The sequence below is a fragment of the Falco punctatus genome, assembly GCF_963210335.1.
Source record: "Falco punctatus genome assembly, chromosome: Z".
In the NCBI taxonomy this organism is placed as follows: Eukaryota; Metazoa; Chordata; class Aves; order Falconiformes; family Falconidae; genus Falco; species Falco punctatus.
In genome coordinates this window covers 48,710,060-48,819,966 of record NC_137586.1, presented here as the reverse complement: position 1 = coordinate 48,819,966, position 109,907 = coordinate 48,710,060, and the positions used below count along the sequence as shown (strand labels likewise).

At 40.0% G+C, this 109,907-nt stretch overlaps 1 protein-coding gene across 5 annotated transcripts; it reads right to left on the bottom strand.

Annotated features, from left to right (window-relative positions):
- Nucleotides 1-16,757: 16,757 nt before the first annotated feature.
- Nucleotides 16,758-72,396, bottom strand: SYK (spleen associated tyrosine kinase). Of its 5 annotated transcripts, none has more exons than XM_080373149.1 (14): nucleotides 71,885-72,396; nucleotides 53,307-53,758; nucleotides 50,322-50,482; nucleotides 40,281-40,419; nucleotides 38,762-38,843; nucleotides 37,713-37,762; nucleotides 32,988-33,056; nucleotides 26,564-26,654; nucleotides 25,701-25,878; nucleotides 24,228-24,437; nucleotides 23,560-23,749; nucleotides 22,048-22,188; nucleotides 21,695-21,807; nucleotides 16,758-20,097 (listed from the first exon to the last, which is right to left on the bottom strand). In XM_080373149.1, exons 2-14 carry the CDS (start codon nucleotides 53,718-53,720, stop codon nucleotides 20,025-20,027), a joined length of 1,911 nt encoding a protein of 636 aa, XP_080229275.1. In that variant the 5' UTR covers nucleotides 53,721-53,758; nucleotides 71,885-72,396; the 3' UTR covers nucleotides 16,758-20,024. The 5 variants fall into 5 exon arrangements, with proteins under 5 accessions (XP_080229275.1, XP_080229274.1, XP_080229276.1 ...); XM_080373148.1 differs by having other exon boundaries at nucleotides 53,307-53,753; nucleotides 71,885-72,394; XM_080373150.1 differs by lacking the exon at nucleotides 71,885-72,396 and adding an exon at nucleotides 64,335-64,487 and having other exon boundaries at nucleotides 53,307-53,753.
- Nucleotides 72,397-109,907: the final 37,511 nt, after the last annotated feature.

The following is a 109,907-nucleotide window of genomic DNA, read 5'->3' as shown; positions in this document are numbered from 1 at the left end:
CTGTTGGGCTTCTTGGCCACCAGCACCCCCAGGTCCTTTCCCACCAGGCACTTTCCAGCCACTATTCCCTGAGCCTGTAGCATTGCGCGGGTTGTTGTGACCCAAGGGCAGGACCCAGAACTGAACCTTGTTGAACCTCATACAATTGCCCTGGGCCCATATGTCCAGCCTGCCCAGATCCCTCTGCAGAGCCTCCTGCCGTCAGTCAGATTGACCGCCACCCAAGGGTGTCATCTGCAAATTTACCAAGGATGCACTCAACCCCCTTGTCCAGATCATTGATACAGATATTAAACAGGACTGGCCCCAATACTGAGCCCTGGGGAACTTGTGCCTGGCCACCAGCTGGGTGTAACTCCATTCACCACCACTCTTCAGGCTCGGCCCTCCAGCCAGCTTTTAACTCAGTGTAAAATACACCCTTTTACACCAAGTCCAAGCCATGGGCAGCCAGTTTCTCAGGAGAATGATGTGGAAAAAGGTGTCAAAGGCTTTACTGAAGTCTAAGTAGACAACATTCACAGCTTTTCCCTCATCCCCCGAGTCAACTTGTCATAGAAGGGGTTCAAATTTGTCAGGCGGGACCTGCCTTTCATAAACCCATGCTGGTTGTTGTATTCTACATGCCATGTGATGGTACTCAAGACTTTGCTCCATAACTTTCCCTGGCACCAAGTCCAGACTGACAATGTCGCTGAAATTGGGACTAAGAAAACTTCTTAACACCAATGTAGCATTAAGAAGCAGACATTCCTTTATTGCAGTGCTGGATGCACAGGGGATTATGCCAGCTAATGTGCATGCCATATGTTACATTCAGGCAAGATTATATAGATCATACATATGTTTATGCATTGCATTTCTCAGAAAAATCATACGTACTCATTCAATAGGTGGTACTATATTAATTAAGCATTGCACATGCTCCTTACAGATATTTTAGAATACTTCTGGGTGTCTCAAACAGTAGTTGGACCCTTTAGTTATAGCTGACTGAGAATTGAACTTTAATTACCTTTCTCTATACAAACTTGTCTTGACCACAGTTCAACTTCTTTTGGTAAGTTTGGTTTCAGGTCTGGCTTTGCAAGATCTTTTGTTTTAGCTCCTTCTTGGAATTATTGATAAACTTTCCCTTAACAATATAGTGTTGCACAACTACTCTTTGATGTTAGCTATCCATTATACTGAAGCAAACAGTACAAGGTGACAACAGGCCTCTATTTCCCCAGATTCTCCTTCTGGCCCTTCATATAGATGGGTGTCACATTTGCTAATTTCCATGCAACAGGGACCTCCCCAGTTAGCCAGGACTGCTCATAAATGATTGAAAGTGGCTGGATGAGCACTTCTGCCAGCTCCCTCAGTGCCCCTGGGAGGATCCCATCCAGCTCCATAGACTCGTGCATGTCTAAGTGCTGTAGCAGGTCACTGACCATTTCAAATCCCTTGGATTATGGGGATTTCATTCTGCTCCTTGTCCCCGTCTTCCAGCTAAGGGCCTGGGTACCTGGAGAACAACTGCTCTTACTATTAAAGACTGAGGCAAAGAAGGCATGAAGTTCCTCAGTTCCTCAGCCTTTTTCTCATCCTTTGTCAGCATGTTTCCCCTTGCATCCAATAAAGGGTGGAGATTCTCCTTGGCCCTCCTTTTGTTGCTAATGTATTTATAGAAACATTTTTTATTGTCCTTTATGGCAGCAGACAGATTAAGTTCTAGTTGGGCTTTGGCTCTTTCAATTTTCTCCTAAAATGTTTCCCTAGGTCTAGAAAGCACGAAAACTAGATTGACTGTCAGTATGAAAACAACCATATAAGATGTGAAGAAAAGTTCATCCACCTACATGCCCTGTCTGTGGCATGTGCTTAGACCAGAACAAGTATGTGCTCCTAGAGCATCCTCCAGTATAAAACTTCCTGGCTACCAGTCAGGCTTAGAGACTTGCCGTGCTGGAGGTTGTTGCCTGTCTATCTTTAGTGGCCCTTTTAAAGACCTCCCCTCCCTGGCTTTTGCCAATTGCTTTTTGAACTTCTTTATATTTCTGTTACAGAAAGCATCTCATGGTGGTGAGTTCCACCATTCATTTCACACTATGAGGACAGAGTGAGTGGCTGTCATTTCTCAGCCGGCTGCAAGACCACTGAAGCACAGAAAGAACAGGAAAACAGGAACCCCACTGGACTGTGTCAGCACCCAGCACTGATGTATCAGAAATGCCAGGTGGAGCGGGATTTGTCTGTGCCATGGAGCAGCAACATCTAGTACTAGATAAATGTTCTTGCTAGCCTCCATCCAGGTTAGAGTAATACAGAGTGCTGGTGCCAGGTCCTGGTCTAGCTAGGTGGGTCCCTGACTGCTAGGATATGATTGCTATTGCAGCAGTACCCAAAGATCCTAACTTGGATCTGATCTGCATTTTCAAGATGCTGTGAACACGCAGGAAAAAGACAGCTCAACTCTTGGGAGCTAGCCACTGAAATACTTGGTGAGCAGGAGTAGATGGATTCAAGTAAGCACACAAGGGTGTAGATAGACATTACCTTTCTTTTGCCATTCCTAGATTTGCTGTGTGTCTGAGCTGGTGCTAGACAGTGTAGATTTAGAGAACACCTGTCAGATCATCACTGGAAAAATAAGATCCAATTGGTTTCTTGGCTCCCTATGATGCTTTCTAAGGAGCACACTCTGCCCTGAGGCAAGGTGCAGGGCTGTGTCTGACACATCCACCAAATTAATCTCTGCTTTTGATATGCCTGGAAGGTGTTAAATCAGTCAAAACTGAAACTGTTGTCTTGTCAGCACTAGCCACTCTGAAAGGCAACAGAAGTGTGTATCTGCATGTTAGCTCTTCCTTTGCAAGCTGCAGTGGGACTTCAAATAGGTTGTCAATTTCCTTAAGTAGTGACAAAAATGTCACCTCTATTTTAATTTTTTCATTGATAGACCAGAGTAGGAACAGGTCTGTAGCTTTAGAAGTCTGGTGTCCCAGACCACCCTTACATCTACTCTTGCACTTTACAACCTGCAGTAAACACAGCAATTCTATTTACTAAACAGGATGCAGGAAAACTAAGCAATCAAGCAGGAAGCCCTAAAACAAAATGTAAATCCTCTTGTGTTGTTTAAGTCTGGTTGTGTTCAGTGCTTTTAGCTGGGGTACGTTGCATATGTGATTTCTTTGGTGGAAGGCAAGGTAGAAGAGAAGATATAGGGCAAAGACAGTGTAATACTAAGACTGCAGGTTGTGAAACTGGCCATTGTATGGCTTAGTATGTCAGCAAATAAGGTCAAGTATGTGCTTTTAAATATCAGTTAAACCATGGTCTTTATGGACAGATAATGAAGAAGATAGCTTTTTGATAGAATAAGGCATAAAAATAATGTTGATAATTAGTTGTTAGTATTTTTTCTTCTTTTGTTTGAAACTCATTTTTAAATGCTTGAAATAGAACTCTAGTTGAAACAGGTCTGTGCAGCTGGTCAGAAAAGGACAGAAAAGTTGAGCTGTCATAGAAAAATAATGGGCCAACATCAGCTATGGTATAAATGAGAATATCTCAAGAAGCTCATTGAATTTTTTCACAAAGGTGTTAAGTGATAAATGATGAGGAAGTCTGCTTGTCCTATTTGTATTTGATGCATGCCAGCATCTGAGATTTCTGTTGGTCTGAATGACAGCACACAACTGATGGATTGCAAACACCTTTCTATAAGGATCAAAGCAGTTTTGGAGCTTGTTACAGTAGATATCTAGAGGCGTGTTTCTTACAAGCATCTAAAATTTAATCTCTGACATATATATATATATATGTATATTTAAAAGCATATAATACGCTTGCTTTTTGTATGGAAGTATATTAGCTCTAGAAAATGCTTTAACTTAATATTTCTTGTATGTCCCCCTGCTACAGAATCCTTTGACATGCTGTGCAAAAAAATCATCAGCAACAACTCTGTACAGTATGTACACACAAACAATCTGTACCTTTTCAGATGAACTTCTAGATCAGAGTTGAGGAACTGCCAAATGACTGCTGCAGGCAGAAGGATGTTGTTGGAATGGTGTGCAAATGGATCAACTTGTTGAAACAAGACAAAACGAGATCATTTATTCCTAGATAATTGCATCAAGACAAGTTTGAGGTAAATGCAATTTTGCCTATGGAGGGAGATAATATAATGTAGTTATATATAATATAATGTAGTTCCTATTCCATATTGAATAGGAAAACAGACTTCAGGAGCAACATTAGTTTCTAACATAGCTTCAGTGGAATCAGTAGATGTTACACTGGCAATGGATGTGATCCACATTATGATATAGAAGTGATATGTATGAATATGACCTTTTCAATATGTTAGTAATAACTTTCATTAATGCAATCATTAAATGCCGTATTTCCTAATGAGTTAGCTAGAGTGTTGTAAAAGCATTTATCTAAGGCTTTTTTCTCAAGTCTTGGGAGAGGTTTAGCAAAGGGGCACACCTGCTTAGTACTCCAGCATTTTCAATGCCATGGGCCAATGTCTGCTCTCATTTATGCCAAGAAACTCCATTGTAATAGGAAAGCAGGACTTCTGGCCAAGGTGAACACATATTTTTCCTAGATGAATTAATTTGAAAGAGGATGGTTATACTGTCAATATTCCTATAACAAACAATAGCTTTAAAATGCAACTGTAGTATCCCTAAAATTAAGTTTTGTGTTCTGATCATAATACATTGACTAGTCTTAACATCTGATTTTCCTCTAAGGTTAACATCTTTAACCCCACCCCCCCACCCCGCCCCCTTTCTTTTTTTCTTTCTTCTTTTTTTTTTTTTTTTTTTTTTTTTTCCTGTGACTGATTCTTGAAATAAACTGACGATTGTGGAAAATAAATGCTGACAAATTTTCATGAAAAGAAGTGAACAAAGTGGAAAACTGCTCAATGCTAAAGCAACAAACTTCTTTGTAGAGGTTACAGTCATGAGGTGCATCTAGAACATCAGAAGATTCCACACTGTATTTACTGTCTAAAGAGAAAAGCAAAGGAGGGACACATGTGAAGAGGGAGGGCTGTGCCAGAGCCTTCATGTGGGAATGGTACTTGAGGAGCAAAACTTCTTCAGCTCTCTGGCTAAAATCAGTTCCAACCAACACTGATCCAAAAGGCATGCAAGGAGAGAAGAAAGCTGTGGCTGAAACTTGCTAAGAGAACTGGCTTAACCTTCAGTTTATTTGTTCATGTATTTTCTTCACTTCACATCCTCCTACACACAGCTTGAGGAAGACATTGAAGTTAAACTATATAATGACATTTGTATAATATAAGGAACTGTATGAAGCTCTGAAGGGCAGTGCTGACACAGGTTATATTTACCATATGTCTGTACCAAGCACTGACCGTGATCTTGCTTAGTGCCTCCATGAGCTGCCACACCTGCAGTATGACTACTAGACTAACTAGCAACAGCATTGAGAGTAAATGAAAAATGTTTTAAGTACTCACAATTTGAAGGAAGGGTAGTGAAAACTAGTTATTGTTTCATTTCTGCCTCAGCCCCCTTTAAACACATAAAGATAGCAGAGAGTATGTGGGGTTTCTGTTGGGGAGATAATAATGGATGTGAAGCATAGAAAAAAATGCAGTCCTATGCTGCTTCGTGCTCACTGTAATCACTCTTCCCCCCTGCAAGGCTGCTCGGCACAGCTCATCTTTCAGGCTGAGTTTACCTCCTTGGGACAGCCAAGGGATGCTGGGGTCAGCAGCCACAGTGGCAACCTGAGTCAACTGTTTGTGTGGCAGGTATTTTCCCACATGTTTCCCGGGCATCAGTGCGGTGGGTTTTCATGCCTGCCCTCTGTCATCCATCCCACCACTGCTGTGGGACACCTTGGCTCCTCTCACACCAGTACAGCCTGCCATGCAGAGAGCCTGGCTCAGACAGGACCAGGCATCTCCCATTGCAATGACTGCAGAGCATCACACACCATAGACAAATTCCCATGAGAAGGACTGTTCCATGGGTGTCCCCCTAAAGCAGATTCAGATTGACCACAGGTGAAAAGAGAAATCATAAACTCTTCCGGCTTTCAGTATCTGAAATGAGAAGCAGGTGATTTCCACAGACAGAGAGGAGATCTGTTTTTCTGTACTTATTCATTTTTGCTAGAGGAATATGCTCAGTAAAGTCAGTGGTTCAGCACAGCGTTAAGGGTACATTATTTCTTTATTTTTTTCTGTGGGCTCACTGTGGGGTTTATGGCTCACCAGAGACACCAGGACAATACAGAAACATAGTTTTCCACATATCAGTTTTCAAGTAAAGGAGGAGACCCTTGAGCTCAGGTGGGCTAGACTGACGCATAAAGAAGATCACTTCAGTGCAGGATTATTAAACTTGCCCTAATTTAATCCTTTGAATAAGTTTGATCTACATGTCCATAAGAGGTTTCCTGATTGTGTATGTGTGTGTATGCCTGACATAAATAAAAGGTGCACTGAAGAACTGAAGGTATTAAAAAGAAATCCTACAAAATACTTTTACACAGAACAGCTGCATGTCTGGAGTCTTTAGTTTTGTGTTAATTTCTGACAAAATCTTCACATTTTTTTCAGTTCAAGAATCTTGTTCTTTCAGCTTTTCTGTAAAACCCTTTCAAGTCCAGGCACCAACACGGTGCTCTCTTTTCTCATCTTCCCCTATACATCTGCATCAGAAAGATTATATTTGTTCAGCAAGACAGCTGAAGTCACTGCCTTTCAAACTTCTGCTATGTATTACATTCTCCTACTTGACCCTCATTTTAAATCAAACTTGGTTCTTCATCTACTCAGAGACCAGGAAAGGGACAATTTGGTTGCAAGAGGACATGCTCTGCAATCAAACTGGGGGGCTTGTGGAATAGGTACAGCTCCACATCTGAGTTTTGATTCATCTTCATCCTCCATCGTTTTGGGTTTTCTGGGTCTAACAGTAATCCCAGCAGCTCGTTTCGACAGATTTAGAGTGTTTCATACAGTAATTGGACCCTCACTGCTTTAATGTCTTCATTCAAACAGTTTCTCTGATCATGACACTGAAAGGGAAATCTTATGCTATACATAGCTTTATGTGAAAAAGGAGGTTTATGTGATTATGGTAATAGTTCGTAAAATCTAGCAGACAAAGAATAATTTAGAATTCATTTATTCATAACAGCAGCACTTAATATTCTTCTTGCCTACAAAAGATTTTCCAACATTAATCTTTTCTCTTGGATTTCTGCTATTCTGCAGAGCTAGTTTGGATTGCTTCAGTATTACAGTTGCCCCAACTTCTTTTTTTGTCTTTTAGTCTATTCAAAATACTGTTTTTCCTTAAATAAATAATTCTGATTCCATGAAGATGGTATCAAAGCTGTCTTCCAACTTTCATGCAGATTTATGTAAGTATTTAAACAGAAGAGTGAATTCTGGTCTCTGTTTTGCAGCTAAGCATCTTACTGATACATAATAAATCACTGCCCTACAACTGAAGATTTAAGCAACTTAGCATATCCTTTCATAATCTGAGAATTTCTTGTTAATGGTGCATTTGCTTCAGGAACAGGGGAATAGTATGTGTGTATGTCTGCTTATATATGTTGTTTATATTATTTCAGTAGGATACTGCTATTTCCCCCCCCCCCTTCTTTTTTCCCCTCTCTCTTTTTTCCCCTAATGATCCTTTTATATTTCTTCAGCATCTGTATTATTGAAGATGCTACAAAACTCCCTAAATGTAATTTTAAACTGAGCTCATAAAAGGCTGGAAACAGCTTCAGATATTTAACTAGTTACTTGGGAACAAATTGTGTACTCCCTTGGTCTGACTTTGTCAAAAGCCTTGCAGTTGAAAGAAGAAAAAATCTGGCATATAGTCATGAGAGAATTGAAGAGTGGAGACCATAGGCACAGTGATTCAGATTAATCTCTGTACTAACGTCACTGACGCAATACATCTGGAACATATTAAAACAATTTTGCTGTGTGATCTGTCAGTCGCGTGCTATCATTCTAGAGAGCAGCTTTTTAAAGCCCTGTCCTCAAGGTTAAATGCATTTAGTGATGGCAAACTGACAGATCACAGGAGATGCTTTTCCTTAGAGGTGTCTGTGGGGGTGCTAGGCCCAATGGCTTTTCAAGATTTTATCAGGGAGCTGAAAGTACAGAAACATTGCTGTTAATAAAATCTGTGTATGACAACAGGAACAGAGATGTGCTAGAGAAAGAACAATGTAAGGAAGGCAGGAAATTTCAAAAGAACAGCAATCTGGCCATTTGCCTTTTACTTAATAAGGCATGTTGGTTAACAAGAATCCCTGACCGTACATGCTTCTGAGTATTTGTGCACACAAGGAGGGAAATAACATAGTGTTTTTTGTTTGTTAAACATTGATAACCTCTGGTGAGCTTATTGCATGCTCACTCTACCTGTGAGTGCACAGCTAGAGAGGGGGCTTTGCCCTTTGGGGCAGATGGAGGTTAGATAAGACCACCCATTCAGGCCATCCAGATCCACAGGTGCATGACCCACCTTTCCTGGCAATCTCTGCAGTTCTGGAGCCCTGGTTGGTTTGAGCTCTTTTTATTTACAGCTTTGTTGATTTTATGACTGGGGAGCATTGCCCTGAGAGCTTTAAGGGGAGTGACCTTTTGGTTTATTTATTGTCATATGCAGACTGTGAGGAGCAGAAACAAATAAGCTGTTGGCATCACAGAACCATTCTGAAGTGCTTTTTTGAAGTTAGAGGCAAAAAATCCCCAAGAGGTGAACTCCTGACCTTGAAATTTATGGGCACGTGGCTACTCTCTCTAAGAGAGACTAGCCTTCTTTCTGGGTCTTTCAAGCTTCAACTAATCACCGAAAGCTAGGTAAATATTTTTCCATTTAAAAAAAAAGTCATAGGCTTTAACTAAAAGGGGAAAAAAAGTTCAGTTCCAAAAATACATCCTGCCACAGAAAAGAGACACCTTAACAGAATATAAGAAAAATCCCCACCAACATGCACATCTGCCCTGCACGTCATCATTCCTGTGATGACACCTAGTGTCTCATTTCTTCCCTGCTTTCCTTGCACAGGCAGGGAGACTGGCATTCCTGCTGGGAGAGCCCCAAAACAGGCTGCTTGCAACAAGAGATGAGGAAATAACTCAAAGGGGGGATCGGCACTTGTCTAAAAGGCAGAAACAGCACTGCTACCAATCGTTTGTCTGAGGTTTACATTGGCATTGTCAGTCTCTGCCCCTGCCTCACCAGCAGCAAGTGGTGCTGCAGCACCGGTGTGCTGCATGGCTGTGATGCTGCAGTCACCCTGGTCGGGTTGGCCTGGCCGTGTTCCCCAGCGGTGACAGGAGGTGGCACCGGGCACTTTTTTGCCATTTCACTCTCATCTGGACCACCCCAGCCTGCAGAAGCCTCTCAAGGCTGACAGCTGTCCAGTGACCTTTGCATAAGACCTGCCAAGGGGCAAATGACCTTCTCTGGGGGGCAGTGGAATTGGTGAAGAATTATGGTTAGCCCAGCGGGAAGGCTGAAGGCTGTACAGAAGTGCAAAGGCAGTGATCATGCAGCAGTATCTGCAAGGTTTTCCTCCTGGAATGGGAAGAGCTTGGCCAAGCTCACCCCACTTGCTGTGGGCTTACTGTAACCAACAGTAAGACTGGAAAGTACATTGCCTGTTAATTCATGGTGAGAATAAAATAATTCTGAAATAAGGCTTGGTTCCATGTTGCTAAGCACAGCTCAAGGAAAATAAATAAATCAACCAATGAAGCCACATTAATTTAATTTTACGTGGTCCACAAAGATGAAATGCTTTTTTTTGACAGTGTGCTATCACATCGTCGCTTACAAACATGGCAAAACTGCTAGGGTGCAAGCTGGGCCTTATTGCTGGCCAAGAACATCCCAGATCCAATTTCCAGTTACTTTAAGTTGTTTAGCCTGAGTGGAAAATGGTGTTTCTCAAAGTTTTTTCACAGGTGATGTGCTTTGTGTCTCTCCCCCTTCCCACCCCACCCCACCTTTTGGAGTTATTGGTTTCCTAGTGACCTCCAAAGATGTGTGGGCACATCCTTCAGCCAAGGCATGAGCACACTGTTGGCAGATCAGCTTGTCAAGGAAGGAGGAGCAAAGATTGGCTGCATTTACTGCTTATAGGGATAAATGTCCCTTTCCTTTGGAGTACATGCCCCAGCATGGATGGCATTTCCAGTGTGTGATGCTTATGTTAGGTGAAGAGGGCGAGGCATTTGTTTATCTGTCCCACAGTGAGCTGAAGGTCTAATACCCTCCCCCTGGCTCCGCCCCCTGCCCCCAAGGGGTTTGGACCACCACATCTCTGGTGGCACAGAGTTGTGTCCCACCTTTCTCCTTCCCAGCCCCACCTCTCCCTGTGCTAGCCTTCTGAGGATTGTGACATGCATGGGTGCTGAGGTGACAAATGTCCAGCAAGGCACAAGGGGTGGCTTCAAGTACCCACAGCCTCCAGGACAGTGGGAAACTCGCCAGCACCATCACAATCACCACCAGCTCACACAGGTTAGCTGGGTCCACACCTCCCAAGAAAGGAGGGAAGGTCCTGGGAGACCCCCAGCAAGGCCACCTGGAGCCCCCTGCTACTCCCTTCACATAGCACACAGCCTCCCTGGGACAAGCCTGCCTGATTTTTCGCTCTAGAAGTGCAGACCCATGCAGGATTTATGTTAAATGGCAGCTTGCAAACAGCCTGGAGACCAGAGTCCCTAGGTGAAGCGCAAGGCTGTAGGAAAGGCTGGTTATTTCAAAAGAGTTCAAGGGTGTCTCACAAGCAGCAGGAGTCAGCTGCTGAAGTAACGATCACGAGCAATAGCTTTTGTGTTCTCAGAGATCCCCGATATCTGGCTGTAGTGATCTAAGTTGATCAGTACTGGAAAATTTACTGGTGTGGGGAGGACAACCTAATTCAGGGGATGAAGTGTGATGGAGAAAGATGGGGACAACTGCATGGTGACTACTTGCAAGAAGGTCTGTGAGATTAAGGCACTTATCTAGGGCCTGGAAGACAAATCAGGACTCATCATCAAATAACAGGCAAAGCATTAATAAGCTTACAAATGCAAGCATTTGTTATTGAGACAGTCTAACTGAAGCTTGCATTTCAGAAAGGTTCAGAAGCTTTGGATGCCTCATTCTTTCACATGCAGCAGTCATTTATTCACCCTAGAGCGCCACCTCCACCCCTCCTTTGCCTTGCCTCAGGTCCCAACCCACCACTGCCCTGATCCTCCCTGGATCCCGGATGTTCTGTGTTTACCTGTGTGGTCATCATGGTTGTCCCATGGTGAAGAGATACCTGTGGGTGATGCCTCTTGCTCTGCTGGAGACGAAGTGCATGCAACATAAGTGTGTGTCCAGCGGCTGCAGATGGTCCTCACCTCCTTCCCTGCTAACTTCTTTTCTCCACAGCAGCAAGATGTCAGAGGTAGAAACCACTTTCTGTAAATCAATAATATATGGTGACATCTGCTAGTGGCAGCAACATGACAGGGAAAAACTTCAAGCTGTGCAAAGGTTGTAGGGTGATGGATGGGAAAGCCATGACCAGCACTGACATTGACATCATATTCAACAAAGCTGAGTGTGGCAGGGAGGCATGGTGGCAGCACAGCTGGGCAGGAGTAGACAATGTCAGGAGTCAGGCAGGGTCTTGTGCAAGGGGCAGCCCTGGGTCTTTCTCATCCCACTGTCAACCAGCAATGAGGTAACTTTCCTCTCGGTCTACTGACACCACAGGACCAAAGGTGCTTATGCCATCACCTTTGCTGAGTTCCAGCAGGCCATAAGGGAGCTTTGCAGCAAGCACTTCAAGGGAAAACCACCAGAGGAAGCTCTGCAGGTTGTTTATGGCCTCATCAAGGGGAAGGATCCCAGCAGAGTGGGTGCTACAGTGAGTATGAGTTTCCTCACCAATCCTGCATCTAGAGCTGCCCTGGAACCATTTGTCCTTGCTGTAGGGACACATGCTGTCCTCAAACATAAGGAAAAGCTTATCTGTGAGCTGTTTCCTAACTCTTGCCTGCTGACCTCTTTTCTTGCACAAAGCCACCAAGGCTGGTGGGGTAAAGAGGCTGACAGACACTAGCAACTACACTGACAGCCACAAAGAGTGTTTTGATGAGAGTGGCAAAAAGAACGGTCTTGTTGGCCACCAGGATCTGACGGACAATGGTGGCTATGCAGTTGGAGCCTACACAGGAGCTGGCTTTATGACCAGATGCAGTAGGACTGAGACTGCGTAAGGAAACAAGGACTGTTCCTCTATAACATGGGAGGAGAAGCAAATAAACATCCCAAGCAACCAACCTTCTGTGTGCATCCCAAGTCCTACAGGGTGAAAATGCATGGAATGGACACTCAACGATGCTGAGGAGTGACTCAGGTTCCCCAGCCAACTACATTTTGACTGCTGTGTGGTGGCGTTAAACCCATAGATAAGCTAGCCTTCTGGAAGAAATTCTATGGGCCAGCTAGCACTGCTATCACACTGCTTTGCATTTCCAGTCACGTGAACAGCAGGTTAGTCTGAAGAGTCACTCATTGTTTTGTCTCCCCTCCCAACACGCTACACTTTTTACTGTGATTTTTGACTTGGGGAGAAGCATGTGCGTTTTTTTGTACATCTACGCTAAGTTACATTTGAGGTGATGGTTTCTGGTGGCAGACAGCCTACCAGTGGTGCCTGACCACACCTGGAAGAGCACTCTTACAGGGTATAGGATGCAACACATACTTCACTGTGGAAAGGGGAGGGGTACCAATCACACCAGTTCATGCTTTTTTCTTTTTCCTTCCCCTAGCTTAAACTGTTTCACCCATTCCTAGCACTTGGCATGGTCACTCGTTACTGTTCCCCCAGGCTTCAGGATGCGGGCTGCTGTGGAAGAGTTTGTGAGTCTGTGGCTCTATTGTCCTGTTGCTTTTGAGATCCTCTTGCAAAAAACATGGCTGAGAAGCTGCAGAACTGTATGACAGTGCCCCAGATCCAGTCACAGCTGTTTAACTGTTTTCTGTGCTTTGGTGTGTAAGTCATAGTCCCTTGGTCTTCCCAGGATGAAGGGCTGGCTGATTTCTTCCCCACAACACAGTACTATGTGGGAAGCATAGCTGGTGCATGTTACAGTGTAATCAAAGAGATGGGTTTGAGGTTCTTCCAGTATTTTCCACACCCCCTCACTCCCAAAGACTTATTACCACATGATGGATAGTAGTCAGCAGGGTCCTGCTGATGCTTGGTGGCCAAGCAGAAAGGCTTACCAGCTTCATTGGCCTAGCAGTGTGCTACCACCAAATAATGCAGTTTTCAAGCAAAATATGCAGGCACCAGCAGCCTCCACCACTGTATCATTGTCCAGGTTTGCTGTGGCATCTCATGTGTCCATTTCTTCTCGCTGCCCTTCAAACACCTTTGGACATTTTCAGTTTGGGGGCCAGGAAGAAAAGGACTGCCCTCAACAACCAAGCAAACCTTGAGTATATTTCTGTGTTCAGGCCTCATCTTCCTTGTAATTAAATGACTCAAGAAATTGCCCACATACAGTTCTGCAAACCAACACAGGAATGTGTTATTAGTTGGTTGTGTTTGGTTTTGTTTTTTGTTTAAATATGTAGCTGGCATGGAAAATGCTGTGGGAACTTTGGGAACAAACTGAGAGCTTTGTACTTGTGGTTGTGTAGTGTGAGCTCTGGTTTGCATTAACTCGGGTACAATGTGACACTGGAGGGTGAATTTCTGAGACATGATTCAATCTGTACTTTATCCTCTAATCTAACTTTTGTAGTACTCCAGCACCAACAAGAATCACTACTTGTCCTGCCTATTCCTTATAAGTAGAAACCACAAAAAGATGAGGAATGCCACGCTCACTCCCTATGGCAGCTACAGAGAGGACAGATAAAAAGGAAGTGATGGTGGACTGAAGACTTTAAAAATAGTACCCGATTACTGCATGCCCCTGGGGAAGCAGTAATACTGTCAGATGTGATTTTAAAATAGACAAAGACATGCATATATCAATGACAGAGTCAACAACACGTTTGCAAAGGAAAAATAAAAAGAAAAGAAAAGAAAAAAAAGAAAAAAAAAGAGGTTTTGCTCTTGTGGGTTGGGAGCCTACAAAAACTGAAGTGGCTCCTCAGTGCAAGGTGTGTGTGTGTGTCCTGTTACACCAGTGCCATCTGATACTAGATATCTGTACCATTTGCTATTTGCTTTCTTAAGGAGACCATATCATCTAGAAAATCAGCCATGCTGGGAGAAAGAGGTTAGTTAGGAGCCTTCCTCTTGGCAGTGGCTGAAGTTTATTGTGCATCATTTCTTTGTGCTGTCCTGTGACCATCAGAGGGAGCATGAGGGCTTTGGGAGAGGGCCGAGTGCGGTTGCTCCTCTTGTAACTGAAGAATGTGTTTGCATAGTAGTCAGAAGAAGGAGGCACGTGGAAGCTGCTAGAAGAGAAATGTAGTTGCACACATACAGATGGCCCAGTTTGGAGCATTTACTGGTAAAAGTGGAAGTCTTGGTGAAACAAAATTATGTTGATAATGTAGGTGTTTATACCCAGATATGGCTAATAGGTGTTATTACTGAGGAAAACAGGGAAGATTGGCTCCAAATTACACATTTGATGGAAAAAGAGTCATCCAACCAAGCCAAACGGTCCATTTACAACTGCTTCAAAGTAAAGTGAAAAAACACCCCCAAGTCCTGTTCTTTGGCAAGCTTGGTGAGCTTGTTTCTCTGGTGTATCTCTTGATATACCCCTGTCCCCTGCAGCTGTTCTCTTCCATGCAGTTTCCTTGCTGTCTTCTAGAAATATGACTCAAGACCAGTATCAGCAGTTCTTTTCCAGCTGGTCATTGCTTCAGGGTACTGGAGGTGGGATCTGATACACTAGTCAGCTATAGAAAAATTTTGGTAACATTGATGAAATCTGTACGTAAATTGAAACAAGATCTGAAGGTACAGCTACAGTGGCTATGTATTAAGAACTGAGGCAGTAGGACAGGGTGTCATTGAACACAGATAGGAAAGAATCACAAGAAACTATGCACACGTGCATGCGTTTGTGTAATGTTTTTAAAGCAAAGTCTTCAAACTGTGCAAGAGACAGCTATAAAAGTCTTCTGCTACCTGTTCTGCTGCATAGGCATGCAGTTACAGCCTTGGCCCTCTTGCTGTTCCCAAAACCAGCACAATTTCACTTTAACAAAGCAGGAAGAAGAAAGAACAGATGTTAAAGTCAATCCAACCACTGCCTGGTGGAAATGTGGCAGGACAGGCAAGTGAGTAGCTATGCAAAGCTGTGCTTGTGCTGCAGTGTGGGCTGATGGCTCACGCTACTTTCTGTGGTATTGAACCCTTCTTTGCGAAGTTCCTTTTTTTTTTTTTTTTTTGTTGCATGACAAACAGCATGGGCAGCCCGGCACTCAGCCGTACTGACTCACTGTGGCATGTGGCGTGCCAGGTGGGCAGCTGTGGCTGCTTCTGTGTGGCAGTGGGTTTCTTCCAGAAGCACTTTGTTACGGGGGTTTAGCAAGGAGAGGGCCTAAAATGCTCTTACCCTGCCAGTTTAAGGCACTTGTGATGTTAGGCAGACATGAGGAGCTGATAATTTGTGCATGTTTATATTGAACTGGTCATCCCAGTGCTATTTACATTGAGTTATGAATTTTAATGGACAGCAGTGCAATGCTTTCCCCAACTGCCTCTTGTTTCTGCTGCTTCTCTGGTTATTGAGAAATGTACACATCTCCACTGCCCCAGGGAAGCAGTGATTCTACTTGGTGCAGAGTTAATTATATGCCAAGGAACCCAGTGGGTATTCACCTCAAATAACACATATATGACAGAAAAGAAAAAATACCTACTTGGAGATTGATACACCATGCTAGCCTGGCTTCAGAGAACTCTGGGTAGTTGGAGGACTGTTGTTTTCAGCTGGATTTCTGCTGCATCACTCTGGCTATTGTTTCACAGGAATCTGTGGTGTAATACAAGCCTGAAGGAAGATGTGTATGCCATTGGCTTGTCTGTTTTCTCCATACTATTCATCAACCTAATAGGAGACAATTTCTTTCCCTACACACTTAGTCTTTCTGATAGTTGCTGCATGCTCCGCCCTCATTCCTCCCCTCCTTTCCAGCTGCAATACCTGGCTGCCCCAGTAAAAGGGTCTGCGTCTCAGCCCCCAGCTGTCCGCAGTTACAGCAGGGGTTATTTGGCTGTTGCTCATCAGCCCTACAACCACTGCCTGCCTCCACCGGACCCGCAAGCTGCCCCAGCAGGGCCAGCCGGGGCCCAGATGTGGTTTTACATCACACCGTTGCATGTAGCACTGGGACATGCTGATGGGGAATGGTGATGCTGGCTCTTGAACTGGCTTTTTTCCATCTGAGTCTGGAATCGCTTTAAGTCTGATACTGTTTTTGTTTTCCTTCACCGCTGTTTCTCTTCACTGTCAAGAATCAGATGGTGATGGGGTTTTTTGGTTTTGTTCCCCCCCCCCCCCCCCTTTCTTTTTCTGCACGACTTACAAGCTTTCTGTCCTCACTAAACTTAGGGCTAGTAATTACAATGTCTGGCTTAATGTTCCCCTGTACTATTCAGTCCAGATGCCACACTCACTCCCTTCTATGCATGCGTGGGACATACTTTGTACCTTTCTGCCTGCAGTTCCCCACTACTGGTATCATTTAAAAGACAAGGGGATACAGTCTCAGAATTCTTTATTAATCATCCACAGCTAACCATTCACGATAGAAATCACTGACAATTTGTTTTCACATGGACCTTTGCTTCACAGCAAGCAGCAAATGGCTGAACAAGTTCCCCTGTACTGCAGAGGCACAGCAGCTGCTGGGCAGGAGGCAGAGTGCCAGAAACACTCCGACAAGGGCACCAGTCCAGCCACGTTTGGGCATTGCCACCTCCTGGCAGGGTCGGGCTGCACAGCCCCACAGCCCACTCTCCCAAGGGCTCTTCATCAAACCTGCCATTTTGATTGTGACAATTTCAGGTGTGACAGCTACGGCTACTTTCCATGGTCTGATTAAAAGTCTCCTTTCTGCATAGTATTTGAAGCAGGTGGAGATTGCGCCGGTGTTTTCCAGAAGTTTGGGTGGGTCTTCTCCGTAAAGGTGCATGGCCTCCCATGCTCTGGAAATACTCCACGGTTTTGTGGGTTTGAACCCTAACCAAAGTTGTAGTCATGCTGTGTTTTCCTCCACTGGAAAACCCTTCATACATGCTATCATCTGCTTCTTCTCCAGGTTACTCACACCAGCCCTCCATCCTCCATGCTGCAGTTCGCTACCTCCAAACTCTGCTGTGACAATTACTTGTGGGGCTACACTGCTGAATGGCACACCTGACATGAGTCGATCTAAAAATAAAAAGACACCCAAACCCAGACTGCCAAAAGACAAAAGCCCCTTCGTACCAGTTGATGGTGCAGTCCCGCAAGTGGGAAGGTAGAATAGTTAGGCCAGAGTTTCTACGCACTTGAAAAGGCTTATGTGTAATAACAACATGCATATTTTTAGGAGATTTTCCTGCTAGCCCTGAATAGCTTCAAAAGCAGCCCAGGCTTCAGTGGGCTTATCTGTTGTGTCAGGTACCTTTCAGTGTCAATAGGGGAATCTTAATTTTTCACAACAATCACAATAACTTAGTAAATATACATGCTCTGCCCAGCATCAGCATTTTTCAGAAAGCACTTAAATATTAAAGGATTCTTGTTAAAACAATGTATTTTGTAAAACAGTGTCTTTAATTTCAATTGAAAACCTAATCAATTTCTTTCACAATACTTTATCTTCTCATTGTAAACCTTTATTACATAACAGTAAAGCTAAAAATAATCAAGTAACACCAGAAAATGACATTCACTCAGAAGAGAGGGGAAAAAAAAAATTCCTCCAGCCTTTTTGCATCAGATAAAACTTTTAAAGATATATATATTTTAAAGATAGATAGATAGATAGATAGACAGACAGACAGATAGATTGATTTCTCAGGGAAACTGAGCATTGCCACTCACTCACTGACTAGCAGAGATTTGTGCAATTTGTTTATAAGTAATATCCCCATGAACATACTAATTGCACATGTAGAGCTAACAATTTCTCTGTAACAGGACTGAAGTGACAAAACACCTACATATAACTATGGCTAACTCCTTCACAAGCTGTTCTTGTAGAAAAATGTTTCTTAAAAACAACAACAAAAAAATCATCTTGGTCACATTTGTGGTGGTGGTCTATTGCACTCAGTATCTTTCAGTAGCATGAAGTGTCTTGTACTGGACACCCAAGATTAAATTACCAAAAGTCACCAGATGTTTTTTGGAAAATAGACCAGAAATCTAGTAAAAAAAAAAAAAAAGCAGTAACTCCTACATTTGTTTATACTGATCTCTTTCATGAAAATTATTTCACACTTTCTTACTGTAATTGCCCAACCAGTTTCCTTGCTAGAGAAAAAAATATCACTGCACCTCTAAGAATACCCTGTTCACATAATTAAACACATATGTTCTAACCAGTCATATGCAATAAATATATCTAACTCTAAATCTTATTCTTCATATTCTTCTAAAATCTCTATATCTAGTAGATACAATGCATGTAGACTCCTAAGGTAATGTAAATGCCAGTAAAGTAGCTAGCTGCTAGTGAGTGATAAATGATAGAAATTTTTGATATCTGTAATACTTAAAATGAGATTGGACAAACAAAGCGTAAAGGGGAAAACAGAATCAGAAGTTGATTACATTATTTGTTATTACTATTGCTATACTTGCACATTAATGGAGATGTATGGTGCACTACAAAAGAGTGATAAGACAAAAACCTTCTCCTGAGATGCTCACAGAAGTTAGTAACAGGACAAATACTAACATTTAGGAGTGGACAAAAGTAAACTTGATGTCCACACACCTGTTTTAAAACATTTGAGCTAGGAGTGAAATTTAGCTTTAGATATGATATGATGTGGTGAATTGTTACAATGCTTTGCAATAAAGGTTTGAAAAAAGAAAGGAATTATTGCTGTTTAAAACACAACACAACTTTGTTATAACCAAGAGATATATGGAGCAGATGAAGCTATGTGGAGAAGGCTGAAACAGCACAGAGAAAGTAAGCTGCTGCTCTGTCATCTTTCACTGTACAGCTATCTTTTCAGGAATACAGTGATCGAGATTACGTTAAAACCACAATCATTGTCTTAGGTGCCAATATGTTTTGTTCCAAGGGAAGAGGAAGCCCCTGAGTTCCCAGGTTTCACCAAAAAAAAGATAAATCCTTGAGGGACAGCTGGGCTTCCACATGAGATAAGGAACAGAACTTAGTCACATTTAAAAGAGGTGATGATGTTAGAAATTCATATCTCCCAGTTCCCCTCTGCCTGCATTACTACTGAGAAGAACACAATTGGTTTTAAAGGGGCGTGGGGGTAAAATCAAATACGCTATCAGTCAAAGCAACAGACACACTTTCACAGTAAATTTCTTGCACAGTGAGAAACATTTATGGTATTCCTCGTTGGGGAGCTGGAAAGCTGGAAACAACTCTTAATGCATTTGAGGGCTAAAAATATTAATAACAAGAATCTAAATTCCTATCCACATTCAAGTACAGGAGAGGAAGAGGTCTGAAAGACATTAAATAGTTTTTACATGATAACAAAATATAATGTCAATAAAAATGTAAATAAAATTAAATGGAACGTAGCAAAAGTATAAGCATCTGCTCTGACATCCTTGCTCCTTGCTTTGGGGCATCTGCACTTTCAACACTATTTCAGGGCTGGATGTTGTACAGAAGGCAAGAAAAGGCAAGCCTGCAGACAGAGGGTTTAGCTCTGAGCTTTGCAGGGTGAAAGTGGCAGTACAAAAATCTAAGTCATTTGGTTCAGAAACTGAACTGCTTATCAGAGCATGTTGGCTGGAGGCAAGGAAGCTGCTGTTCTTCATGCTGTTAGTGGGAAATGTCATAATAGTAGTTACGTAATCTCAGCTCGACTGCAACAAATCCTGGTCGGTCCTCAACACTGTGGAAAGACAAAAAGCTTCACTATGTAGGAAGGAGAAAGCTGTAAAAGTGCATGGGCCTTTTGTAATGCTTGGGATGTTATCTCAGTGATAACTCATCTAAAGGTGCCCACAATATTTTAAGGCTACCAAAATGATGCTACAAAATGAACAAGTGGCAAATGTCACTGCAGAGCATCCAGTTAGTGGATTTACTATCATGCCTGGTACTCTGTGGTCAGTGAAGATACTACAAGAAAGAAATGGTAAATCAACTCAATTTCATTTTCTACTTTATTTACTTCAGTAATAATCTAGAGAAAAGAGTATTTACAGTGTATTACCTGCCTTATAATGGGTACTACAGTCATACAGAGTGGCTTAGCATCACTGAAAGAAGCCTAGACATACATTATATGGCTGTACTGTCTGTCTTTCCTCTATCTGCAACTCTTTGTTGATTTAGGAGAACACAATTAAACTGACAAGTCCTTACAATAATGCATTACATATTGAGAACCACCACCTGACTTGAGCTATCTTTTTAAATTTATTTCTTTTTCTTTCCAATATTAAATATATTTCAGTACAAACATTAAAAGCACCATGCTTTATGATATGGTTATTAATCACAACAAAAAATGATCCCTTTCACTCTAGAACTGTTGCAACATTCTTTGAGTCAAACTAAAATGCAGAAATTATTTTATGGCTCCATATTCTTTCTTGAGTACTAGATGCAATAAAACTAACGAATGAGCAAGGAACCTAAAAGTGAAATACTGCGGTTCCTTACATGGAATGCAGAGACCTTTACTGGACACAAATATTCTCCATATGTTGAACTGGAAGAATAAGTGACATTACAGTAGACTTTGGATGCTTTATGGAGACCTTCCCACAGCTAAAAATAGGTTTTAACAAAATAATTTAAAAAGATAAATAGTAAAATATTTTAAATATTTTTTACAATATACTAATTAAAATAATATGTAGGCTTTCTTTTTTATATCCCTCTACATTTCATAATTCTTTCTAAATTGTTATCAATCAGAAAAAGTGTTTCTGACATATTAGGTATGATCTGAAAAAATGTTTCGCCTCTCACTAATAGGAAGTCAATGTGGTATTCAATATGATTATATTCAGAAACAAAAAAAGAGAAAAATAGGTCAAAACAATTAATTATTGAGGAAGGAATGAATAATTTGGCAATACGACTTTGACATTTCAGTAAAAATAAGTCTTGGAAATGAAAATTAAACAAAATACAATCCAAAATGAAACAAAAATCTTTGCTCAATTTCAAACTTTCAAATATATCAAATATATGACCATTTTGTGGATTTACTTGTTTATGATGATACCCTATTTTTTGTATATAACTGTTTCAGCAAAACCAGCTGTGTCAGATCAGCTTCTTGTCGTACACTCAGTAACACAAATAATTTTCACTTCAAGGTGCAACTGACATCTTAGTTTAGAGGTTGTAAGTTAAATACCAGTTGAAAGGATGTACTTTGAAATACCCTCCCCTCCCCCACCTCCTCCTGGCTGTTAACTGAAGTAGATTACAATATATTTCTATTAAAGGAGAGAGTTTTACATTGCACTCACTTGTATGTCCAACACAATTTCATTAGATCATAGACTTCTGTTGGACAGACTTCAGGACGTTCCATTCGTTCTCCTCTTTCAATCATCTGTGCAACGTCACCACCCTTCATTCCCTGGAACAGGGTGACCAGAACAGTCACTTGACTTGCAAAAGACTACAGTACACATGCTAGTATGAAACAGAGGCCTGGAAATGATTTTTTTGGGGCTATCCTTTGATTCATTTGTTGCAACAGATGGGGTGCTAAGGCCTGCTTTGGCCTGCAATAACCGTTTTTAGGTAGGAAAAGGCACTGATTCAAATTTGCTCTTAATTTTTTACGGAAAAAAAATTGCCAGATAGAACTACTCACCTTATATGGCTTTTGCCCATAAGAGAAAGCTTCCCACATTAAAACCCCAAAGCTCCAGACATCACTTTTGCTAGAAAATTTGTAGAAATTCATGCATTCTGGAGCATACCACTTGACTGGCCATTTTCCATGACTCTGTGCCTAAAATAAGTCATAACAGAGAGGAAAAAAAGCAGGCTAGAGACAGTGATAATAGTAAACATTATTAGAATTCATATAAGCCAGGTTAACTTATACCTGAACACATTTGTACTAAGTACCATAACATTTCTGATGCAGTTCACATTTGAGAGAATGGGTAGCAGCTTCTTCAAAACTGTTACAAAATTGTTCCTGATCTTCCATGTTCAAAATAATGTACTGAAATTAAATCTACGGCAAAGCAAAGCTTAGCTAAATGACCTGGAGTCATGTTTTTAGTGGCATTTAATTTAAAGTTGCTCTTTAAAAGTAAGATTTTTCATCTAGGCTCTCTGCAGAGGGTAGGAGATATGCACTCAGTTACACCCAGTCTCATTACTTGAAGTTGATGCTCCGTTTCAAAGCACAGAGACTGCCTTGTGGCAAACTGCAGTTTGATTAAATTATGCTGTAACACTGTGTTATGACAATACAAATGTCAAGCTATTCCAGCACAGTGCTAGAGCTAGTGAAAGAACCCCACTGCATTATGTGGAGTTGTAAAGGGAATGGGCCTTTGATACCTATTCTCAAACCTCTGATAAGCAGCTCTGGCTAGGCTAGTGGCAGTGATTTAAGATGTTACAGCCCTTTTCTGACAGCAGTTACTATTCCCATACGAAGGTCATCAGAAGAGAGTATATGCTTGCTCCTCCTCAGCACCGTTTCATGGTTGGGCCATTAGTTTTAAACAGCTGATGAAAGGGAATAGGCAGAAGGAAGAAATAATTTGAACTGCAAAAGCAATGTATCAGAAAAAAAGATGCAGACACTTAGAGCCTTTGTCTCCCATGATGTTTTACCTTATTAAATATGGCAGTTATTTCAGTCCCTTTAGCTGTACAGAGATCCAACAAATTTAAACCCAAGTTAAACAAATTCTACTTAGATCAAATTACTATTTACCAATGGTAGTCTTCCAAAAACCTCCCCAGATTCATTTCTGTTAGACAATAATACAGTGTACTAGCCTAAATTTTCCTTGGACATGGTGAAAACTGTAAGTGTACAAAAGTTCATCTCTGCAACAAAGAGATTTTCCTCCTTTTATATAAGGAGGTATCTGATTTCCACCATATATTTCAACTTTCTGATGACAAGTTTACCAAAACTAAACTAAAGAAATAAGCAAATAAAAGAAGGGACTGGCTTTTTTCGTCCCTACACATCTCTTAGTGTTAAACACACTTTGAAAGTCAGTGACCTTTTATCAGGATATAAAATAATACACATTATTTCTGATTTTTGACTTTTAAAAAGAACTGCACTTCAACTGAAGATAACCTCATTAAGCTATGCTACTACCAGCTTTCAGGTCTGTGCAAACCTTACCTTATAATAATTTTCATCAGCACTAAGAGCTTTAGAAAGTCCAAAGTCACTAATTTTGGCATAATGTTGGGTGACTAGTAGTACATTCCTTGCAGCCAGATCCCTATGAACAAAGTTATTCTCCTCCAGGTATTTCATTCCCATGGAAACCTGATGAACCAGCTCTGTTATATTCTTCTCCGTGACATGTCTGAAAATCATAATTGATTTTTTGAGAGGTCAGGAGTTCATTTTCATAACTTTTCATGGAGTTCAAATATAAATCTTTACTATGAACTTCCCCATATCACACCAGGAACTTGATCTACTTATGTTAGCTAAGCTTTAATTAGAACAGGCAGCATAAGAATGTCCCGAGGAAGATGATGTGTGATCTTATTAATAAATGAGCAATTGAAGGACATGGGAAAATGTTTTCATTTATTCAAAATGCACTATTTTACCAGAAATATTTGACAGTTAGGAGATGTGTACAAGATAATCATATCCTAGTGAAGAGTAACTGGAATCATTAATTATTACATTAACAACATACCAATTTAAAATTGCCCCTAAAAGGGGGTGGGTAGGGGTGGGGAGGTGGGGGTGGGGGTGCGTCAGGGGGAAACAGACCTGTATCTTTTTCCCCTTTGGATAAATCCTATGAAATGGAATCAAAGCTTACGTACCTATTTTTTTGCAAAAATTTGTTCAATGGCCCAAGTTCAGCCATTTCCATTACTAACATCCAGGCCTCAGCTTCGCATATGCCTATCATTCGGACAATATACGGATTATCCAGTTGCTGCATAACATTTGCTTCTCTCAGTAATTCATCCTTTACGGCTGGATCATTACTCTCATTCTTAAGAATTTTTACAGCCACTGGCTTGGCACCCCTACAAAAAAGAATCCATTTCTGGGATTAGTGGCTGAAAAATCTGCCTGCAAATGCACACAATCTTCATCTGATGTGTCTGTGCGCATAGTACTAACTCTGACGAAAGACAGAATTGACATTCAGAGGGGATAAGACCCAACTATAACAGGAACATCTCTCTATCAAATAGTCAGAAGACACCTAAGCATAAGAGAGGGAATGAAAAGAACCTGTGAAAATTATAGATTATCATAAAAATATCTTCACAAACCTGAAAACAAATGTACCAGACAAAAATCTTCTTGTCCATTCTGGCAAGAATGCCATAAAGCTTTTCTGGCAAGAACAGCTATAAAGGCCTTTCTAAGCACTGAGGTGTTTTGGGGGTGAGACTAGAACATGCAGCATTGCAAGGCCTCAAGGCAGTGCTCTGAAACCTGGAGAAACTAAGTCTACGTCTGCGATCCTCAGCTCATACAACTAAATGAAAGAGTAACTGATGAGATCAACAGAGCTCAAGTGTGAAACAAGATTTGCAAATGCACAAGCTGGGGCTGGAGCCCTTCAAATCCCCTCAGACTGTAGAAGGTAAAGAAAAATCCTTCCTGGCCCTGAAAACCTTGGTTAAAGAAATGCCTCCACCTTCAAGTGGTGCAAGTGTATATATAATCAGCCCATGCATAATATACTGATAACATTTTACTATGAAAATGCATAACAGTCAAGTGCTCCCACTTCTGCCAGTGTAAAAAGGGTCTGTTCCTACTGCAATTACATGATAAAAGAGGTGACATATTCTGTCTTCTTTAAAATCAACATTCCAGCTTCATGAAACAGGTATTTATTACACTTATTTGAGGTGAAAATCTCTTTGCTGTCCATGGCACACTACACTGTTTCTCGAAGAGAGGTTGTGCAGATGGGAAATACTGGGTAGCATGACTGCCCATACAAACTAGGGAGGAAGGCAGCAAACTGCACACTCTGCTATCCCTGACAGGAGAGAAAATAGTCGTAAGGGGCACTTCACTTTACAGACAAAAATAATGTCTAGGAGGTGAGTATGCTGCAGGCAAAGAGGTGTCTGCAGAGGAAAAGAAAATGAGTGTATAGAAAATAGGTGAACAAGTGTATGTACAAAGACAGCATCTGGTGATCTCCACCAAATTACTTAGGTACAGTCTGTCACCTCAAATGACATGCAAAGATTACTGCTGCTCTGAAAAATAAAGGCTACAGATTTTACATACTAGACTCCATGAAAATAGAAGTAAATGCTTACTTTTTCATTTTATAGAACCCTTTCTTTACAGTACCAAAGTTGCCAGAGCCAAGTTCTCCTTCCTCCAAGGTTAACAGTTTCCTGTCAAGAGTGACATTTTTTGGTTTCATTTCATCTGGATCAGCATATGGACTTTCATAGACCTCAGTATCCATGGGTAAGGCCTCTCTCTGATCACCTGCAGTTCAATCAATGAAAAAGTTAGACATTATGTGAGACACTTTTGCTGCCACAGCTACTATATTCACTCTTTCTACGTTTAGGATCATCAGTGTGTTTGACTTATGAGGGCATTATAAAGAAAACATAGGCAGTCCAGATACAAGCACTTTAGAACACCCCAAAAGAGAGTGACTTCCAACTGGTGACAAGCCTTAACTACTGACAATCTACGTAATGTGAAGCCAGGAGTCTCCTCTACAGCAGGAGTGTTAGAGGCTGACCTTTCTCCTTAGTACTTCCAATTAGTTGCCTCAGACAATTCACTCAGAATGGTGCCTTATATGTAGTTCATTCTTAGGTACCTATCTTTAATTACATTTTACAGAAAGCATGAGCACCAGCTTGGCACTGTGGATGCAACAGGGCACAATTATTTTTGTGAAGTGCAAGGATGCAGCTTTTAGAGTCAAGGAAGTAATAATATTTCACTTCAACATGGAAAAAATGATTTCTGCTAAATGATATGTGTTACAGATGGTGACATCTGGCAGTTTCAGCTACCAGGCTTCAGCTATGATAGTGGCTATAACCAATACACAACACGATGTGAAATATATGCAAGAAAAATGAAGTATGGGTTGAGGAGAGTTCTCTGGCATAAAGAAGGAAATTTGATTAATGACATAAATTACTCTGCCTACCTTTTCCTGCTCCTGTAAGACCTCTCTTCCTTTGCAGCACGTAAGGATTAAAAGGTGCTTCATCAGGCAGGTGACCAATAGCTGTCTGAAGCTGTAGCACACAAATAGAGTTTTTATGTTTAGCAATGAATAGGTAAGTTAAAAGCCTTTTTCTCCCCCAAGGATTACGGCATAATGATTGCAAGACACACATAGATGAGAATCAGAAAGTAAGAAAATAATCCAACAAAATTTATTTCATTCTGGAGGTTATTGCTTGAGTAAATATGCAGGCCAAATGAAACATACATTGCTAAAGCATAAAAAGTTATTGCAAATATTGCAGAGCATTTGATCTGAGAGAATTAACTGGAATGGGTCATGCACAAATCTTATTCTGCAGACATTAAAATTACGTGCTTTTTTCAAATCTGCCTTGTAACACAAGTAGTCATAAGGATTTCTCTTTAATCTGTCCTTCCTCCCTCTCCAAGTTCTGTCTTTCCATATCTAGGCCAAAGAGAATTTTCTAGCACAAATGAGAACAAATAATACTTCCCTGTTTCTCTTGTGGATGTTATAGAGTGACTCCACTTGGAAGAAACTGGGGTAAGATATAATTATTTTAATAGGCTTGTGTAACATCATGGACAAACATCATGGACCAGACAGTCTGCTCTAAGGGGGTTGAAAATGACCTAATTCTTACTGTAGCTGAACATCTGGTTCAAATATAATCCCTCTGCCTTTACTGTTTGTCAGAGGAATACTATGGACCACCCAAAGCATGTCAGCAGAAATACGGTGTGTTCTGGAGCTCCTTGGCTGAAGGACAAGTCTGGCACAATAAACTATTGACGAGGTAACCTGCTTACAATCTATAGAAATTTTACTATGTTCATGAGTGACTTCAGCCTCCTAAGACTGCATTTAAACCCAGAAACTCAAATACCAACACAAGTTTGATGAGTTCGAATAGGAAACAAACATACATTGTACTTCCAAAACACTGGATTGGGCCATTTTGCAAATATTTGAGTATACTCCTTTTTAATAACTGAAGCTTGCAGTGGCACAAGTTCCTGCCTGAAACCATTGTGGTTTTCATGTAAAGAGAAATAAAAGCTTGAGAAATGTCCAGGAGTGAATTATTGGGTGCATCAGAGGTTTTATAACTTGGAAACTGCAGTTTGTAGGGAAAATGCCTGAGCCGGGTGGTACAGACCTTTAAATCATAATGAAGTGATTCACCCAGCTAGACGAAGCAGAAAAGATTTCACTACAGCAAATCCTGAGAAGGATGCCAACACTCAGCAAGATTCTGGCCTGGTGGGATGATAAGCATGGTGGCATCAGGGATAGTAAGGGTAATGTTTCTGACTTGAATCATTCAGTCTTGTGAAACAGTGTTGAAAGGCCATTTGCTGTCAGGGCAAGCCCCAAGAGCCCTGAGATGGCTCTGAGATAGGTCAGGGACCAAAATGACCTGCCAGACTCAAGATCAAGGAGGCAATTGAATGGTATAAAACAAGATCCTCAGCTCTGGTTTTGTTTTTCTAGCCTGGTATTCCTTGGCAGGTCTGCAAGTTAACAACTATTTCCAAGACCTGTATAATTTTATTTCACACACAGGCCATTCACTAACCCACCCCCCCCACCCCCCACCCCTAATATTGGAATGCAATCCTAAACCTCTCAAGTAATGGGCTGGCAGTTTCAGTGTGAACAGTTAGGACAGTCTTTCCCTGCACTGTCAGGATGTACATAGGAAATGATTATGTTCAGTCAAAAATATTAACCATCTTTTGCAAAGCAAAACCGCATCAGAGTGAATTATACTGAATTTAGTTTGTGCATGTCATACATTCTATGTTGTTTCAGAACACATCAAGAATACTTAGGGGTTTTTATCTTATTGCTAGTTACTATGACCCATTCAGTATTACTACTAAGAAGTGATTACAGTTCCACTGGATAGCTTCCTAGATGTATTCTTGCTTCCTATGTTAACTATATATATACTTTAAAAGGGAGATAATTTTACATTTCAAAAGGTAATTGGAATCAATTAACTGAGTGGATACAGAGCAGTATGGACTGATATTAATACCTGTTGCTAAACAGATACAAGTACAAATAAAGCAGGTGCTGATTGCCACATTGCACAGATTTTATGGAAGCCTCTGGTTAACACTTCTTGGGCAAGGTGTCCAAAAGCACAGTGGGAAAAAAACAATAAAAATATGGTGACCTCTTAAGAAAGGGAGTGAGATGCTGATTCTTCAGTGGCAGTTCCCAGGATACTGGAACTGGAAGGAAAGTTCTGAAATATTTAGGAATGATAGAATCACAGTTTCAAAGGATACGTTTTGTGTACTTTACCCTTAAAATAATCTTCCTGATAGAAATGCAAAGTGTTCAGAAAATGACATCTAGAAGAGACTGCATCTCTCTAGGACTCCTTTGCTTTTTGAAAGCTTTGACAGGACTATCAATTGTCCTCTGTTCACTGTGGGGAGTACCTCAACTATGCACCAAAAAGTGTGATGGGAATATCTGAACCCAAGCCTTGATATGTTCCACAGCACACCCCTCACTTAAAACACTGGAACCTTCTCTGTAGTCACAATTACGTGAAGTCACACAGGCGTAGCTGTAGCTCTGAGCTAACCAATGAAGCATGGCAGCTCCATCATCTTTCCTTCCATGGTCAAGTGATGGATAGAGCTTGTGTAGTTGCTGTTACATAACAAGGAATATAAATTCAGTCCAAAGACATGTACAACTTCAGCAGATCTTCTTCATTTTTAGGTAAGTAAAAAGATTGTGTGCCACTTTTCCTCATCAAAAGCCAAGCTTATGAGGAATGAGACACAAGCACTTTGTGAACAGCCTTTGAAAATTATAAACTCAACATTTCAAACAGACTTGAACCTAGTGCTTGAGGAAGGGCTGCTCTTTTGATAGCAATATAACACTGCAGGCTGAATCATAATGATGGATATTGCAAATTTCACTGCAACACCTTGTATAGGTCTGAGAAGTAAGCTTCATCTGGCTGCTGCACAGGGCAGAAACACTTAAGAAGTACTCAGCAAGTACTGGATAGCCCCACAAATTTTAAAAAACTTGGAGGGCATAAGGTCTCATGTGATTGGTAATAGTTGCAGACTGGAAAGGTAGTTAAATATTCCTGACCCTAGGTCTCAGCATATGAACCAGCATACTTTGGACTACCCAAACAGAATTCATGTATACCAAATGCATACACCTCAAGAATCCATTCACCACTGCACAACAGCCAGTAAAAATATAACTCTAGCCATGACATAGCTGACTTCTCAAAAAGGATGTACAGAGACATTTCTGCTCTTTGCAATTCAAGAACAGGAACTGCATTAAAAAAAGATGAGTGCATCACTCCTGTGCTTGTGAATAAAACTCTGCAGCTGTGAACTGGAAATGGCACAGTGACACCAAATCTAACAAAGCGGTTCTCGGAGAGTTGCTCATGTTTAAGAAGAGTGATAATGTCTTGCATATTATTAGTGCTGGCTTAGTTAACTAATGTAAGTGTGGAATGATATTCCCTATCGTTGCAATTCAATTAAACAGCTTAACAATGTCTTTTTGATTAATATTTCTGGTTGAACCTTTTCAGCTCATACTACTAACTTGGGAATACTGTGCAGCACTCAGAAAACCTCAGATATTTTTCTTTAGTTCTGCCAGTTATGTATTTGCTGCATGTAGGAACCCACATACCTCTGAATAGGATTTTCTAGCAGGAAGGTTGGAATTTTTCTGTTGAAGTCAAGTGAGGCTGACTAGAAATGGTGCAGGAGCTATTTATCGTTGCACATGCACTGGTCTGGGTAAGAGTACAGTAAAATTTCCTTTTTACTTAACTGTCATCTAAATCCAGAGTCCTTACACTGCCCTACACTTTAAAAACAGCAAGTTTAATTCTGCAAATCTTTTTCTGACAAAGGGAGCTTTGCCTTAAAACAACCAAGGTATAGGGCAGGAGACTACTCCCTGTATTCTTACAAGCACCACAAAATGACCATGGGATTGCTCATTCAGTAAAAAGGAATACAAGAAAAGAGTCCACTAGAGAAGCCTGTTAAAATTGGCACATACTATGCGACACCTTGTGGTTTGTACACTTGTAAACTATGGGCCAGGCTGTCATTTTACGCTCTCATACTAGAAAGCTGTTTTAAGCCTGTCTTATTTTCACATAAAAGTATTTTTTTTCTTCTGCTAGGGTTTAATTTTAGTTGATTAAACTTCTCAGGTACCCTCAGTCAAGCTAATCTACATGTGGCATTCTTCCCATTATTAGGGACTGGCTATACTAGAGTTGCACTTTTATAGTAATATAGCCACAACCACAATGAGAGGAAAGCAGCAGGCAGAGTTTGCATTGACCGAAAGATACCTTTCTAGCAAAAGGGATACCACCCTCTATGCATGGATAAGGCCTTCAGGTTTGATAGCATCTAGTTGATAATGTGAACAAGACCGACTTACTATTTACTTTAGAATATGAATGGACAGCTCTAATTACTCTGATTCTTATAGTAAAGATGGTAATTTTATAGTAAAGAATATTTCTGAAGGCAAGTAGTACAGCAAGTGCTATTTCTTCTCAGGTTATAATTCTGATTTGCAAAAATGAAAAAGTATAGGTAGGACTAATAAAGTCGTTTTACTTTGCTAAACCAAACTGAACAGCAAAATACTGCATGACAAAGACCTTAGCCAAATCCTGAGCTTTGGCGGAAACATCTAAATTTCCAGTAGGTGGCATGAGTTCATTTCAATTGTCACTAAACCACCAATTCTACATTACTGAGTAGAAGAGCTTGAACATTTTTGATGAGCCCTAAAATTATATACAAATGACCAGTTTGTGAAACTCAAAAAACCCCATAACTTCCAAGACAAAACAAATACAGCAGTGTAAATCTTCCGTTTAATGTCTGAAAATTTTTGACATAAGGGAAGTGCCTAATTAATCACGTAAACTCTGCATGTTGGGGTTAAGGGATGGTAAATCTTGCAAACATTCAGAGCAGGACTTTTTGTTTAGAGTCCAAAATTTGGCAGTATGATGAAATACATGGGTTTGGATATTCAAGGTTAAGTACACAGAAATTATAATCAAATCAGAATTCTTAAATTATTTTCTTAAACAATTGGTCTTTCTCTGCAAATATACTTCAGTCTGTACTCTGTGCATCTTCTCCAGAAGTCAGGAAATAGGTATTTGACTGCAGAAAGAAACCAGAGAGAAGCACAGATTTTACCAGGTCAACAGACAGCAGAGTGACCAAAGCCATGTCTAGAGGATTCAGACACCACACTCACTTTTTTGAACAGACCCAAAATACTTCTTTAGTCTAATGTGTGGTAGTATGGCAATCTTTTTCAGGTGGCTTTAGAACATGTCCTGAGCCTATATGTGCATTTGTACAAGATGACAGCACATTAAAAATGAGACATGGGTCCTGTAAGTGTATACAGATGACAACAGCTATTGGTACTTCAGCATAAAAGTGAAGCTATAAAAAAGGAGTAATTGTTATTTAGCAGGATTATAAAATACAGTATATGTCAAACATAGTTTTTAACTCTGAAGAACAGCATACCTCTAGTGCCTTTTATGGCGTCTCATTTTTGTTGAGGAGCAACTGGAAATAAGTAAATAAACAAGAAAAGAGACTCATGGGCGGCACAGGGACACGCATGTTATTCTCAGCATGAAAACAAAGCTCATTAACCACATGCTTTACAACTACATCAACTACTGGACAGCCATGCAACAGCATTTTCATTAGCACAGGGCTGGGTTCCCCTTGACTCCTGGACATCACCTTTCCCATTCTGCTTGGTCTTGTGACATCTCACATTTGTCCAAATGTAATTAATGTCAATGCATAACAAGATTTGTGCACACAGGTCCTGTAAGAATATATTTTGAGATTGTTATTAACAAATTGTTCCCTAAATGTGCTTAATAGTAGCATTATTGTGTAAACAAGCCAATTTTCTCATTAGGAATGATAGTTCAGAGTAGAAATACCATTTTGTTCTGATGTAAGTAACTGGCTTTTGAAAAACATTTTATCACATTTTATTTGCAGACATGTTGAGATCTGCACTAATATTTTGGGATGTGAGAAATAAATTAAAAATAGTTCCTCTGTTTTTAAAATTTCTTCAAAACCATTATTTAATTATAAAAACTAGGCCATAATTATGCAGATTGTTAGGAAAGAAGCAGAAAATTTACAAAATCTCACAATCTGATTGTTAGTAGCTAAGACACACATTTAGTAATTGCAAGCCAAAAGGGTGGTTGAGGGGAAAGAGTGAAATTAGTCAAGTGTAAGTCCTTTTAACTCAGTCAAAAACCTGGAAAGACTATATGAGGCACCTTTTTGCTGCCAGCCTTTGGAAAGGTGTACGATTTGAGTCTTGAGATAATTCCACCTCCTGCCCAAGTCTAGAAACCACAACGTCAAAGAGGAACAGTAAATGTGTCAGGAAAATAGCTAAAGGCATCTTACAAAACAGATGTATATAAGAACAAAACACTCCTAACCTTTCTCTTGTGTGTGCCTGCAAGTACAGATATGATGCATCAAAAAATGTACTACAGGAAATCTTAGTACTAACTTTTCTTTCAACTATATTACTCTCAAACCATCTTGAATCTGTAGATACTATTTTTTAAAATTTAAGCACATCACCCTTTCCCCAGATCTTTTACACAGTATGTTTTCCCTACCTCTGTTCCTGAACTTTAGCCACTCCCCGCATATTTAGTCATGTAAATCAGTTGATAACTTTAGTGTCTGGAAGTATGAGCAATGTATCAAACAAGACTTGAGACATACCGTAGCCTTAGGACAACATGGTTATTGAAGGAAAAAGCACAGAAACAGATACTAATTCCAAATGAAAATTAACAGGCTTTACATCTTACATGTGCACTTATGTTCTGTATAAAGATACTTCTAAAAGAAATGCAAATATGCTTTACAATAATACATAAATGTAATTAAATGTGACCTAACTAACATTTCTAGGGGTCACTGAGAGATCATGCCTACCTAATTAAAATTGTGATGCAGTAGTTATTGACCAAACATTTAGGCTTATGCTGAGGTTGAGATCATAATGAACCACATACACAGCCACTTTAAACAGCCCTTGAACTCTTACGTTAGATGTGCTGAAGTTTTAAATAACCCAGTTGGATTCCTCCGCCCGCCTCCGAAAAGACAGCTTTTCTAACGGATCAGATTGGAATTTTTCCTAGTTGCTTTTTTTTTTTTTTTAATAAGTTTGATTTCACATTAAAAGAAAGGTATCTTTTGTTTCAAAAGTCGAAGGATAGCCATGCAGTCCCTACTCCTGCTTGAAAAGTAACTTTCTTGATGCTTGACAATCCTCATAGCGATGATACATAAAAAGTCAGTTACTGCATATTGAGAAAGCTTATTGAATCCACTATTTTCTTTTACCTCAGAAAACTCTTTCTATATTGTGAATAAATGAAACCCAAAGCACTTCTTAGCTACAGATTTGCAGCAGATAAATTCTCAAAGAAGTATGAGTGCTCTTTTGAACATGGTAAGCGTGGTTCCCTATACTCTTGTCAGAAAAGTTTAGGAAGTAGCTCCCTGTCTCCATCCATCCTGTGTTCTATATCTCTGCATATACTACCTTGATGGCAATCCTGCTTAACTCAAATGTTTGTATTAGAAATACAAATGCATGCTAAGAGAAATTACTCAGGGACAGCAACAGTACTAGTCTGAAGTTATGCTGTAGTCATAAGGTGTAGGTCTGTTCTTACTATCTGATAAACTGTGGCTAAAAATATACTGGAAGAGGTTCAATGGAGATTTGGTAACTGGCCAGCAGTTGGCAGCTTCACTGTAGTGTCAACAGCTGATTTTAGGCTCATAACAAAATCTCCTCTGCAGGTTTAAAAACGTATTGGGATGGTGTGCATGGAGAAAAAAGTAATTTACAAAGTCAAAGGGGATCAAAATCACCTTAAATCTAGTTATGGAGCTTCTGGTGCAAGGCAAGAAAAGTATCGGTCCATACACGTGCTGAGAGAAGTAAGGAGAAAGCCTCCATATTCCGCACAGAGAAATTACTTCCAATACAGACTCAGCAGAAAGTCTTTCCTTTTGCGGAGGAAGCGTATTAGTATCATTAAAAAGCAGATGTCCAGATTACAGAAAAGGGGACAAGAAACAGTAACATCTTATTACTTTACGTTTGTTCTTGGAGCATTAGCAAGCTACACAGATCCCTTCCCTAATGTTGTAGGTTTTACTCCAAGCCCTTACACACCAACAGTCTGCAGTGAAATTAGCTGGACAGCCTGCCTTGTACATCATCCAGCAGATCTTTCTACAGTGGTCATACTCTCTCTTAGCTTCAAAGCAACTTCATATTTGGGCATGCTTTCCACTAAGGTTTTGGAATCTCATCAGTGTATTTCAGGCATTACTATATATGAAAATAAAAATATATTGAAAAAGTGGTCTGGTTGGGAACACCAGTATTAGATTGTCCCTCAGAACAGGCCATTGTCCTCCTTTCCTCAGCTGTTAATCATGTTGTGTCCCTCTACTGTCCTTCTTTTTCTTCTTTATTCTAATCAATCTTTTCTCACATGTCATGATCATTCCTATTGCCTGGCTCTGGATTATCTCCTGTTGGACAACATTCTTTGGTGCAGCACCAAAACCTGGTGAAAGTAATCAAGCTGAGACCCTACCAGTGCTGAACAAGCTGGAAACACTCTTGATGTTTCCCTTTCTTCTACCAGCATGATGGTTGCTGGTCCTTGTTCCCATTCTGACCCACTATAGGCAACCTCTGAAAAACTGTCACTGCTCCTTCATCCATCCTGTGCTCTACAGCTGACTATTAGAAGTGCAATATTTTTCATCAGTTTCTTTCACCCTGTTTCTCCAGGAAATTTCTCCAATTAATCTCAATAATGTTGAGTCCCAATTCAAACATTAACAATCCCAATTCACGTATTTTGGCAATCCATTTTGTAAAATAAGAAAAGATGCAGTACTTCAGAAATGTCAGAAACTCTTAATTCTTAATTAAGATGGTGGAAATAATGTGAAGATAGATTGCACATTCTCTACATAAGTCTTCATGATTGTATTTGCTCTTTTCAGTATGCATTTTTGCTTTTGCAATCCAAATTCATTGTATTTCAGGCTCTGTGTATAAAAAAAGCTACAAGTGGTCTTCAGTGAGTTACTACTTTTGCATAATGATATTAATGTATGAGAACCTGTCAATATTAACTGAAGTCTTTGAGCTCCATAAATAGTAATATTCATTTTAAATTTTCCACTTTCTATTTTTATATTATAGAAAAGTAACTTAGCAGGCTTGTTTTATCTAAAGAAAACACAAAATTCATATTTCTGTTATAAGAAGTTCAGAATGTCAAACATATTGTAACTTTAAGAAATATTTTAAGAGAATATTTGCAAAATGTGCACTCAACACATCTCACTCATATCTTTGGTGCTCTTCCTTCTGTCCATCATGCACAAGTCTTAAATGTAATTACTACCAATCAGTCCTGAAAACATTAATGGTTGTACGTAAAACATGCAAGTGACCAAGCATATTTAAGTCAGCTACTTGCTAGAAAAGCACATGTTCAAGGGTGGAATTAATCTCACCTAAAAGCAAGGCATATACTCTTGGCTAATCGCCTGGGCTCCTTCTGAGTGGAAAGACATAGGCACATATTAGTGGAAAGTAGTTCTACCACTTCTAGGCTGAAGTGACATGTGGACAGATATGTCTCTTGTTTCAAAATTCCTCAAAAGCGAGCCTTTGTTATTTGCTGAATGAACAGTTCTTCATTTGAGTTCATTAACCTCAGGACAGATTAATCACATCCTGTTAACGTGACCGAGTCTTTTACCTGTAAAGCATCATGAACAACTGGGGTAGCATTACTGCAATGCACTCATGAAAAGTGAAGAGGTTGGCCCATTTACTTTCACTGCACGGTCTCAAACACGAGTTAGCTTAGTCAGGTATACTTTTTATTTTGTTGTTACTACTTCTTTGATAAGTTAAATAGCTAAAATACGATTTCTTGAATTTACTGTCATATACATTTAAACTGCAAAATTTTCTATGGATAATTCCCACACTGAAGGTGCTTGATCCATCTCTATAATTGTGTGTACACCAGATGATATACATGTGGTCTCATGTGCTTAAACTTCATGGTCATCTTTGTAAATTGCACAGATCCAAACCTTCAGGCAACATTAAAAAAAAAAAAAAAAGGCACCAATTCCGGTTGCATAATTTCCAATGAGAATGTTTGTTCACAGGGACTCAACAGTACTGAACTAAATGTAATTGCCTACATTAACAAAACTATTTTTTTTCTATAATGCATCAAGATAATGACCTACCTGATTAGGTTCTCCGAGGAGTGGTAAAACAACTAAATTAAACTTCCTATTTCAGATGAGATCAAGTACAGTTGAATGAAATGGTGTTATGTATCACACCTCAGGTGGCTTCTCTAATCAATGGACTCTGAGAACTTAGGCAATTATAATCACAGTTGGCCTTGCTCACTCTTCTTCAAGTTGATAAAACAGCTTCGCCTAATTTCACTGCACAAGGAATCAAACCCTTGTGCAAAGTCTGATCTTTACTGCACCAAATATGAAAGCAAATTGAACCTCCATTTCTGCTTCAGTCAACAGATTCTCGACATGGACAATGTAAACAAAGCAGTAACTCTCCTACTGTTGATATAGTCACTTTGATAAACATTGATAAAACATGACCATCAACAAGGCATTGTGTATATGAAAAAAACCCATTTTTCCTATACATTATACATATAAAAGAAGTTAACATAATTAAATGATGAATAGCTCATGCAAAACACTGATGAAAGCAATAATTGTGCTAGAATATGTTATGATTATTCTTTTCAGCTTACTGCTTATATCCCTAGAAAAACAAAATTACTGCTGCAATAATATCCAAGCATTAGGATTCCTAGAGCAGTATGTGACTATAAGCCTTCTCAAATGAATACTGCTGCTATATCACCACCTACTCTTACCTTAGAAGGAGTTCCAGGAAGAGGAGGGCAAGTGTTAAAAACAATATTATCTGTAAAAGAATCAAATGTAGAAGGATACTGAGTAAGGTGAGAAACGTACTGTAAGAACAAAAAATTTTACAAAGGGGACCAACTTTGTTTTTTAAATCACATTACAGTGCTTCTCCTGGCCTATCTTTGCCTTTGTCTGAAATGTGCAGCAGACTCCAGTACTTGCTGCCACATAGGCAAAAGTATGTGCAATGCCTCAGTGATTCAAAGGAGCAGAAAAAGTACAGTCATATCCTTTCACCATGGCACTTGTATCCAGTTGGAATGACAGAAGAAGTCCTTAGAGAAAGAACATCACTTCTGGAATAGCATGAGTTAGAAAAGGATCAGGCAGAAGCACCTTTTTTCCTTGGCCATCAGGGCAAGAGAGAGGACAGGGTTTTATTAACACGACATTAAAGAAGAAACAGGCCAGAGAGCATACCAGACCTCAGGACACCCCCACACTCCTTCCCCTCCTTTCTGCCAAGTTGTCAGGGAATGCCTCTCTGACCCTATTTTCAGCATCGGGTGCAGCGAATCCTTTGCTCTGCCTGGCTCTCACCAGCATGGGAAGCAACTCCACATCCACGAGCCGCTCGCCTGTTGCGTGAACCTCTCGCTACACCCAACCTGAATGCCCATAGCAATGCTGCTGATGTGCTGGTCTTAGCTTTGAGCAAAGACCATTGGAGGAGTGCTGGGATGACCGCCTTGTTAGTGCGTGTGGGCCAAGTAGCACACACTGCCACTTTGAGCAGCAAAGCACATTTTGGATCTGACATTAATTTAAAGCAGCAATAACTGGAGCCGGTAGCCTCCTTTAAGCTATAAGCTACAGGTCTGACAGTTCTTGACTCTTTTGAAAAACTGGAAATTTAACATTTACATTTCTTTTAATCAAACTTTAATCTACTATAATCTGCACCCACCTACATAGCAAGTGGAAAAAAATGCACACATCTTCATCATCATTAACATGGCTGTTTATGCATACCAAAATAATAGGAATAACTCACCATTTTCTGAGCCGAGCTGTGGACAGGGAATGGTAAGAACCCTTAACAATCCATCTGGTTTGTATGAATAATGCTCAACTAACTACCAGAATGAGAGGAGAAAAAAAAAAAAAAAAAAAAAGGAGAGAAAAAGATATTAAAAGATAAGGGAGCTATAATTAAATACATTGCCTCTTTAAAATTGCATGCATCTGTACAATAATTGGTATATTTTACAGCAAATGAACTGGGCCTACAGCAGATCTTTACCGCAAATGTCCCTACCCCATCTTTACTTCTGTTTAGCAGGGGTGCATGTTTCTGAAGTAACCTTGTGGATGAATCTGGAACTTGACCCAGGAACTGGATTTTTAAGAGTCAGCATTCTGCACCTGGTTCTGTTACTCACCAGCTTTGTAATTCTGAGCAAATAACTTCTTCTTATACCCCTGAGGTCCTGCCCTCTTTTTTTTAATTACTTTTTTTTTTTTTTCCAGGATGGGTACAACTACAACGCAGGAATTTTCCTAATATGCAAATGCTTTCTTTGGACCTTGAAGTCACAATGGGATGTAAGCAGTTAATAAATGTACAGCACGAACAGTTATAGCCACTTTTGCTCCTGGACTGTCCTCTCCATGCCATTTTATTACAGGCTCATTACTGCTACTCTGGCTTTGGTGCAATTAGGTACAAAGGAGGCTGGGGTGTGAGTGAAAAAGTTACAGGTGTATTCAAAAAAACTTGTAAGATACCATAGTTGCTTTTAAATTTCCAGTGACTCTAGGAAAGAAATACGCAGGACATTTACAGGAAAGGCTAAGAATTAATATATGCAAATAAAGATTCATGGTTTAGATTTATGAGTCACTTTACTTGTTTTAATAGAATTTTAAGCAAGAGGACATAAGAGATTTCTGCAGGGGTTTCAATTCCCCTAGCATTTTCAATTTAAGTACTCATTTCCCCAGTATTCAATTTTCTTATCAACTATAGCATAATCAACTATGCTTTCCTTAATTGCCTAATCCTTACCAGGCTTCAGACATATTTTGGTGGTAACCCTTAGCAAACTATGCTTTTTCAGCATTGAAGGTAGAGAATTTCAAAGCTAGAGGATGCAGTATGTGTACAGCATCCTAAAGCATCCCTTTTGTCCTTCCTGGCATTCTGTTTATTGCTGTTGTAGAGGGCATCAGCAAGACTACACCTAGTATAGCCATTATTGAATATGGTCACTTGCAAATGTAAATTGCCTTAGATTCTAGAGAATGTTCAGCTAACAATAATAATTGCAGCAATTTTGAACTCGACCAAGCTGCAACATCACATTGAAAAATTATTAAACTCTCTACACTTACATAGCTTTCTACATTAAGATATATTTTCTTCATGTATAGAAACAATGTAAAGTTGGTAACGTGACAAATAACCCGCCCAAACATGTTGCTGTTTAGCTAAAGACTATTGTCACTCAACAAAGTAAAACAAGCTGCCTTAGTCAGCTGACAGATAACCAAGTGATTCAAATCTAACAGACCTGCCAGAGGGTGTCAAATCTTTTTCCATCCGGTATGGAGAGCTTTCCTGTTTTATCTCTGTCAATACGGTAATGCAGTACTTTTCCATCATTCAGCAGGCACAGGGCATAGGAACCATTGCTGTCCCTTTCTCGGATACTGCAGGAATAAGAGAGATTTTTGAAGGTTCCACTTTACTAGGAACGAGCATCTGTGTTGAAAATTATTTTTTAAATCACCCTTTCCTTTAAGTTTTGAATTAAAAAGAAAGCAAAATCAGCACTGCAAAATCTGAAGGCATTTTGTTAAGCCTTTCATTTATTTCATAGTGTCATTTGTTTCCAGATAGAATGCTCTAAAATTTAAATTTCTTCTGCCTGCCGCAGCAACCGATGACAACAGAAAATCCACAGTGTGGAGCTCTTTGCTAGGCAGCTACAGAACACTGTGCAATGCACAAATAGCTCTCCAAGCAAGGAAGCATTTGAAGGCTTGTGTACAAGTTGTAAACCTTTTGTCGTCTGCCCTTGCTGTCATCTCTTTATTTCAAAATAAAAGAGATAAGAGAGAAAACCCTTACTTTAATGAAGGCACTTATCTGCTGTTTTTAATTTTAGGTCAGCTGTAGAGGAGATTAAGGCGTAGCTTCTTGTAAGTGCTGGATCTTGGCCTCAGACTTCCATGGGCTTTGTAAACAAGCAGCTACACCTCAATCTCCTCTAAAGCTGACCTAAAATTAAAAACAGCAAGTAAGTGCCTTCATTAAAGTAAGAGTTTTCTCTCTTATCTCTTTTATTTTGAAATAAAGAGATGACAGCAAGGGCAGAAGACAAAACAGTAAAATAATATAACATGAAATACAAATAAAGGGAAAATCTTTGTGCACTGAAACAGCTTGTCGGACTAGGGATTTAAAGAAAATCACACATTTCTGTATTCATCAATTCTTATAATTTCTTTAAAGACATTAAAACTTTGTTGCAGATCTTACATAAAAATTCACATGAAATTTCACACAGTATATATATCTGGTCTCAACTTCACCAGGGAGACATCATGGAACGTAATATAAAAACATTATCTAAAATTCAGAGGTAACCAGGATGTTCTCCTTCTTCCAGGAGGTCTGCAAGCAACATCTAAGATGCCTGTAAAGCGTTGCAGAGCTGTTTTATGCATATTCAAGGCTAGCTCACACAGAGACTGGACCCAGAGTAGATAGGAATTTGCTACTAGCTCCATCATCGTTGGTTTCTGAGTTTAGAAAGTATGTTTTTTCATTTTAGTTTGAATTGCCCATGTTCGCTTGCTGCTGACAGTGAGATGGCAGTAGAGATAGGTTAAAATTTTCTTGAGTAATTTATTTTTGTAAGAAAATTCAGGTTCAGCAACACTGAAATGTTTCTTGTTCCAGTGTGCACAGATATCTGCTCACTCTCCCTTCAATTTTTCAAAAGCCCTGAAAAGAAACACAGCAGAAATACTCTCACTTAAGGTGTTGGAAAGCTTTGCTGGTGCAACATGTGTGCTTGTTGTCATATCTCAGAAGACTGCAGAGCATTGAATTCTCCTCATCAGCTGACTCACTCAAGGCTGAACTAAAACTGTGTCTTTCTGAACTATTCATGCAACTATTTTTTCAAGCAGAGTGATTCTTGTTGCCTAAGATGTGAACAGGATGCTGGATAAAAGAAAAAGCAAGTAGGTTTAGGTTTTTTTCTGAAACCAAAGTAACTTGCCTAGTGTCTCTAAAGAAACTTGAAAATGTGGTTTTTCATGACATGCAGGTATTTCTTCAGTATGCTGATTTCCTCTGCGCTGACTGACCAGCAGAGAGCAACAGGTTCTGCTAAAAGAATGACTCTTACTTGCTCTTAGCAAAAAAGGCTCGGAAAAATATTATCAGAAGAGAGGGCACTGTTTCTAAACCACAATGAATGGCATTTCATTGCATTCAGACTTCTGTTCAGAATACAGCACAAGTAAGATTATAAAAATGCAATGCATTGTTTCCCAGTAACAGTAAAATGTCCTTCATGTTTCACATGAGGAAACAGTGTCTCCGATACAGTTAGCTCTAGTGAAGCTGGTTCTCATTGCAAGAGTTGTTACTATCACAGAGGCACCACAAACATTTCTCAAAAGCACAGGCATCAAATGCGAGTAGTGAGTCCTGACTTCTCTTGGCACAGATCCCAACAGCCCTATCAGCACTCAGTGCAGGATTTAAGTAGAGTTCAGGATTATTAGGTTGTAGTTGCATTTCTGAGCTCTTCCTTCCCCCCAAACCTAACGCTATGTTAACTCTGACAACATCTGCAGTTCATGGTCACGGCAGCTTCTGTCAGACAGCTCTATCGCTGCAACATCCAAAGAATCTCCATTCTAACGCTCTTATGATTTGAGTAGTGTCCAAAAGGAGCCTTGTTCTGTTGGGGTTATGGCCCAGGTGGTTTTTTGTATACTGTAGCCAGTCCAACACAATTTGAATCCCTACAAAAGACAACAGGAGGTACTACTATCTTCCAAAACATTTCTGAAAGCATTCTGTTCTGAATGTTCTGAAAGTTCTGAAAGTAACAAAAGCATTGAAGCTACAGCCAAACGATGGCCTAAGTCTTAATTTTGGCAAGGAAATCCTTTACTGGTCCAAAAAGTGCTCTCACAAAACTTACCATCACAGTCCAAACAAAAATATTTTTGCCTCTGGTGACAAGGATTGTCACAGGCCATACTTCACAGTTTTATTTTGGTTTTGTAAACTGTGATAATGGCTGTCTAGGTTAGGCTAAGCCTCGAGACTTCTGGCTGGGTACACAGTACCCAGTACCTTACAGTTATGATAAAAAACAGAATCAAAAAAGCTGCTCAAACTGAAAAGTTATAAACTGACCTCTTCACATGGAAATCAAGGTTATAACATCTTTTTGATGGTGCTGCCTGTACTACTCATGGTCATCACATCAGATTTGGAGACTCTCTTTATATATAGAACTTCTCTTCTATGAAAAGTACACAATTAGAAAGTTTAGAATAAAATCCAAAATTCCAAATGTATTATCTGTTTTAATGTGCTCTGAAATGACACACAATATTTACCGTTCTTCAATACAAACTGACAACAAAAAAATCTTCACTATAAAAAGCTATTTTTTTAAAAAAAAGCACTTTGGAAAGGAAGAAAGCCAGCAGTGAAATATCACCTGGTCTTGCATTTCATGCCATTGCAGAGAATTACAGATCTACAGAACAAAAACATAAGGATAATAAACACCTGCAAATAAACATTATTTCTCTGTCATCCACTGAGATTAACCAGAAACATGAACAACTTCACTGAGAGCAAATTTGAATTCATAGATTGATAGAGAAGCATCAAGGTATCTAGCTTTTCTATGACATACTTTTTAAAACAGCAATTATAGAAGGAACTGAGATACTCGAATTGCTACGTGATGCAATGCAAAGAAGGTTTAGTTATTGATTTTAATTTTCATGCAATCTATGTGTGAATATTTTTACATTATTGTGAATGTAACCTAAATAACAACCAAAAACTATTGGAGTATCATTGCAGGCTGTTTGAATAGCTATCCATTCTCTCCTTTGGTAAAGACTCTACTTTTGCTTGGAAGCAAAAAGAACAATGTCCCAATTTTTTCTGCTTCCAAGTGAACCAAGTGAAAAGCCAAATGATCCCTTTCTTCCTAAAGGAAAAAAAATCCCTGAGGGTAAAAAAAAAATAAAAAATTGCTATTACAACATGCCTCATTGACTGTGTAGAAAAAAAGAAGTCACAGCATTCTACAGTGGAAAATAATGAAGGAAATAAACTAGCAAAATGCTTGCTTTAGGAATGGTGTGAAATTATTCTCACTCCTGAATCAAGGGCATGCTAAAGTTTGTTCTCGGCCTTGCTTTGCCTTCTCAGCAATAACAGCTTCCTTGATGCCACAGTCCCACTGCTTATCAAGCTCCAGCCATTTCCTGCTTGTCTGCCCTGATGACCCTATCTCCTGTAATGTTATTAACAACACATCTATTTATTATCACTTCAATATCTGTAGCACACTGCACATTTTCCAAGTTTGAGGGCAATAAGGAATTAACTTGATGCCTTCTGTGAAAGGATCACACACAGGAAAAAAGAATTGACTGCAGTCTTCATTTACATAATTTCTTCTCCCATATTTAGTAACACAATCAAAGCTGTTTCAGGAATGCCAGCACAGTACAGAATTTAGGGGCTAGCTCAGCCACATGCTATTGCTATCTACGATGGAACCTAAAACTTCATCTCCTGATAAGACTATTGTGGTGCACTGTGCAGTAATGAAGCACCTTTGCGAGAATGATTGCATCACTGTATTCTATTTTGCTGGCATTGCCCTACCAAAATAGCAAAATACACCATGCGCCACCAAAACCTTTACAAATAGCTCTGCTGTATAACTGCACCCGCAACAGGGGATCTTGTCAGTACAGCTGTCTCTGTCAGGGATTGCATCTGTTCTTCACACCTCTGACTGATGAAGCACACAGTGTAGAGCTGGACTTGAGAAGCCACAAGGCTGCTGCAGTGGTCTGTGAGTGGCACCTAACTATGTACCTAACTGAAAATCAGTAACAGCTGTCCCAAAGAGCTGTAGGCATCATCCGGGTGGCTGTGGGGGGGAATACAGCACCTCCAGAAACATGATTCAGTGTCTGTATTTTAACATTTACCTTGGAATTTTTTTATGGTCATCTAAGCCTAGCAACTGCTTGGCACTTTGAAGAGGAACTTAATAATTAATTAACATCCCTGAATTAAGGTCATGTTTAGTAGGATTGTTTTCACCTTGTCTGATGTCAACAATGTCCAGTTTCATTTATGGATACAAACATAATACTGATAGATTTATTTAAAGAATACAAGGTCAGGTAAATCATCTAGCTCAGTATGCACTCCAGTAGTGGTAAATTCCTACAGAAAACCAGTAAAATGAATGTAAATATAGACAGCTATATACATTGGAAACATACATTTTTGGTTAGATAGAAGACAAGAAAACTTTTATGGACAGCTTCACTTCAAAACTCGTTATTTTGAAATGGTGTTGCTCGTGCTAACTATAGGGACATATAAGAGACAGTTTAAGTCTCCAGAAGTCATGAGATGCCATGATGAGTAGTGCTGTGAGTCATTCTAATAGTCTAAACTAGTTTTGTCCTCTTTAGTATATCTCACTGCATATTGAAGACATTCTTATGATAATGAAGTTATTTTTCACTTTACATTTACACAACTGTTCACATTTTATGTGAACTACATACAGCTATGAACCCATACAAAGGGTTTATAGAGACTAAACTGCTACTTATGCAATGCCCTTACTCACAATTTCCTTAATGTTGAATTTCGAAGTTTAACAGTAGCTCTATTATGTCTCTTCATCTTCAGAATTTCCTGTTCTTAACACATATGCAAGATCACTTGTTTATATAAATGAAGTGGTCATTACCAATGACAAACCAAGATGTGCCAAGAGCTATCACACACTTACCAGGGTTGTTTCTTATGTGAAAATGAAAAAAACCCTTAACATTTCTTTTACTGCTGCTTTGTCACCGTTAGCATATCGTTTATTTATTTTCTGACTGATCTACACATGCATGCACTCACATAGATAATATTAACAATATTATCAATTATATTATTATATATTATGAATGCAAATATTATTATCATGTTAACTGTACTAATAATATTGATAATATTACCTATTATACCTGTATAATATTGATCATAATATTCAGCTTTTATACCCCCTACCAGGCAAAGTCTAATGAAAAATTATGTCTGGTAAGAACCAGCGTCCTACACAGCATGCAAAGTAGCCTTAATGAAGCTCACAGTGGCTTGAAATGTAAATAAAGTTCTCTATTTTCAGATGCTCTTCAGATCATTTTAGGGATACCAGATTTTCCTTCTATTCAACCACCATAGTTTTTTCCCAAAATTTTGTGGCTAGAGTGGCAATCTTTCATGAGCATTCTTCCCAGAAAAGGTGGGCACTGCTTTACATTTCATGTCATTTCATGACATTGTTTCTATACTCTGCTTTGAAAACAACCTTTATAGCACCCATATATACACTTGTTTCACTAACTTATCAGTCATGACAAAAACTTTAAGACGACCTTTGAAAATTCCCTAGCAAAACACCCACAGTTAGATCAGAACTTTTCCAGCAGCATGGATGAGTTGCAGTGTTATATTTCTGATGCTATCCATGACACCTTGAACTGTGACCAGGAAGCTTTATTTCCATAATTATTATATTAAAAAAATTAGATTTGATAATCTTGTAGTGCTGCAAAGCAGCACTAAAGAAATCTAGGCTTTGGGTGTGTTCTCACAGAAGCCACTGTACTGGATTTTGTTTCAATATAGGTAGGCCAGACAGCCGATTTCTGGTGCAATGACATTTTAGAATGTAAAAGAATATATGGAAATACTCTAGCCTTCTAAAATTTATTATTATTTTCATAATAAACAAAATTATTTTTGTCATATACCAGCACTTGCTTGTGGACTTGTTGTATTATCTTGGAATACCTCATCTCATTGAAAATCTAGCTTCCCTCTATGTTCCCAGGCTCCAGTTCCTACCTCAACAAGTGGTTGCCTGAAATGTAAAACAACACACCTCTCTAGCACTCAACAATTTTGCTGCTACTGTTCAGTTAGCTAACAAATGAGTAGTTTATTTCTCAACAGCTGCTGAGCAAGCCCATGTTAGGCAAACCACTGCAGAAAATAGAAAACTTCTCTGAAGCAGACAGTTCTTTTGTTATTTACCATAAGCCTCGATCTGAGAGCTGGAAGAGCTCTGGAATTAACTGATTTCTGATACAAATGAACACCACACTACTTGTCTTGCTGCTCTGGCTGCTGAATTAGGGGGCAGATGAAGATCTCACCTTGTTCTTCCCTGGGGGCATAAGAGTAAACAGCAGCTGAGTGGTTATTGAACTCTAAACCTGCCAGATAGGTAGTCCATGCAAGAACAATTGATGCATCTGAAAGAACCCTACAGACGCAGAAGTAAACAGTGTTGTCCTCAATAAGAGGGACCCAAGCTCAATTATGACTATCAGTCATATTTTCATATTCTTTAAGCTCCGGTGGCATCTGTCATGTTTTTAAACAGAGCCTTAAAGTTAACATTTTCCCCTCTATGGGTTTATCTAACTGATGTGAAAGCAGCCACCAGAGTCCCAGCAGAACTACGTAAGATATGCACCCACTGACATAACCAGTCCCACAGGAGAAGGTCTGTCTGCTCCCTCCGCAGCTCAAGGAGCATGTCACTGCAAACAGCACCAGAAATGCCTCCTAGACCATCTCGAGGGGAAACAGGAAAATGCTGGGGAAGTACTTTTATTTAAAGCTGTAGGAATGCGTGCAGAAGATTAAAAAGAGACCAGGATCTGCAACAGAGGCTGAAAATGTCAGGTGTGCTAAATCACTCCAAAGCCCATCCCTGTTAGATAAGGGGTCCATTTCTTTGAAGAAAAATTATCTTCCTTTTTTTCCCCCCAAAAGAGAAACCTTTGACCACATAGAAACCAAGAAGTGCTAAAAGTAAACTGCAAAAGTTGCGAGTTTTAATACATAACCAACATAATGACTCAGCAGAAAGCAGCATTTTTAGAAACAAAAGTTATTAAAAGAAAGGGTTGTTACTTTGTTTCAGATTACAGCTCCACTTGCCCCTATGTTTAAAAAGTAGGAAAACTATCGAAATCACAGGGCAATGAAAAGGAAGGGTGGTGTGATAATGCTGTGCTGCTGATCTACAACAGTGACTGTGTACATCAAATCGATGAAACTTCTGTGCTATAGGAAGACACATTCAGGAAAAATGATCTACGATAGGGAGAATCTTTGGTTCCACAAACATTTGTAACATTTTTTTTGGTAAAAAATGTAACAAAATTTGTAACAAATGCATAACTTTTTTTGTTACAAATGGAAACAAAAGGAACAGAGTAAATTACCCTCTTAAGTGTGATCCCAAGAAACAGGGAGTATGAGGCTGAAAATGTGAAGATGCATGGCAATTTGGGTGAGGGTGACTGTGAAACACAAAAAAAATCAAGGAGGGAAGGAAAGAGGTTTCAAGATTATGAGATGTCAGTACACTCAAAGCATTTGTAGACCTGACAGAAATTAACTCAACTGTAAATAAACATTTAGAGGAATTACCGGTTCCTGACGATTAAGATTGAAACATGGAAACATTTGATGGTTGCACCCACATTAGCAACTAGTGTGGCACAATACAGTAAATTAGTAAAGTGAAAGAGTTAGTGCTGCAGAAGCATGTCCATTCTGCACTTGCTCCTGGGGCTTTACTTTAGCTTTAAAAACACCAAAGGTAGTTGAGTGCTGAAGGAGCCTAGGTAGGTAGGCGATGAAATTTCTCTTAGGAATTATACAGCTCCAAGTTATCCTTCCATTTGGGGGGGGGGGGGGGGGGGGGGCGGGGAGGGAAGTCGGGCATAGCAAATGGCTTGGTGAAAACACTGCTTTTTTCAACTGAGAAATTTCCAAAAGAATAACTTTTGTTAGAAGATTTCAACTGTCTAATACTCATGAGATGTTGGCTGTTAGTCACTATACCAAATGACACATTTGCACTCAGAAAACAAAAGATCATGAGGTCAAGCAAATGCAGGCAGGGCAGACACGAATGGCAATACCAATGTAAAAGCAATTCCTTCTGTTGCTTAACTACAAAGCAAAGCACCATCACTGCCGCCTGGAACGCTGACAGTTACAGATCCCAACAGTTGTTAACTGTTAGCAGTTTCTTTGTACTGTTACCACTTTAGTAAAACAGCATATCAGTCTATCAGGTGCTGGTGGCCAGGCTTTGGCAGCAGGGCTGCAGAGGCTCTGTGAGGAGGTCAGGACCTGCCCTGGGCTGGTCACAGGTGGTTCCAGCTGGCCCAAATGGACACTCCTGCAGGCCACTGCAGTGCCACTCAGCCGAGTATGTGGCACATCCAGCTCTGTGAAAACATCCTTAAGAAAGGGCAGAACAGAGAGGAAATAAGCCAAACATGAAAGAGAAGCAGTAGTGCAAACACCAAGGGCAGAGGATGAGGTGTGGAATGAGGACCTCCAGCTGCTGGTGCAGAGAGTCCCCTGCAGTCTGTGAGAGAGGCCACGGTGCAGCAGGTGTTCACAATGCAGCCCTCCAAGCAGGTGGATGCTTCCTGAAGGATATTTCCTGTGTTGAGCCCATGTTGCAGCAGGGAACAGCATGGAGGGAGTGACAGAGAGAAGCTGTTATGGGCTCACATAAGGCCCCATTCCCACTCCCAACCTCCCTCACACTGCTTGGTGGGGAGGGAAGTTGAGTGTGAAGGAGTGAAGCTGAGTCTGTGAAAATGGGGGGTGTGGGGGAATGAGCTGCAAGTGAGGGTTTTGATGTTTCAATCTTTGTTTCTTACTGTCCAACTCAATTTTAATTGACAATAAATTAAATTACTTTTCCCCAAGAGGAGTCTGTTTTGCTCATGAGGGTTAGTGGCACAGGATCTCCCCATCTTCATCTTGACCCACGAGCTTTTCCAGCCTGTTTTCTCCCCCTGTCCTGTTGAGGAGGGGGAGTGTGACAGCATCGTGGTGAGCCATCATTAACCTACCACAGTCACTTAGTACTGCTTATCACACAAAATAAAGTTCAATGATTTTTTCTTGGTATTGAGTTTCTCTGATGCCCCCTTCAGAATTAAACCTAGTATTTGACTAAAAACCAATGATGCATGCCTTTGCTATAGTTTCCCACCTCCAGTTAAGTGGAAACCTAATCTTGGAGACACGTGCTTAGTACTGGAATGATTATGTCATGTGTATCATGCTGCACTGTGCTGCCTCACTGTGAATGCATGACAATTTAGGTCATATTTCATTTGAGATTCATTCAAGGGAACTGTGTAGTAACATTGGTGGCAAACAGCAATACTATAGAAAAAAGTAGTATTTTTTCTCACAGAAAACTCACAGAAATTTTCCATTGTTTCTTGACCCAATGAGGATACGGTGTTCTGATTCTTCCCGAGAGATCCTCCCATGGAACCATGGCATCTTCTCATGGGCTGTTGTGGCAATCAGCTTCTCCAGCTGAGGCTTTTGACTAATGATAGCTTGTTCAAGAGCATGCCCCTACAGAATGGTAAAAACACAGCTGGACAATCAAACTGTCTTCCGTAATAAAAACATGACAGGTAGACTCCCAATATCAGCACATATTTGTTGTACGTGAAGAGAAGACCTAGTCACTATAAAGATATTAAAACAGAGACTAACTTATGATAATCCAAACGCCACAAAGTTGGTATTCTTCCTTAACCTTGGAGAAACAGAAGCAAAAATAATCAATAAATTAAACCTTTAATAAATCAGTATTTCAACTGAAAATCGCATCATATTTTTATGCTAATAAGACATAGGTAAATACACTTAGTGTCACTCTTAGATGTCATAACATAAGTCCATATTACATATCTCATGGCAGTTTACTGAAATAAACTGAACATGCTTTGCATTGTTGCAGCATGTCTGTGTTAAAGACTTCAATGCAAATTTCCCCAAAGCAGACAGGACAGTCCCAATTTTAGAGTAAACTATGTTAACATTCTGGTATAACCTACACACTTCTCTACCGCTTCTAAATTTGGTCCAGAATCTGTGAGCAAAACCCCCTAGTTTTGAGTTCATGAACTTCTTTCTAGATTGGGCTCAGGCTCATCAGAAAAACCTGTAAGCCTCAGCACTTGTAGCAAATGTAGTATAAGTTTCAGCCTTTTCCAGTTTCAGCATTGCTCCACATATTTTACAGAGCAGAACACATTGGGTTACTTGCCAGTTCCAAAAAGGATGAAAAAACTAGCATAAATCCATGAGTTCACAATGGTAACTCATGGCTTCCCAAGGTGAAACAGCATATCTGTTGCAGCCTGCTACTAGTGTTTCCATGCTAAGACTGGCTTCTTCACAGTCATTCTAAGGAAAAAATGCAGCCTGTCTCCCTCATTCTTGCCTGACACATGCAGTACCAAAGGAATACAGGTAGTGGTCTGCAAGAAACCAAGTTCTGTTTTGGACATAATCTAAATAAGCATCGTAGAAACAAGGCCAGCTAATAGGGGAGGAGATTAAACAAGTCACCATGTCGTCATGCCTGTCTGAACCACAATACATAAAAATTCAGAATCAGAAGCAATCACAGAATCACAGGATGGTCAGGGTTCGGAGGGGCCTCTGGAGATCATCTACTCTACCCCCCTGTTAAAGAAGTTTCACCTAGAGCAGGCTGCACAGAATTGCATCCAGACAGGTTTTGAATATGTCTAGAGGAGATTCCACAACCTCTCTGGGCAGCCTGGTCCAGTGCTCTGCCACCCTCAAAATAAAATACATTTTTCCTCATATTCAGATATAATTTCCTGTATTTCAGTTGTGCCCATTGCCCCTTGTCCTGTCAGTGGGCACTGCTGACTGATAAGTAGTATCATACTGGGCACTGTCATACCATATCATATCAATATTGGGCACTACTATTGATAAGATCCCTTCTCAGTCTTCTCCAGGCTACACAGGCCGAGCTCTCTCAGCCTTTCCTCATCAGGGAGATGCTCCAGTCCCCACATCATCTTTGTAGCCCTCCAATGGACCCTCTCCAGTAGTTCCCTGTTTCTCTTGAACTGGGGAGCCCAGCACTGGACACAGCACTCCAGATGTGGCCTCACCAGGGCAGAGTAGAGGGGCAGGATCACCTCCCTCAACCTGCTGGCCACACTATTCCTAAAATGCACCCCAGGACCCCACTGTCCTTGCCCACAGGGTCACACTGCTGGCTCATGGTCCACTTGCTGTCCACCAGGACTTCCAGGTCCTTCTCTGCAGAGCTGGCTTTCAGGAGGTCAACACCTGTACTGATGCATGGGGTTGTTCACCCCCAGGTGCAGGACTTTACATTTGCCTTTATTGAACTTCATGAGATTCCTCTCCACCCAGCTCTCTGGCCTGTCCAGGTCCTGCTGAATGGCAGCGCAGCCTGCTGGTGTATCAACCATTCCTCCCAGTTTCGTGTCATCAGCAAACTTGCTGAGGGTGTGCTCTGTCCCTTCACATCCAGGTCATTCTGAACTAGACCCAGTGCTGACCCCTGTGGAACACCACAGCTACAGGCCTCCAGCTGGACTGTGCTGCTGGTCACAGCCCTCTGAGCTCTGCCGTCCAGCCAGCTCTGAATCCACCTCACTGTCCGCTCATCCAACCCACACGGCCTGAGCTTACCTGGGAGGATGTTATGTGAGTGTCAAAAGCCTTGCTGAGGTCAAGGTAGACAGCATCCACCATTCTCCCCTCATCTACTCAGCCAGTCATTCCACCACAGAAAGCTGTTAGATTGATCAGGTATGATTTCCCCTCAATGAATCCACATAGACTACTCCTGACAACATTCTTTTCCTCCACATGCTTAAAGATGACCTCCAGGATGAGCCTGTTCCTTCACCTTTCCAGGGATGGAGGTGAGGCTGACCAGCCTGTAGTCTCCTCGGTCCTCCTTCTTGCCCTTTTTGAAACTGGAGTGACACTGGCTTTCCTCCAGTCCTCAGGCACCTCTCCTGTTCTCCACGTGAGAACCAAACAAACCATTTCTTTACTTTCTTCTTTACCTCTATTAATTTTTGGTGCATGTGGGAATCTGATGACAAAGGTGAGTGCAGTGGCACATAAGGCTATGCTAGCCTAAGACATCATAAAAGTCCTAAGCTTTGTAAAATGCTGGGAAAACTACACTTATGGCCAAGTTACTGCATGTATTTGGGGTAAACCACCCAGTGTTCAAAACTCAAACAGCTGTGATTCCATTATGAAAACATACTACATAACAGCAGCAATAGCTGGAAACAAACACGGCAATCTCTTTTTCTCCCCAAACTCAAAAGACCACTTTATGGCAAAATCAGCCTGGATTTACCTGCAAATTCCAAGTTTGCTTGACATACTCTCTGATGAGATTCTCTTTCAAATCTTCAAAGGGTCCAGTTTTGGGTTGAACGCCTGGTGGTCTGCTGAAAGGTTTTCTCAGGAGACAGATAAGGCCATCTGCTTCCTCTGAGTGATAGTTAACGAGTTCAGCAGGACTGGCGTGCGACTTGCCTCCTGCAATAGCATATGAGCCACTCAGCTCCCTCTCAATTGTGTAATGATGAACCTTCCTTCCATGGGCCAAGGATAAGGCAAAGCCTCCCAGGTAATTTCGACTTTGACGGAGCAAGTATAGTCCATCACTCATGCCTCCTTGCATCAGATACTCCTCGGCTTCTTCACGTGTAATATTCCCAAAGAAGTACGGCAAATGGTTAGCAGGGTTCGTAGTGTTGGAAGCCATGCTTTCTCTTTTCCAAGTAGCAAATTTACTATCCTGTACTTGAAAAACAAAGACAGAGACATGAGCATCAGTTGAAAACAAAGGATAAACCAGTAACATGGCTATTCACACATGGCACGTCAGTAACAGATTTTTTGAAAGGCTTTGGGAGGAAGATCACATTTTTGTTGTCTTGTTAGAAGTTGTCTTCCTAAACCCCAATAGAAAGTTTTTCCCTGTTTGTATAGTAACAACGTGCAGATGGCTAAAGTGTACAACCGAGTTATATGAGCACAGGTAGAGAGGACTTTATGGAATACCATGTAAAAAGGGACGGTCCATAGTGCAAAACTGCAACTGAGGAATGAGCATCTTAACACAGGGCCTTTTGGCACACAGTGCTTCAGGCTGACACCTTCCCTGGCCACTGCAGACAGGCAGAGCTGTGGTGTGCACACTGCTTAGTTCAGATTTGGCCCATCAGCGGACCATAGCTGATCTGCTGTGTCTTGTGCTTGGGTCAAGAAACAGAAGAGAAATACCTGTACTGGTCTGTAATATGTGAAGAAAGGAGGTGTGGCAGGAAGGAACAGACAAGTTAAATGAACAAGGCTCACACAGTACGGAAAAGTAGTCAAGACACAGTCAGGCAGTGTTGCGCAGATCTTCTAGTCTGCTCCCTTCTCAAAGAAGGGAGATATCAAAGCTGCAGAGCTAGTGCAGCCCTACAAAATGGAGCTGTGTGCAGCATGTTATTTATTACTCATCTGGTTTGTAATAGAAGGTTTAAGATCACATACTAATCCACTAATATATCTTCTGTTTATTAATTGTAAAAGAAAGCTGTAACTGAAGAGGAAGAAGGCAGTCTTCATCAGTAAGTCACCACCAAGCACTGATTCTGCATAAACCACTATGTAAAATGACAAATTTGACTTCAACAGATGAAGACAAATGCAGCTTTCCTTAAACAAAATACATTATTTCAGTAACATAATGCAGGGTCAGAGAACTCTAATCAATAGTACAAGGTCCAGTTGGAGGCTAGTTAACTCGGGGTCAGTACTGGGGCCAATATTGTTTAAGACCTTCATTAAGGGGGTAGACAATGGCACGCTCAGCAAATTCACAGATTAGAAATATGGAGTAGTGGCTGAAACACCATAGGGTTGTGATGCCATTCAAAGGGACCTGGAAAATCTGAAGAACTGGGCTGATAGGAATTTAATGAAGTTCAGCAAGAGGAAACATCATGCGGAGCAGGCTTTCCCCCTTTGGGGCATCTGCCTTCCTGGCTGGGCAGCCATTCGGGGCAGCCCCAGACAGCCCTGTAATGTCACTGGGGAACAGCTGTGACAGCTCCTGACCTCATTGCTTTTCAGCACCTGCAGGCTCTGTCCCTGCACATTTTGCCCAGGGCTCATGTGGGCGCACACACAAGGCATGCAGGCTCCAGCAGGACTGTCAGTTTGTTCTACCTGTTTTGGCATGGGGGAAAAAAGCAGCTCTGGACACTGTGCAAAGGCAGCCCCTTCCAGCACTCCTCTCCCCTCTGCCTGGCTGCACAGCGCTGTGGATCCCCTTGGCACCTGTCCCAGGACTGTGGGTGTGAGGAGGGTGCCAGGGACATCAGCAGTGGTGAAGACTCCCACTAAGTTCCTCTGTCTTCCCTGACCACCCCCTGCAGGTACCCTCTGCTACTCTGGTGGTGTCTGGGGGGGAAAGCATGAGGGATCAGGGTTTTGGGTGTATCAGCTCTTCCCCCAGGGCTCCCCAACAGCTCAACAGGGCCCATCCAATTCTCCCTGCCCATCCTGGCTTGAGCACTGGGGAGTGTGAAGGAGACCAATGCCTTCAGTCCTGCTCTTCATCCCAAGGGGGTGCACAAATAGAGGCACAGCCTGGCACAGCCCCGCATCTCTGTCCTGACCCAGGGCTGTGGCTACTGCTTTCCAGCCTGCAAGGAAAGCCCTTGGGAAGCTCTTCCCTCCCCTCTCCCACAGCCTTTTGGGGCTTCCTTGGTTTTTCTACTCCTAGCACTAGACACACTCCAGCACTTTGCACATCTCTCTTAGCAGGACATGGCATCAGGTGCTGAGGAAGCCATAGGGGAGAGCAGCTCTGCTATAAGGTATGGTGGCATGAGCCAGCTGCCACAGACAGGGCAGAAGTCAGTCTCTTCCCACGTGTGATAAGATGAGAGGAAATGGCCTCAAGTTGTGCCAGGGTAGGTTTAGATCAGACATCAGGAAAAACTTCTTCACCAAAAGGTTACCAGGCACTGGAACAGGCTTGTAAACAAGTCACCATCCCTGGAGGTATTTAAAAGACCTGTACACATGGCACTTAGGGACGTAGTTTCATGGTGGACTTGGCAGTGTTAGGATTATGGTTGGACTCAATGATCTTGAGGGTCTTTCCAACCTCAGTGTTTCTATGATTCTATTAATCTGAAAGTCATTACAAACATGGAGGCTTTGCCCTAGTTCCAGTTTTCTTCATTCCTGCTTACTTGTTTCCCTCAGACACCCCATGTCACCGTATCATTCATTTTACTCCACTCTGCACCACAGATACTGCTGGTTAGGAGATGAATGCACATCTTCCCACCTCTGGCAAAGTGTTCCTTGAAGGCAGGCTCCAAGTCTTCAATCTCACTGTCACAATGCATGCAGAAAAACAGATTTGCTGATAGGTTTTCCATAAGAAAAGAGCTGAAATCATGTTTCACCATAATTAAAACAAAAGAACAATTGCTATAATTTCTATTCTATATGAATCTTTGATGTCCTCAACAGCAGAGGTAGCTGGAACACAACATCACAGCTGCCAAATGTTAATCCTAAGACTGCAGAAGGTTTCCATTGACATATTGGTAGGTAGGTTAGCCTGGACACAAACATACTGGATGCATGGATGGATGAATGATCCATGCTGGCTTTTCACTGGCACTGTACAGCTAATTTGGAGAAAAGGCCAAAATAATTTCATACAATTCTCATACCAAAAATGGTACTACACTGCAGTACCTGTTCAAAACACCTCAGTAATGTTGCAGTGAACAAAATTCCAACAGAAAAATGCCACCACACTCTACCTGTGGGAACTTATTTTCATGGAAGTTCCTTTTCTCCATACCTTTAATTTCAGCAGTCTTGAAAAAATAATATTAGGACCTTCATATCTAAAAAGGACAAAGAACTTTAGAACGAAATTAAGAGCTAATAACATAAAAGTGGGAGTGTGGGGACGTGGGAGGGGAAACTCACATTCCCTGGCTACAAAAGATCCCAAGATGGCTACTGAAATTAAAATTCATTTTGATATTAATGTATTTCATATCAGGGTACTCCTCAGAGCATTGTTTAGTCTCAGTATTCACTATACACTCTTCAGAATGAGTTGCCCAGACAGGAGTTCTCTTTGGTGGCATGCTTTTTGTATAGTCTGTAACACCAGGTTGTTCCACTGTTGTCAATTCAGCATATTTACGAGTATTAATATAAACGCTGAAAAACTTGTATCTGCTCATTAAGAAGTCACAGAACATACACAAAACAGAAGTGGTAAGTATGCATAGCAATAGACCAACACCTCCGAGTAAAAATTTCTCCACTGTTTTCTAAAAGATGTTCCAAAGCACTGTCCAAAGGGGGAAGCATGTACAGGCATACCAAGTTAAACTGAACTACTCATCTCAGATACAGAAAGCAGAGAAGGTGGTGTGACAGGACATTCATTGGGGTTTAAATGTTGACCTGGAAATCTGACTAAATGCTCAAAAAACTAGACAGTGCAGAGCTTCATGCTACTGTTCTGGCAGCGCTGTTGTTATCAAACTATTAGATTTGAAAATAGTTCAAGTATGTTCACACACCCTGGGGTCACCTGTGGATTGACACGGCAGTAAGGGTGAAGCTGGAATCTGTCCAGTCAGAACTGAGATACAGCATGTTGCTGGAGGCTCCTTACCTGCATGTTCATCATTCAGACTATGTGACTGGAACTGGTCCTTGTTACTTCTTGCTGGAGCTTGAATTTTAATGACCCTCAACTGTCTGACCTGTTAAGATGTCATGGTGTTGGCCTGTACTCTCCTACTATCTACTGGCTGCACTTCTACACACAGTTCTTCAATTTCCTTTAAAGCCCATTACGACACATCTTATGCTAGAAGGAAGTAATCTGTTATCCTGGACAGTCACGTTAACTCTGCAAGTGAAAGTTTTGACAAATTTAGTCTTGATACATTCTTTTCTACCAGACAAGTTATGGATATTATGCCTAGATTCAATAGTTAGCTTTGTTAATGCAATTAGAGTTTGTGGGTTTGAGTCAGAACTTAACTAAAACAAGGCACTCAGAAATGCCATCTCTGCACACAAGTATAGTGCTGCTGAAATAAAATACATAAATTTAACTGCTGCTAAAGACCTTTCTTTTAAGGGCTCTTTGCTTCTTATTGAGTGACCTAGTTTTAAGTAGTTAAAGTTGTATTTAAATGTGGCAAAGAAATAGAAATAAGAGATTTTTTAAAAGGGTTTAATTAATATTCCCCAAAGATATTGACTGCTGTGAAAGCCATTGAGATGAAATCTGTATAGTTATTTAAAGAAAGATTGAGTTCTGTCCTCTTCTTCACACTCTTTGACATAAAACCAAACTCCTTCATCCTGAAAAAGTATCAGCCCTGTTGGCAAATGTGCAAGGCACAGTTACTCAGCTCCATGTCAGCACAGGGGTAGACACCTTGGCCAAGTGGTTCAACCATTCTTTGCTGATAAGTTGCACTGCTCCATCAGACCCAATTTTTGGGAGAAGGCTCTGTCTAGAATCTTGCAGAAAAGGAAAAACTATTTTTCCTTTCAATCCCCTTTTTCTTTTCATCTTGAACTCCAACTAACGAACAGTGTGCAGGGCTCTCCTTAAAACAGCAAATTGTTTCATGAACAAGGCCTGGCTTCCTATGAATTCATACACTACAGCCTTCAAGCAATAACCCAGACTCCTCCTTTTAGACTTACACTTGCTCCATCTTCCAAAATTCTCATAAGCGCCAACTCAAGTACCCTCAGCTTCCTCCTTGTACATTAACTACTGGGTATCAGGGAAACACATGCTGCAGCTACATATTTAGATTGCAGGCTTAGAAAAAATGGGCACATTTTGAGCTCATGCTTTCATGCAGTGGAGGTGCTGTGCTGGCTTGTTCTCCTTTGGGCACATTTATTTATTCATTCCTGTAAATGATTATAAGACTATCCATCAGACCGTCTCCTCCGAGAAGTTAGGCCAAACTTAAAAAGCTGTCAGGGAGAACATGACAGGATGGTGACTGAATGAGCCCTTTTCTTTAGAAAAACAGGCAAAAATAGTTTAAATGTTATCTAGCAGTTCACAACAAATTCAGAATTCTCTCAAGCCCAAGAAATACCACAAAAGCCAAAGCAGACTCTGGTCCCCAGCAGGACAATGGCACAGAGGGGCAGATAAAAACATTCTGAACGAATGATACATATGGTAGAGTCTTGAGCAGTAAGAAGTAGGTGTCTGTAACTGGTCTGTATTTAGACATCTTGGATTCCTTATTGACAGTATGACCTCTGCTAGCAGCAGCCATGGGCAATACACGCCACTACCTCCAGTTTGTGAAAAGACTTCATTCCAGCAGAGATAATTACTTGGCTGCAGCAACTTGCATAGCTGCAGAACCAAATTGCCTACGATATCCCCTGAATTGCCCAGAACGTTTGTTCAAGAAGTCATCATTCTTTTGTAAAATTCAGACACAACAAAGCATCAAAATACATCTCCTCTTTATGGTGCTTGATGCTCTGAGCTAAGGGAATCATAAAGACTTTTTTTCTGAGATGAAGACTGTGGCCAATAATGCACTTTTGGCACAACAGACCTCTCTATAAGGAGATTAAAGCTTTCCTGGTAGAAGCTTTAACCAACACTGTGAATGAAAGAGCAGTAAAAAGGAGTTTTCCGGTGCAAGACTGATTTCTTTGACTTGGCATGTCATACCTACAAACTGACCTCTCAAAAGGTAAACACATAAAAGTACAGTCACTCCAGATCCTAGAAGCCTATCAACATGTGCTGTGTGGTTCTCAGTTGGGGCAAAATGTGGGAGAAAAAGTAACACTTTGTATGTTTAGTCATGCTTCCTGTGCCCTAAATTAGAGTTACTCACATATCATTGTAATGAGAACAACTTAAACGTGGTCTCTGGATTCTGGCTGCTCTAAGCATCTATCTGATGGTAACCAAGAAGACAGTCTCTTAGGCATGCTACATGTCTATTTCCAAGACCCAGAGTACAGGCAAATGTTCTATTGTCCTAAATAATGATCTTGAGATACAGCGTTCACTCCGTTTCACTGGTATTTGTTGAAGACTCATTTGGAGCTTGAATTTATACAGATGAGAAATTCCATGCTATAAAAAGTTTATAAAATATGGACAATGTATCTCAGTTATCACTGGAAGAACAGCAGCAGGATCCTTATGATCTCTTAGATTTCACACACAATTTATTTATAAAAGTTTCAGACAACAAAGAGTTGATTTACTTTTGAAAAACAGGTTAATGTTGATGGATTTCGGACAAGGTTTCTCCACCACATCTAATATATGAATATTCAGTACACAGCAACATTAGGATATGGTCAGACTGATGTAGTGTCCCATCAATACGCAAGGAGTTAATATACCTGTAGAACATTAGATGATGGTTAAAAACTTCTCTGTTTTGGAAGAATTTCTGAGTTTGAGATGGCTGTTCTCTTTGGCTGGACTTTCAAAATCTTGCTTTCCTTTCAGGAGTTTTATACCCTTCTAGAATCAATAACAGAGTAGAAGAAAATGTATTTGGAGTCACACTTTTCTCCTTCTCTCAATTCCTCCAGGGGACAAATAACGCTCAGCTTGTCAAGTCAGCACAGTTACAAATGTGAGGCTGTAAGATGGAGATTAGGTCCCCAAAGGGCTGAATGTAAGGCTTTACCCTTGAGATGGCTGGAGGAAGTGTGGCTGGTTACCTGAGACAGACACTTGAGTGTAACAGTAAAATAAAGTCTAAAGTGCAACTCTCCCCATAGCCATTAAATTTGACTTTTAAGGAAGCTACAAATGCAATCAAATGTCATGGTTATCTTACATGAAAGGAAAAAAAACTATGCAAATGCATAGGAAAATTAGGTACACACTTCCCCTCAGGTAGCTTCCTCATCAGTGTTGCAGACAGTGAGTACTCCAGACACAATTCAAAAGTTTAGTATCTCACACATTTTATGCATGCAGTGAAGTGTAACATTCTTACAAAACAGAGGAGAAAAACTTGGGAAAAGTCACCTGGAAAGAATCTATGCTGATCATACTGCTACCCTTAGCTAGCTCCTCTTTCATCTCTTATATTTAGACAAGGATAAAGGTAGAATAATTGTTTTATTGAAAGGTTTCATATGCTCAAAAGCGAGCATAGTGTTACTGAGGTACTGATCTTGACTAACAGAAGAAATTATAAACAGGAGCATGAATCTTCCTTCAAAGATGAAACAGGAATGTGGAAGAAGACCTAAGGGCAACTGATTGATTAGTTTACTTGTCCAACTATTTAATAAGTAAAAGGACTGAAGTGTGGCAAAAGATCAAAACGCAGGTAGTGGTGAAACAGTGGTCAACATAAGCTCTTTATTCGAACAACTATTTTTTCCCTTTCTCTTGTTTTTCAAAGTAGTAGTCTCTGAGCAATGTATGAAAATAAAGAAAATTTTAGAGCAAGTGTCTTTTGCATGCAAAAGGCGTAAGAAAGGCTCACTGCACAGCACAATTTTGAAAATACGCACACAACTTGTGACTTCAACACTTCTCTGGTCATAAACAGGAAAAAAAAATATTAGAACAATCTGAATATGCATTTTTTCCCTAAAATTCCTGATGATTAGAACTCTTGGAATCAGGTGTGCTAATGTGAATAGCACCACAATTTTTCATTTTAAGATTATTTTCTACATATTCACCTTGTGTAACACAGCTAAAAGCTGAAAGGAGTTAAGCATGCACAGAATTAGACCTATAAATTTGACAGTGACTTCATATAGTATTCATGTAAATATTCTGGTACTTTCCAGATTTAGTACAATCTAATTGGTATACTCTGAGCTGATGTAAAATCTGATATAATTACCATCGAGTTATTATAAAACAATAGTTATTGTCTCACATATAAAACAGATATTTAGAATTTTATAGTAACTGAACAAACAAAATGGATTTAAGCACTTGCTCTATTCTAATTTCTTCACCTTTAAAATAACCTTTAAAATCACCTGAATGGTGGTCTTAATTTGATTCATCAGATTGCCTTTAAATGTCTTCTTTAGCTTCCTGAATAAACATGAAGATTTAATTTCTATCCAGACTTTAGGAGAGGAATTTTTATGAGAAAAGTATGCAGAAATAAAGGAAGAACATAGTATATGTTTAAAAGTAAGTCATTAGGGAAGGAAATGAAGCAGAATACCATTTTCTCAAGTCATTCCAACAAACTAGATTTTGATTGGGACACTACGGTGAACTTTCCGACCTACTGAAAGAATCTGAAATCTTACTTAATTCAATCTTACTTAATTCAACTGGTAGCACTCATGATTTTTACAACTTTTGTAGACAGTGACATCTCCAAACAATGTCCTGTTCATCATACTGAAAGGGAAGTGTGTAGTCCTGTCTTAAAGGGAAAGGTATTACACAGGGGATCACCAACATGTTTCTTCCTCAGGGAAGTGCCCTGGCTGTATACTGATGCCTAAGGCAGAATGTCTCAGCCTTCACCTACTGCATCTCTAACCAATTTACAGCCTACCACAACCTTTCCATCACTCATGCTTGGGCCTCCTTCTCCATGTGTTTCCTCCCACTTCATGAGAAGTTTTCCTCACGCGATCATCAAATGGCCATCTCTGATCTCTGCATCCTTCTACTGATGATCCAGGCATTATGCTGCACTGTTTTGTCCCAGTACTTCACTCTAAGACATGCCTTATTTCATCTCCAAAGGCTCACCGGTTGTTCCACACACACTCCTGGCCAGTGCTGATGGATACACAAAGCATATCTGTTAGTTTTTAAGCAAATTGTTTTTTTACTATTTCTTCAACATTAACCTCTCTCTCCTTAGCACTTTTATCAGGCATACCTGTCTTGGGTGCCAGGTTCCATATTTTACTTTGCAGCAGTCCAGTTTCAGAAGCATTTTCTTTTAGATATTTCTTATTTCTTGCACTGCTTTTAGGATAACTAGAGTGTTCCTGCTAGGGTATGCTGATGAGTACTTTAACACAGCTGTAGCTTAATTAAGGCCTGTCTGGGTACAAATAGGAGTGTGGTAGCTTTGGGATCAGAAGATATTCTGATGGGGAGTTCACAGCCCAGACCTATTAACACTGCAACACATGTGGAGTAGTCTAATCTCTTGCAGGTTTTGTGTGTTCTCACGATTCTGAAAGTTTGTGGCCTTGCCAGCACCTTTCTCAGCTTAAGACAAAACTATGGTTGCCCTTGTTCATGTAAATCATCAGAATTTTGGCCATGTTAGAACTGAAAAATGCCTGCTGAACAAGTAGTATTGGTGCTTCAACTACTAGATTTAGGGAACCTAAACCCTTTATTTTTTTTATCTCCCCTCTTGTATCAAAGAGTTATTCATCCAAAGAACTGGGAAAAAACCCAAAATCACAAGCACACCTGAAATTATTATTAGCTTAAAAAAAAAATATTTCAGAAATATTGTTCTTGGGATTTGGTTCCCAGAGTAATTTTTATCTGTTCCGAAGACAATTAGACATATGTTTTTATATTCACTGAAATGTGCTAGAAATGCTCTTACTTAAATTGCATCTGATGTTCTGATATCATCAGACTGCTGAAGGCACTCTAGCTATTGAAATATTTCCAGAGGAAATACTACTTTACCTGGCAATACTATTACTGACTATTATAAGGCAAACAGATGCTTAGAAAAAACACCACGGTGTTCATGTTATTCAGTGGTTTCCTATATAAGTTTCTGTACTGAGATCATGGAGGAGCACTGAGCACTAAAAAAAACATTCTTCACTGATGCTAGGAATCTATTGTTTCCCACAACACCTTACTTTTGGGACTCTCCTGCCTTTGGTAATCTTTTCACATGCCATAGTTTTCCACTAAAAAGGTTCTTCTGCTTTGAGCTTTTGAAAAGCTTAGAAGGCTACTGGGGGTAGGGGTGAAAAGAAAAAAAAAAAAGCCAAAAAAAAAAAAAGCCAGGCATTTATGGATTAGAGTTATTCTTTCCCTGGGAGTAGCAACCCTATGACTTTCACATTTTTTAAGAAAAACAGGGAGAAAAAAAAAAGAGATTACACCAACACTGTAGTATCAACACTTCCTTCCACATCCTCACCCTCTACTAGTCCCTGCCTTGCCTTCTTTTCCAGGCAACTCTTATACTGTCACATATGCAACTATTGCCCCTGGCTAAAGATGTCTCTTGTCAAAGCAAACATTTCTGTCTTAAAACAGATGGCATTGTTTCTGTGGAAGTCTGCTGCCTTTTTGGCAAAGTGCTGTACTGCGATCAGTACCTACCGTACAAAACAGTGGAAGCACTGTGGACAGGCGAGCATCTGAAGGAAAGCACTCAAGTTATTCCAGGCAGACCCATCCCAGGCAGACCCATCCCTATTCTCCCATTTTCCCACTGTGACAAGGTGTGAACCAAGTTCTTTGAGCAGAGACAGACCTTCAACACCAGCTATGGGCTCTGCAGTGACAACCGAGTACAGAGATAACTGATTCTTCCTAATGCAGACTAAAAAAAAAAAAAAAAAAATAAAAAAAAAATTTGGGTTGGGGTGCACATACAGAAGTCTTTCTCAAGGAGCCCACAGCTACCTCTGAATACTTCAGGAATTACTGAGCTGAGTTACATAACATTTCTCCCTGGTTTTATTCCAAGTTTAGTGCCTTTCCAGAAATACAGTAAAAAGTAAAACTCTTCTATGTACTGCAGAGACTCTACTATGAAAGTCAGTGAAAACATGTAAAGACCAAACCAAAACCACTACCAGCCTACCTGCAAGGACAATCACTAAAAATAGATGGAACTGCCTACCCAGTAGCCTGGATATTTTCAGGTTCAAAGATACAATGACTTTAAGCATATCAGTACAGCCTGTTTCCAGGTGGGATATAATTTTATTTTTACAGAAGACTTTACAGACATAGCTATAACAAAATGCTTATGGACAAGATAGCTCAGTAAAAAAAAGACACACCAAACTATCACTAAACTTTCATAAAAAAATGCCCAAAATCTTTTTCTCAAGGTTCATTACTGTCAATTGTTTTTCACACCTCAGAAAGAAGTTGACAGAAGAAGGAGAGCTACCAGAATGACATACCAACACCAAAGTTGAACCAAAATGTTCTTTTCCAGGAAAGCAAAACCTGGAACATCTGCCCAATTTCCAAACACAAAAAAAAAAAAAAAAAAAAATATGCAGCCCTGACTACCACAGTTGGGTACTGTGGATTTTTATTACCATGAGAACTGAGAAAGATCAGGCCCAAAGTGTGGACAGATGCACAATCCATAACTTTGTTGTTCATTCCTTGTGAGATTTTTAGCAAAATCTCTGGTAAACAAGACATCTCTCAGAACTAAAACACTATCAATTCTAGAAGTCACTACTATCAAACAAAAGATGAAAGAAAAGTAATAGCTCCAGCTTGAAAATAAAAGATATCCCAGCAGAAACTGAACATTATTGCAGCAGTATCAAAGTTTGAAAGCCATCACAGGACTAAAATAAATGTTTCATTCAAAATTCAGGATAAACACCACTCTGGTTTTACTAGCGGGCAGACTCAAAAGACATGCTTGCCTTTTTGGTTCAAATAAGTATCTTTATTTTAACTTTTCTTTTTATTTTAAACTAGTTGTTTAGTTGTTGCAGGATGACATTTCCAAAGCTATTACAAAGGTATGAACTTCCCTTCTTTCTGCAGCTTTGTCTGTCTCTACTTAGTTCCTGGTCTGGACACTACAACTGTAGATAACAACCTCAGGTTTTCATCCATGAATGTCAGCAATTGCATATTGTTAAGTGAACAACAAATCAAGACTATTTGGATCCCATTAGACGTCATTAATTTCTCTGAAATGTATTGATTGCTCTGTCTCCAGGATCACTAAAACTCGTTAGTGGATGGATGCCTCAATGGACTGGCCTCATTGTGAGCTGGAGTGGCAATATTAGGCAGGTTCCCCTTTCAGACCAAGATTACCTGTCAATCTCAAGTAGTCTACAGTACCCTCCTTTACATAAAGCAGAGAAGTTATTGCAGGAACAAAAATAATTTGATTTTTGTACTTCTAGAACAGGCAAGTTTCTACAAAACTGATCGAGAGTTCTCAGTGCCATTTTCTAGAGTCTATAAAAACTCTGGCATGTTACTTCTTTCTTTGAAAAGCTCCTGGTAGGAGGATATAGCAGGGTTAATGTTCTGCTACAGAGGTACTGTAACTGACAATGGCTCATCTCTTACTGGTAGTTACACTCAGAAAAAGTTCACAGCCACAGAAGTATGAAAGAAAGGACAAGCATTTTTATTTTATTTTTTTGAAAGGAAGATGTGATACTAGTTCATACAGCCAGACTGCCAACATTAAGGACTAGTTCCCTAAAATCTGCATAATAGTTTTGTTAATTAGGAGCCAGATCAAAGGAAGACTTCTCTCCAAAAATATTATCCTCCAGCAGTATAGTTAGCTCTTCCTGACTAGCTTTGGTGAGGACATGTACATCAGAAAGGCAGACTGCATAGCAAAAAAAACTCCTCATACCAATTAATACATCAGTGAATCAGCAGTCCAGAAAAGATTGAGTCTGCATCCTCTCCCCATACCACCCTATACCCTCAGAACAAGCAGCACAGCTAAAGCTTACTTCTCACTGCCATAAAGAGTGAATCAAATAGTCTTAGCAAGCAGCAACCCCTTTTAGCCAGCAAATGACCACTTACACTAACTCTAACCTCATCTCTCATGTAAAGCATGAGAATGTTCAAGAAATGCTATGCAGAGAGAGGCATGACCCTTTTCCTCCCCTCCTGCAGAGAAAGCCTATTTGCAACACCTGGACCAGTGAAATATTCTTGATAAGGCCCGTTTATCACTCTGGGCAGAGAGAGGATGCACCTGGCTTCAGCATGTTCTGGGCCAGCAGGCAGAATTTCCCTAGCTCTTGCATGACAAACTGCCAGGCTGGAAAAAAAAAAATAGCTTTTTTTTTTTTTTTTTTCTTTCTCATGTTGTGCTGTTCTTTGCATAGCATCAACAGTTACATTGCTAAATTGTCCATTGGTAATTGTTGCTACAGATAGTTGCTACACCAGGATATCAACAAGCTGCCTACATTTGATGAAACTTGTGAGTCAGAGGCAACAGGATTTCACACTAGCAACATCACTCCCTCAATACACCACTGCTTCCACGTGAATGCAGCTCTGCACCCTTTGCAGAAAACATGTCCAGTGGGTTTGAGTTCACTCGTCCCTTACTGGATTTTTTCCTGAGCTTCTATGCATAGGAGTGCCTGATCTTTGTTATATCCACTGGATGAAGACTGTCATGCAGCCATTCAGCTCACCTGGGGCAGCAGATTTCTTACCAACTGCACATAACTGAGGACAGAATAGTTACTTGGAGCCTCTGCTGATGCCCACTTTGATTCTGGGGTTTCCGGCTGCATGCATGACCAGAACGGTTCAGAGCAGCCTCTTGATACTCATTTTAAATAAGTCATCGTTCTCAGAAACTTGCAAGATGGCTCACTGGTTCAAAAGATAGCTAATCCCATTTATCTGATTTACAAAAATAATCCTTATTTAAGCATCCTGCTTGCTTTACTAACTTTTGAGCAAAATACTGTGGAATTCATATGTATTCTTTGAAATGCAGTAGTGAAATTTAACACCTTATGTCAAAGATTACCACATTAATGCTACTTCCTTTACTTACATTCCCCATATTTCAGATATTGGAGATTTTCACCTTTTCAAAATCTTAGTTTTGGTTTTTTTGCATAAACTGAACTTGCTTTTATGATTCAAGTTATCAAATTTGGCCTGAGTTTCCCAGAGTAGTAATTTATCCATGAACAACTGCTTAGTACACTTACTAGCTTCCTTTTCTGTGTTCTGTCTAAACAAAATGACAAAAAGGATTTTTCAGTTTAAGTTTTTCTCATTTTAAAGGAGTTTGGGAGGAAAAAACCCTTCCTTTACAGAAGGTTTCTAGCCTCGGTTTTCAAATCTAGATTAAGTAATCCACTTTTCAGGCAACCCTACCAAAAAATCAATAAAACTAGTTTTAAAAAAACAGTAAGACTTTGTTGTAAACTGAGCTTTGTTCCTTTGAAATTTGTAAAGCCAATTTTGAAATTGGCACTAGAATTTGTAAAAGCAAAACTGCACACTCAGTGGTCAGCAGCAGCACGCATCTTAGCATTTTAGCTCTAGCATCCCACAGACGCTCTCAGTCACACTGGCTTTAGCTAAGAGACAGTACACTCTGGCTTCTATGTGTTCTAGACTCCACGGTCTCAGAAAGTTTTAAGTTTTTCTCCTTTTCTCACTTACATAATTACTTTATTCCAAGGCTGGGGGTGGGGGGGGGTGGGGGGTGGAGCAGGGAAGCAAAAGAAAGACTATCCCAGATGGTAGGGGTAGGCTGTGGCTGATGTATTAACTGATGAACCCTGGTTCTTTTACTCATTTTACTGAATCTGTTGCTTACGATAAAGATTTTTAAGTACTTAAAAAAAAAAAAGTGCTTTTTTTAAAAAAACTTTATGATGTTAAAATATTTAGGCAAATGTATGCCCTTTTCTTTAGTACACATTCTACTCTAACACTTCCTGCCTGTGTTTTCTCTGTATTTTCTCCCTTTCTTTCCTTTTTACAACAACCGTGTTTAAAGAAGTGGCCATTCAGTCATCGTATCTACAGGAAGTTTTGACCTAATTTTAACTTTGCAATGTAAAGACAAACTACAAATTTTTATTTTATTTCTTTGAGGCAGGTAATATTTTCTGTCAAACATTATGAATATTTATGAATTATTCTTACCCACAGTAAATGCTGGAATGCTGGAATCATTTCTTTTGATGCAGGAGCATACAAGCTCCTTCACACTTCTTGCACTTGCAATGCTTATGTTTTCCCATTACTCACTCTGACAAACAATGCAGAAGTCAGTGGCAGAAGGTTTTCTTCTGCCTAGCTGTATGCCTCTACATTACCCTGTGTCATGAAATTTAATGCTATATCAACTATACAGCCTTGCTCCTGAAACCTTAAAGGAGGAAAATGCAAACACTAACCGACAACTTTGTTTTCAAATTATTTTTTACTATGCCCAAAATAAATATTAGTAATTGTGTGTTGTACTATTTTCTACTGTATACAAAAATAGGGAAAAATCTTGCAAAGCTCACAGCTTCTTTTTCTCACAGAGTGATCAAAGGGCTTAAATTAAACTACAGAAATTAATAATGTTTCTTTGTAAAGTGGTGCAAATATTAGGAATGTTTCTCTGTAAAAGTGTTTCTAGAAATGCCAGATGAGACAAAGTGAGCTACCATCACCTCTGCCCCTGAGATTTTCTTTGTCAAATACAAGCAAATCTACTGTTAAATTGGAATACAAAACTGTCTCCCTGTATTAAATGCTACTTTTTTTCTGAAACTACAAAAAAAAAAAATCTGATCTTGCAAATCCTTGCAAAGTGAGAATTTTTTATTCTTATGACTGAACCATACTACCCATGCTCACAGATGCCTGCAAGACCATCTTCAGCTTTTAAACAGGTACCTTGAATGGTACTCTCGCCCCAGTAGAGTAACTGACTTAAGCATGTGTTTATGTAAGAAAGATGTAATTTTAAACAGCTTCTCTTCCTGAAATTATCACTCACATTAAAAGATATTGTATTCCTTGTAATTATGATTGCATTCTTTGTAATTATGATATAAACCCAAACGAATTCCCCTTTTCAGCTATGTTATTCTGGAGCTAAAGACATGCAACTGAAAGCAGATCCTAGCACAGCCTGTCTAATGTGTACACAGCAGATCTTGTGGCACTGATCACTATAAACTAGAAAAAGGATGACACTACCCAGTATTCTGCAGTGGATTCAGATGCAAACACAATTTCTTACAGTCATGATATTCAAACCAGCAATGACTACAGACTCATTGCTTTCTGCTGAATACTGCATACTGGAAAAGCATTAGGAAGGAAAAAAGAAGTGTAATTTGCAAAAAAGTGTTATGACTGTGAGACCATGACCTCTGAATACAATATACATTTCAGAAGTGACCTCTCCCACATCCAGTGCCTCTGGCACAACAGAACCAAAAGAAAGGATGGGAGACTGAGGAAAAGTCCCTACCTTTTTTTTTTTTTTTTTTTTTTTTGTCATCAGTATCTTCAGAGGTGCTCAAGTCCGGTTTATAATTTTATCATTGGTCTTCAGAAATGTTATTTTGCACTCAACATAACCCACTAGATGCTTCTAAAAATAAATTCAGTTTTTGTCTTCCTGTGACTTCAAATTCTGCTCTTGCATCACATGCAAATGGGTGAGCTGCACAGTTCAGCTTTGCTTACACAGAGTGTTAATATTTTTTTTAACAGAAACAAAACCAGAACACTTCAACCACATTTCTCTGGGATTTTGCCTTCACCCCAACTGAATGTGAAGATGGAAGCAATTACTTACTTTTACCTATTTCCGCCATTTTTGAGCATCCTAGCTGATTACAAAACCTTTAATTCAAACTATTTTGTTTTCACCACACTATAATCTTTCTCCCCCACAGGATAACTGTCAGAATATAAAGAACATTCAAACTTCCTTATTTGTCTGTTTATCACTCAATGCTCAACAGAGGGATGAAGAAAAAAAAAAAAAAAAGAAGTCGCAGTTCCTCTAAGTGGACTGCCTGAATATATTCTACGCTGCTATAGTTTATGGCCTCCAAGACTGCAAAAATACACAGCATTGCAAGCCGATACTAGCTCAGTACCGGATGGCTGTGCCCATGGATTAGGCTGCAGATTCAACCCAAGGGCTCAGGGGATCAAAGCTTCTGTGGGAAAAAAACAACAGCGTGAAAGAAGCCTAACAGAAAAGAACATTAAAAAAAAAAATAAATTATGAACAGTGAATTCCCTTAAAAGGAATTATTTTGTTTTAAAATTGAAGTACTTTACAATGTATCATGTAATGTGGACAGACTGGGACTCCACTTGCCGCTCTTCTACCGGAGTCGGTATCACCTAACAAAAGCATTGATTACCTTTGTCCAAAATAACATCCCTTCACACTAATCCGGCCAACTACAACACAAGGCTTGTGCAGTACAGCGCTGAAGAAGAAAACTGAATATGCTGGCAGAACACATGAAATTAAGAGCAATGACTCTGGCGTCAGGCTCGTAGTGTTCAACTAGTCTCAGCACTTCTGGTTAACACACTACAGTTGTTTTCTTGGAAACAAAATAGGGAAGTTTGATAAGCAAGAAACATATTTTTAAAGACACTTTGACAGGCATCAAATCCTTGACAGACTATGCACCATTCAGACAGAAGCTCCACTTTCGTGTACGCTTGGCTTTGTTCAAAAGCGACCACGACAATGATGTATAAAGACATAACGAAATGTGCATTTTAGTATTTAAGTTCCAGATTTAGTTTCTCAGACGCTGGGCCAGTGGTATTTATGTTCAGAAGCACTGTAATACGGGACGGTTTCACGCTCGCTTTCAAGCGGGTGCGTTCCCAGCCTGGCGCTGCTGCCGCGACACGCGAGCCCCGCCGCGACACGCGCGCCGCCGCTCTGCCACCGCTCCGTACGGCGCTCCCGCCGCCCCGCGCCTCTCCACCCTTCCCTCTGGAGATGCCGAGCGCTCCGCAGCGCCGGTGACCCTGCGGGTTCCGCCGTCCGCCCCGCACCGCCCGACCCCGGCCCCGCCGCCGCCCGGCGCAGCGCGGCCGAGGACGGGCCGGTGGCGACGGGCCAGCGGTCGGCGGGGCCACCGTGCCGGCTGCCGAGCGCCGCTACTCACCGCTCCCCGCGGGTCTCGCTCGGCACCGCGCCGCTGCCTCTCGCCGCCCGGCGGCTCCTGCCGCTGCCGCCCGGAGGGAACCGGGGGGGCGTCGGCCCTCGGGCGCCCGGGCCGGGCCGGGTCAGGGTACGGCCGGGAGCGGGGCGGGACCCGCGCGTAGCGCCCGCCGGTGCCGCCGCTTCCTCGTTTTCTCTCGCAGCGGCGGCCACTTCCTCAACGGGGTGTCGGCGCGCTCCCGCCTCCGCAGCGGGCGCAGCCACCGCGCCCCCCACCCGTCCCTCGGGCGGCGGGAGGGCGCCCGGCCGCAGCCCGCGGCCCCTCCCGTGTCGCTTCTCCCGGCGGCGAGGAGGGCCCGTCTCCGCCGGGCCCCGGGGCGTGGGGCTGCTCGGGACCGTGTGGCGCGGCTGTCCTTGGCGCCCTGCCGCGGGTCCCCCGTGCGAGCGGCGTTGCCCCGCGGGCAGCCGTGTAAGGTGGACGCTTGGGAAGGGGGGTCAAAATGTGTCGGCTGTGGGCTTCCCTTCAGGAGTATGTGCGCTCTCGGTGCCTACTGGAAGTTCTGTCTGTCGGTACTTCATACTTTGGTCAGAAAACGACCCTTTAGGGGGTTTCCCTCTGGAGCAACACAGGGGCCTACCACACCACAGTATCTCCCAGTTACTTTTCACTCGACACTCCCCCCCCCCCCCCCCCATCTCAATCAAAAACCCTTTTGTAGCAGTTCCAGGTGTGGAGGAGACTCCACTGTGCCCAGACACTGAGCTGAAGGAAAGACCTTCTCCAAGGCCTCCTCAGCACACGGTGTGACAGGGAATTAAATCCCGCCACAGATGCCCCCAAACAGCCAAAGGTGGCAACCGCCCTTTGGCAGGTACCGCACCGCGCCGCTCTTGCCGGTGGCCACGCTGTGCTCGTGGCTGATGAGTGGCACGAGGCGCCTCAGCCGAGGCAGGTCTCCTGCAGCTGTGGCTGTGCTGCATGACATGACATCGTGTCCCGTGATGGGCAGCGCTAGCTGGAGGTAAAGTCCACTTCCTTCTTCCCCGTAATAACTCAGTGTTAGCGCTAATGTGCGGTACAGCTGCTGTTTTCAATGGTAAAAACCTGGTTCTCTTTCCTCATGGCAGAATGGACCGCACACCCCTTAGAGTTAATAGAGCCACCGAGGTACAAAACTCTCATTATTTCATACCAGGTAAAAAGGGCTCTGATTCTGGTCCATTTCAGTGAGAGTTTTGGTAATTGCTGTAGCAGCCATGCATTTCTTATTGGCACTGACTACGTGTTAGGAAAAAAAAAAAAAGTTAGAAAACCTAATTATTTGACGTCTTTTGATGGCACAGTTCTTTTCCTATCAATATACAAGTGTGAACAGAGCATAATCTACAGGAAATAGATTTTGGAAAATCATTATTGGACCATGAACTGGTTTTTAAGGAGAATTCTTATCTTCAATTGGTGAAAAAATCATCAGCACTGCATGGCTTTAAATTATACATGAGCAATTGTGCTGGACCTGCCTGGGGTGGAATTAACTTTCTTCATAGCAGACAGTGTGGTGCAGTGTCTTTGATTTTGGCTGAAACAATATTGTTAACATACTAGTAATTTGTCTATTCCTGGATACTGCTTGCACAATGTTGAGGCTTTCTCTGTCTCCCACTCTGTTCCTGTCCCCAGCACGTAAGCTAGAGGTGGACAAGAAAATGGGAAAGGACAGAGCCAGGGTAGCTGCCCCCAGCTGACCAAAGGGATATCCCGTACCATCCTCAGCAGTCAAACTGGGGGTAGATGAAGCAGGACAGAGGAGTGGGGCTGTCTTCCAAGGTGGCCACTGCTCAGAGATTTGCTGGGCATCTCTGTGCTTGTGGGAGGTGGTGAGTGAACATTGCTTGGTTTGGTTGGTTTTATTCCTTTTCTTCACCTATTAAACTGGTTTTATCTTGATACATGACTTTTCTGGCTTTTGATCTTCCTACTCAGTCTTCAGTCCTTGTTATGCAGGGGAACCTGAGCAACTGGCTGCATGGATGTTTGGCGGCTGGTCTGGATCAACCCGTAACAGCAGCAGAAGGGAAATGCAGTAAGGGAATTAAATGTTTTTTGATGCCACCCACAGTTTACTTTTTCTTTCATTTCATGTGAGATCTAATAAAAATAATTGAGTTCTGCTATACTGATATTTGTTAAGGGACTTAAAACAGTGGAATATATTATTTAATATTTTGCATGTAATGTTATGTATTATCATATCTTAACATATATTTTATCATTCTGAAGCTTTTCTGTGTTGTGTGGCTTACTCTATAGAAGGCTAGTAATCAGTAAAATTAACTCTTTTTTTTGTCTAGCAAAATTTGGTCAGAATATATCTGGGGTTACTGGAAGGATTCTTCAGATTTGTGGAATCTCCTGCCCAATATTAATACATACAGCAGAAACCAACAGTTTGCTCATAACCTCCCAGTAGTTGTGCTGTATTAAAACTAAAATAATTAACTTCATACTCCTCTGTGCTTTTGGAGAACATCTGAGGGAATTTCAATACTTTCATTGTTGCAATATGATTTGGAAGACCTCTGCTTTCAGGAGCCATGACAGTTTGGTTAAGGCCAGGGTACGTGTATAGTGATGGGAGGCTTTACAACTGCATGACCATGTGCCATGACAATCAATGACTGTAGGAGAGCAGAGAGATGGAGCCTGGGTGAAATACCATGTCTCCTTCTGGTAAAATTCAGCCGTGAAGTCGGACTTACCTGTTACAAAGATCTCTCACAACGTAAAAAAACTGAATAATTTCTCACATACCATGGCACTGTTAAGCTGCTCTGGTGGTTCCACATGTGATCTGCCAGTTTTTTCTGCATAGTGAAAGGTGTCGTGGTTTAACCCTGGCTGGCAACCAAGCCCCACACAGCTGCTTGCTCACTCCCTCTCACCCAGAGGGATGGGAAGGAGGATTGGAAAGGAATCTAAAACTCAAGGGTTGAGATAAGAACAATTTAATAGGTAAAGCAAAAGCTGCGCACGCAAGCAAGGCAAAGCAAGGAATTCATTCACCACTTCCCATGGGCAGGCAGGTGCTCAGCCATCCCCAGGAAAGCCGGGCTCCATCACACTTAACGGTTACTCGAGAGGACAAACGCCATAATGCCGAATGTGACCTCCTTCCTTCTTCTTCCCCCAGTTTATACACTCAGCATGACGTCATATGGTATGGGATACCTCTTTGGTTAGTTTGGGTCACCTGTCCTGGCCGTGTCCCCTCCCAGTGTCCCATGCCCCTCCAGCCCTCTGGCTGGCAGGGCCCAAGGAACTGAAAAGTCCTTTTCTTAGTATAAACATCACCCAGCAACAACTAAAACCATCAGTGTCCTATCAATGTTGTTCTCACATCATAGCCAAAACACAGCACTGTACTAGCTACTAAGAAGAAAATTAACTCTGTTCCAGGTGAAACCAGGACAAAAGGAATTTGAATGACCCCTTGAACTCAGAGGACCTAACAGGTGGAAACAGAGGGTTATAGCTGTTGGTAATGATGAAATTTACACCACAGGCTTGTTTCAAATCTATTTCTTATCCTATCATGAATCACAATCGATTAGATTAATTGATTTAAAAGAATATTCCCAAATCGAATTTCTTTCCTATAGTGGCTCTAGTATCAATATGATTTATAAGAAGTAGTTGTGTAACTGAGCCTCTCCAAAGTTCAGAAATTCTGAGTTATGAAGCATCTGTTCTGTTGCCTTCCCACTATCTGTCTTCATTGTTGCAGGGAATAGATGTTTAACAGAAAATACAAGTAGGTATGTTGAAATAGACCTTTCTTCCACTAGGCTACCATAGTGAAGCATTATTATTTATTTCATATACCAGAGGGAGTTTTTATGTTGGTTTGTGGCTTACAGGTATAGTGGAATTTGTAGATGTACTTTTGCAGATGTATTTTACACTGGTGGAATTCTACTCCAGTGCAAAGGGTACCACTGCGGCCTACTGTCAAAGTAATTACAGGGTGAAGCTTAGCATTTTTTAAAATGCTGTCTGTGTCTATAGTAGGGAACGCTAAGTAAGCTAAGCTGATGCTTTTTTGTCTGATTGAATGTTAAATTCTCTAAATTACATAGCAATAAAATATATACCACCACAGACAGACAATCTCATTTGAGGTTCAAGTTCTTGATACTTGACTATACCTATAACTAAAATTCAAGAGTCTCTGATAGGAGCAATTAATGTCAGTAAGATGGGACTCTACATCTATACAAAGAGAAGAAAACAGAAGTGACTCACTTTGCCTAAGGAATATAAAATTTCTGCACAGTTCATTGAATTCAGTCATGGTTGGAACAAAAATGCATGCTATTTGGGGGTTATTTATTATCTACTTCATTTTAATTTTGATGGAAGCAGTGATTCAGTGTTAGTACAATAACAGTAAACAACATTTAGAGAAAATAAAAAACCAATAGCCCGAAAGCAGTGTTGTGACACAAAAGCAAATGTCCTGTCAGCAAGTACCAAGCTGGATCAGAAACTTCAAAAAGCAAGGACTATAATCTCATTTCCTTTAGCCTCTTTCTGTTACTGAAGGAGCAGCAAAGATCCCCATTTTATACAAGAGCCAGGTATTTCATATATTGTAAATACCAGCTATTTGTTTCCTTAAGGATTTCACTTATTTATAACTGAAATTAAGTGGAAAACAGTAGTACCAATCTTTAAGGAAAAAAGAGTACAGTTACACAGAAATAAACGGGGGAGGGTGTGCAGTAAATTAATTGACCTGCTAGCTTCACTGTGAGAATCTATAAATTATGACTGTTTTGGTTATGTACTAATTTATTGCTTTGACTAGAAATGCCAGTAGCAGTATTCTATGTTATATGAATTTAAGAGTAATACTTAGAAAATTCAGGGCAATCAAGGTATTTTATTTGCCAACTTACACTAAATGTAACATCTGCATTATTTTATGTCCATATAACAATTTAATTGCCCAAGTTTTGCATGTAATAGCCACATTTCTCACCTTTCCCTCTATTTTTACCTTAAACCAAAAAATAGATCACACTTACTATGTATGTCTGTTACAAAATCATTGATGGTTTTGCTCACTAGTGATTAAGAGTAGTCTCAGTGTGTATTCATAACACATGAAAGATCACAATGTGAGGAGGTGTGATATCTACATTTTTAAATATATCTGGGACAATGCAGGTGCAGTCTAAGATTGTAGATTAACTGAGAAAAGTTGTTTCCTGAATTTATATGACTTTACAAAATATGTAGTTATGTTAAAGTGAAGATGTAGGCTTGGCAAGTCCAGTCTTTATGACTTCAAATACCAGACACCCATGGCTAGTTATGGGTACTAGCTTTTGTTTTTATAGCAATGGTGTGTCTGTTTAAACCAGTATTAAAGAATGGTACATTGTTTGAGAACACTGGCTGAAAGACGAAAAAGCATATACAATAGCAGGTTACGATAGAACAAGAAGCAGGGCTTTTTTTTTTTTTTTTTATAAAGTAAATTGTTCTTTAAAATACTTGCCTAACTGTAACACAGAAAATTACCAAGGCAGTGGGTAATAAAGAGAAGAATTTATTCACAAAAGAATGGATAAGCTTTGGATGAGAACTAGCATAAATAAAGTTTACACACACACACACGCACGCACGCACGCACACACACACACACACGCGCGCACACACACGCACCCACCCACGCACCCACGTACCCACCCACCCACCCCCACCCCCACCCCCCCCCACACACACAAAATCACCTTATACCTGTCAGAATATTGAGTAGCTATGGGGGAAGATTCTGTTTCAGCATCCTTTCCACAAGCAGTTCAGTCTGTCAAATGCTGGATCTATGCCTTCTGTGAGCCATCTTGGACTGCCTCAATCAACAAACAGGAACAGTGTTGGAAGCCAGTATGACAGAGCTGAGGATTGCATTGAGAAGTCATACTGTCTGCAGAAGCCTTTTCTTTTTCCATCATTGATTGTGTTCTGATATGCTAGAGCATGGAGACCACATTCTCTTGGTCTTGTGCATTTGGGATTCCCATTGATTAAGCGGTAAGTTAATAGATGGGGTAATCCACCTCTTGCATATTGTAATGAATAGTGCCTAGATTCCTGTGTGGACGTGCTAAGAATATGAGAGCAGAGCCCTACTGGATGGTAAGGGGGACTGCCCAGCGTGAGACATGGAGTATTATTAGCAGGCATGCCTCCTGGTCCTATGCGTTGGTATCTAAAACTACTATATGTTCATGAAAATAGTAGAAGCAGCTACACTTCTGCTGAACCTAGAACATCAATGAATAGAGACAAATGGACAAGAAATACAGATCCTGGAGAATATGTGGAAATGGAAATGGAATAAAATGTTCCCAGTGTAAGCCTACTGATGGCCCTCAAAATTCCTAATTTTTTATTTTCCAATGTAATGTTGGACTTAGTATAACCTGTAAATAAACAGTACAAAATACTTAAACAGTATTATTTACATATTTATATAGATAATTCAAAAAAGCGTGACGTTAATTCAGGATAAGCCAAGCTTATTTGACTTTTCTACAGTATTTCTCCCAAATTCTATGCTTCAGAGAGACTTCTATTAGTTGGGTGTCTTATGTCATGTCTTTGTTAATGAGCACTTCTCTAACCTCAAGGACTGGGAAGCAGACATGAGAGAGACACACAAAGAGAAACTGCAGGGTCAGCTTGGATCCAGTAGTTTTATTCTGTCTGTAACATGTCAGCTATTTCCTACAAAGCCAGCCACTATCTTTGCACTCTCTGGTCTAGAACCTCCTATTTGCTTAGACACAGTGCTGACACAGTCTGCATCTGAGTATTGATGTTTAATCTATTAAACCTTTCTAGAAACCGAATTAGCCGTCATCCATAGTGCTCAGAGCTAATAATGTAAGCTGGACCCACATTGCTTCCTGAGGAAGCAGAAAGAGTGTTCCCAGTAGCAAGAAGTAGTCCTCTGTGAGAACAGGCTGGGGAGACACCCAGTATGTCTCTTCATGAAGCCAGTTTATAATTGTTACAGATTCTGACTGAGGCACAAAGAGCAGATGTACTATTTCTGGATTAGTGCTAGCCCTGGAAGAGGTACGGTGCATTTCCACATCACTGCACTTGAACTAATGAGTCCTGTCAGATCTGAGCTGACCTTGTATCCTGGTCATAGTTATTCTTCCAACCAAACAGCACAGGCATGTCTAATTCAGAGTTCACTGTAAATGAATCAGGCTATAAAATATTATAAAATAATTTTTGCAATGCAAAATATTAACTATCTGTTCTCATAACCTACTTTCCTGCCTTTACAGTCGGACCAAACACATCCTTAATATCAGAGTCCTCATGCAGAATTTAGTTTTAGTTTGCTTGCTGCTGCAAGGTAGCTGGGGCATTCATACTGAAGCAATATACCTGAGATGTTGTAACCCAAAGAATGTCTCGAAGTTGCACAAATAGCACTTTTCATTTTTCATCATATTTTTTTTCTGAGACTTGACTTAGCATTGACTTAACTTTCCCACAGTCCACCTCTGAATAAAATCTACACGAAAGTTAAAAAAAACAAGCCAAAACAAAATTTGCAACTGTTTCAAGTGCTTTGAAAAATTCTGTGGCAGAATTGATTGGGGAATTCCTCCCTCATTGGATTACAAGAATGTTATCATGCCTCCCAGCCTATAGAAGGAGCAGAAGTATGGCTGTTCAAACAAATATGCCATTTATACTGGTACTCATGTCCTAATTTTGTATGTACAATAGGATTTTACCAGAAAGAAACTGTCATTCTAAAAGCTATAAAAATGCATGTTATCAGGAAGAGAGATTTTCTACCAAAAAGCAGGACTTCACAATCAGAGGTTACTAACCCTGAAGTTTTAGGTTGATTGTCTTCTTTTTCTTTAATCTGTACTGTGAGAAAGATACAAGATAAACCCAAAATTTGCTAGGCTCTAAGAACATGTTTTTCTCTCTACGGGTACATGTATACACACACGTGCATATTTTAAAACAATCTTTAATGGTCTATCTTGAACTTAATTGGTTTGAACTTAAACATGCCTTTAAAAACATACTTGCCTTTAGAATTGTGCAAAGCCATGAGAAAGAATTAGATCAGCATGATAATAGTGTTTTTTTCCTCTGTGCCACTACAGATAAGGTCCAGCTGTTCTGTGCAAGAACAGAAGCAGCATATGGCTGTAGAAAACCTTCAGAGCTCTAGGAGACAGCCCAGAAGCAGCATCCATCTTAAATTAAAAATGAAGCTCCAGAATGCAAAATAATGAAAAAATGTTTAGAATGAATCATGAATATGGGACAGCTGAAATATCTCTTTTATCTTTCCTTCAGAATGTGAACATGGGAAAAAGTGTCTCAACCAAGTTTCTGTCAAAGACAACACAAATGCACATGAAAAAACATTTGTAATTTCTTGAGAACTGAAACTGTCGGGGATCTCACAGCTTTAAAACAGAAAGCAGAAGTTAGCTTGATTTTAATCTTATTTACATTGATTTTATACAATGACTGTATGTCTAGTAGAGGGCTTGATTAATGCTGTCAAAATTATCCTTTATGTCTATAATAACTTTTCTCTAGCCATGTTCATGGTGAAACAAAACTCTTCAGATGCTGCACTGAGAAGCTGAATGAACAAGCTTTATGTGAAAAAGAAATATTTATCTAGATTATTTTTAAAAAGTAGACATTATGCTTGAGTCAAAACCAAAAAGGATAGTTAGGGTATCACTGTGAGGTCTTAGTCAGACAGCATACTGCAAGGCAGCCTTCATTCGGAGTGGAAGTCAAAGCACTTAACTATGTCCAGCAGCCTTAACCACACATGAATGATGTCCTTGCAGATGTGTCATGACCACAGCACTTATACTAACTAGCATGTGAGGGGTAAAGAACTAAGGCATGCTATATGTTAACTATCAAAAGTGTGTTCTTTTGTTGTTAGTCTCTTTTTTCTTCTTTTTTTTTTTTAATTTCTAAATCTGTGATACAGCACGCATCAAAAATTAAACTAGTTTGAAATTCATAGTTTTTTAAAAGGACCAGGTTCCTTCAGCCTCTCCTGTGTACCAAGATGTTGTGTTTTTTTTTTTTTTATGAGGTATTGAGCATAAAACACTTTTCTGTATTTAGCAGTTTTCAAGCGCAAATCTTGAAGGACCATGCGTGAATGCTGTACTTACTATCTTCACGTTATAAAGCAGAAACCAACCTCTGAGACTGGAGACAGCTATGTAACAGAAAAAAAGTTGAAGATGTTGGTTACAGTGTGGAGTCTCACTGAAACACCTGGAGCGCTGATGCTTGGTCCCTAGTCCCTAGTCTGATTCATCTCTTGCAAGTCATACAGCAGTGTAGAGCCCAGGCTGCCAAAGCAAAGTCTGCATCTGACCTCTAAATGACGTGGCTGCAAGGCTGGAAGACACGGACCATGGAAAACAGAAATCATTGAATCCCACCAGTTTTTTTTTAAAAAAACCACTATAAATAGATACCATTGCCCTAGATTGCATTCAAATATTCTTCCATCTTGCAGATTTTCAAAGAAAGTAAAGGTGTTTCATGGTGGTTGCTCTTTTTATTAGCCTCACCAGTCAGACAAGAAAAGGTTTATAAAGACATATTGATGGGTGAAGGAGATTGTAATTGCAAGATTACAGGTTAAAGAAAGATTTACGCTGTATCAGCTGACCTTGGACTCTTATTTTAAAGAGACCATATTTCCACTGTGTTTGTGAGATGCACTGTATTCCCACTCGGGGTTGTAACTTTATTCAGACCTCACCTTCAAGCCTTTCAGAATTCAGCTAGAAGAAATTCTGGTTACATTTTCCCTCACTTTTTTTTTTTTTTTTTTTTACTATTACTTTATTTAATCCTAATGAATTATTCTTCTCTCTACATGGGCTGCTGCAGCAGTTACAGCCAAACAGCTGTTGCTTTCCCAACTCAATTCATGCACCTTTTAAAGCTTGAAAAATGAATCAGTAGCAAACTGAGAGTGATGCTCCTAGTTGGCCTGTGGAGTTAAGAAACCACACAGGTTGCTGAGACCAGTAGTTGGGTATTTCAGGAGGATACCAGGCAACTGATCAGGAAAGACAATGGGACATCAGGATTCAGGACATCCCGAAGATATCTCCAGGTTTCTTCACAAAATGTGTTAAAAGAAACAGTGGACTTTTGTGGTTACTCTGATTGCATGGAGTCAGAATTTTTAATGTCAGATTTTAGTCAGCTTTGAGGCTAGCCCTGTGTTGTTTTTAAATTCTGCATGTGCCTTGGTTTTTGACATGAATATAGTCGCAAATTCCTTTTTCTAAGTTTCCATTAACTCATCTTGGCTCACCCATATTTAAACACTTAGAAACCTGTGATGAGCCCCGTTTGATCATACTAGGAGTTCATCTGTGTGTCTCTATATTGCTGTAAGGCAATGGTAGACCCCATGCCTCTAGGGACAGCTGACTTACTTTTTATAACTTTCTACATCCTCACATGCACATGTGGACATTTGGAGTTCCCACCGTTCTCCTGCTTTTGCTCTCACTCTCTCTCTCCCCGCTCCACTCCCTCCCCACAAGATATATATATTATTATTCTGTCATATCTGTAACTCTTGCAAGAGGAGTAAATGGGGTTTCATCTCTTTCAGTACATGTCAGTGGAAGGTCGGCATGGGTTTTAACACTGTGCACTCTGTTAATACATGCTGTAAGTGTTACTACTTTTGAGCTTCTGTCTCCTCAGTAGCACCATCTGCTGCATTCAACCCAGTAAGGAAAATAATTTATTTTTTATTGAATATAATAAGGTATGGGAAAATGTTATGATGAAGCATCAAATTTATTCTTTTATTGTACCAAATCTATAAACAACTCATTCAGAAGTTCTGCAAAACATCATGATGTGAATGCACAAAATAAGCTTCCAATTTTTTTTCCAATGTATAACCCATAAGGTTTATGACATTTCAGGGCTTTATAAGACATATCCCCAGCCCAATGGGTGTAAACCCAAGTATGACAAATAGTAATGCTGAGGTGTATGAATAGGAACAAGGTAAAAATAAAAACCAAAAAGAGAAAAAGCAAGAGACCTTATCTAAGGAAATAATATGTAAGAAAATGTACCTGGTATGCATTGACACGTATAAACATAATACAATAAAGACCATTGAGGTCACAAAGTTAAATAATTTGAGTAAAGAAATGCCTGAATTTAAGGTCATGTGCAGAGTTTTAAGTCATCCTGCTTGATTGCAGAAGACATCTTCTGAAATGACATGGCCCATAAGCAATCTTTTCCAGGAACCCTGGCTCACGGCATAGACAGGGTAGACTTGCTCTGGCAGTGAATCAGGTTGGGTAGAGATTAATTCTGCTGATGGGATTCCTGTGTCATTTTTAGCTTGACTGGACATTATTTGGTGAATGAGGGTTTGCCTGTGAAAGGAATGCAATACCTTACATACACATAGAAGTTTAAATGGCAGTAATTCTGCACTGAGCCTCCTCTGTGAATACTCTCCACTACAGCTGACAGTGCCTTTCTGTGTGTTAGCTTACCACACTTTCAGCGAGGAATGCCCTTCCTCCCATCTCCCTGTCCTTCTCCCTCCCTATACATGGAGGGTGGCTGTGACTGCCTGCACAGGAAGGTTGGGAGGACAACTGATGCCGTGCCAGCCCAGATTACAGCTTACTGCCCTGCACGTTTTGGCTGTTGGCAGGCATTAAGAGAAAACGAAATGTTGACAAGTCACTTACTAAGTAACTGCTAATCCCCTTATGAACTGAATGAAGCAGGGGCCTTGTGGATAATTAGTTTCTGTTTGTAACATTAGTGATTGTGTACTGTACAGCATGAACATAGCGTAGTGTATTATGGTTACACACGTGACCAGTCCTAACGTTTAAATTTTGGGAGCCTAACTTTGCAACTCTTATACAGAACTTAGCCAAAGACAAGAAAACAAATATTTTTCTCACAGAATACTCCATGCCATAAATCAAATTCTTGTTTCACTGCACAGAGACACTAGAATTCATCACTGAATGGCTTAAAATTATTTTAACATAGGCAAAAAATATCTTTATTATGGCATTTTGGGGGGAAAAGACAAGCTGTTTCTGATGAAATTTAGAACTAAAATTATGAAAGATTCAGTTTTACACAGACAACGGAGCCTGCAAAAAATCACTCTTAGAGGTCACAGTCTGATGAAGTTATAAGCAACTGACATCAGGGCCTCCTGGAAATGTCATGAACCTCAGCTCCATGTAGTGCTACAAATCTATCTACAGCACTTGCCTTGTTCTATTTTTTGTTTACATTTCTGTTTCACAAAGGCTAAAAATATTTAGAGATTTTTTCAGGACTAGGAAGTGAGAAAGGGGAAAAGCTAAATAACTGTTTGATATGATTTTCTTTTATTCTGATGTTCTTTCCTGTTTTAGAAACATTCTTGAAAGCTTCCCTTGTCAGTTTAAGAGTCTACAGGAAAACTTGTGAACCATGTGATGATCAGCGGTTTCATCCCAAGAGCTCAAAATAGAGAGAGGCAATAGATATATACATCAGGTAAATATGAGTAACATGAAATGGATGGCTGGTGACTGGTGGTTTATACCTGAAAAAAAATGAAATATCACATAATGAAAATCATTACCTCCACAAAGGTATTTAATTGATAGCCCAGGTGGTAATCTTGGAGAAAACAGAATGATGGGCACTGGCATCTACATACACTGGACACTAAAAGCAATGGAGTTGGGTTTTATCTGAGACACATTATTTGAATAGTTGAAACTATGATTGTTCTGTAAGTCAATTAAAAATCATCTTTCCCCTGCACTGCCAGTCCAGTACTAGTAATTACTGCCATGTCAATCCACACTTTCTCTCCTTTTGATTTACTTTCTTAATGGATGACAGTGCTAGATTACCTAATAGATAGTTAGCTGGAGTATGCCAAGAGTAGTGGATTAACCAGACCGTGGGGTCTAAAGTTACTTTTAAAATCTGCACTTCAGTCAATCTGAGACGGCAGCGTATAATATTTAGTTATGCAAATATTTGTTAATTTAGAACAAACAAACATCAATGTCAAAAATCAGCTGCTGTGACAAGGAGGACTTCCCATATGTCATTCTGACCTCACCAGAGCTGTTACTCAGTCACAGTAACAGGCAGTAACAGCAAACTGCCTTCTCACTGCACCACACAGTTCCTTAGTTCCTTAACTAAGCTCTGGTGTAAGAAAAAGGTTGCCTTGAGAGTGCCAGTTAGGCAGAGGGCTGTACAACACAACAGTGCAATTCACCGCAGTAAACCTGTCTGGTGCCGTTTCATCTTAAAATGATGCAGCTAAGATAAAGAAGTAGTTTGCATTTAAAAAAAAGAACATAAAAATCCATAGGATGGTCCAAACTTCCCTAACAGCAGTGGAACAACTTCTAGTCCTGACCTCATAGGCTCAGAGAAGTGTGCTTGAGTACATAGTTGCACAAAACTGCACGAAATGACTAAGTAGTCATGGAGCAATGACACATACAGCTTATGGTACTGTCAGTTTTCTGCACAGGGTATTTACCCATTTATGCCTGAATACAAAGTGTGCTTAACAAAACTGTGGGTGGAATGAAACTGAGAGGCATTGCAGGTTGGAAAACAGTATTAGAATTCAAAATAGAAAAAAAAATAGGGAATAATGTTCAGGAAAATTAACCCAAAAATTAACAGGAACAAATACAGGAAACTACAGGTAGGAAGGATTATCAGTGACATGAATGAAGGAGAAGATTCAGCTGGAGATAACAGTTCTTTCAAAAGTGATTTAAAGGTTATATTTTATAACAAGCTTCATGTGAATTAACAATATCATGATACTACAAAACACCCTAAATGTTGTACTGGAATTTACAAGGAGAACAGTCAGAGAAACCCTCCTGCTGCTCCAGGCAGCATTACTAAAGCTGTGCGTGGCTGGAGTGTTTTTTTCTGCACAATTTTCAGTAGTGGGCACATGCATTGCCAGGAACATGTAGGCAAACTGTCTAGAGTGAGATACTTGGAGACAGTTCAGTCCCAGTCCACAGAACTGCTGAGAGGTCCAGGAACCTGTAGGGCTGTTATTAGGGAGAAGCCTGAACAAAAGGTACGATGGTGACCTTTATGTTAAAAAAAAAAAAAGGGGGGGGGGGGGTGTGTGTGTGCTATAGAGAAAGAAAAATAATCTGTATTCTCTGCAAAAAGAAATAATCTGTATACTCTGCAAAAAGTAACTATGACAAGAAATAATATACTTAAGCTGCAACCAAAGATGTCCAGTATAGAAATGAGGAAAAGCATTCAATAAAGAGGGCAGTGAGTAACTGGAATAAATAGCGTGGGCAGGTTGTATAATCACTGCCTTTCAAAGTTTTCAGAAACAAGTCTCTGCCATATACCTCATACAGTCCTGTGCTGGAAAAGAAGCCTGACATGGAAGCTCTCTCGCTGTTCCTTCCAGGTCTAGTTTTCTGCAAGTCTGTCCAAGGGAATGTACAAAATTTTACTTCTACACTTAATCTGAAGTTAATAACAATCCATGCTAGTTTGCTTTATGTTCCCAGCAGGCAGCTTGCGGCACTGTGGGAGCTCCTAGCCCCAGCCACAGGCAAATGTTCACAATCCCAAGTTGTTTCCTGATTGCACATGAGTAAGCTTTTGGCTTTCCTGGGTTTAAAGTCCAAATGAAAATCTTGTTTCACTGGAAAGATGTAACCTAGAAAATTCTCTCAAGATAATATTTTGTTAACTGTTGTTCAGGAAGTTATAAATTGCATGAAATAAAGATCTCTACCACTCTACACTCGGAACATGTCACTTTTTGCACATTTTTTCTATTATCATCATATCTTCCAACAATAGTTGTTCTGACATCCTTAGCTGAATCTCTGTAAAGAAAAGAGATTTGAAAGATGAAGCTGCGCTTACACAGATTGTCAGCTGTTAAGCTATTAGGCTGACATTATTCAATGTATCATCTAATGCTTTCAGTTTGCTTTAGTTTATTAGGATATATAACATAAAAAGATATTAAAGATCAAGGCTACAGGTAATGGACTTTTGTTGCAGCACAAGCAAGCTGGCAAGCTGCAACAAGGCTTTTACCATTGGTCAGGTTCTACTGTCCATACTGTTTCTCCTTCCTCCAGAGGCCAGGCCACACTGCTCCTCCTCCATTCAGCCTCCTCTTCCCACACTCCTCAGGGCTATTTAGCCACTTTGCAGGAGTGAGCTACAGCTGCACATCATCCATGTCAATCAACCCACTGCCTCTGAGGCAAGGCCACAGCTGCATGTTATCAGTGTTAATCAACCCACTGCCTTCATTCCTCTACAGACTTCAATGGCTGATTTTCATTAAAAGGTACTATACTAGGATATTTGATATTTTTAAAATTATAGAGAAGAAGGAGGGGGCTCAAGGGTCTAACTAATTGGTTTAAAATAATCCTGGGAGAATCCACAGGTAAATTCAGCGAGAAGGATTTCAAGTGTGATGTTGTACTGTGTGGCTCTTTGGCTCTGGGACAGATATTCTCTTGTGGGTTTGCCCTCCCCAGCTAGCTAGCACAACCCTTGCTGACTGTTCTCACAGCCAGAATTTTTGACTGCCTGATCACTGTGATATCACTGACGTTTTTTGCATTGGTTCCTTCCAAGTTACTCAGTGTAGTAATCCAAAGACAACAGTTTATACATAGCTTGTTTGGCAAACATGGATTTAAATGTGAATGCAGAATTTCAACAATACATTTGAGAGACTTATACGAACCAGCTTACTTCAAGCAGAAACAACAGGATTACTTTGCTGTCTAACAGCATTCAGTTCTCGGCCATTCTGGAGGCACCTGATGTCACCTGATGTGACAAAAAATAAAACAGTTTACACACCTGCCCATTGACAGTTATACTGAAAACACCCCCTCATTTCACACAAACCATTAATAAGTCAGTAGAAGATAACTATTTGATGTTGAACAAGGTTGAAGATTGCATGGTGATGCTCTGGTGACCCATTTGTTATGAATTCACGAGGCATTTAGTTTCCTCAGTTTTCACTTACACCTCACTTATTTATTATATCGTCTGTTCACACAAGAGTGAATTCCATTGCCTGCAAAGTGCCTAAACTGAGATAATGCATGGCTCAATCTTTTGAAGTAAAATGCCTGAGTGAAAAGGTGAATCTGCAGGGACATAATTCCAGGTGATAGATGGAGTTGTGCTTGGAGGTAGCCTACTTGAGGAAAATAGTTTGTGACATGTTAGGATGCAAATTTACACTATACAATTCACACTCTGCATGAAGAATTTATGTTAATCCACAACTCATAGAAAGGGTCAGATTCATCCCATTTAATTTTAGACATAACTTATTGTCTGAATGGTATGTATATTTTGTATAGGCCAGTAATCTAGAATCCAACAATGGAGACAGTGTTGAAAGATGATTAATTATATAGCACGGTAAGTGTCTAATGTAAGGGAACAACTCACCTTTCTCTCTTTAGACTGTAGAGACAGTTTAGGCTAGATGTCTAGCTTCTGAATGGCTGATGTTATATGAGCGGGATGCCACCTGAGAGCTGTGACTCCTTGCAAGTGTCTGAATGAAAGCTTATCTGCAGGTCTACATGTGGAGCCATCTCAGTTACAGGGTTAGTAACATATACCCATAGATTACACTCTTGGAAGAATACCAAACTAAAGTTATTGGACATGTATTTTGACCTGTGGGTTTCCGCTTCATAGGTTTCTCAAATCATATCCTAACTTAGTTAGATTTTTATATATAAGTGATTAAGGAAAGAGACCAAAATAAAGGGACAAAAGATGCAAACTATTTTCTTGCTCTGGGAATAACATACTACATATAAATATTTGCTCTGACAAAATAAATGACGGTCCTAACAAGTCAGAAATTATTTTTTCAAATAACTAAGATATTTCTCCTTAATTGCTGTTAGAGGAGGACCGTGGTTAAAATAACAAGACTCTAGCTTGCTTGAATTAATGAGCTTGACAGATGTTATAATTTCTTCCAGTGAAGTGTGGGAACACTCACCAATAATTAAATAAATCTGAATGTTCTGTTGACTGCATGCATTCTTACAAATTACTAGACACATTTATATATTTAATTAAAGGATTATGACACTATCAATTTCTCTATAAAGTAACCATAGATACTAAATATTGTACAATGTATTTTACCCAATATTGGTACAGTTGTGAGGATGAGCATGCAACCTCTTTTTCCAAAAAGAAACTTACTAATCTCTTCAATGTCCAAACTAATTTATCTTGTCTCAAAACAAAAGACTAACTTCTGCTTTGGGCTATATTTTTTGCAATCCAAATGAAAGTCAAAGGAATTATATGTAGAATCTGATGGGGTTTACAGTTTATTTGGACACCTCACCTCCTGTCTTGAGGTTTTAGCTGGGAGGTCTTTTAGGTTCATCAGATTTTGCAAGTGCCAGCTTGACAAGCCTCTGTTCTGTCTTCACTGAAAGGGTGGTGAAGCATTGGAACAGGTTGCCAAGGGACGTGAATATACCACGCTTGCAAGTGTTTAAAAAAAGTGTAGATGTGGTGCTTACAGTCATGGTTTAATGGTGGGCCTGGCAGCCCTGGGTTAATGGCTGGACTTGATTATTTTAAATGTCTTTTGCAACCTAAATGATTCTATGATTCTATTATTTGTCTTCATTTGTTGATTTTTTAACATGAATAGGAACATCAGTCAAGAATAATGTCTTCCACAATATCTGGGGAGAAAGTTATCGGTATATTTTGATACCTTGTTAATTAGAACAAGTCATAATGAGTAAAAAACTGCTGTTAAATATCAGTAAGTGAACTACCATTGATCTCAAAAGACAGAAGAATTGATAAAGGGAAGGAAGAGGTACATCAGTGGCAAGCAAATGTGGATTTAAAGCCAGCTTTAGTCAAAACATCTTTGCAGAGATGCCTTAACTGAGTGTGCTAGTTTTGGCTGGAAGAGCTAATTTTCTTCGTGTTAGCTAGTATGGGGCTACGTTTTGTATTTGTGCTGGAAATAGTGTCGGTAATTCAGGGATGTTTTAGTTACTGCTGAGCAGCGTTTTCACAGAGTCAGGGCCTTTTCTACTTCTCGCACCACCCCATCAGCAAGTAGGCTGGAGGTGCACAAGAAGTTGGGAGGGGACACAGCCAGGACAGATAAATCCAACTGACCAATGGGATATTCCAGACCATGTGAGGTCATGCTCAGCAATAACACAAGGTGAGAGGTTGGCATGGGGGGCTGCTGCTTGGGACTGGCTGGGCATCAGTTGGTTCGTGGTGAACAATTGTTTTCATTTGTATCACTTGTCTTTCTTGGGTTTTATTTCTCTCTCTTTGTTATTTTACTTTTCATTACAAATTATTATTATTATTATTATTTTATTTTATTTCAGTTATTAAAAGGTTTTTATCTCAGCCCACAGGTTTTCTCATTTTTACTCTTCTGAGTCTCTTCCTCCATCCTGCTGATGGTTAAACTGCATCCAGCTGGGGTTAAACTGCAACACTGAGGATTGCTGTTTTGGTTTTAAAGTGGTAACCAAGGCCATTTAAAATAATCAGCAGAGTCCCAGGTAACTGGTGAGCTCTCAAGCAGCATTGTAAAGTGCCCTTGTGAGATCTTGGTGAGTTCATAGCAAATACTTGCATATATTATCCATAAAGGATAATTGGGTAAAGAGTCAAAACATCCTCGCTTCTCAGTTCCCAAACATGACCTCACTTCCAGCTTTACCTCCTGATTTACAACTCCTTTTATGATTCTCACTTCTGCAAGTTTATTTTTGTTCAATTAATCCCTTTACTGTCACATTCCACAGCTCCTACTGAGGTCATTACTCTTATTTTGGGAACAACTGTTTTTGATGAAATGTTTTAACTAGTGTTTCACCTTTTTTAGAAATTAATATAATATCCAGACTGGCACCCAGAAGCCAGCTTTTACAGATACAAGACAACTGTTGCTTCTTAGAGTTTGTATTAGTCAACTGCTACCTGTACTCCATAAATTATTTACCTCCTCTGTGAACATAAAGCATCCTCTGCTGTGTCCATTAGGGCACAGCCCATTATGTACTATTGCTTTGGGCAGGGGTCCTCAAACTACGGCCGGTGGGCCGGATACAGCCCCCAGGCTCCTCAATCCGGCCCCCAGTATTTACAGACCTCCCCCCCCCGACTCCCCCCCGCCGGGGGTTGGGGGGGAAACCAAGCAGCCGCAGATGGCTGCCTACCACTGCATCCGCGCACCGCCCCCCTGGTTAAAAAGTTTGAGGACCTTAGGGGGCCTTCAGTGATGGCTGCTATTCTGAAAAACACCTGAAGTGAGGACTAAAAATTCACCAATTCTAAGGGTAATATCTTTTTTCATCTGGCTTTAAAGGTACTTCCACAATCAGTTGCCTGTAACAATTTTATACATGGCATAGTATTTTATAATGCTATCATTACTGAAGTACCACTTAATGGGTTTCATGGAGTCTCCATCTGTCCTCACTGTCAGTGGAAAAACACCTGCCTGAAATAGTTTTGTTTGGTTTCTTTGTATAATTTGCTTTGGGGGCAAGCATAAGCTAGTATTCAAGCAGGGGACATCATACTGAGACTTCTGTGGAAAAACTTAGATATGACTTGAAGCATTTTTACTCATTTACAGCATCTTGTAGTAACTTGTTATCAATATTACAATAACATATGACTACTGCAAATACAATCCATTTACTTAATCCAAGTCTTGCCACTCAAGGCTGGTAAAAAAGAAAATTAATTGGCTATCAAGAGCTGTATTCAGAGCTTCATAATGTAGGACATAATGTCTGGAAAACCATAACCAATCCTTTTAAAATAAACAATGATTCCTAGCACATCGTATTTCAATACTGAGCACAATATAGTGAGGTAGGCCCTTAGTAAGCTTTAGCAGGGTTAAGATGTCATATTTAATAACAATAACAAAGTTCCCACTCACTTCAAAAAGCAGAGGAGTCCACTGAAAGACTTTCATTCCTTTTCCTCCTCCATCTTTCTGCACTTTTCTGAGCAGTGTCAGAGAGGCAGATTTTTCCTCTGTGTCCTGTGTATGCATTTGATGTCATTTAAGCCATCCTTTGATTTTGCAGGATAGTTATAGGATTCATTACTGCATTTAACATCTTGCAGGAAAAGCATTGCCTCTGACGCTTCTGAGGAATTAGAGGTCTCAGTAAGGTGCTGTTTGCCTACAACCATGGTGGAATGAGTGCTAGGTGCCAGGTTATTTGGCCCCTTTCCTCCATTTTTCCAGGCCAGGTGCATGCACTGGCACACAGCTCACATGCCAGGTCTACAGGGCTGCACAGTCAGAACCATTAAGTGGTGCAGTTCCTCACTTAGTGCTGGATAAATACGTACTAAAGGAGAGGCAAGTAGTTTGCAAGCTCACTATAAGCAAGCCTCAACAGAGAAAGCTGGCAGTACTCCACACCTCACCTGCCAGATTGTTCCTGGTACTGTAGGGCTCAACAGCATTTTTAAATGTTTCTATTCCTTTCTTTTCCCAGTTATGAGACTTCTGACATATTCTTCTCTCCCCTCTTGGTTTTGGCTCTGCTACTGATAACACACAGCATGGAAAGCCCAGCTTGATCTGGCTAAGTGTGTGTCTAGGGATTCTCTGAGGGCACTGTCTCCTACCCTCCCCAAATCCTGGTTTCTGGTGTACTGTGCATTACAGTACACATATACATTAGCTTGGGCTCTGTGAAATGTCCTAGTACACCAGTATTCTGTAGATAAGCCTAACAGTCTTCTTGTATATTCAATAGCAAAAAATCATGTTTGTCAAACTAGGCTAAGTAAAATATAAAAATTTGATTTGATTGCATTAGCCTGCAGTTGATGTATCAACACAATGATTTTGGATTCGGTTCCTGCTTGTATTTTAGGTTCTCTTGTTCAACTACAAGTCCAACAATGCAAAGCCTTTCTCATCCACCATTTTAGGTATCTGATATGGGATATAGTCTGATCTGAGTGCTAGCACATAGGAGAATATGAGGATTTCCAACAACTTGGATGATTGTCCCTATAAGTAATAAACCACAGTGGAGAACTACAGCTTCATATTGAATATATCTGAAAGGATACATTTTGTCTCAGTTTTATAATTTACACACTTTTTTCCCTGAAAAAAATAAAGAAACAGACATTTTTTTCACAATTATTTACCCGCTCTAGATAGAATTTTTTATTTCATGCTCTTTATATATTGTATTATGTAATTTATGTTCCACATCTGGTCTACAATAAAATTTTTCTAAGGCCTGTAGAGGAAGCTGTGCCTTGTATTTTTTCTTGTGTGCTTTGGAGTCATTGTCATTTTTTCTAGGGTTTTCTGTAGAATTTTTAGACTCTTGGTCTTGCACCTGTTTATATTGACCTCATCAAAATTATCTAAGGCATATTTACACATAGATGCTTATGTACGAGCACACGATCTACTTTATAGTTACATTTCTCAATTTTCATTTTCCAGAAAGAACATATCTTTGGAGATTTAGTTTTGTTCACATCAGAAAGGAAATTCACAGTCCACACCAAGAGGAATTTCTTTTGAGAAAACGATCTACCAACCACAGACAGTTACAAAAGACATTGTTGTAGGCAGGTAGTCTAGTATGACCATGAACTTCCATGTATTTGGAGGAAAACCTGTAGGTCACATTCCTCCTGCCATAAATGGAGGGAAAATATCAGTGCTTGAGTGCAAGCCTGTGGTGTGTGGTGTCTGTGTCGAGGGGACAGCATTCTATCTTGGACTACTTGCCCAGGCATGATGGTGGTGGATGCCATGTAAAAACTAGAAGAAACATCGTGCTTGTTATGTTCCACAGCTGGAGTTCAGAGGAATCTCTGCCTTAAAAAAATCATAAGTAGAAAGAGGCATGCAAAGTAGATTCTGAGGCAAATTTATTATGACATTTTCTCTCTCGTGGTTAGGTAGGTCAGGTAGATGGGCAAACAGAACTTATGATTTTGCTTGTGCAGTACTATATCACTTCAGGGGAAAAAAGCTTTGGCTGAGAATAGCCTTATATCATATGATTGCTGTAGAAAAACCTTCTATATTGCCACTTTACTGTTTTATGCTGGGTCCTTACTTATGCATTGAATTTGTACTTTAAATGCAGCTGTTTACACTATGACAGCTGCTACAGTGAAAGTTTGTATTTTGAAAACAATAATCAAATTAGAGAGGAAAACACTAAGCCTCTTCAGCCTAGGAAACAGTAAAGCAGGGAAGATTTGATAGAGGTCTATGAAAGAATAGTTGCATAGAATGACTGGGTAAGGAGACTGATTAAAACTGAGAAGACTGAAAGGGTGGTCAAGCATCAGAATAGGCTGCCCAGGGACGTAATGGAATTATGTAGGAGACCAAATTGTGAGCTGATTGTCTCAAAGCTTGCTTACATCCCTGCTGAGCTTGGTGCAAGGCTACCTGGTGATTTAACTGAACTCAGCAGTTATGAACTGAACAAGGAGCAAACAGCCACCTGAAACTAGACATCAGCCAGGGTCAAGGAATGGCCATTTTGTTTTGGGGGACATGCCCAGGCACAGCTGACCGCCTCAACCTGCCAAGGCATACACAGTCCATGGCAAAGGACCATGCAGCCATTGTGTGTGCCCCTCAGAACCAGCATGCCGAGATGGGGAGCGTGCGCAGATATGTGGTACATGCTGTTGTCCAGGAAATGGTCTCCCCGAATATCCCATGACAGACTGGGCCATGAAACAGTAAGGGGCACGCGATGCGGAGACTACCACTACCGATACATGATGAACCTACAGACCAATGGGACACTGCTGGATCCATGGTGGTGACTATCCTTTGCAACTTTATCCCAACTGCTGGCTAGGCTTCCTTCTTTTCTACCATTCCTTCCCTTTCCTATCACTATTTTCTTGTGAATACTCTGTTCCAATAAACTTTCCTGATTGGTGGCATTTGACCTCGTTTGTGTCTTCATCTCATTCCAGGTATAACATCGAATGTCCCCAGCTTGGGCTGTCCCAGACCAGAACAAATCACTGTCTCTGCAAGCGTTTAAAAATCACGTAGATGTGGTGCTTAGGAACATTAGTTAGGGATGGACTCGGCAGTCCTGGGTTAACGGTTAGACTTGATAATTTTGAAGACCTTTTACAACTTAAATGATTTTATGTTTCTATGAAAACAAAGGCATAGTTCTTCACATAGTGTCTAGTTAAGCTGTGGGATGCCTTGCTACGTGTTGCTGTAGGCTTCAAAGAGCTGGTGCAAGATTAAAAGGCAAATGTCCATGCTTATGAAAGAGAAATCCTCTAAAGGGTTTTTAGGAACAAATATCTTTCTGTTTGAAGATACCATGTCCAAATCAGGAGGTCCCTCAGACTTGAGCAGTTGACAGCTGGGAAAACATTCAGCAGGTTTGCCCTTTTCATAAAATCTTTCCTTGTCACTTGCTTTTGGCCACTGTTGGAAACAGGATTTTGAGCTAGTTTCTGTGTGGTCTTGTATAGTTTTGTTTTTAAAAAATACAAACTATCATCTAAAATATTACTTTTTATGAAGAGGGAAGCCTAACAGTCCCTGAATAATTTTCTGCTAGGAGCAGAACTCATAAAGGAGTAAAAGAGCTTATGGGTGAATATATATAGCCTAAGGCTCTTGAAAAACAGAGCACAAATATTGCTTTTATATACATATAACTAGTTTTTCATAAAGAAAGGGTTAGAGGTAGACAGCTCTACTTCAGATACATCTGGCTAGCTCAGTTAAGCTGTTCTGGCACAGACATGTGCTACTTTGAGTAATGTGAGAGCATGAGACCTTATGTGCAGATGCTGTCACTGGTGTTCTAATTGAAAAGATAACTACAAAGTTCAGGATGCCTCTTCAAACTCAGTCAGGGATGTAAACAATGAATAAACGGTTGTCATTGCTGCTGATACTAAGGAGTCACCTTAATTTCTTAGACACATATAAAACGTTGCTAAAAGCCAAGTTAGGTTAAAGGCTTTTTGCAGCTTGCTTTCAGAAGTCTTCATTCACAACAGTAAACACAAAGTGCATTTATATTTTGAAAAAAAGAAATCATAAACCATCTGTCAGCAAGTGAGATGCCTATGCAACACACTCACTGTGACAGCAAGTGTGGTATAGCATCCTGTCAACAATTTACATTTATAACTTTCCTTCATAAATTATGTGTTCTCAAGCCTTGCAAGTGTTTAGTGTTTTAATTTTAGGACTTTACCTTTTGACCATCCTGCTGATCACCATAATTTCCTCTAGTGCTGTGAGATTTGCTAGATACTTCCCAGAACAACAGTTGATAGAAAAAAATCTTACAAAATGTGAAGCATAATGTAACAAAAGGGTAAAAAGACCATATGCAAAGGTATGAAAAGATAATAATGTAAGAAAAAACTGTTACAGCACTCCCAGCAGAATATACGTGGAAGTTACACAGACAGAATGGTTTTGTTTCACTTTTGGGAGCATTGGGATTTTTTACTGAATGCCTATTTTACGTTGCTGTCATTGTAGATGATGTTGCAAGGAATTAAAGATACTTGAGCTTGCCTCTGAAGTGTTTTCTGCACACAGACTGTCATGGTAAGGTAATCACGTTAACAGGAAATGCTAATTAACTATGCGTCAAGGAGAACATAGAAACAGGAGGAAAATTTGAGAAGAAAGCATGTCAGCCAAGGGTAAGAGTCGAGCAATACTCCGGGGATTCTTCTCTGTGTTGGTTCTGTGTACAATTCCTTTGCAGTGAGGAGTCATGCCACATAGTTAAATAATGAGAAGGAAGCACATCATGTAATGTTTGGAAACTGATGTTAACCTTTGATATGGTGAAAAGGGGTTTGAAGGCATAGCGATCACCAGATTTTATTTGAATGAATATATTCACACATAGTGAGAAAACTTGAATTCCTAATTCTTTATAGGTCATAAATAAAAAGGTATTTGCTTGTTTCTTCTTAGCGTATTTTTCTTTTGGTTTTGGCTTTTGATTTTGTTTTGTCTTTTTGTGAGTTTTGTCCACATTGTGTGTTCCTCTAACAATGAACCACAATGAATTTTCAGCTCAGGAACTACAGACTGTGAGTAGGGGTGGTGTCATGTGTGGCTTTAAGTGGTTGTGGTAGTGGTAGGTTGGGACTTTGTACATCAGTTTACAATCTTCAGCTGAAATCAGTAACAGATTTTTAGAATCTCATTTTCTGGAACCCCAAAGTCTCATGCAATATCTACAAGACAGAATAAAATGCTCATCTGAGTTACAATACAAAAAGAAAACAAAAAGTATAAAAGTTGTACATTAAGGAAGTCTATCAATAAATTTTATTGCTGTTTTATCAGCTGCACAGACTTTTTTTCCTGCCAACATTCATTGGAAACTTCTGATTTCTCTCTTGTTTATTGGCTTTTTCATTCACTGTAATTTGATTGTGGAGCCAGCATATCATATCTTCCCTTGGTACACATATAATTTTGTTAAAGTCTGGATGTTATAAACCAAAGCACTATTTATCTTCTTTTTCCTACACTTTTCCTACACTTTCAGTTTAAAATTACTTTTCTCCTCTTATACTCTACCAATAGTGTCCCAACTGTGTTCACATCCTACTTGTAGTCTGTAAGGCTGGTTGGAAGTAGTCTTCGGCTGGTCCCCAGACTAGATTAGATGGCAAAACCTGCAGAGTAGTTTTTGTGCCTTGCTGGGATGGCAGTGCAGAAGACATTTTGCACCTCAGCATCAGTACATAACACTACATGCTCAGAAATCACAGCACATATAATCATTAAACAATGCATTGTAAAGAAGCAAAAGATTAGATTGGATGCTCACCTGCACGATGCTGCTGTTTCAAATCTTCTTCTTTTACTTTTCTCTGTATGCAGGCCCAAATGCTACTGTCTGTAGTGCTGAGGAGCTATCGTGCTATCATTTGCCACCATTAAGCTAATTTTTAATCTATTTGACATCAACCTCAAACTCTTGCTTCTCAAATAAGCCAAAAGAATTACTTTCAAGCTGTGAAGGAAATAACTCATCAGAGCTTTGGTTATTACTGATTTGGTAAAAAACATGGGCATGAAGGAACTCAAGATTATTCAAGATAAATGAATGAGGTTTTTCTTTAACATTTCTACATTATGAAATGATAGACAACATCAGCCTGAGACAATTACTGCATGCAGATCTTACCTTGTCAATGTTAATCTAAATGGACAAGCTAGACAGCGATGCCAAGCCTTATGCAATTTCCTAATGGAGGAAATTAATGTTCTTGCTTAGCTGCATGACTATTTCAGAACCTCAGAGAAGCTGATGTCTGCTGGAAAGGTATATCTCACCGATGCTCACTGCCCTAAAGACCCCCTTTGTAATTAGGTGAAGAGGCAAAGAAACACAAAGTAGTCATTCTGCAAAATCCTGATGCAGCATCATGCTTGACACTACCCCCTGTGTTGGAGTGTCCTCCTATAGTTGTGTAACAATTTGTATGTTACAGCTGCCTGCCTGTCTTTGATTTCTTATAATCAAAGACTCAGATGGAGTTATGAGCAAACTAGTTTTTATAGTTTGGAAATTTCTCCATTTCCTTGGGAAAAAGGGGAAACTAAGTGCCAGGGAGAGCCTGCGTCCAGCCACAGCCTCTGGTATCTCTGCTGTCCCAGCTCTTTGGCTGCCATGTCCTCCAGGCGACCCTGGTGTTGTGTGCCCTTACATCATGCTCCTGGGAAAGAGCTGTGTGAGAAAGAGCAGGGGCATGTCTCAGCAGAGCCTCCCTGCTGTGGCTCGGGAGCCACAGGGGAGCTCAGGCCCTTGCCAGGGCTGCACCACAGCCATGGCCATGACTGTGCCTGCCGTCCACCCTCCTGATCCTGGCCACCACACCTGATGTCTCAGCTTGGCCTTGGACCTGCCTTGACCATGCAACTTGCCAAGCTGTAGCTGGCCTCTTGATGACCCTGATTACTGTCACTAGCCCTGCCTGGCTCTCCCAGTGGCCAGGGAGGCCACTGCCTGTCCTGCCCCCATTGCCCCAGCTACCAGGACATCCCTGCCCATGCAGAGCAGCTGCCCCTTGCTGGTCCCTGACACTACAGCCTCAATTTTCAAGAACTGCATGTGCAAAAGAGTGCCTAGCAAGTACTAGCTTTATTAATAGCGTTATTTGAAATCTTACTGGATGCAACCATCTGTCAGAAAAGGCATTCTTCTCAAAGGCCAAATCTACTGCCAGGAGCTGTCAATAAGAAAGAAAATATTAAGAGAGGGATCCCAACTCTTTACTTCATTAATGCTAATTTCCTTTACTTCTAGAAGTTATTATAGTAGAAACCCCTGAAAAAAATTACTGAAAGATGGCACTGTTTCACATTGTGGTAACTGTGTATTTCAGTAATTTCATTCTGAATTTAGAAAATAATTTTTACTTTTCTCCAGAATTGTTCTTCTTTTGTTTTTTTCCTTCCAGTTGAGAAAGGAGAAAATAATAAAAAGTAAAGGAAAGAAAATTTTAAGAAATGAAACAGTGGAAATTCTAGAAGGCAAGAGAGCTATCTGATATAGGCATATTACAGAAATTGTAACAGAGGTATGCCAACATTGGTTTCCATGGATGTTTTGAGCAAGCAAAAGGACATTTTTAAAATCTAGATTTTTAGCTTCAGCATTGTAGCACTGAGCATGAAAAGTCATTTTATTGTTTAATTCTCATAATGTAAAAAGGAACGCAATTTTTAAAAAATGGGAGTTTTGTATTTCTATGCAATTTCTATTTTCTGTAGAAACTGGATTTTTACCTGCTAGATACCTTTCTTTTTTTTTTTTTTTTTTTTTTAGGGGAAAATTCAGAAGTGAATCACTGACCTGCTGTAGCTGATAGCAAAAGCCAGTAAGTTTTATTGATTCAGTGGTGTGAGAAGAGTCAAAGTGGACATGCACGTCAAGCTCCTTTCTCCTTTCACCTCTGTTCCTAGAATTCTTCCCAGGACAGAGTCTGCCTTGATATGAGAGTGAAGACTTACAATACAGTTGTTTTCAGTGCCCTGGCATGAAAACAGAAAAAAAAAATCCTGAAGGTATTTTGTCGTCAGTGACCATAAAAGTCTATCAAAGCATGTTGGGATCAGCTGCTCCAACATGAAGCAAGAAAGACAGCTGGTGGAGTATCAGTGCCCAGACTGCTATGCCAAATGCTAACGAGGTGACTTAATCAAATGTTAAAGGTGGAAGATGCCAGAGCCCAAAACAGAATCTATTCCATATCTTGTCACAAGGGAAAAGAAAAAGGGTGGCAATTACTAGCTTGAAGAAGAGCTGTTTGCTTAACAGAAATGGACTTCAGCATATATATAACTCACTTCAGCAATATATAACTCATGAAAATGCTCAGTGAGTTCTTGAGAAACAGAGCCACCTTTGTGGTTCTGGAACGCAGTAACAAAACCATATGTAGCCAAGCACAGCATTAAACTGTTCAGCTATCTGTGGTAGAGTCAGATAAAAATACTTTCCCCAGACTCTGCCACAAGTCTGTGTGATCAAGAGTAGACTAATCTGTGGCCAGTCCCGTGACTTTCCTCCAATGCATTTTGAGTTTTGTGGAGGAAATGCCAATAAATTCTAGGAAATTTGTAGGTTTCAGAGAAGAGCTCTTCAGAAGAGATAACTTTGAACCTACTAAAACATTGTGAGGTATAAAAGGGAGTAGGTCCCAAATTGTTCTATGCACATACACAGAAACAAAGACACATACACATTCATCAGTATTTAAATAGAGAGAAAAGAATACTGAGGTTGCAAAATATTTCTTCTGAAGAATGTTGCAGGGGAAGCAACAGACACCCTTGGGTTTAGGGAATTGAGGTCCCAGTATTATTTATACCTTGCTCAAGTGATTTGTTGACAGCAATAGGACTTCTAAGTATCACTTCTCTGCCTCCTAAATATGACATTTTCTGAGAAGAAAATTTGGGATCTGCAATTATTATTTAATCTGTGTCTGGCAAAAGACTCCTTTCAATAGTTCCAGGATGTCAGTGGAAATACACTTTGCTAAGGCCAAGTCATGCTGTGATCAGGAAGATAATGGTGGCTGATGCCAACTTGTCTTAATATGCAATGTTTAACACTCAGTATAGTGCTCTGAGATGTTGTCATAACCGCTTTAAGGCAGAAACAGATGGAAGAGAAACAGGAGAATTTTCACAATCTGCAATGACACAGACATGGCCACAGACCCAGGGTCAGACACACAGGAGTGTCTTTGTCAGCGAGACACTTCACACATAACTGTTTATCCCAGATGAAGCAAGAGATTTGTTATCATTTCCTTTCTCTGATAGAAATCAGAAGTGGAAGTGAAAGTTCAGTTTTGTGTCATCTTTTTTTTTTTTTTTTAATTGCAGAAAGAATATATCGAGGATTAGTAACAGGTTTATGTAACTGTTAGTTATTAGTATTAGTATTAGTACATGTATTAGTAACAGGGAATTCACAGGAATTCATGCCCTCAGAACCCAGCACTCACTCTTCAGCTTCCTTTCCGTGGATGGAATGAGGCCTGAGATCACTGGGTGTAACTGTAAAGGCATTATTAAACAGTAACAGCAACAGCAAGAAAAACACTCATGATACATAGAAGTAAATAAAGTTGTTTCATTTCCCTTTGCAGGTTAAGAAACTGTTACTTCAGCTGTTTCCCTTTAGCTGGCTTTCCTCTTTAGCACTGAGTCAGAAGCAGGTGAGCCAAGGATGGATTTGTCCACCGTGGCTCCTTTTTAATATTTTCCTTAGAATGAAGATTGGTTTCTTTCTCTTACCTCTTGAGTTATAGTTGACCTTTTTGCATAAAAATAAACTGTTGTAAAAAATGTCACTAATTCATAAGTAGCACTTTGCCAACCTAAAGTCTTGCTTAAAGATGACTCTTGCAGAAGTGATACTTTTTCATTTCTTGATTTTTTAATTTTTATTTTTTAAATTTGGGAGAGGATAGGGCTTTGCACATCTGACACCTGCTTAAGCACTTTTGCACAGAGAACTTATAGATTCCATCACATGGTACTATGAACTATGATTTATTAAGAGATGATAGGAGTGTTTGGAAATAGAAGGTAGAGCAATCCATAAAAAGAATTGCTTCACTTTATTTTGTTAGAGTTAGAAAATAACGTTAACTGTTTTCCATTTTCCATGCACATAATACTTTTCTTGTACTGTAAAATGCCAGTAGGACTAATATGTTCAGACTGAGCGTACCAGAAATGAGTTGATACAGGGTGAGAAATGTATCCTAATCCTCATGCCACTTAAATTGATGTTTAGAATCTATACATTCCATACATACATTATAGAATCCAAAGCTTCTCTGATTCTTTTAATAACCATTTATAATGCCTACTCTGGCTCAGTCACATGATGGGAATGGCTATAAACAGAGATGTACAAAATAACTGGCTCAGTCTGAAGTATGCCTGTTGCACATGTTTGGATATGTTTTCCTATTGAAGCTCAATATGTACATTTTTCTCTGGTCAAATACAGACTGCAGCTGAAGGGGAGTAGGTACCATTAGGTGCTATGTAGGAGCCTGAGAATACGTTCAACAACTGCAGTGTCAGGTGAGTAAAAAGTAACAGTTTCTCAGAATTTTCACAGTTAATTGGAGGGAAATGAACTTTACACAGAGGTTGATGCACTTTAAGAGTACTTTAAGTTCAGAAACCTGAGTATTCGCCTGCAGTAATCTCAGGACATGAGGTGAAAGCTGAAAAGTATGATTTGAGCTCCTTACTCCCATCTGACTTTTCAAGACTGACTGAAGGAGAATAATCCTAAATGTTTTCTCACAAAATATGTAAATATCACCAAAAGGCACAATGGACTTATTTCCTCATATAACTTTACTTTAAATAGAGAATGCCATAAGCTGGAGAGTCTTGACACAAAACTAGCTGTTTCATATGAACGTTTCCCATGAAAAGGAACAAGTTGAATGTTTTGTCATCATCATAATCATTAATTATGAAATCCTATTCTTCTCCAAAGTTTTCTGGTGTTTGGTACTCATAGGTAGGTTTGGTATAAGAAGAGTGTGGTGCTGATTCCTGGGTCACCTAGTCTTACAAATAGTCACATCTGTTTTCTGATGTATCCTAAACATGTCCAGCGTAATTGGTGGGGATTTTTTAGGTTTTTTGTTTTGGTTGTATTTGCTGAGAAAATTTCCAGACCCTCAGCAAATGTTATCTTGTGTGTGTTTCAGTTCCTAAAAGTGTTCACATGTGATCGTTTTCAGAAGTGCATTGCTGACAGCAGTCCACTGGTTTAAAATTCAATTACATCAGTTGTATTGCACTGCTTGAAGCAGAAAAAGACTAACACTGCATTTTCTTACATTGTCACCATCCTCTCAGAGGATAAATAAACTGCAAGATCTGCGCTAATTACTTTTTCTGGATGAATTTTAAAAATTGCATGAAACACCCTTTCAAAATGTTGGAATTTTTTTTATTGGTTGGCCCGTGGAAATTGAATACATAAATGTACACTACACAAATAAAAGCAAGCACTGTCATGTGACCAGTAACCAGCACAGATTCAGTGACCATTCTAGCTGAGATTCTCAAAAATTCAGGCAGCGGCATGTGTTTAATGAATGAGCAAGACACTGGGAATTTTGGCCAGATCCTTTAACTTAATGTCTCTGTTTGCCCTGAATTTTGAAGTAGAGGTAGGGGACTGACAAGGTAGCTATGAAGATAAAGAAGTGGTGGTTTTGGTACGGTATTTTGAGTATATAATATGTTCTATTTACTACCTGAACATACTGTAGTACCATACATCAGAAATAATATATAACTACCTGAGAGGTACATTAATTTCTGTTATAGGCACTGTTACCTAAATGAAATTTCTCATTTTTCAAGCTTTAAGAGTAAATGTGTACTTATATATAAAAATATATTTTTCTTATTTATATATATTTATTTATGCACTTATATATAAGTACCTACAGATATATATATATACAGAGAAAGAAATACATAATTTTAAAATGCAGTCTAATTAAAAACACAAAATTGCACAGGTATGGGGAAATTATTGGTAGTGGGTTTGAGCTGTCTAAGGATTACAACATATGAATGCAAAAAATAAGTTTGTTCTGAAAAATAATGAACTCAGTGGAACATGCAGTACAATTCCCATTGGGCACATGATACAGTCATCTAAAACTCTGCAATTCAGACAACTGCAGAAGAAACTTTAGCTATAGAAAACCAGATGACCACAATTTTAGCCTGCATGCTTCACTACAGAGTAACCAAACAGGGTAGTTTTTATACTGTTTTTCATTATTTTTCTGTATCATCTGTTAAAACTGTAGTCATCTCTGATTTTCTGCACTTCTTATATAGTCTGTTAGAGGGAGAATGCCCTTTACAACAACATCAGAGCCAAAGGTATTATTTTAACTTTCTTCCTGTAATCTTTGTCCTCCAAAGGGCCACAGACACAATAGTTTTTATTTACTATTTCTATCCTACCTTGTGATTAAACTTTATCATACAGCCTTCTGTTCAGTACACTAGGTTGATCTTTCTGGGAGCTGGTCCCTGAAACCCCACCACATGTGGAGCAATTTATTCTGCCTAGCAACACCCTTTCCCTTTTGTATTACACAGAAATCTGGTTGTATTTAATAGGCTCCCAACTACAAATTTTTGTTCAGGTATGCTTAAAATACACAAAACAAAGTGGATGAAGAATCTTCTTGTGAAAATAATTTTTATGACTAACATGGAAATATTTTATGATTCAGCTTTATCCACCAAACCCAGTAATAGATGTGATGAATAGTTATAGAAATCTCATTTGTGCTGTTCTGTTAATGAAAAGAGCTCTGAAATGATTGCAGGTATAACTTGCTCCATTCCAAGTCACTTTGTTATGTGAAAAGACAATGTAAAGATACCTGTAATGAAAGGAGCACTCTAATAAATTACAGGGCTAATTAATTTGCTTGGCTTTGCTTTGTCCTGGTTTGCAAAGCCAGAGTTGTGACAGCAGAACAAAAGAGGAAAGGATCACTGGTGTTGTACTTTAACACCAACCAGTAACTAGGTACCACGCAGCTGCTCACTCGCTCCCCGCCTCCCCCAGAGGGGTGGGAAGGAGAATCAGGAAGGACTGTAAAACTCAAGGGTTGAGATAAGAACAATTTAATAATTGAAATAAAATAAAATTAAGATAACAACAATATTAATAATAATAACAATTATAATGAAGAGGAGGGAGTAGGGGAAAGGAACAAAATCCAAAGGGAAGGGAGAAAAGAAACCAAGTGATGCACAACACACTTGCTCACTCCCCACTCGCTGATGTCCAGCCAGACACCAAGCAGCTATCAGAAGGGCCTGGCCAATTTTCTCCAGTTTATATACAGGGTATGATGTCTCCTTGGCATGGAGCACCTCTGTGGCTAGTTTGGGTCAGCTGCCCTGGCTGTGTCCCTTCCCAGTTCCTTGTACCCCTCCAGCCTTTTCATTTGCTAGTCCTGAGAAACCTAAAACCCCTTCACTTACTATAAACATTACCTATCAACAACTAAACCCATCTGTTATCACCACTATTCTCACACCAAATCCAAAACACAGCACTGCACCAGCTACTAAGAAGAAAAATGACCTTTTCCCAGCTGAAAACAGGACAAATGGGAGACCAAATGAGTAGAGCATTAGCTTATGTTAACTGTGTTCTGGAGAGGATGCAAAAGCCAAAGCAACAGAAACCGGACCCCCCCAAAATGATAACTACAGCATTAATGTAGGCAACACCCCTTAACGACAAGAAATCAGTGAGAGGACTGACAACCTTTCTTGTAAAATATGCACACATACTTCAGAAACTGAGTTTTAGGGCAACTAAATCCGACATTGGCAAGTAGTATGTGCCAAAAATTATCTGTGCCCTTTTGTATCACTAACCATTCTTTGCCCTCTTTCTGCTCTGCAGTACCCAGGAAAATGCAGAGCAGAGCAACGAATAGGATACTCTAGTTTAAATTTCAGTGTTGCTTAATGTATGATCTGATATTGGCTTGAGCCACATCTATTGGACTTCACACAGGACTGCAGTCTTCACACAGGCCATACATAAAAAGACCGGAAGAAAAATCATGCATTCTGGATAATTTTTTTTAACACAAAGATGATGATATACTGCACCGATAATGAACATGTCACACGATTTCTTAACCCATGACAGGCAAATTTTCTGGGAGCTGACATAATGGATGGATTTCATCAGGTAGATACCAATCCTGAGTTCAAATGAATGAGAAATAGATCTAAATCATGAGCGCAGCAGGGAGATAAAAAGTCTTTTTCATATACCTGTTTTTCACTGGATGGAAGTGATTACCCTCAATACTAGACAAAATGTAAAATGTAAACCAGATAATAACTGGATAATGAATATTTTCAAAAAAGTCATTAAAAATATCACCGGAATCTTAGAGTCATATATTTGGCATTGATCCATCCACCTCTTCTGTGACCATGTGGTGGCAACAGAAGGCCATAGTACCAGTTTAATCTCTCAGAGGCCTGGTGACAGAAATATCCCAGTGATGGTTAAAAACTCGACAGCAAAGTCACAAATGCCCTTCTGAAGTGCCAGAGATACAGCACAGGCATCATAAAGGGCCTAAAGCCTAAGAACTGGGTGGGATAAATGTCCCTGGTGGTCAGAAATGCTGGTTAGAAACGAGGTGTAATGCTGGCATTACCTGTTCTGAGGTCAGGCACCATCTAGCAGTGGTTTCGTGTGACTTCAAAAGTCTGCATGGGCTCCAAGTACAGTCATCTTACCCCTGTGCCTCTTTCAGAGCCACAGTTTGTGGCTGTGGAGTGCTTCATCTGGCATGGACCTGGCACTGACAGGCACCATGAAATATATTCTCTCCATTTTTTTCTTATACTTCAGCTTTGTACACAGGCTATTCAGCTGTGTCAAACAGAAATTTGCTGAAAGCAGTTTCTGCAGAATCAGGTCCCGCATAGCTTTGTTGGCTTGAAAGGAGTTATTTGTCAGGTAAGGTTCAAATAGATTACTGCAATGTGGAAAAGTGCACCTAAATGCCAAGAAACTCTGAGCCAGAACAGAGCACTAGTGATTTGTTGTACATAGAGGTCTGTTTTCTCTTTTTTTTTTTTTCTTTTTTTTTTTTTTTTTTTCTTTTTTTTTTTTTTTCTGATTAGTCAGAATGTTATTACTGCAGAACTCTGAAAAGGCAGAACAAAAGAAGAAAAAATTTCTCTACTGACAAAATCAAAGCATGTTAACAGAGCACAAGTCCTGGTGATAGTATGGTGGCTTAGTGTCTAGAAATACCATCCTGGGGAAAGGTTGAAGTGTTTTCTATACCTCATTTAACCTAGTTTATGAATATATATTTTAAAGCATCTCTTAGTTATTTTAATTAGTACATTTTTATTTTGTAATTTCTACCGGCTACTCAAATTCCTTTTCTCCAACTTTCACAAACATTCACCACCATTTGCCATTCAATGCTGTAGCACATTATTACCACAACTTTGCACAGTACTGGAATTTCTCCTAAACTAATAGACACCTCAAGGTCATCAAGGGGCAGTGGAAAAATGTTCATAATAATGACAACTGCCGGGTACAGCCTTATATCACACAGCACAGTTCAAACAGATATCAAAAGTATGCAATTTCCAGCAATACATTTCTGTGCTTTTCTGATTCAAAGTCACTTTCTTCAGTATGCTCCTGGTTAAACATTCATTTATCTGATAGAATTCTAAGACAGTCAGTGCTTTTGTTTGTCCACATACAAGGAAATTTAAAAAAACACTTTATTTTCTTTTAAGCCACCAGAAGTTAGTCTTATTGATACTGAAAGTTTGATAAAAAGATAGATTATGAAATCATCTGGATATGCCTCTTTAATTCTAATAACTCCTTTGGATAATGGTATATATATTTAAAAATCTGTTTATATAATATGTCCTATAGGATAAATTCATTGCTACAGTAAATCATTTTAACACCACTGGTTTCAACAAAGCTGCAACATAACTGCTCTGTACTTTGTCTTTTTTATCCTTCCTTGGAGAATTAGAACCAAAGTGAATACCTTCCCACATATAATTTAGCAATTAAAAAAATATTATTCTTCCCAGGCTTGTTCTGTGGCAGGGTGGGATATTTTCATATAGATTTTTTTTTTTCACAGCTGCAGCAGCAGGGTACACACTAGGTGCGATTATTGTCTAGTCAGTCACTGAAAAACTGCAGAAAATGGAACACTCTTTGAACTCCTAAGAAGGTGTAATCTAATATATGGTATGAACCTCCCCTACAGCTTTTTGGGGAGTCTGATAAGAGGGGGATCTATTCTGGTGATGGTAGCCTCACACTATAGCTTTCTGTATTGAACTTCCAGACAGGCTGATGAACTTCAAGGCAGCATCTGAAAAAAAGCCATTGGGAATCTCATTGAGAAGCTTACCTTTTCTGATTCCTGAGACAAATGCCTGGACACTCTATTTCTGGAAGTTCCTTTAACGGAAAAGTTAAAGTGTTGAACCATGCTGTTCACAGTGAAACCGGTCTAAATGATTGACACAATCAGCAAAAGTAAGGCAGCCTTGACCATCACATAGAAGGCAGTTCTCCTGGAGGGAACAAGACTTCAGTCAGATGCGGGGGTCAGACCTATGTAATTTTAACCTAACATCAGGGATCGTGCAGGCCATTCATAGTGTAACATTGGTATCCTGAAAGCAGACCAGTAGATTGGGAGGGAAAGCCTTCAATCTGCTGAGCTTAAGCTACTCTTGTACTGAGGCTACATGAGGTTTGATGGATTGTAGAAGCTGTGTCTTAAACCCTTGTTTTCAGCTGTTGAAGACAGCTGTGAAGAGCTCAGGCCATTTGTGGTGAAGTTCATTTCCTTTGCAATGGAACAATGGTCACTACAGACTTCATTAGAACACTAGATCACAACAAGACTTCCCTGAAGTACTGATTGATGCAGGACTTTTGAGAACTGTACGCCAAATATGTGTGTCTTTTGCAGACTTATGCATGTTAATAATGTTAGGAGAATGGTATTGGGTGCTCAGACATGTCCAAAAGTGAGCACAGAGTAGCCTACCATGAGTAGTGTGAAGCCACAACATGAAGACACAAAATAACAAAATAAAAGTTGCTGGCTGAAATGTGATTACTGGAATTTGCAACTTGTTTTCACAAGTGTAAACTCTTTGGTTAATGTAACCTCTTATTTTGGTCATTTTATAAAATGACAGATAAAAAAATGTCTCTTTGTAACCATGCAAGGTTACTGAAATCATTAGGAAGGGAGAACTCTGACAATATGTACATAATCTTTTGTCAATACAGAGTTAGTGAAGGACTCAACTGTTGTACTTTGGGTTATTGTACAGTGAGCAAAGATCAGAAGGTCATGCTGATGTTTTGCAAAGCAATAATAGTCCACCCAAAACCAACAGAAAAAGAAGCAGGGATACTGCATTTATTGAAATTCCCCAAACTAAGCAAGCATGTAGATGCAAAATTTTGGGTTAATTGAATAACAAATTACACACTGATATAGTCTGCCATGATGAACCTCCTATTGCACACCTATATGGTCTACACAAATGAACTGAACCTGCAGCCTTGAATTGAACTTTGCAGCTCAACCTGGGACCTTCTAGTAATGGGAAGCATTGATCTCTGCCCAAAGAAAA

Coding starts and splice junctions, on each gene's coding strand:
- SYK (XM_080373147.1), bottom strand. CDS start 56,233: ATGGGGTGTCTGAGGGAAACAA. Junction 40,420..50,321: donor AGAAACAATGGAAAATTTCT/GTGAGTTTTCTG, acceptor TTATTCCTGCAG/TATCCGAGAAAGGGACAGCA. Junction 37,763..38,761: donor ACAGCTCGGCTCAGAAAATG/GTGAGTTATTCC, acceptor ATTCTTTTACAG/ATAATATTGTTTTTAACACT.